Source organism: Channa argus, chromosome 9 (assembly GCF_033026475.1).
Source record: "Channa argus isolate prfri chromosome 9, Channa argus male v1.0, whole genome shotgun sequence".
NCBI lineage: Eukaryota > Metazoa > Chordata > Actinopteri > Anabantiformes > Channidae > Channa > Channa argus.
In genome coordinates, this window is record NC_090205.1 from 4148881 (window position 1) to 4275386 (window position 126506).

Below are 126506 nucleotides of genomic sequence, written 5' to 3' on the forward strand. Positions count from 1 at the left end.
CTCATATTGTAATTAGAATGACATATGTACTAACTTGGAGTTGCTCTGGACAAATAAGACAGGCAAGTTTCATAAGTCAAAAGCATTTAAAGCAGCGGAGGCACATTGGGACACAATCCTTCCATGTGGGAGACAGTGTGGGTGCCAGAAATTCTGAGACAAAGAATTACAAGTCCGAGACTTGCTTGTACTGTTTGTTTGTTTTCTCCACTGTGCTGCTCGTAATACTGCTTCAGACGACAGGACGTGAACGCAGCAGTGGCCTGTACTGTGGACACCTTTCTACAGCAAGAGGCAAAACCTGCCATTTGCAGGTGGGATTTAACTCAATCTGCGGGTCTACGCTTTATAGCCAACCAGCACATATTAAACTGTATTTATTATATTTCGAGAACAGATTAGAAGTGTTTTTTTAATGACGAGGCGGGGTTTCGACCGAGAGGCGGTCTTTCCCACATACGGGGGGGGAGGGCTCTGTCTGACAGGAGGAAGGAGGCCACTGGCAGCAGGAGCCAACCTTCAGAAGCCGGTTGTTCCGTTGACACTTCCTTCACGAAGACGGGGGAATCTGACTAATGGCCAACAAAGGGATGAATCTCTGCAACGTGTGCTGCCTGCTGCTCTACGTGACAACGGCGGTGCTCGCAGGGTAGGTGCCGGTTTGTGCTCGGACACAGCGGGGAAACTGAATCAGCAGCTGGTACACATGTTCCACTGTGATTGGTCCAGACCAGACTTACATGTGCGGAGTGGACCCCGGCTGGTTGACACGCTCAGCTAATTTGCTAAAAGAAAAACGCTTCAGTTTTTACTGTTCTGTAGCTCAGTATTCACATTTAAGATTATAACCGCCATGTTTTGGCTAAGTAGCTAGCTTCGGCTGCCAGGAGCTAGTCTTCATCCCAGTGTAACTAACCCGGCTCTTCTCCTTTGACTTTAGCTAGCTTATGCCCTTTTACGTCCAGAACTAGCTTGAGCATGATCACAGTTTTATTTTCTCTCACGTATAAAGGAAATACGCGGATCATTTGTGGGGCATTTTAAACGCCACATGACAGCAGCGGCTCCGACTACATCATTCGGCGGACTTCTTTTTCAAAATGTAAACAAGCGTGGGCTTAAAAAGTGGACTCGCGTTGTGGCGCCCAGTGCACAGTTCACTAATAATTGGTCAAACTCTGTTATCTGTCTCTTTCTCTCAGCCGAGATTTCTATAAGATCTTGGGAGTGAGTAAAACCGCGTCCATTAGGGACATCAAGAAGGCCTACAGAAAGCTGGCTCTCCAGTTACACCCCGACAGAAACCAGGACGACCCAAAAGCCCAAGACAAGTTTGCAGACTTGGGTGCAGCTTATGAGGTGAGTGCTTGAACCATGTGACGGCTGATGGACATCACCTATTTGTAATTGAAAATAGTGCTGTGTTTATGTAACGGGAAAGTAATATTTCAATGAATTGTGGGCGGAAGTGCCTGAAACGTCTTTTGTACGCTGGCTATTTGGTTGTTGTTGGGAACGGTACGTGCGCTGCAATTGGTGGACAAGACCGTGTGGCCTCTTCTGATTGGCTGCTACGTAGCCCAGCTGGCATTCGGAAAAGTCAGACGCGATTAATGGATTCGGATAATCTCTGCAGGTGTTTTCCAGATCAGCTTTGAGGAACACAAACCTAAGTAGAACTGCATATTCTACAAGTACTAAAAACAAAACCCTGTGAACGTGATACCGACGACAAGACTGAATGTTTAAGTTCAGTCCTAATTTGTTCCTGTTTTTACTGTATTTATTAAAATTTTTTTAAAAAAATCAGTTAATGTTATTTATATTTTTTTGTTTTCATTTAGCTAAAATTGGCCATATTATCTCCAGTATTATTAATTAAAATCTCTGAGCCTCTGTACAAGTTATATCTGGACCTTTTAAGATTAGTGTTTTTAATTGATGAATCCTTCCATCCTTTTATCTTTATCCATTTACAAATTACCACTGTTTCCAGACTGTTGGAAATCCGAGTAAAAACAAAGCAGAACCTGGCGCTTGTGTATTTGTAGGTTCTGTCAGATGAGGAGAAGCGGAAACAATATGATGCATATGGAGAAGATGGACTCAAGGAGGGTCACCACAGCTCACACAACGACATCTTCTCCAGGTTGGTTTCTTTTTAGCTCAGGTGGTTTTGTTCGGGAACGAAAGCCAATAGGATACTGTGTAACTACATATGCAGCTAAATGTGTTTTGTAAGCTCAAGATGAAGAACTGCTTCAGACACAATATAATCGATGTCACATTTGCCCAGATTCAAGAGACGGCATAACTATTGTAATCCACATTCATGTTTTTTCACATTTAAAAGCAGAAATGTCTGGGAAAATGACCAAAACAAACATTATCTGTAAATATTCGATCAGGGACTGCATATGACTGCAGTCTTAAGCTGGTTTCACATAAGAACTCTGGAAAATGTTAGCAGAATTCAGCCTTGCACGTTGTTCGGAGTGGCGTTTCAGACATGCAAAACGCAGCGGGAGATCGCCCCAGTAAGGACCATCCTCGGACGTGAAAGTCCGCTCCATTTCAATGCGTGATCAACGCGCACATGAGGCCTGATAGAAGACTCAAGCTGGTCGAAACAGTGTTTTGTGTGCAGCACATTGCAGCTGTGCATGTAATAAAAAGGTTCTATCACTGGACCACAAGAGCACTTACTCACTTTTATTGCTCCCGACCATTCGGAACAAACTCACGCACATAACACAGACATTGCACTAAGGGGATCGAAGGATAAATCCAGATAATGTTGGTAGCATCTCACTTGGACATTTGTGTTCACACATTCACCCACAACTAAAAAAAAAATAAAAAATCAGTATAATGTCAAAATTCCAGTGCATGTCTGAAAGTACAATCACACTCACTTTAATCCATCTGCACACGTGTCACTATGTAACAAAACAGAAATAAATCATGACTTAATTGTATTCCAGGAAGGTCTTGCTGAACTAGAATCTTAGGGATTAGGCTATTGCCATGGACGTGGTCTTAAAACTATTAAATGAGCTGTTTAAAAATTGATTGGATATTTATCTGATCGCAGAATAAACTGCCAATAAGCTGTTTTTTCTTTAAATCCCTCCACTGATACCACTGCTCCTCGTGCTGTCCTCCGTTTGTAGCTTCTTTGGTGACTTTGGCTTCATGTTCGGAGGCAACCGGCAGCAACAGGACAGAAACATCCCGAGAGGAAATGACATAGTGCTAGATCTGGAGGTCACGCTCGAAGAGGTGTACTCTGGGAACTTCGTGGAGGTACAGACAGAAATGCTGCTCTCCAAATTAGTTTACTCCCCACCAGTTCACTTGTAAGTTATTTATTATTAACTTTTAATTTGCTGTGTCACACAGGTTGTGCGTAATAAGCCTGTAGCCAAAGAAGCTCCTGGCAAGAGGAAATGTAACTGCAGACAGGAGATGAGGACGACGCAGCTTGGACCAGGCCGCTTCCAGATGACTCAGGAGATGGTGTGCGATGAGTGTCCCAACGTAAAGTAAGTCATCCAGCAAAGTCGGAAACATATCTTACATTACAGCCCCGTTGCATAGTCTCCAAAGATGACACCACAGGTCTGTGTGTCAGTATGGCTTGTAGCACAGTGCACATATGTTCTTAGGACATGTGTTCCATCTGGGATCAAGGAAAGTCAGCTTGCACATGCAAACAAACATCTGCAAGTACTGGACTTAAAAACAAAGCAACAACAAAAAAAAGCAGAAGGCGTCAGGTCAAAGATCTCTGAATATGTTTTGTGTGTGTGTGTGTGTGTGTGTGTGTGTGTGTGTGTTCCCTTTGTATTTGGGTGGATTGGGTCTCATGCTGAGGACTTCATACTGAATACATTATTTTTTGTAGTTTCAGAAACAGGTCTCATTGGATGAAAAATTATGAACAGACTCTATGTAATTAGTTTTATTCTTGGATCTGTTTCTAAATCCCAACATTTGGATGCTTGAACCTCTTATCTATTTCAATCTGAGCGAAACAGCACAGTAGTTCACAGATGTCTTGTGGTGTGTGAAGCTTTGAGACTTGACTCAGAGGGGAATAAAAGATTTTGAGTCTAACCAAGGAGAGAGATTCTCTCCGTAACGAATCATACAACAAGCACAACGACACGTAAAACATCAAGCACTTTAAATGGTTAAAATGATATAGAAAACGTGTAGATGAGATTTTTGGATATTAACAGCTAAAAGTGAGGAACATTAGTGGTGCAATGTGTTGTGTGTAGCGTTTCCTTCACGGAAATCATTATCACATTCCTCTCATGATCTGACGCAGATTCCCCCTGAGTCTCGATGATTAGATTTCATAGGCAACTTGAACACATTTGCAAGAAACAGAAAAAGGAATTTTATTTATTTATTTTTTTAAATCACATCACTCCATCACTAATGTCTCTCCACTGGTTGCCCATACACACTAGAGCAGATTTATTTATTATATAAATATATTTTTGGATCAAGGACTCAGCCTGACCTATAAAGTCCCACTCGTCTCTGGGGGGGCAGCTCTATTCACAACAACCAGACGATCTCCTCTGCTTCTGAGCATCTTCACATTTTAGTTTCCTGAGACTCTGGAAACCTTTTAATGCCTTTTCTAAACTAAGTGTTGTACACAGAATGAATATATATTAATATACAAAAATAGGAATGACAGCCCACCCACCCATCCCCACCTGGATACCATTTACTTTGTTTACACTGGTTTATTCTCAGCTGTCTAAAGGTGGAATCATGTCAGCTGGACTTTCACCTTGGTTGGAAATGTCTCACTACTCATCCAAGCAGATTCATCAGTCTAAGGGAAAGTTGGCTAGGGGACCCAGTCATATCCTCCAGAGTAGGGCTCCTTTCTCACTGGGCCTGAATGGCCTTCATAGGTGGACAATAGGGGAGGTAGGAACAGGGCGGAACCATGGGGATGTTATGTTTCCGACTGAATGCCCTTAACCCTGCTTGCATGAGTAGCGAAACCTTTCCAACTCTGAAGAAAGTCAAGTTGACATGATTCAACCTTCGTATAACCAAATCTGGATGACTAAACCTAAACTAAACCTTTACCGAGTTATCTCTGTTGTGTCTGTGTTGCTCGGTTTATTCTGCTGTTTTATGATCCACTTTAACTACATTTGTACTACAGTCAGTGTCACTAACTGGTGTAATAAGTAATTAAGGTATTTATGTTTAAGTTGACTTTTACACATTCACTGTGTTCCTAACTGAACTGTATCACACACTTACAGTAGATATAAATGACACACTAAAATAAATTTAATAACATAACACGCACTCTGTATGGTTCCTTCCCCACCACAGGCTGGTAAATGAGGAGAAAACCTTGGAGGTAGAAATTGAGCAGGGGGTGAGGGATGAAATGGAGTACCCGTTCATAGGAGAGGGTAAGTTGACGGTTCATGAACCCCCCCCCCCCCTAAAGTTTGTATGTAAATGTATATCACCTGTTGTTAAGGCCTTGTTTGTGACCACAGGGGAGCCTCACATCGATGGGGAGCCTGGAGATCTGCGCTTCCGCATCAAAGTGTTAAAGTATGAAGAAGCTTTTTTTGTTTTTTTTACTGTCAAATTCTGTGTCTTTGGTTTGCGACCAATACTGAGTGATGGTACAGACCAGTGACACACAGAAATGTGACGTGGGGATGTTTTTCTCTGTAGACATCCTGTGTTTGAACGCAGAGGAGACGACCTGTACACCAACGTCACCATCTCTCTGGTGGAGGCGCTGGTCGGCTTCGAGATGGACATTATTCATCTGGACGGACACAAGGTTCCACGTTTTTACAGAGCTGTCCCAGCATGGGGCAGTTTTCATAACTCGAGCTAATAAACGTTCAGATTTGCATCGTTTGCATCTGCCTTTCCTTCTCCTGTCAGGTCCACGTAGTGAGAGACAAAATCACCAAACCCGGAGCTCGAATGTGGAAGAAAGGAGAAGGCCTGCCAAATTTTGACAACATCAATATCAGAGGTTCCCTCATTATCACCTTCGATGTGGAGTTTCCTCAGACGCAGCTCGATGAACAGCAGAGAGACGGTGAGAATAAAGCAGGAGCTGTACTATTCAAGGCATCCTGGGAGAAGGGGCCACAGTTGGTCTGTGAATTTAGGATGACGGCTCTTAATTTAGGAGACAGGTGGCTGAGAGTGGGAGTGAGAGGTGGGTAAATGGCTGGTTTTATCATCTGCTGTGGGGTGGGTGTAGTCCATCACAATCCTGTGCCCAGTTCTTATGGGCGACTGGATTTTCAGTGCAAAAAGGTCGGATGTCTAAAGTCAGTTCAGCTCTGCATAAAAACCAAATCTTTTCCTATTTTGTGTGACTTCAAAAGAAGAGTCTGCAAAGCTTTTATTTCTGAGGAGTTTGTAAGGATGCTGCTGAAAAATCAGATTTTGGTCGATTTGTCATCTCAATCAAAGGACTGACAAAGAAACTGATTTCCTTAGTTAGAAGATATGAGATGGAGCTCGGGTCGTCTGGAGAGTTGTAATTGTTATTGTTAAATGAAAAAAATGAAACCGTAAGGGCCCTTTTCTATAAGAAGGACCGTTGTTTGAGCACCAGACGTGAGCAGGCCTGTCCAAAGGCCTCTGAAGTCTTTGATGCTAACAGTTTTTGCTCTGTTGTTGCAGGTATTCGCAGTCTCCTGAAGCAGGGGTCTGTACAGAAGGTTTACAATGGACTACAAGGATACTAACGCCAACAGACACAGCCTGGACTGAGATATCTAACACACACACACACACACACACACACACACACACACACACACACACACACACACACACACACACACACACACACACACACACACACACCTCTTCAGTCAATAGGAACGTGCTCCCTAATTCTGGCCAGGGTGTATTTATTTTTTCAGATTGTTCTCAGGACAGCTTGAATCCAATTACTTTTTAATGTTTGTACATTTTGACAGCAGTGGCACAAATGTGATTGAGAGGCTTTTTTTTTTTTTCCCCACATTATACTGTAATGTTTGATCATTTAAAAAATATAATTCACACATCTGAAGTGTCAACACTCAGCCATCACATCTACCTGAGGATGACCTTCTCTCGAACTGGACACCCCCCCCTTCCTACTTCTGAACAGTTTCAACCACTTGCAAGACCCGAAGTTTGTTAATTTGGTCCTTTTTTCTGTTTTGTTTTAAATGAGTTTAATGAATGTACCTCCAACTTTTGCTCTGGTCAGTTTCCTGTTCAATAATACTTTGTAAATAGGGAAGAACAAAGCTCATCTGATTGTGTTCTAGTTTTCCTAATTTATATTGTCTCTTACTTAACATCTGACACCTTGTGATGGGAGAAACACTTTACCATGACAAGAGTTGACCTCTTTGGTTAAACAGTGAAGTTTAATTAGTTATGGTCCAGTCCCCTACAAGGGATTTCAGCTCATGAAGCATCAGCATCCCTGTTGGATTTCATTCATGATGTGGTTTTAGAATTTCCTTCTTCTCTGTGATGCTGCCTCCCAGTTTGTGTCATAGCCTTAAATGTGAATTATTTGGCCATTTTTACTGAGCGTCTTTGGGGAAAATGTACTTTTAACTGACAAAATAAAAGATTTGTACAAAAAACAAACAAGAAAAATTAATAAAAAAAAAAAAAAAAAAAAAAACTAATTCTGATGACATGTCATACCCAAATTCACCAGTAGGTGACGCCAGAGTCCAGTCAAAGCATGTTAAGACTGAACACAGAATTCATGAAGCAGCAGCGAGTGTAGCTACAGGCCTCTCAAACCCTGAATTTAGCCTGTCTGGTGTCCTGTGGTTCTGAAGAGGTTGGGGTTGGAGTCTAATACCAAGGAAGGACGTGGAGTCTGTTTCCTCATATGCGTCTCTCTTTACCTTAATCGGAGTTTAACCAAATCCTAGCCAGCTGTTTCACGTTGCCTAACCTGACCCCAACCACAACTCTGTCTGCACCCAGCTATCGGGCACTGAAGTTTGCCATTTAACTGGAGGACATTGATAGCAAAAAATATGTGTAATGTGTTTTGGGAAACTGATTTCTAATAAACTTTAGCATTTATAGCACTTTACAAAATGATTAACAGTAAAATAAATACAATTTAAACACAAAACATGAAACGAAAGTCGGTGAAAATCTGCTTTGTAAGTGTGGGATACTGAATGAAGACACCCAGTTTGCAGCTCTTCAGTCACACTTTCCCACAATTAACCGTATGAAATTTGAAAGAAACATGACACTAGACTGACACAGGCCACATCCAGTAGTTTTCTTCATAATACTGCTGTACTGAGTAGGTAGACTTCCTCACATACCTACTCAGTATATAAGAGCAATAGTTCTAAAGCTCAAATCTAATGGAAGGTTTTAGCCTATGAAACCCATCATTTTAGGCTCCAGAGTTGGAGCAGAACTATGAAGAAAACTACTGGATCTGGCCTGTGTCACTCTAGCATCATGTTTCTTTCTTCTTCTTAGGATTAATTGATTGACAGCCCCCACATCCATCCATGTTTCTCTCCACCAACTACAGAGGTAAGCATCCGACTAAACCTTAAAAGCTCCTCTGTGAAATACGACAACAATTAGCTAAAAGGTGCTAAAACGCGGCGGAAGGGCAAACTAATGCCCAGGACCCTGTTTGCAGGCAAAGATGGTGATTTGATGATTAGATTTTTGTATTAATATTACACTGAAACACTCCAGTAGTGTAGAAGTACCTCTAAATTCTAGAGTACATTACTTGAGTAGATGTACTTTGATGACTGCTGAGCACCAGATAAGTGGGAGCTAATGAGTAGTTGGTAAATACTCTGAAACATTTGGTTTCATAAAGACTAAGTAGCTCACAGAGTGTGTGTGTGTGTGTGTGTGTGTGTGTGTGTGTGTGTGTGTGCGTGGTCCGACGACCCCCAAATCACCCCGAACCTCCCCCCCACCCACTGGTTTTATTTCTGCCTGTTTAACTGCCATCGGAACTCAAGTTGATCAGTGTCACAAACATCAGGCTCGACACTCTGTCCCCAGGCCCGACGCACACGCCCACACCTTGTGGGTGGAGGGTTGTCATTGGAGTCTGTCTGCATGGGTGGGGTAGGGGATGTCCACAAAAACATATTCACGACAGTTAGTTTATAGTGTGGTCAATGGTGTACACATCTGCCCACCAGTGTTCATGAGTGGGTTAGTGAGTGTGTGTGTGTGTGTGTGTGTGTGTGTGTGTGTGCAACCCGATCTCCCACAGTAGAATCTGCATGTGTGCATACTGCGAGTACAATATGAGTGTGTGTATCTGTGTGTGGCCAGTCTGTGTGTATAATGAACTCCCACAGAGATAGCAGGGCTGCGGTAAAGGGAGTTTCCTCCCCGGCCCACCACACATCCCTTAGTCATTTTCAGACCCGAAGAGGCTCCGGAGAGAAGAGAAGCTTTGTGATGCGGCTCCAGATAAAACCTCTCACTGTTTACCTCGCTGATAAATGCTCTGGTTATTACAGCCCACTGACATTCAGGGCTTTGAAGGCCACAGCACGCAGAGCTACAGCCTGAGCCTGACCTCTCGCTTTTTCTGAGGTGTCAATGGAGAATAATAATGGACAATGAATCTGTCCATAACGGTTAAACATGTCAAATGCTGTGTGTCTTTGGTCATTTTGCATCTTTTTGTCGCACCTTTGTTTCTGGTAGTTGTTATGCATCTTTTGTTTTGTGTGTCTTTGTAGCCATTTTGTGTCTCCTTGTTTTAATTTATCACATTTCTGTTGCAATTTCTCTGTCGCTGGTGTTAATGCATGTTTCTCTGTAGTTGCAGATACTTTTGTTGCAAGTTTGTGTCTCTTGCTAGTTGTTGTTGTTTTTGTGTCTGTTTGTGGCTCTATTGTGAGTTTGTAGCCTCCATCGTCAGTGTATTTGTTGAATGCGTGTATTACACGGCGAACAGCATTTTTCAGCATGTCAGGATTCACCACCTGTACAAAAACCACTTCTGTGCTTTTACCATAGGCGTCAGACACACGGTGCCCGGTGGGAAACGTTACAGGCTGACTGTGTGTGACCTTTGTGCGAGATGTGCTTCCGAGAAGAGAAGACTGAGTGAGTTATGTTGGGGATTTACCAATCGTCCACAAATAACCTTTTAACCACTTGTAACTACAAACTGTAGAGCACATGAGGGCAGCATTGCCTCTTCAATCACATCCCTCCCTACTGTAAATCACTTTTTATTACTAGGGACACTAAGCAGAGGTCTGGACAGTTTGTATGTATGGGTGCAGTGTGTGTGTGTGTGTGTGTGTGCGTGCACACAAGTGCCTGCACTTGCCAGTTGTTAATGCAGATAAGCTTAGGGATCACGCTTGACCCTGAGTGTAATGACTTGTAAGCGTAGCTGCAGGGTTAAGTGAGGCACAGGCTAAAGGAGGGTTAATTGAGCAATCTGAGTGTGTGTGTGTGTGTGTGTGTGTGTGTGGTGGCGGCGCCAATGGCTGTTTTGGCCTTCTGTGACTCGGCAGTGTGCTCGGTTAATGGTGCCTGACCTGTCAGACCCAGCGTTTGTACGGAGTATCGAACCCTGAAGACACCAGAGAATTAGTAAGAGCCCGACAAAAAAATGTTTCAGTTGTTTCCCTTAAATGATTGATGCATAAAACATGAATTGATAATATGTATGAATACACATCTCAAGCTTTGCAGCCATTTGATGCCACAAGTGTTGGTTCTGTTCTTAATGGGAACTTTCACTGATGGGGGGAGGGACCTTTACTTTTCCTTTAAAGCTTAAGGGCAGAATCCAAAAATGCAATTCGAGTCAATAATTTCTTCCAAAATGTACATGAGAACTGTCAAGGCAGAGCCCTCTGGTGACCAATTGCTCACATTGGTTCCGTGGCCACAATATGTGAAGTTATTTACTGAGATTCTTTTTTTTTTTTTTTTGCCTCTTTCCCAGTTTGATTATGTCATAAACATTTAAAAATGTATTTTTCTTCCCTTACAAATTATCAGATTTATCTACACCTCAGCTGATCCTACACACTATTAAAACTAGAGCGGTGACAATATGCTATTTTATTAAACTGGAGCTCTTTGATAGAGATTCAACATTTGGAATGTCATCTATGACAAAGCTGCGACAAAGCTGAACACGTCTGAGTTGCGCGGGGCAGCAGCGAAGAGGATTTTTTAGCAGACAACCAATGTGTGTGTAGTTAACACCACGCACATGCCAAGGCCACTGAAGACACAGAGGGAGAGAGGGGCGAGGAGATGGTGGTGGTGGTGGTGGGGGGGACTCTGCCTGAAATAAGAAATGTTGAAGGACAAAGCCTACAATTTGTGGGATCTGAGCATAAAGCAAACAAAGGGCAGCTTTTGTAAGGAATAATGCATGTCAGCCGTATCCTTATTCCGCCACAACTTTGAACACTGCTGGGGACGTCCACTGCTCCACTGTGTATGCCGTGTTGCTATATTAAAGCCAGTCACCTCAAAGGGAAAAGCCTCAACTATTCAACAATTGAACGGTGGGGTTCTCATTATGGCCGGTGTGGGCAGGAAAATGTGGCTTTGGAGGTTTTCAGTTCGGCGACTTAAAGCCCTCCTGTTAGCTGGGACGAGCTGCTGTTTATCCCAGTGTCTTTGTGGGGGCTAAACATAGTCAGCTGTCATTATGGATCTCACTCTCTCCCCTCTTGTGCCTCTGTCTCTTTCTAACTAACATTTATTTATTTCTCCCCCAAAATTTTGTTCGTCTAATGACCCGTGTTGTGTTGTTGTGTTTGAAGGGGACTGATGGCCGTCTCCGGGTCTCCCACATCCTGGGGAAGAGAAGGGGTGGCTGGGACCGAGGAGGGCGAGCGCAGGACAAACAGTTCTGCAGACCACCTATATGGATGAAAGCCGCAATGTGTACGCACGGCATTCCATAGGCAACATTAAGCTGACGAGGCAGCGCCGTGGATCCCGTGGATGTAGGATACAGCCGTCTGTATGTATGTACATGTCCTGCAGTAATCCTTCATAAAAGAAGCACCTTCACAGTTGTCCTTTACAAAAGCATTTTTATTCAGCCCATCAGGAGCTCGAATGGTTGGCAGAGCCGATTCCTAGCGGTTCCAGGGCCACATGAATAGGGTCGTATTAGAAGAACTGTATGCACAGCGTATGAAATGATGTAAATATGTATTAGCGGGCGTGGAGGGAGGGGGGGTCAGAGAAGACTGCGAGCGGGGTGAAAGCGGTCTTTGTGTTTAGAGCAGAGCCCTCTGGTGGACCCTCCCCTTGGCGCGGGGTTGCCCAGGCTCTGTGGTGGCGGATCACAGTTAATAACTGTGCGGTGGGCTGTCAGAGGCACTTAGGCTGATGCTGGGCAGGCAGGGCCAGGCTGGGCCCACATACACAGCCGGCTCTGCCTCCAGAGCCTGGACCGAAGCAGGCAAGGAGAGAGAGAGAAGCTGAACAGAGAGAGGCCGGAGAAGATGGGGACGTGAAAAACAAATAGGAACATTACAGAAAAACACGTTTCTTTTTTTTTTTTTGCAAGGTCCCACAGGCATGAAGAGGGTAAATACCTGGGACGAGGCCAGAGTTTCCTGCCGGAGCTCAGGTGTCTTTGTCTAATGCTCAGTCCAAGGTGCAGTTTAAAGGATCAATCCGCCCTTTTTTTGTCAAAAAAAAAAGAGTGTCAGAGCACCACGCACATGCCAATAACTCCGCGGTCGCTGTAATTGTTTGCTGTTGTAAGCGATGGCCGACAAAATCCACAATCCTTGTTTTGTAGACAAAATTCCGAAATGCGGTCATCAGTCTGAGGGGACTGAATCAAGGAATCTGCCAAATGTATGCTGATTTCTGGTTGAAAAAAAAAAAAATCTGTTTGTGCTGCAGCTCAACACGAATTCCCAGTCAGTGGAAAGACACAGAAGGAATGTGGTGCTAAACAGACTGCACAATGGGAGGGTGTCCAAATATACAATATTAACTTACAGTAAGTAATTCAAACTTCTGAGGTACAATATTAGCTTTGGCTGAATTTCTGGTGTTTGCACAAAAGAGGAAGGAAGGGATCATTTCAGGGCCAATGTGAACAACTACAACAACCCAAACATCTCATTTTAATGCATACGAGCAGGTGAAAAACTGTGACACCATCTTTGAATCAACGAGGAGGAAACACGCTCGGTCGTCCCCCCCCCCCTACTCAATGCTTCACAACACTCCAGTCAAGCTCATCTCCAATCATGGCCTCCAAACAAAGTACCTCCACAAACCTTATCTGATCCCCCGCTTGTAAAGCTCGTACTCCAAACGAGGCACCGTCACGGGAATCGACCAATGGAGACGCGACTTAACCTGAGTGGCGTTCTATCCCCATGCCAAACAAAACTGCTCCGTCCGTCTGTGAACTCCAAAGTCCAGCTCATCCCTGTTGACTAGATTAGATAACCCGGTTTTAAAGGCATGGAGACTGTTTGCTCAGTGACTCCTCTCTGCCCTAATAGTATCTGATCTAATGGGAGATTGCAGGCTGCTTGTTGACAGTGGAGACCCACACAGCGTCATGGCAATGGCCAAACAGCACAGGGAAACAAAGCAGGGCTGAGCTTTAGTACCTGTAATTACTGGATAAATATCAGCTTCTTTGCTTAAAACCGGCAGCAATAAATATTATATGCTGCCTTAATTACAGCTATTATATTGTCTGTATTGCTTAAATATGAAAAAAGTTCATGGAGACTGGAACGAAGGAGGTTGCTATATTTGTTTTGGTTCACTGAGTCATTAATGACATACGTAAAGTCTAAAAAGAAAAAAGTCCCACACGCCCAAGAACAGACATTAGGGGCGAACAATAAAAAACAAAGTGACCAAAAACGCGAAATATTAAAAACATAATCCAAAGTCTGAAGTGAGACATCAAGTGAGGATAAATACACAAAGTGACAACAAACTGACGAAAATGACACAAAACTTTCAATACAAAACTAAAATAACCACAAAGACTCAAAATGATCCAACAATTCTAAAGTCTGTCACTGCAAATGGAAAACAAATGATTATTGTGGTTCGTGTCTGAGCTTGTGAGAGACTCGGCCTTTAGCGGAGGATTTATCAGATTTGTGAGTTGTTTGGTCAAGTGGAGGAAAAGTTACACCCCGGATATTTTCATCTTTCAAACACACCTATGAGCATTGTCCCCACTTTAATTCATTTACACTTATGCATCAGGGGTAACGCACATCAATTCACATCAAAAAAGATCATTTTCCCAGAGCAGACTGATGTCAAATTTTATTGAGTAGCGTTTTTTTCAACCCCAATTTTTAAAAAGTTGGGACCATAAAAACAGAAAGCAATGATTTGCAAATCTCATCAACCCATATTTTATTCACAATAGGACACAAACAACTTGACAGATGTTGAAAGTGAGATATTTTACCATTTCATGGAAAATATTCTAATTTTGAATTTGATGGCAGCAACACATCTCAAAACAGTTGGAACAGAAGCAACAAAAAGCTGGAAAAGTAATTCCCACACATCAAAAACAAATATTGCAGCATTGCAGCAACTAATTAGGTTAATTTCCAACACGTCACTAACATGACTGTGTATAAAAGAGACATTTCAGAGAGACAGAGCCTCTCGATTGTAAAGATCTGCAGAGGTTCACAATCTGTGACAAACTGTGTGTAATAATTGTTGAACAATTTCAGAAAAATGTTCCTCAATGTAAAATTGCAAAGACTTTGAACATTCCACCATCTACAGTACATAATATGATCAAAAGATTCCGAGAGTCAAGAGGGATCTCTGTGCACAAGGGACGAGGCTGGATGCACGTAATCTCCTGGCAGCACTGCATTAAAAACTGGAACACTTCCAGAAACCACTGTCTGTGAACACAGGTCACTGTTCAATCCACAAATGTAAGTTAAAGCTGTATCATGCAAAGAAGAAGCCAGATGTGAACGCGATCCAGAAATGTGTTCTCTGGGCCAAATCTCGTTTCAAATGGTCTGAGACAAAATGGAAAAGTGTTCTGTGGTCAGATTAATCAAAATTTTCAAATTGTTTTTGGAAACCATGGACGTTGTGTCCCGTGGACTAAAGTAGAGAGGGACCATCCAGCTTGTTATCAGCACACAGTTTAAAAGCCTGCATCTCTGATGGTGTGGAGGTGCATTAGTACCTATGATGTGAGCAGCCTACACATCTGGAAAGACACCGTCAATGCTGAAAAGGACATAGAGGTTTTAGAGCAACATATGCTCCCATCCAGACAAAGTCTCTTTCAGGGAAGACCCTGCACATTTCAGCAAGACAATGCTAAACCACATGCTGCATCCATCACAACAGCATGACTTTGCAGGAGAAGAGTCCCGGTGCTGAACTGTCATGACTGCAGTCCAGACCTTTCACCAATAGAAACCATTTGGTGCATCATAAAACAAAAAATCCGGCAACAAAGACCCAGAACTGTTGAGCAGCTAGAATCCTGCACCAGACAAAAATTGGACAACATTCCTGTCCTAAAACTCCAACAACTGGTCTCCTCTCTTCGCAGACGTTTACAGATAGATGTTAAAAGAAGAGCGGATGCTGCACCATGGTCAACATCAACCCGTTTAAATAATTTTGAGATGTGTTGCTGCCATCAAATTTAAAATGAGCGAAAAATTTCCATGAAAAGGTAAAATCTCTCAGTTTCACCACCTGATAACTTCAGGGGTTTAATTCAATTTAATATAATTTTAGTTTTATTTTACTTTATTTAAATGTTTTTTATTTAGACTTTCAATGGTGTAAACTGGTGTCACGACAGGTGAGAGCTTTCACACTTCTTCAAATTAAACTATTATTTAATTATTATTATTAATAAAACTATGATTCCATCTGGCTGACATACCACACAAAACAAAGTTAACACCAACATGAAAATCTATTTATTTCTTTGTAACAGCAAAGGAAAACACTGAGCACAGATAAAAGAGGAAAAGTACCAAAAAGTACCATCCACCCTGAACGATGTCATTTCCGCCAATTTCTCGAATGTCTCATCAAATCAGTGTGAATGTTACTGCTGATGTTATGTTTCGGCTTTAGTTTTACTTTCTTTTTAAACAAGGCTTTTCAGTTTAGTTTTATGTGTTATAGTAAACGTAAGTTTAAAATGTCCGTTTGTCGATGTAGACAAGCAGATTCTAGTCTTTATGCTTAGCTAGCCTAGCTAACTGCTAGCTGTAGCTCAATTTTCCAGTCCCACCAGGAATTTGCAATCTTGCGATCACAACGATTATTTCAACCCTGTGAATTCAGCACAACTTTGGAGTTTAAAACATAAAAAACACTGCAACGTGCAGAACTCATCTTTTTAAAAAAGCTGTTGTAAAATCAGACGATTTAAGCCGCAGAAATGACAAAAAATTCCGTAGCGCTCCGATGGATACATACACTATGGATGCTTCTATTAACACTACAGTGGACACACGGACATGTTGCTTACTGCTTCACTACAAAACGTGGCAACACATCAGTTAGACACATTTCTTTGATTGAACAAAAAGTGAAAACAAAAAAAAAGCATCTGCCACTGCTTCACACGAGGATGAAATTATCGTTAAATATTTTACTTTACTTTCCTACATGGAAAGTACAATTGGGCCTTATGACTCCAAATATTCGACCTCCGTTAAGCTCAGTTTTTGGTCTCCTCCAACTGCCGAAGGAAATCAGCGGCCGAATGCTCCGCTGTGTTCACCATGTGGACCGTTTGTTGAGCAGCTACAGAACCGCGGGCCTATTTCAAAGCTTTTCCTCTGAAAACAAGTGGGTGAAAACGAGGTAAAAAGCCTTAAATCCCCAAAAAGGGTTGAGCTGAAAGACATCAAAACACTCTTCTGTGTTGACGGAAAACAGCAGAGTCGGTCAGTAATTCTCTGTGGCTTCATTACTACTTCCAACACTTTTCACACACACACAGTCATGTGATCCATTGTTGATCTAGTGAAATATTGATTACAGCCTCTTTAAATTAAATGAGTCTGTAGTGGCGACATGAATGTGAGCCATAATTCAAAGCTTACCTGTTCCTTCCAGTGTGTGTGTGTGTGTGTGTGTGTGTGTGTGTGTGTGTGTGTGTGTGTGTGTGTGTGAGAGAGAGAGAGAGACGGAGGGTAAGTACTTCTGTAGCTGGCGTCTCTGGAGTTCTGTTTAAATCATCACTTCCTGTTCTCAATCCCCACGTCTACTTATCCATCATTTCATAAGCATGCATGTGTATGTGTATGTTGATATGCTCGGGGTCCTGTTGCACCTACTCCAGCCTCCCGTGGGTGGTGGTGGTGGTGGGCTGTTCCCTCAAGACACCCCTCAAATTATGGCCTAATCAGTTAGCCCCAGGAGCAGGCCTTCCACAGCTCCCAGACAGACAGACAAGCAGCCCCCACCCCCCCCCCACTATCCAGGCCCACAGCAGCCTCATCTTACACACCCACCTCCACCTCCCTCTTCTCCCAGCCACACAACGCCGAGTCTGGCCTTGTCCCTGCAAAGACCCCTCTCCCGATTTCTGTCCTCACACTGAGATAAAACAGGTCTGGCTTTGGTTTAAGTGTCGCTCACTGATCCCCTCCTCTTGTCTGGTCTACCTGGCCCTTTCCCCTTTCTGACACACGTTTCCTCTATTTAACACGCATGCACGCTCACACACTTACACACAGCCACGTGCAGACGTACAGTACACTGCATTCATCAAAGTAAATGCAGCTAAATCATCAGATCTAATGGATTCCGTGTGAAATCCACAAGCTACCCAACAATGTGTGAAGTTATTCTTATTGTCAGGTGAGATTAAAACATAACTGAAGCGATAAAATCAACACCAATAATGCAGCAATATAACATTCCTTTGTGTGAAACGAGCCATTCCACATATTCAGTACACTTCATTTCCTTTTTTAGTATTTTCTGAGCCAATGCTATTGTATATTCATTTAAAGGAATAGATGAGGATTTTTCAAGCTGGTCGTAATCGATTCCCAATGGATGTAGCCGAGCTCTGAAAGACTTTGAGTGCACGGCCCTCGATTCTTACTGTGTAGAAAATATTCAGAGACACTTTAAAAAGCAGGAAAACGTTGAGTGAGCAATAGCCTGAGCCCTTTAAGATTGTGCTGAGGCCAGCTTGAATAATCCTCATCCATTCCTTTGAGTAGCATTTGAAATGCAGGACTTTTACTTTTAACTTCTCTCCCCACCACTGGTTGTACATGTAAATGCAGCTTCACACTGTTTACAGAGTTCTGCAGCTGAACCATCACGTTTGACCCACAGATATTGTGAACTCTGCTGCCAACTTCAATCCTCATTGGTGCTTTTTGCACCGCTTTTCCCTCGGATTCCACGCATTTCAGTGTCTCGTGAGCTGGGTAACGTCTGTAACATAAAGGTTAATAAACCCAAATCCAAACTATCGTTTCATGAAGGTGAATGCTTTGGTCAGATGATAACGCATTTTATTTTTTTGTATCTGTTTGCCTGACACACACAAAAAAAATTTAGATTTAATTTCAACAACTGCTGTCCTCTTGTCTTCTGTTTCAGTATTTACTGTTGCTGCAAAGTGTTTCCCAACCACAAATTGCAAGAGAGCATAGCAGTCATACTCAATAATTTCTTGGTAATAGAGGAAAAATAGCACCGTGAGAAATAAAACAATGTCATGATATCACTTTGGCACCTCAGTTTATGTCAGTGAGTATCTGGTTTTTCCCTGGATCATTAATCTGCACACACACACACACACACTTGGATCCACAGCACTAATGTGATGCTTTGTCAACTAAATCATTGCAACTCTACACAGTTAATCAATGACACATGGCAGGTTCTGGCAATGTCAGACCTTCACTGTCTCCATCGCACCATTCCCCTCATCTGCCTTGTTGTTCCCATTCCTCCATTACCCCCTGACGCACACACACACACACACACAGTTCCCATGCACCAAACCAGACCCCTTGCCATACACATTAATGCTTCTGTTCCCTGTGAGCAGCTCCATCGGTCACGTTCGCCTCACTTAGTTTCTTCATTCATTTTGATTTCCCGGCAACCCCCCCCCCACCCCACATACACACACACACACACACACACACACACTCACACACACAAATATCTGCATATGCATGTGTGTACAAGAGTGTGCAGACACATTTTAAATGCACACAAAAGGCAAAAGCGGTAACAAATGCACAGAATTGAGAGCAAGCAGGTGCTGTCTCACATTGGAGTCAAATGTTAAGCTTCATATACATAAAACCGAACATAAAACACTTGTGATATGAGAAAAGAATCAGGACAGATTTGAAATAATGATGGAGGGAAGGATGTGAAGGAGAGAAAGGCAGGAGCTGCAGTGGAGTGATCCATTTATGATTATTTAAACACCACACAAGACTTGGTTCTGGTTCTGGTTCTTCAACATGTGGACTAATGGCCGAATGAGTGGAGACCCACTTGTCCCATCTCTCGCTCGCTCTGTCTTCTTTAAATGTCCCGAGCTCCGGTCCCCCCACCCCCTCTAAAATGTTCTGTATTAGCAGGGTTTTTGTCGAGTGTTTGAAGTATAAAAATTAAGGAGGTGGGTGGGCAGCCGACCACCATACTCAGAGGAGACCTGTGACGCACACAGAACTATCCTCTGACTCCATTAGCATACCTCTGCTGGCACGGCTACAGTCGGCACCGCTGCCTCCACAGCTCTCTTATGTGGCTGCCATTATATTTGTGTGGCGGTATCTCCAGGGTAAAGCCTGTCTATGAAAGACATCAAGTCCTGCCAGAGATGTGACTGTGCTTCCCATAACAAAAGATTTAAAAGCTCTGTCACTGCAAAGACTCTCTAGGTAAGAATAAAATATGACAGAAAAGTCTGGCTTTAAGAATATCGATGTGCGTGTTTCAGATTTCGGATTTTTTTTTTGCCCATTTCACTGTATTTGTCCAAAAACAACAACAACAACAAAAAAAAAAACCTAAAGAAAATTAAATAAAAACAATCTATATCACGGGTGATCAACAGAGCTTTATGGTGTGTTGAGTTTGGTAAAAACATAGAAGAATATTAACAATTCCAAAAAAAAAAAAAAAAAACCCACAATAAAGCACATCTGACATTTAAATTTTAGAGATACAAAATCAGCGACATCCAGAAATGAGGGGAGAATATGTTGACCTAAAAGAAATTATTTTAAAAATGAGTATTTCTGTCTATTCATCCTGACACAAATGTATTTGTCTCATTAACCTTTAACTCTTCCACTGGATGTCCAATCATTACCGAACCCATTAAAAATGTCTAAAAAAGCCAAAAGTCAGCAAAGATATTCAACTTTGCAGCAAATGATGCACAGTGTGCTTTTATGTGTATATGAACCTGCTTTAAATATATACATATCCTGGAAATTCCTGGAAATTTAATAAATGTTTTGTACATGCAAATGCAGAACACAGTACATTTTCAAAGGTTATTTTAAGCCAACCTTTTGCAAAAGACTTGTTGGTCGAACGTAAATTACCCAGGCTGCGTGTTTCCACATAAAAATATAAAAAAATAAAATGAAATCAGTAATTTAGTTTTGCCACCTGGTGTTTGTTGGATGTGATTAAATAGATACTAGTAAAGTATCACAGTCACATTGAACTAATGCAATTGAGTAAAACTGACCGGATGAGATTTTGATGAGGCAAATGTAACCACATTACGTTGGTCAAACATGATTTACGGAGTTTAACATATTTCTAATTACACTGACCTGATGTGACTTTCCTTAGTTTAGTTGTTGTTCATCTCCTATATTTTTATATATAAATTGCATATATTTTTTCTGAACTTCACTATAGCAAACAATAATTTCTCAATTGCATTTTTATTTTTTACTTACCACTCTTTAGTTTGTACAGTGCATTTTACTCACATTCGCATGCTTCCATAAATATGCAGTTACAATGCCGTGTTTATTGTAAATGTCTTAAACAGCTTTTACTGACAAACGTTACAGATCTGCTCAGAAACATCTTGGAGTGAAAAACATTCCTCCAATGTGAAAAAACCCACATGACATAAAGGTTTGTAAATAAGAAAAAAAATTATAAATATGTATTCGCTGTTAAAAATATTGTACTTTACTAAATGGTTAATAAGTGGCTTATATCTACTTATAACTGCGTTTGTATATGTTAATAACGCTTTTAAACAGTAGGTTGACCAAGATGTACAGATTTATTATGACGGCCTCATGGGAAATTTAAAAATGTTTAAAAAACATGGCTCTTCCAGAAACCTCCAGCCTACCAGAAATATCCTCAATTACAGAGCAGTTTTAAGATTTTTCTTACTTAATTACACAGAAACGACTCTGTGTATTATCCTGTGGCGAAAACATTAAGCCTTGCGTGGTTAAAAGAGCAGAACTATCACTGTCAGACTCTCAGCAGACGATTTAAACCAAAGGATAATGCAGCCGAACCCGAGACATTGTCTTTTTACTCCGCGCTACCCACAATGCAATGTGGCTACTGACAGCTGGAGATTCGACTTAGTTTTCGGATTCGACTGACTTAAATAACGCCACTTGAGGCACTTCGTCAGATTCTTTGCAGCTCTTCCCGGAACCACCGAGGTCAGAGAGACGTCAGTTGGTGAAACTGAAATTCAATTTTGCTAATTTTCGGAGCCCATATGAACACTGACAGTACTGACCCTCAAGAGATCACTTCTAAAAATGATGCCACAATCCTCCATCGGAGCAAAAGACAATAATACAAATTTCACCACTTTTATTACTTTCTTCACTTAAACCTAATATGGAATTGACGAATCAACTATCAAAGTAACATAATTAAGTTTTTTATTTTCAACCTAAGATCACTGCGAGAAATATCTTCAATTATAGACTCGCGTCAAGATTTTTTTTGGTAATTAGTAAGTGATGTGTTTGTGGCCAGTGTGCGACTAAGGCCCCGTTCAGTGTTCAGGTGGGTCACCTGATTAAGGATTACACCTATTTATTCAAACAGAAACGGAAACCTGAACCCGTCCTTTACGTTGAGACCTCTTAAAACACTCTAATGTTAATCCGGTGTGAAATTTTTAAGAAAATCAGACAATAATAGGCTCCTGGTAACAAGCAGGCTTATAAGTGTAACAGCAAAATGAAGATATCAACATCACGGAGAGGCCCCAGAGCGGCGCGCTGTCCGAGCTCCGAGGTAATAAGCATATCCACATCTCTCTGTGGTCGTTCCCCTCAGCATTAGGGGATAGAAAGAGCAGTAGTGGGGGGCCCCCTTGGGCTCCTGTCCTCCCTGCAGTTGGATAACATTTCACCAGTTTAGATTAGCTCACTCAGGGCCCATCAACACATGTGGAAATGACCCTCAGACGCCTCTCACAGCATAGTGTCTGTGTGTGTGTGTGTGTGTCAGAGGAAGTGCACAGACCAGCTGATGCAGTGTGTGCTATGTTAACCTGTCCAAGGGCAGCATAGCAATAACAAACACGAGATCACAGCAGTGAGGTAACCTCTGACCCTGCAGTCTCCGCACAGCCGGCCCGATCATTATCGCTCTGACAGCCACTCAGGAACCAGCCAACACACACACACACACACACACACACACACACACACACACACACACTCTGACAGATTTAGACACTAAATGCTCGACAAGCCAACGTGGGTGTCGTTCAGTGCATGTTTTCAATCATTGACTCCCTTTGGAGAATGCAAAGGGATTTACTTTAGGAGACAAAAGCTTCCTCATTGGTGTCTGACAGTAAATGATTGACATTTACTTTGAATGCATGGACTCCACCCACCCCCGTAAGGAGGGGGGGGGGGGAGACCTGCAAAGTGAAACCGTCTACTACCCCACAGCCTTGTTTACCCACAAGGCCGTCTGCTTGTCTGTGTTCCAGTGGTTGAAGAGCTGGAGATGTCTGAGGACGACACGTTTCCAGAAGGTTTCGGGGACGGACGCGCTGCATGGTAGGATGTGTGTGTTTTCATGTGGGTTCTTCTTTTTCTGCACCACGACCTGGTGTATTTCTTTTCCTCTCCTCCAGGCTAATATCAATCTCCTCTTTTCACTCTCTTTAAAACCTCGGACTCATTTCACCCCCTCCGTCCACCTCCTACCTCCTCCACTGCTTTCAAACCGTGTGTTTCCTTTTCCTCCAAACATCAGCTCGCTCCCGACACGGGGCTCTCAGGTAGAAGAGGCAGGCTGCGTGCTTTATTAGTGCAGACAGTTTGACGTGGGGAGTGTTTGCCGGGGTGACTGTGTCGGCCTCAGAGCCAGCTAGAAGTGGAACAGAGTTGAATTTGCAGTGACTCCATGGTGAGTAAATGATCTTAGAGCGGGAGAGTGTTTCTCTTTACTGGCTGATCCACAGACCGTCCTGTCGTCGCCTGCTGTATTTTCAGGAGACGACTGAGGAGAAATTTCATGGTCCCAACAGTTTACAGGCAGGGAAAGAGTTTTGTTTAATTTAACAGAGGCTGAATATTAAAGGCCGAGCAGCTGGATAAAGACGAGCTGACCCCTTTTGTCTGTGGCTCTTTAAGAAACTTCCACGTTTCTTAATAGACAGTTGGTCTTTGGTCTGAACGCCTGGACAGCTTGGCTCTGGCTCGGTGTCCGACGGGAAGACAATCTGGCAGGTCACGTAAACCCTGGCCCCCAAACACTGAACACACTTTCCAAACCTCATTACACAGACCTCCGCTGTTTTGTTGCCCCCCCTCCACACACACACACACACCGAATTCTCCAAGCCTCCCCCTCAGCCTCTCCACAATTCTTTTCAAATGAGAATTGAATTCTTTTTTTCAACGTGTTTATGTTATCATTTGTAAATCTTAACCAGAGGTGGACCATGAGGCACAAGAGGGAAACTCATACACAGTTTAATGATGTATTTACAGATAATTCCAACTGTCAAATACTTGTGCCCAATGACATAGTGCAGAGTGCTGACGCTCACAACTGCCCCTCTCTCTCTCTCCAACTCTGCTCTCTCCTGGTTGAGCAGGCGGATTTGATTTCAGGTAAGAACTTATTGGGAGGAAAAGAGGCTGCGGGGGCTGCCAGCAGAGGCCCGCAGCTTTTAACCCAGAGGAAAACAATCCTGCATGTAGCAGATCAGAGCTGAGGAGCTAAGAGAGGCAGCTGCTGTGTCTGATAGAAAATGAAATACCCCCCTGCCAAGTCTATTAGAAGCCTCTGATGTAACTTCCAGCACCTTCATTTGACTAAGAGGTAACTGGTGAGGTGTCAGAAATCAACGTGGCTTCTGTACCATTGATGCAATAATAATAATCATTTTAGCTATTTAACGTCATTTTTTAAAGCTTTTTAGGTAGTTTTAGCACTTCTAAGAGCACATTTTTGGTTTCCAAGATATAAAAAAAAATAATTCGGGAGACTAAAAAAAAATGAAAAAGCTTCAGAGTTGGTAAATGCTGGTAATTCAACAAAGCTGTGGATTAAGTTGTGCAGCACTTTTCAACGGCATAAGTGTTTTTTAGGCCCAGACAAGCAGGGATTATTCCCAGCCTGGCATCCCAAATGTTTTATTATTAATATTAATGGCTTTTAACTAACATAACAAACTAATAAAGTAAATCATTTATTAACAAATGAATACATGAATGAATGTTGCTACTTTAAACCCTTGGGTCATATTAGAAAGTGGGACTTAAACATGTAAATAAACTCAGATCACATTTTGTTATACACGCAAGACAAACCTGCTGTGGAGTAATAAAACCACAAATCAATAATAATAATAATAATAATAATAATAATAATAATAATAATAATAATAATAATAATAATAGTAATAATAATTGAATTTTTTTTATTAATAGGCTATGAGACTTCATTTTAATCTGTAATATTGAATTAAAATGTGCAATAATTTGAAGTAGACTTTCAGGTTTTGCAGCCACAGTGAAAAATGGTGTGAAGTCGCAATAATGGAGCCTGATTCGTATGGAAGCAATTTGGAAAACGGGTTGAAAGTGCGTCACAAGACAAACTAATCCGCGACAGAAACGAGATACATCCTTTAAAAGCCATTTGGGCCAAACGTGAGAGCAACCAGAGGAATATTAAAGCTGCACAAAAGGCTCCTAATTAAATCTGTGTATTAATGGATGAAAAAAAAATGAAGTTAGTGAGATCGCGGCCTTAAAGATTTACACTTCAATTTGCCTTGATTCACTGCAATCAAGCAAACGACAAACAAACCTTCTGCAAAATATGTATTTATGTTCCTTCAGGTCTTGTGTTTAATGGTCTGCTCTGTGTCATACGTCTGCTGTTCGTTACGCGTTAGTTAATTTCGTTTTCAATTACAGGTGACTCTAATCATTGCCGCTTTATGTAGCCGGAAACCGGCAAACGAGTCACAACCGACGGCTGGAATTAACAATAATATTACTACAGATATTACAGAATTATTAATACTAATAATTATTATTATTATTTCAATTTATATAACAACAACAACAACAATATTTTTTACAATTTATATATACATTATTATTATTATGGTTATTGGCGGTGTGTCGGTTTTTACAGTTTTTAATACGATGGTTATTATTTCAACAAAACCACCTTTATCACAATGTGTAATTTTCTAACGTTTTATCACGTGTAAATGTCTGTTTCTGCAGGGTTTTGTTTGGGGGGGGGGGTCACATTTCTGCTCATCTTCACATTAATTCACATGAATCAATGTCGTTTTCTGCAGCCTGAAGTTGCGATGTGACAAATGCGATGCCGTGAGAAAATACAATATACACTTCACTCAGGTTCATACTTTATTTTAAAGCCTGAAAACACTGGAAGGCAGAAATGTCTGATATCACTTTTAGCTCTAAAGGCTCCGTGTTGCGTTTGTGGACGCGCACTGTCAGAAAATCTCAGATTAAAACTGATCATTTCCATACACACCGACATGTTTTATGTAGTAATATGACACAAAAATATTCTTTCTTGTAAAATATTTACTTCTCACACACAAGATGATGTAAACTCATTGTGTACACTTCTTGCTCATTTTCCTTTGTTAATGCAACGTTTCCTTATTTCTCGCACGAATCCACGTTCGTCTAATTTCTGATTGGTTGCGTATCCACAGAGGACAGTGAAATCCACATGCGTGCACGCACTGTGCCACCTCTGCACGAAGGCAAAGAAAGTCACTGTGAAACGCGCACGTCTGTCATCTCCCCTCACACTTAGTGCACAGCTTTAATCCCAGAGTTTTCGTGTTTTTCTGTTGTTGTTGTCTTTTCCTCTTCACCACAGAGCCGCGCTGTTTGCACAAATGATGCTTCTGGTTTGCTCGGTCCCACACCACGAAGGTGACAACAGACATGGGAAATCATACAACAACAAAAAAAACAAAACCAAAAAAAAAAAAAAAAACGCACGAGAGATTGGCATATGGGCTATTGTGCGTAATCGGGCCTCTCTGATTCCATGGTGTGAATCCAAGGCTAAAACTATGTTTATTTATTAAATTTCCATTTTTGCTTGATCCAAGCCAGATGCATTCTCCTCTAAATTATTCTGCTGACTTCTTGAATTTGAACGCAGTTTTGTGCTGCAGCTCTGCTCTGTTTAAAATCACCGGATCGCTTCCTATAAATCGCTCTGGTTGTTGAATGCGAAATGAATAATATCGCCTTAGGGTGCTTCTGTTGTTGTTTGTTGGGGGGGTGCGCGCTCACGCACGCACGCAAACACAGCCTACCTACCTGAGCGCAAAACGTGTATTTAATAACCATTACTGCTCCTCATTACTCTCCAATCACTACTAAGTTTTAGACGCTGAGGGTCGTGCAGAATCCCATCAATTATTCACTCCAGTCCTCTGAATTTGTTTTCCATCGAGGCCATTTCAAGGATCAATATTTAATGCCAATATTTTTGGCATTGTGCTTGTTTGGTCTCGTTCCCACTTTCCCCCGAGAAACGGAAAGTAGACAATGCGAGCGGGTTGTGTAAGTGATGCAGCGGAGAAGCTCTGCAGGCGAACGATTCCCTGCCGGGCCTCAATAATTCACAGACCTGCTGCAGCCCATTGTCTTTGCATGGTGAGGTGAAATGCACACGATGCAGGAAGTTACAATGTTTTTTTTTTTTTCGAATAAGTACAGTGCGATGCAGGCCAGTTCATTCCAAGATGACATCACAAAATTGTGAAGAGTAAACCGTGTTCTGCCCGAGACCAAAGGGAAAAGTCTGGAGCTTGTTTTTCACTTTATCCCAAAACCGCAGACACTTTGGGGTTTTCCAGCTGAAGCTGTCAATGGATTTTAATTTATTTCCAACCTGTAACGAGAAAATAAACTGCAAGCGTTTAGTTAGAAATTCACTCCTTCACACATACAAACACACTGGGCCACATCACTGCCATCAGGCCTGCATTCGTTCCTCTAAAGCAGGTTTCCCTGTGTGTAGGCAGCAGTCTAAGCGGCGCATCGACATCACCATCTCCGTCATGGTCATATTTAATATTGTTGACGAATGAGCAGCGAGACTCGGGGCTGTTTCCACTTCACTCCTCACTTGGCGGCTCTGGGAGCCGCAGCTGCCCGGACGTGTCCTGACGCTCACGGTGAGTACGACACGTGGGGCTTTATGGTGGCAGTTTTTGGCACAGTGTAGGTGATGTGGTGAGAGGTTAGTGCCTTGGCTCTGACCGGAAAGACGCAGCCTTTGTATAAATAAGAGCAGGCGCGTTGGCGTGCGTCTCCAAAGCAGCTTGGGTTCAGACTAAGAACTTTTCTGTCACGTAGGTGTAGAGCGGAGGGGGTTTAGCTTTAACTCTCACAGAATATAACTAATGCTATTGGCTAATGACCACAGGGACCAACATTTTAAAAGGCTTGTGGAGTCTTGAGTTACTTCCCTTGGAAAGGTGCGCGCGCAGAATGGCTCTTTTTGCGCTCTTTTAGAGGACCCCCGCAGAGCTCCCATCCATGTTTTCAACAACCAGCGAACACCGCCCCAAACACACACACACACACGCACCATTACCCACCAACCACCCTACTGGCTCGGACGCATTTTGACGCACAGTGTTGACATTTCCAACCTGTGGCTCCGTTCGTTACGCTCAATTCGGCTGCGCGTGGCCACAGGTCACACAGGCCACAGATGCACGGGCACATGCAAATCTGAGAACAGAAACAGCTGAGTGAAAGTAGGACGGCTGAAAATATTTTTAATAAGGTTAAAACCCCACAACGCTTGTAGAGGGTCAGTCACGTCTCCAGCGCGATTTTAATTGCAAAAGAAGCGAAATGGTCTCATTCTTCAGCCCCTGTTCGTGTGAAGCAACAAGACATTTTCACAAATAAACCCCCATAAAACTACAACTGTCCGTATAAAAAGGTCGTTGTGCATTCAGAAAACGCTTCATAATGTGTCTGTCGTTTGACCCTCGCTGGCTCCCTTATCTATTAGACACCGCGCAGTGACGTCTGTCAAGTCCCAGGTTGATCATTAACAAAGATTCCTGAGAGCGCGTTCATCCTTGACTTATTATTAGGCTACTTATTAACACGTATCAGTGCGTGGGCGGATTATCGGTGGGATGACACTGACATGTCTGGGAGCGTCGGGGAGACGCTGCTAGGGTCTAAAAAATGCAAACCCCCTGTCAAGTGTCTGCACACTGCGACCCCGCATCTGGTAAGATATGACTTAAAAGTCAGAATCATCATTTTTAGGCCCCGGGAAGAGCAGGTTTGTGGGTCTGGAATCTCAAGCCTTCGCTCAAAAGTCCTATTTATGAAAAAAAAGTTTTGCTGGTCACTTGCGAAGATCCGTCCCACAGAAGGCTTTCATGGGTCAGATTAGTTTTTGACGCCCCCTCTGCTCCCTCCCTCTCCTCTCTCTTTGTCTCTCCTCCCCTCTCTCCTCCCTCTATCAGTCAGCGCGCCCGTTGGCACAGGAAAGATTGAAAGTGACACAGTCTGATTACAACCGGTCCTCTGCACCGTTTAAATCCCGCTATTGCTGTGACTCGGACACCGGCGTTTCGCTTTTCGCTCAGCTTTGAGTTGTGTTTCCCCCCCCGCGTCGTCCTGTGGTGCGTTTTTTTACTCGATGTGTCGCCTTGTTTTTGCGCTTTTCTCACTCCGTCTCTGTGTTTTTCAAGGATGAAGCCTCGAGTTCAAAGGAGGGCAGAGTTGTGCCATAAATACGCAGTTTGAGCTACGAGGCGGGCGAAAGAAAAGTGCAGACCGCGTTAACACAGGTTTGCGTGTGCGCTCCAGTTCTACAGAAGGCTGGACGGCTCCGGGACAGACCGCTGCTGGCGTTGACAAGTCTCTCTGTCTCTCTCTACTTCCCCACAGACGCGCATCCTCCGTCCACCTCTCCACACTCACTCCGCTGCTTTACGCGCTATCGTCGCCCCGACGCACGCACTCAAACACAGACACGCAGCCGACACTAACTTTCTTTGTGGATCCGGCGCCGAGTCCAGATTCAGCAGCGCCAGTAGCAGCGTGATCCGCCGTCGTGTCCAGGAGGCCGAACCAAAGCCCAGCCCTGGATTCAATACTCCTGATCAATGGACAGAGCCTCCTCAGCGGCCAGCAGCGCTACAGACACGCCGTAAACAGTGAGTACACACACACACACACACACACACACACACACACACACACACTGGTTACAAACATAAAATTAATAAACTGATCCAGTATCACAGACATTTTAATTTGGCCCAAAAAGCGTCCATTCGATCTAATTTATCATATTAATTTAAATTAAATTAACTAACAATAACAATAATATTATTATTGTTATTAATTTTTATTATTGTTATTATAAATGATAATAATAATGGATAATACTGAAGGTAGACATGGATAGTACCCTATTAATCATTGTTATTAATACTAGTTAAAAACTTTCATATTTTTATATACTTTGTGTTTTGGGTTTTTTTAACCAACACGTGTGTTTACATGCTTTTCCCCTCGAAGTTTTTGGCATCATGAAATGTACTGAGGTCAAATATATTTTTCAATAATTACGGTTTATTGTTATTAAAATAAATAACGTTCATTTAAGGGATTTTGAATATTTTCCAGGGTGGAGATAATAAAATCACGTTATTCAAACTCACTTGAGTCAAATGTCAGAACGTTTCTAAATATTGTTCTAAATATCTAAAGCTTTGTTTTTGTTCCTTTTCAAAAGTTATTTTGGAGCCTTGGCAAAAAAATAAATAAAAAAAATAAATTAAATAAAAACAGTTTAAATAAGTGCAGTGTTTTGGTCGTGCGTGTGTGTGTGTGTGTGTGTGTGTCAGGATTAATCCTATTTTCAGAAAACAGCAACAACAATAATAATAATGGTGTCACAGGTTTTGCCAGTGAACACAAGCAGAATTTAACCAAATACTTTGACATCGCTATGAATAAAACATATCGAGGGAGCGCAGAGGTGCACATCACGGCTGCTACAAGGGCCTTTTAACCTCTGCCACACTGGGGACACAGGCTGCACACAGCCCGCAAACCTTACCAGCGGCTTCATGGAGCTTTTTAAAGCAAAGATTTATTTCGTTTTTAATCTGGGTGCAACATGTCCAGAAACGTGAAGACATGACAGAGCTCAGGTTTGATCTGAGATACTGAACAAGTTGGGGACCAAAGAGGCCTCGAGTGCCGCTGTGCGTAATCAAGAGAAACCGAAGCCAAATGCGTTTAGCTCCAAATGAAAACCAGTCCTTGCGCAGACCGTCGTGTCAAAAGCAATAGTTTGTCCTGCGCCAAACAGAAACGCTTTATTGTTCCAGAAATCAAACCCGCATCCTCGTGTACTTTCAGATTTAACTGTGGACCATTAAAATGGGATTCAATTCGGCTGCACCAACAATCAAGCAGAATTTTAAGACAAATTTTTTGCAACTCTCTGGAATGAATGTAAAGTGTATCCCTCTACTGCTGCGCTCTGCGTGGGGTCACCACAGTGACAGCATCCGCTCAGCTTCAGCCTCAAGCCTCCGTCCTCTCCGACCTTTAAATAAAAAGCTGCAGGCTCCTCCAAACCACCAGGAATCCAAACAACATTCGTGTTTACTGGGTTTTCCTTAAATAATTCAAGGCTTGTGAAATGCCAGCTTCCCTTCACAGAAATGTCATTTTTTTTCCCGGAGAGGTGAGAGATTTCTCACCTGAGCAGGTAACACGGCTTCGGCTGATTTTTTTTTACAGCAGAATGTTTTCCTTTTTTTTTTTTTTGGACTCAAAAAGCGTTGATATAATTAAAAGACCGCGCGCCAGTGCTAACAAGGCGGCCGTCATCAGAAAAAAAAAATTGTAAAAACTAAAATAAAACGAAGTCTGATTTTGTTTGAGCAAACCACCAGAAAAAAACGAATTCGTTTCACTTGGTGTGACGGGAGACTTTCCTTCTCCAGCTCCTTGCCGGGCTTTGCCTGTCTGTTTAAAGTTTGCTCACATGGTCAAAAAGTTGACGGGCCGCGCAAAGTCTGTCGGGACGCGAACGGGAGGGGGGGTGGGGGGTGTGTGTGTGTGTGTGTGCAAAGAGTTCAAAAATAGTGGGAAACATATTTTTGTTTGCTTTCACTGAGCTGCCGAAGCGCGTGAGGTTTCTTCCCCTTCTGCCACCAAATACAGTGAAGAGGTGGTGGTGCACTAGTGACTCCTGGCTCATGCACGTTATGGCTTCACTTTGGAGCTCGTGCAGCATCTCATTAGTGATGTTTTCACCCTGTCATGCAGCTTCTTGCAGAGTCTAAAAATCTGCGCTTTATTCGCTCTGAGTGGGAATTTAAACGTCTTCCGATCCTTAGTTTTTTCAGCTGTCCTCACTCAGGTATCTGTTCACGTGTAATGTGGGTGTTACCTGCAGATTAGGCTCTGTGGGCTGGAGCTTCACTAAGGATGCTCTCTGCTGCTGTGTGCTCCCTCATCACTGGGAATGTGTCTTGTTCGGCCTCGTGCATATTTGGATGCTCGCTGATAACTCATTCGTCCCTGCTGTGTGTGGTCCCTGGAAGTGTTAAAGCAGAGTCTGTGTAGCGTGCCGGCTGTGGTTAGTGTGGCTTTCGGTCTGTCTGTGTGTGCGTGTGTGTGTGTGTGTGTGTGTGTGTGTGTGCAGCTCTGTGTAGACGAGTGCGTGTGCATCCTTCAGCTGCAAGGGCGAGGCTGAAACTGATCAAACTCTTCATCCAGTTTTATCAAATGAGAGGTTTATGAGAGAGCCAAACGTGTTTGCCAGAAGGCCTCTGTCTCAGACCCCCTCAACCCATTCGTTTCCCCCTTTGTGTGTGTGTGTGTGTGTGTGTGTGTCTATATGTTTGAGCCAAGACTCTAGAGATATTTTTAAAAAAAAGAGTCATGTGGCACAAACGTGTCCCCTCCCCTCACACCAGCTCACCCCACATCGTAACAGTGACACATCTGATGGCCATAAACTGCACACTCCACAATAGTGTGACCTCCCTTACACCAATCATTTCTCATAAACAGCCACATAAAAAGGTCGCAAGTTGTTCCCCAAATTCTGTCAATTGTAATTTTTCCTTCCTCCCTCCGAGTGGCATTTCTGCTCATGTTGTTAAATTGGGATGGAAGAGTTCGAGCAAGCATTTTCGGTGCATCCTGCCCTGGTTATGTCTGTCCCTCCCTGTGCATACATCTATATATGTTTTTTTTTTTTTTTTTTTAATATCTACCCCTCCCCCTCCTTCTGCTGCTTTGTTTTATCTGTGCTGCAGAGCCAAGCATTAACCAATAGCTTGATAACCCTGCTATAAAAGTGGATCTGGAACGGGGAGGACGCACGTATCTCTGGATATTTTCCTATAGGTGACGCCTCTCCCATTCTCGCCTGCTATCAGAGCTAATAATGCCCTCATTGGTCAATCTGTCTCGCTCTCCCTCTCTCTGTGTCTCTCTGTCTTTCTGTCTTGCTCTGCTAATGAAGGGCTGTGCCGTCAACATGCAAACCAGACACAGACACGTATCGTAATGGTGTAAGACAGAGATATGGCAGAGGCAGTTAGAGCAGGAGACACTCGGAGCTGCTGTTAAGTTGCTCTTCAACTCTGCATCGTTGGAGGTTAGTTGTGCTTCTTGTTAACACTTTGGGATCCATCGGGTAAATGTTGCCTCCTGGTTTTCAGCCACACTTGTCCCTGTTACACGTCTCTGGCTTTCTGAGCCGCAGTGTTTACTCATCCCTGCTTCTTGTAGAACTGCTCACAGTGGGATTACAGTGAAGTTGTGTGTGTGGGCGTGTGTGAGTGAGGTCCAGTGCACCTTTGAAGATGTGCACCAGCACTTGTTTTACTCTCCATTTTTACAGTTCATCTTGAGCAGCCGGATGCCACTTCCAAACTTTGTTTAGGGTGAAGCTACAATTAAAACACCAGAGAGTGTAATTTCTCTTTAAAAAAAAGGAGGAAAAAAGTGCACGGCTCATTGTGCAGTATGTCTGTCACGTGAACGGGACGACTAATCAGGGTTTGTCAGCTGTTTGACTTGCAGAGTTTAGACTGGCTTTGAATTGCATGTTAGCATCTGTTTGTGTGTGTTTATGTCTTCGAGTGGACACACTGTTTATAGGTGTGTTTGTTGTTGTGTCCCACTCTTCTGTTTCTTTGGGTGTGTCTCCCTCTTTTTTTTGGGGGGGGGGGGGGGGGTCAGTGTGTATTTGTTATGTCTGGAACATGTAATAATGTGGAATTTGATAGTGGCTTATCATGAAAACAGGAGGTTGTCACGGTATCAAACATCATGTGGGACAAGCAGAGCGGAATGCTTTTTAACCTCTTACAGTAGAAAGACTGAAAGCTGAGCTCGTGTTTTTTACATTTATACAACTTGCTCATCTCATTTTCCTCAATATGTTAAAACAGGAGCAGGTTTCCCCGGAAAACGCTCAATAACTTGTTGGACAGTTTCTCTAAGAGGTCTGACAGTTGGCCCAGAGAAGCAATAAATTGGGAAATGTGTCATGACCCTCTCCTTATCAAAAACACATTACATTTACTCCCCGTCTCCAAAGCAGATATGCAACAGCTTCTCTTATCGTGTCTTTATTAACTGCTCTAACTATCGCAGACCTTATCAAACAATGCAGTGCGTATAGGATGCAGACGATAAGAACCTCAGTGTTTGAAGACTGATGTACATTATCTTAATGACAGGTGGAGTCATACACCGTGTGTGCAGTTATCAAATGATGCCCACATTTTAAAGACGGCCTTCGCTACAAAAGCCTCTTGCTTAACTTGCCCATAGTAGTTGCATAAAACAGATTGTCATTTATCTGACTGTGACTGCGAATGTTTCTGTGATATTGTAACACTCACGTCCACAACCTGGTTATTATTTACATGTTGCTGAGGAGGAACGTGGACAGACTGTAGTCTACACCTCGACTTCCTTACTTTGTCCTACCATCATTTAATAATTTAGATCCAACTGCAAACTTACTTCATCTGCTGAAATGAGAAACCTTTAGTACAAAACATATATATCTGAACCAGTATCAGCTCTTTAACATTAACATAATACAAAAGAGACATATACATTTTCACTTTAACAGATGGATGGAAGAAGTTCTCACATAACAGTATAAATACTCCGTTGTCCCCACGTAGTACAGAGGAAATAGCAGCTAAATGTATCTGAAGTATCAAAACTAAAAGAACTTGTTTTGCAGTGTCTGATATAATATTAGGTATAACAATATTAGCGGAGCTGCAGTGAACAATGATGTTAAATTTTCAATTCACCTCCCAGCTATTTGCTTAATTACCATTATTTATTAATAAACAATGTTAAGAAATCTCAATCGCCTAATTACAAACACATTCAACTGAAAACCCAGAATGTGAATCCGCACCGTAAGCTAACAGTGGCACGAGACTCAAAATCAACATTCCTGAAAATTGGTTGGAAAGGTGAACTTCGCTTAGACCCTTTTCGAAGTGATCATCTCTGCACTGCTGCCAGTACTTTTCTGCAGGTCCGACTTTCAGAAAATATTTTTTAAAGAAAGTTACACTGTGTAGCTTCAAGTTTGAACCTAAAAGAAACACATTTGGTGGCTTTGTTTGAAAAATGACAAAGAATCATGAAATTAGCAGACGGCTAATTCTCAACTAATTATTAAAGTGTTTATGCTTGTTGCTAGATTTTGATCACAATTACCACTGAGGACCTGTGTGATGTTTCACCCTGACTTGTAATATATAATATGAGGGCACAGATACTGTATACAACTCACTTAATTAGTTTGTGTTTGAATATAGGACTACGCTATTTTGAAAATAAATATTTAGAAAAAAACTTTCCTATATTAGGAATATAACGCATCTGCATTAGAGTATATGCAAATAATTTATTACATGTTTATTACACTGCTTATAAGTGCAGCGTTATCAAATTTTATAAAAGTGCAGCTACACTCCTTCCTCGTTACAATAACAACTCGTTTTATCAGGCCGAACATCACCTGTCGATCACGTGCTGTGGTGATATTTGCTGTTGTTGAGGTGGGACGTCTTATCTGTGGGAGGGCACCAAGTGACCCCCCCCCCCCAAAAAAAGGAGAAAAAACAGAAAATGCACAGCACGATAAGATTCTTTATCTTTTGGATTAAATACCAAATGAAATGAAATTGAAGCAGGATGTATTGAGAGATTAGATGATGCTGGATGCTGTGAGTTTCTGTTAAGACAGAGAGAAAGCGCGTGTGTGTGTCGGGTTAGATGGTGAGATGTCGGTGAGGCCAGGTCGTGATAGGGATCGTCAGCAACCAAAACAGGATGGGACACGCTGCTGATAAAGACACATTCTTGCAGGATCATTTTAAAATAAGGAATAAAAATGCTACTGTAAATCCTAAAAGCACAGACTCGGCCTCGCTCTACTTCCGTAGTCGCCGCTTATTAATGCAGGTAGAGTCACCCGCACCCACGACATGAGGAGCAGCACTGGCTGTAAATCGCAACTGACAGCAGCCAGTGAATTTCTTTCGATGTTCTATTACATTCAGTTGTTCTTTATTGTAGCTACAACATTGTTAGTGGTTAGATTTATTTGCAAACCTCCCTTTTTCTCAGCAAGCCTCACACTGTGAATTATAGCTACCACTGTATTCACATTTAAACTCATTGCCTTCCACTCAGTGTTACTCTTTGAACTTGTTTTCCTTCTTTTAAGCCACTTTTATTAAACTCTGCCACTTGCATTTTTTGGTCTTTGCTTCTTTGCCTCCCCACACTTTTTAATCACGACCAAAGCTAATGTTTTTAATTTATTATTCATTTTGAAATTTTGCCCAAGCTCTTAATACTTCTCAGATTGAGGCTGTTTTTCTTTTTTCTGTCTTTGCGGTGCATGGCGCTTTTCAGCCGTGTTGTTGTGTAAGAGCTGGTACAGAAGGTAGAGAAGAGGCGAGAAGGAACAGAAAGACAGAGGAGGAGGAGGGGGAGGAGAAGCCACCGCACAAAACATTGTCTTTTGTTCAGAGTTACGACAGCTGGAGCAATAAAAGCTCCAGAAATATTAAAAAGTGAGGGGGGGGGGGGGGGGGGGTTGTGTAATTTCTAATCAAGCGCTTTGGAATATGTCACTCTCACACAATAACCATGGATTCTCCCTCATTTGTTCTGCTGGATTTCTGGTTAGTGTCACTCAGTCCACAGACCCTCCTGTGTTTTTCCACTCCCAAATCTGGTCACTAACTTGATTTCCATACTCTAATAGAAAACCCTCCCTTGTTTGCGCTCTTCTCTCTCTCTCCTCACTGTTTTTTTCCACCGACAGTTTCTAATCTCTCGCTTTTCACCGAGGGTCACACATGCTGCCAGATATTGTCCAGGGGCTCGTATGTAAACAAAAGCAGTCCATTTGGTCTGAGTGAGCTGGCTGCTCTTTGATACTCTGGCATGTGGCCCCTGTCTGGCCTGGCAGCGTTTCTAATGGCATTACCCTGTATTAAACTTTTGGCTGATGATTCCTCATCAGGGAGGCTCCCACTGTCACATGTGCCCACACATGTTAGGATATAGGTATTTAATGCACACGCACACACGGATCAGCCGCAACAATAATGCTAATACAGTCGTGGAGTACAAGGGTTCGGCAGGGCCACTCTGAGCTACACAGCCAAATGTCACACAGTGTGTGCAGAGATGGTAGAAGTATACAAACTCAGTTCTCCAGTGAAAGTACAAGTACATGGCATAAAAAGAAATTCCTCTGCTACCTGAGAACCACTTAAATCCTTTACTCAAGTCAAAGTACAAAAGCGATAGTACTCCATTAAGAGTATCATTTCCTTTCTATGAGAACTATTCCCATTCTTCCCATTGACCTGAAGGTGATGCCTGTTTAGAGAAATGGCCGGTCTGTCTTTGTTCTTTTGCTGCAGCCCTGTAAACTTATATATCACTTTTCTACCACAGCAGTCATCAATTTGTGCTTTACAATATTTGCCATACGAGGTGCTAAGCTGACCAGCATCAAAGACGTGGCGTGTCTTGCCTGAGAACCACAGGAGCTAATGTTACAGGTGCCAGAGCTGCATTTGGTGAGGAGATTTACAGTCACGAAGACTTTCACAACAAAAGGGGGTCAAGGTGGAAAGGAGGGTGACAAAACAGCGGACTTTGAGATGAGAGACACTACTTCAGTTTGGTCCCTAACCTACTGTTTGTGTCTAACCTAATTGTGGATTGTTTGTGGTAGGACGTAGTTGCACAAAATATCCCACGATAACGACCTACTGAGCCTAGTAGGATGTAGAGCAGGTACCTACTGGCCCATAGCGATGTTGGTGCCACTACAGAACACAACGGGAGAGAAAACATCAGAACCAGTCGTGGTCATTCTCTGCTTCTTTTTTAATAAATCAGCCACATTTTCTCATTAGAAACAAAGATGTGAGTGAGCTTCACTGATGTGTGTTTTACTAGATATGGATGAGAGTGGAGCTCTATGGCACACACATACTGAAAGACTGGTGGACATTATGGGGAAGAGGGACAGCTGGCTGATGGTTATAGTGTCTGGGAAATATAAAATATTACCAACCATTTAAGAATACTAGTTTTATCTTTTCTATACTGTCAACAAATCCCTTTAAACAAGCACATTTTCCTTCCCTGCCTCACTCAACTACAAACACAGTCGTCAGAAATTGAAAAAAAAATAAAATAATTGGGCTTAAACTCTAAAGAACAAAACAAAACAAAAAAAGTTATGTCCTCAAACAACTTGCCATTGTAGCATTTTGGAAATATTACTACTCTCAGTTGTGGATGATTAAATATGGTGTAAGTTAGTGTCTACTTTCATCAAGCAGTGTATCGCTGTGTGTCACTGACGGGCTTTTAATAGTTGATGGACAACAACGGAAATGGTACACCAGGCTTTACAAACACAATTGTTGCAAACAATTGTTGGGTTTCGCCTTATTTGGGATTTTTGAAAAATAATAATAAAAATCAGGCACCTTGTCACACAGCTTGTATATCCCTCTCCCCTCTACTCCTGTGCAATTCTTCCAGACTCATTCTCGCTGCCTGGAGCTCCTCTGGGGGTGTGGAGGAGGATGGAAAGAGGAGGGGAGAGTCCCATCACCCAGGACAGTCCTGAGCGGAGGGCAGGCAGCCCAGACCTCAGCGGTCTCCCACCGCCAGGGAAGAAAGGCCGGTTGGAGCTCAACGGGAGCCCCACAGGGCCACGTCTACGCCACAACGGAGCCCCACCCAGACCCTTAGGAGGTAAGCAAGGCCGAGAGATGCCTGCGCCATAAAAGCGAACATTTCTTGTTTACTTATGATGTTTCCATCCGTGTGTTTAGTTTTTAAATCTCCCTTTAAGAAATGTAAAAAAAAACACTAGAAAACATTACTGACTCTCGGGTGTAAGAGTTTTTTCCGCTCTTACGGTACAAACCTGACAGGAAGCGTTTGGCTCCCCGACGAGCTACATCCTTGCCATGGGTTGAGTTTGGCTCAGGGCTCTAGCGTGGCACCGCTGCAGAGAGAACCTTGTTCCTACACTGTTAATCTATATGTCTGGGGGGAACTGTATAACACAGGCTTACCAAATAAAGAAGATTGCTCCATAAAAATAAGATTTACACAAGTCACTCTGGCTTATCGATCCCTGCATTCATTGTGAAAGTTGTTTATTGTTTGTGTGTGCACTTGTCCTCCTGTGTGTGTGCGCTGCCATGTCTTGGTTTATATAGTCAACTCTTGATATTAGCTTACGTTTTTCTTAAATATGGAATATAAACTGTTTGCCATTGTCACATTTAAATTCTGCTCATGCTCCAACACACCACTGACTTTGTTAGAATTGAAAAAAAAAATCACTTTCTGTGGGGTGAAGGGGGAACTTGGTTGCAGCATATGAGTATGTAAAGATGAACTTGTCTGTGGGTTTGGAAGCGTTAAAGACGGAAACACATCGACAAGAAGCTCAGATTTGAAGCGAGGAAGAATCAGCGCGTTAAAGCGAGTGAATGTTTAAATGTCGAGAAGAGCAGGAAGAAAACATTTCCGTATGAGAAAAGGGACGAGGGAGGGACAGAACGGAGGAAGGGGTTTCCTGTGCTGAACGGTTGGTTGGACTGTAATAATCATGGGTTGTCTTTGAAGACAGGAAACTCAATGTGTCTCCTCCAAACCACACTGCTGCCACGAGGAGGGGGCCACACACACACCATATGTCCAAATTCACAAACGCTTTGACACTCACACCCAAGAATCGCTGCCAACACACACACTCACTTACACACATTTCTTATTTTAATATCCCAGTTCACTCATCCCCATACATATTAGAGGGATTAGAGGTTTGAGGAAACATCACATCATCCAAACCAGATCATACAGACATCGGGCAAAAATCACAGGACACTGAATATGGGAGAAGACAGACTGAGGTGGAGACGGAGGATGGAGCGAGATAGAGTCAGAAAGAGAGAGAGAGAGAGAGAGAGAGGGGAGAACTGGTCGGAGGGAGCTGCTCTGTGTTGACAGTTATATTTCCCTGTTGGGGGAAATTCACTTACTTGAATTGGCACCGTGCTCCAGTGTGTAATTCACTCCATGAGAGCCGGGAGGACTGGGAGCAGAGTGATTAATGAGGAGGAAATAGAAATATAGGAATTGACTGATTAAAACAACGGGTGGGATGGATCGGGGCGGGGGTCTGGGGGTTGTGTGGGGAGCTAATACTGCATGCGCCTCGTGTGTTTGCATGAAGGAGAGAGAGTGTGTGTGTAGGCTATTGTGTATTGGATTATTAGTGCTCTCAGTCCATCAGTTCTTCAGAGAGCTTTAATTAATTGAAACTTGACAGGTGGCCCAAAAACCAAAAGCCTTTCAGGGTAAAAAAAAGGAAGGATTGATATTAGAGCAGAGAGCCAGAAAAGATAGAAATGTGCAAACTGGATACTTAGTGACAGTCTGAGTGTGTGAAAACCTTTTTAATGTCAGAGGGCTAATGGTCTTCATAAAAATGAAGTCATCAGTAAACTAGAGATGAACGAGGTTCTGAAGTTATCCATCGTTAGGCCGACTGCTGCACGAGCTCTCTCCATCCACACCTTTTCTACGTAGAACTTTTCGGTAACTTTCCAAAACCGACAATCTGGCCTCGCGAGCACTTTGAGCTCAGATTGGTCATCTGTGCCACGGTTTGAATGTTGCTGTATCTTCTTCCCACAACTACAGCATTTCTCTCATTTTCTGTCAGTAACAAAGTGCAGCACTATGAACGTCTCTCATCACGCTACCTTAAACTGTGATCATTTGGAGAGCAGAGTGCAGCATCAGGCACACACTAATAAAAAGGTCTATATAGAAGCCACATGTGCTAACACACCTGGCCGAAGTTACGGGATTTGTTAGACACAGCCCACAAAGCCCCCCCTCAGCAGAGTCCAACTTCGCCAGAATCCTTTTCGGACAGAACCACAGTGTTCGACGTTCCCTGTGGACGTACACACACAGTCCGCCACCACAAGTCTTACTGGACAACAATGTTGTCTTGTAGTTTCAGCGATGATTCGGCCTGAGTGTTTCTGCGTAGCCACGTTTCAGTGAAACCTAAATCTAGGGAATGTTGCTGAAGATGAAAAAAAGATGGAATGACAAAAGTAGGAGACACCTGCACGTTTCTGTGAATTTACTGCAATTTGTTTCTGTTATTATTTCAAACTTCCTAATGTGGCTCAAAGAACCGTGCGATATATTTGCATCATTGAGGAAAACTCACAGAGAAGTTTTACTTTCACTCTCTTACTCCCAGTATTGTCCTTCGTGTCTTTTATTAATGCTCTAATGAAAGTAGCACTTGTCAGTCTAGTTCTTTTCTACATTTGTATAAACTTTGCATATCTGTTAGCCAGTCATAATATTGGCTCCTCTATCTAATGAGCCGTTAGATAAAAATACCTGGAAATGTAAAAACAAAGTGCAAGAAAGTAGAAACAGCAGTGTTACAGTCAATTTGGGAATTCATTTGTTTTCTATCTTTGGTTGATTGTATTGAGAATTTCAGGTGCTGCAATATTCAACAGTATAAAACAAAAAGAATGAAGTGATTACAAACTTGACCCACCATAAATACACTCCACATGTTTGCTGTCTGTGAGGAGGTAAAAACTGTGTTGTGCATTATGGACAATAAAAGCCAGATTTTGAAAAAGAATTCTTCCTGTTGTTTTTCGTCCGCAACAGGTCTGATGATTCCAGTCTTCTGTGTGGTGGAGCAGTCAGATGGAGGGATCCAGACAGAAGGATGCGAGGGAAGGGAGGAGCACGCGGAGTTCGTCCTGGTCAGGAAGGATATTCTCTTCTCCCAGCTGGTGGAGACGGCTCTGCTGGCCCTCGGCTACTCGCACAGCTCGGCCGCACAAGCCCACGGTCAGTCAAAGAGAGAGACAGGGTCAGGCTGCAACACCACGACTGCTTTGTCTCTTTATGGTTGAAGTAGTTCGACATTTTAATGTCTTTCAGGCGTTCAAAATAAGGTGTGTTCGCACCTCTGAGCTGTGTTATTTGCTGCTTAAAGTTTTTATTCAAAATGAGCAGACAAGTAAACTCAGTTTTGTTCTCTTTGTTAATGTCGTTACTACATCTTTCCCACTAACGTGTAACAGCTGGACAACACTACACACGAAGATGGAAACAAGCTCGTATTTATCTGTGAAACAACATTTTAGGATTTGATAGTCGAGGCTACATCAACAGGTTTAGTTAATGTAGGGTTTGAACTCCAAAACAGAGCTGCGCCTCTGAATTAGATTGACAGCAGCATCTGTAAGATCAACGGCCTCTGGCTTGTCGCTTCACGGGTCGCCACAGCCGAACGCCACATCGCACGTTGAGCTTTTACGTCGGATGCCCTTTCTGCCGCAACCCTCCCATTTTATCCAGGGCTGTCACCGAGGGGGATTCGAACCCTTCTGCATCCCGACCCAATGCTCTACCGCTGAGTCACCAGGTCCCGTTGGCCGCAGCATCTCTAAAGATTACTAATTAAGTTATACCCACATCTGGTGTGTTTAACCCGCACAGAAACAGAAATGCAAAAATTAGGGAGGTCATTAATTGCAATAGGTAAAGTACATAATGGAGCATGAGAAGTGTTGCTCTTCTCCTTTGAGATTGACGCTATTTCCCTGATAAATCAGTCACGGGACACTCGTGTCTTGCAGGACTGATTACCTCCTGGATTTCGTTTTGGCCTTTGTTATTAGCTTAGAGGTTTTTTTTTATCGGTTTCGTGTCACATTCAGCAGAAACACACCTCATGAGCACAGATTGAAAGTGAGTGTGGTAGGTCTTTCTTTGGGACAAAGAAACCCCCAAATGGGTAGAAGTGATGTTTATAGTGGTGGCAACTGTTTGACAAATTGAAATTAGTAAGAGAGAAAACAGAAGAAGCAGATGACAGGTAGCTGGAGCAGCAATCACAGTAGAGATATTCATTGCGGCTAAACAAAGAAAACCTCCACGAGCTACTACAGAGTCTATGCCACAGCAGCGGACACACTTAATGTCAGTGATGCTGCCAAAATCAATAAAGCATGGTTTTACAACTTGAAACTTTTTAGGCTTGGTGGGGAAGCACTGAACAACAGCAGTCTTTAAATTCTCTTACTAGAACACAATGGCAGAGCATATCTGAGGTCAAGCTGCTTTTTTTTGTTAGTACCCCGAGAGTTTCATCAAAGCCATTATTAATAGTCGTTATTTTCCAACCACCAAGTGTCTCTGTGGACTACCCTGCAGCCGAGGGGTCACGAGGAGAACGAGCTCTGAAAAGGAGATTCTCCCTCTAATCGGAGGCCGGAGAAGAAAACTGGATGTGAGGTCGTCCATATAGAGCAGACACTGGACTTTACCAGCACGAGAACGCTTCAAAAACACAACTAAGACGCAGACAGAGCCTGTAAAACTCATTAAAGTCACAACAAAGTGCTGGACAGGAATGTCTCAGCAAGACAAAAATACATTGTGTGTGTGTGTGTGTGTGTGTGTGTGTGAGCGTGAGTGTACAGTACGTGTGAGAATGTTTATGAAGCAGAGGAAAAGAAAATCTCTGTAATTTATTGTTGCACACATGGAAGTCATCTGCAACAGGACAGTGTCATTTACTGCTGTCTTTTCTCAAGTATGCAGAATATTCCAGCTGGGGAAGTTGCCTCACATCCACATAAAATGGTCACAGTAGAGAGACACGACTATTGCAATAGACTGAAAATGGTGGTGGATCCCCATCTGTTTGAAATCTTGCTTGAGTGTTTGTGTGTGTCAGCCTCAGTCAGATTTGATTAGAATGAAGTCTGCAGCCCCACGAGCGTGCAGGCGTGGTTCCTACGTGTGTTGGTGTGTATTCAGCGTGCCATAAACACACGAACACAGGTAATCCCTTTACTGCCTCAAGGCCAGCAGCTCTTATCAGGCCTCCAGCCCATCTGAGACGGGCTGTGGACGCTCGAGTGCCACCTCGGTTGTCACATCCAGCAGAGCAGTGCACCTGCTGTTTCAGGCCGTACAGGTACATATAATATATAACTCAGGGTTCCTACCTGTTTGAAAAAACATGTCATGATAGTCAAGAGTCACATGTTTTGGACTACTGTCAGTAACATAATCTATTCGTTATCATTTAAAAATGGTCATATTTAATTACATTTAATTTTGATGTCTTCATAATTTAATTTTTTACTATTCAATATATGACCCAGATATTAAGCGAATGTCCTCTTTGCTGTACAAAAAAAAAAGAATAAAATAAATAAATATTTTATCTCCACATATTGGAGACACATAGCCTATTGATCCTGCCACAAAAACAAGTTGCTTGTTTGCTCGTCAGCACAAGACATTGTCTGACAGCTGACAAGTGTTGAGCAGCTAAATTAACATCAGAACATTTTATTTTTTTACAAGTCACCAAAGAAGATCCTCATTGAGATGGTAACTGCATCCACCTTTTACACTATCGTTAATGAAATGACAAATTGATGAATTCGTCGCCACAGTTGTTGACATTAACACTGAATGCGAACTGCTCGTCAGCAAGGATCATTTACACAAAAACGTCATTAAATGGTGCAAGACACACAAGCGGTCAATCAGACAGGATCAGGCAAACCGCAGTTCTTTGAAAACTAATAATAAACCATAAAAGTAGTAAAAGCACACAGGCACTGCAGAAACTGTTAAGGCATCTATGTTGTGGCCTGATGACCCACGGTACTTGCCCCACTGTAGCTCTTCGTAGAGTCAGTCTCGTTTTACCTCCAGATAACTAGGTTTAGATAACGAGGCTGAAGACAAGACTTAAAATAATTTCCAAATAATTGTACTTTAAGCAGTGCGTCACCAAATTCCCATATTTAGGACTTACCTTGATGAATAGGAATGGACACACACACACACACACACAGCACAGAAATAATTACACTAATTGTAAGAAGAGTGGGTAGTTACCCTGTGTAACCAGAATCAAGAACTACTGACAGTCAAATGACATAAAATTCAGAACATCTTCTAATTGGAGAACTGCACTGTTATTTCTCCTTCTGATAGTCTCAGTGATATAACTGTACTAGTGTTTCATTATTTATGTTCCCTCAGTCCTTCCATCACAAACAAACAACATTAGCTCATTCTTGTGAGCTGGTTAGGTTTTACATTCAGGACAATGTGCACCAAGAGCGATGGCCTAAAATAACTGATGATGATATGGCGAGTGTTGCCTTTAGTAGCACTTTTAACCCCGATTGTTTCAGGGGAGAGGGGAGGTCTGCCTCGCTCTCTGTCTGTCTCATCAGTATGTGTGGAAAACAGTGAGCCCCCCCCCCAAGTCCACATCAGTGCTATCCTGTAGAAAAACATTGCACCAGGGGCTTCAAAGACAAGACTAAAGGGGGACATCACAACTTGACACAAACAAAACTCCGAGAGGCGACTGGAGCACCGTTCGCTTGCCGACACAAACTCTATTTAACCCGTGCAGTGATGCATTTGCACATGCGGAAATGCACTGCGCACAATACCATGCAGTTTGGAGACTCTCTCTCTCTGTCACACACACACACACACACACACACCTCCCCCAGCTTCTCTCAAATGAATACTTTTTGTTTTTTAAAACAAGCGTTTATGTTAAATGAATAATTTCTGGCTTAAATTATACATTTTTTCCCCTGCGGTCCACGACCAAAATTACACAGAGTCCCAGCTATTTTCTCCCTGTTTGAATTGTGTCCTGCATTCTTGTGTCCCAGCGGTGTATTTAAAGTCCCCGCCGAGGACCACGGCCTTTCTTTAATTAGCTTAGCCCAGTAATTAACTGGGAGATATTGTTTATTTCAATTATAAGGGTCTGAAGGCTTTTATAGAATGGATGGGAGCAGACCTGTATTTTATGGCTTTAGTCAGTGAACAGTTAACAGTGGTCAGCGAGAGAGAGTGAGCAAGCAAGCATTGTTGCAGTGCCACGTCTAACAGGCCACAAAGGGTCAGTGCTGCAGAACATGTCAGCAATTTACTGGACATCTGAGGTTCCAACAACTGTGTGTGTGTGTGTGCGTTTTGCGTCAGACAATGTGCTCTTTCCAGCTCCATATGAAACAATGCTTTCTAATATAGGCATTAACTATTAATTATAAAAGAAAAATACTATTTGTTTTTTTGATTGTCTGGTGAATATTTCCCTAATTCATATCCCATTCTTTCATTCATCTCATGACAATAATTTAAACTTCACACAGTCATAACAGACGTTTTTTGCAAACTGTGTCCTGTTTAAAAACCAAACAAAAACATTAGTATATTTATCGTGCCCATGCCGCATATGTTGGGAAATATTGTTACATGGCAATAGAAAAAAAAATGAAGAGAAGGGATGTTGAAGCAGCACCTCTGTAAGCATAAGACATAATCAATATCTGGTCAACAATATTCATTCACTATCAAAAAACAAAAAAAGTAACTCAATCAACCCAAACCTTAAACTGAAGCAAAAAAAAAAACAAATGAAACAAAGTTGCAGGCTCACAGCAAGCTGCCACCTCCTCTCACTCTCTGCGGCATTTTACCCTTTCGGTTTCTCCTACCTGCCCAGCTAAGCACAGGGTGAGCTAAGATTTTATTCTGGTATAACTTACCAGAATAAAACTATTTAGATTAAAAGGAAACTGCAATTAATAATCTAAAAGACTGGGGAACAGGGCCCAGTGAAGAGAGTGAGGAAAGCCCTTTTTTAAAATTGTTGTTTTGTTGTATTATTATTGTATTAAAAACAGAAACTTAGAATCTTGGACTTGGGTTGAAAATCATGTTGCTACCTACCAGAAGCAGAAATTCAGACAGGTGCAAGAAATGTAAGCTGTCTGATAATCGTGAAGGATTTCAAGTGTGGATGTTAAATCCAGACCTGAAATGTAATCATGAAAGGCTGTAAGAGTGTAGCAGAGTGTAGCAGAGTGTAGCAGAGCAGGGAGGGCTGGGCAGTGCAGAGTAGACAACCATCACTGCTGGATCTGGCAATTATTTCACTTCCTATAAAGGAAGTGAAATAATTGCTTATACCTGGAACGGCTGGTAAATGCTCGTGTTTTTCAAACAGAACCTCCCTCCAATTGTTCCCATCAGACTTTGTGAAGTTCTGGTCTAAACGTTCTGCAGCTTTATGGCATAAGGTAATAGCTCAGCTCAAAAGACGCATCTAGCAACACTCTACTTTAAGTTTAGCATTTAGAGTCAGCGTACACATGGCTGTATGATAAAAATGCATCTATTACTATACCATCAACATTTCTGGTATACAGACATTTCAAATATTACCACATTATGAAACATGAGGCATGCCGAGATCTGTATCTTTCACCATTTGAAAATGTTGCTTCTAGTTATGAATGGGCACTGCTCAACAAAATGTCAAAATATAGTAATAACCTTTACAATGCCTCTTAACAAAAGTTGCATTCTAACTTCTAATAATCCTAAAACTCTTGGACCCTTTGTTATTTTCAGATGGGCATTTCAGATCCCTCCCTGATTTGACAGCATGCCCCTTCACGGATTGGAGTTCCTCAGGGGGCAGTAGGGGGTGATGGGAGCAAGTCAGGCATGCGGGGTTTCCCTTAGTGTGTGCCAGGGGTGGAACCTAGAGCCAGTTTGGAAGAAGCTCGGCGTGCATGTGTGTAACCATTGTGGGACAATAGGATGACTGTGTGTACATGTGTATCTGTGAGTATATGTGCAGCCCTGGGAGCGTCAGCACGTTGTGCACGGACTTGTGTGGACGGGCACAGTCAGCCGTGAGCCAAGCCACCAGCCGGCCACATAAAAGCATGTCTCTGGGAGGTGGAATTTTAATGGGAAAATGGGAACAATGATTTCTACTTTTAAACGTGGACAAGAAGCAGAACCCATTGAAGGGCAGACCAAAAAATGATGGATCAATTATTAATGCATTTACCATTACACTGTGAGCTTGTGAGTGTGCGGGTGGGTGGGTGGGTGGGTGCGTGCTCGCATGCAAGCTGGTACATGTACGTGTCCACTTCTCTGTGTGCTGTCATGTGTCCTCTGTGAGTTTGTGTTTGCTTATTCACGCATTTGCTTCCACCCAACTTAGCATTAGTGCAATTGTTACGGCTTATTTAGCGTCTGAGTGTGTTTGTGTGAGAGACAGAACGAGACAGAAGAGAAAAGATGCAGGACGGGGCTCAGTGTTTTCTGTCATAAAATAATGTGCGTAACTTATTCCATTCCTTTAAAATGCGTTTCATTGTATCTTTCCTAACAGACACACAAAAAGAGACTCCAATAAAACTCTCTGACGTGTTAGATTCATGTTCCCACAAGTGGAATATTTTACTTTGCATGAAAAAAAAAAAGAAATACAGAGAAAAAAGTATTTAAATTATCACATTAAATTGATTCTTTTTTTTTTGCAAAAAATAACTAAAATCTCACCAATAATTTATGAATTTTTAAATGTGAACTCTCAAATCCAAATGTTTACATTTTATTGCATTTTTTCATGTGACACAAATAAAATCAAAATGTACATTTGAGTTAATTTGGTGTTTTACAGTCACATTTCTTTTTTGCATGCTGCCATGTGCAGAAAACTAATGTGACAAAGAATATTTTCATGCAGCCCAGATGAACTGAAACAGACGAATGCCGCTGTAATGTAGCGGTAGTTGGTTCTATTTGGGTTCTCCATGGTGGTCTTAAGGTCCTCTGGGGTTCTCCCCTGCCCTGAGGTGCCCAGTCCAAGCTGTTCATAGTGGACTAACTGATGCTCGGTCTGTATGAGCAAATAATTAAGAACACAGCCCAAATGGAATCAAAGATGTAACTGGGCTATAAACACAGTGGCAGAGAGAACGAGGAGGGAAAGAGAGATCAGAGCGATCCGGGAAAAAATCTGAGGAGAGGAGGACGAAGAGACGGGGTGGGGTGGGAGGCTGGCGGTGAGGAACAAGGGGACAGAAAGAGACAGAAAGAGACTTCTCAGGACCCGTCTGGATCTCATTTAGAGGACAGTAATTCGATTAGCTTTGTTTAGTTTTAACAGCTCCAGCCAGTCCCCATGAAAAACCTAAGAGTGTGTGTGTGAGTGAGTGTGTGTGCGCTGTGGCTGATTGAATAGGTAAAATAGTGCATGTGTGTCCATGCATATTCTGGCTTGTGCTTTTTTTTTGTTTTTTTTTGACGGTGTTTCTTCTTAGAGTAAATGTAACTAAACTGTTCGAATCAAGGGATTTTTCCACTCGATGCAGAAACACACACACACACCTACTAATGCATAAACACACAAAAAGCTATTTTCTGTCAGTAATTTTAGTTGACACAGATAATATCAGAGGCCGCTAAAATACAATTTCATCTAACCAGATGGACCCCTGTGCACCCTCAATCATGTAATAACAGCCAGCAGTGTGCTCACCGTTTATCTGGGCCTCCTGCAAGAACATTTTTGCTTTGTTGCCCTAAATGTGTATGACTTTTTAATACCTGCAACAAACTCGATGAACCGCATTCATGAGGACGTGTCTGTCCAATGAGATTTGATCATCATCTGCTGAGCTTTCTGAAATCAGGTGATTAAAAGACGAACGTAACGGAGTCAGGCGTCATATTGGAGGAGACAAAACAATGATAAAATGTTAATAGCACATGTGTCAGTGAGCTGTTGTCAGGGCGGCGCTGTGCTGCGACAGAAATAAAGAGGGAATGGTTCAGGCGGCAGGAATTGAGACCATAAAAAACATCTGACTCGTGAAGAAACTGAGATATAAGACAATATTCCAGCTACAGTAGGTGATGTTAAGCTGTGAGCTGACAGAACACAGGACACTACTGGACACATACCTGAACAAATAACACGAGGCAGCAACAGGACAACTTCAAGTTTCCTAATGTCCTTTACAGTTGGAATTTAGAAGCTACAGGCCAATAAAAATGACTGAAATGTCTCAGTAAACTGGCAGCCGTCATGTGGACAGTGAACAGAATATTAATTTTCTATAAAGTCTAATCAGTTTCTGTATAGTATTTAAACTCCACATTCATTCAAGTAAAATTACTGCAATCCTTTTGAACGAAACGAGCGTTTTCCCCTCGGAGAAAAGTCAGTCTCTTTGTGACAATGGACGGAGTTGACAAAACGATTCCACATTGAAAGTAGAACATGAAGGGGAGAAAGAATAACTGGAGCTGTGGATGGCTAGAAGATAAACACATTGTGCATCTGTTCTCCCGCAAAGTTGTCTAAATCCCAAACAGCCACAACATTAAAACCACCAAGTGGTTTAGCTATAACATGTAAAATACTAATATTACTCTAATAATGTTAAAAGTAGCTCACTCCTATATACATGATAACACATATATGAAGAGCAGGCATGCAAACAAAAGGTCAATGGAACCTCTCACACTGTGCCAAAAGTCCAACCAATTGTCCAGAAGCAGGGTTTCTGGTCACTGTACAGTGTCTTCGTGGCTTTAAAGATTTTTTCATTGTGGGCACAGCAGGTCTCTCTGTCGTCTATACAAAAATGAGAAATTTTAACCCAACAACTGCGCTGGTAGGAAGGATGGACAAAATGCACAGCGCTCCGTTTGTGGAAAATATACTGTGAAGTGCACCTGAGACTCATATGAAGCTTCAACAGTCTCGCTAAGCTCAGCGGCTTTAATAACACAATGTGTTTAAGCTCGTAGAAAGCACAAAATCTTCTGTAACACTACAGGAAAGAGAGTCCTACTCCAAATACAGCACAATATTTGCTGTCACATACGGAGACATTACAGTGGTTACAGTTGTATAACTGCTGGTAAGCAAAGACCTAATAAGAATATCTGCTTATGGCTATAATACAACGTTGGAGGTCATAGTTAAGACATTAGAAAAAATGTTGACTGTGTCTATGAGGAACGTCACTGATACAACTTTTAATTAGTCGTTAAAATCTGTTGAAGTATGATTTACATGTTTTATAGTTTGTTCAGGCACATTATATATATATCACTTGGTTAATGTTAGGAAAACATTGTGGTCTTGGTTAAATATTGAAAAAGTAACTTGCGTCATGATGGACAACAATAATCATCCACTGACACAATCTTTCCCGGACTTTTACCAAAGTGCTTTAGTTGCTCACACGCAGCAAACTAAGCCAGTCCCTCCTACATTTGAAGAACCATTTTGCACGAGTATTTATTAAAGGAAACTGACATTAATACTCAAACTAGAATATGTGAAAGCCAGAGATTATTACGAGTCACATTAGGGATGTGGCCTCATACAAGTGTCTTTCACAGGACTGTGAAAATAGAGTGTAGCCAGATTTGCATCCTGGCTCCTGTCTGTGTTTCAGGCAACAAAGTCACTTTAGTGAAGGTTAGGGAGAGATCATGGAAATGAACTGATAAGATCTGAAGTTTTAACGTTGTATTCAACCCGAACTTAACCCAGCAACGTGAGTACCTGAACACATCTATTCACAAAACAAAAGAAAAGTGCTGCTTGTTAATATGACACTGATCTGTGTCCTGGCCAGATACGTAGGTTAATGAACCTTTTCCTTGTTATGTCGATAGAAAACGGAATCCAGTCAGCGTTACATTTCCCTTACTATGCATTCGCTGCTACAAATTCGTCTTAGATGAATGTCATTTCTGGGAGACAGGGTTGCTTAACTCACGACACGCAAATAATGTCCAAAGCCAAAACTACATTTCCACGTACTGTACCTTGAGAAGTCAACATCTTACAGAGGGGAAAGAAAATGATGGTCACTCTTTCTTCTTTTTATTGTTTTTTGACTTTTTTTTATCTATGTCACATTTAAGGTCAAAATAACATTTGACAGCTATCTTTTCTGTCTCTCTCCAGGAATCATCAAGGTGGGACAGTGGAACCCCCTGCCCATCCATTTTCTAACCGACGCTCCAGAAGCCACAGTGGCCGACATGTTGATGGAGGTTTATCACATGGTCACACTACGCATCCAGCTACAAAGGTCAGGCTGCGTTTGACAGTAAAAGTGAGAATTTTCCAAAAAGTGCATCGTTCGATTTCACGAGACACTGTGTGTGGCATTTCAGAGGGACAAATGGTGACATTTAACATCAGTGACTTTCCACTGAATGGTTCTCCTCCCTTCAATATGAAAACCAACATTTGAAATACTGCACGTCATTAACTTTCAGTCCTTACACCACTTGCAGCTGCACTGACTCAGACACTCGGTCCAGTGGGTGGCTGATCTCACTGCTGCTGAGTGCAGTACAAGAATTAATTGTATCGCTCAAATTTGAAAACGGCGGTGCCGAAACACTGCAGCTCCGGTTGAGCGACCGGGTGGGGAATTATCTAAGACCCGCCTCCATCAGTGACAGTCTGTGTGCCAGCAACTTCTAGTTCCCCAGCGTAAGCGAAGCAGGATCTTGATGGACAGATAAAACCAGATAAACTCCAGATGAGAGGGTTATCATTGTTATTGTCTTGGCACATACCAGCCAGGTTTGTGTACGTGTTTGGATGCGTATCCATGGCAACAGGAACGCTTTGCACACATTGTGCTCAGCGTCGAGGTGATTTATTTGAGGTTAAAATAAAATAGAAACACGAAGATTGCACAACATTGGTGTATACAGGGTGTTTAAAGAGCAGTGTGGCTAGGGTTCAATTTTTTGAAACTATGTGTGTTAATAACACTTTTGCTGAGAAGCTTGATGCCACTGCCATGTCCGCAACGACCTAAACCAGCTAATACCGTAGGAAGTTTGCCTCTAATCTGTCATGCAACCAACGTCGTCTCTTCAATAAGCGCCACCGTACGGCAACACCAAATACAGCAGCCGCTGCGCTACACTTTTGTTGTCATGGAAACAAGGAAACACTTGGTTTCGATTATGGGTGCATCACGGTTTGGGTAATACTGAGGCACAAAGAAAATTGGTAGTTCGTTTTTTAAAAAAAGGGGGTTTGGATTACAATAAATAAATACTTCCCTATTGTTACAGGACATACGTTGTCATGGTAACAGTAATAAATATGATCCGACCAAAACAGCACCAAAAACAGCAGACTTACAAACTTGGCAACCAGCTGGCGAACAATGGGAAACATTTAGCAGCTAAACATCACGTCCAAATAATAAATATTAGGTGGGTTCAGCTCCAAAGCTCAATAATTAACTTTTTTATTTGTTTAGTCTGTGGAAAAAATAAGGTTTTAAAGGGTTTTACCAGGCGTTGTTGGGTAACCAGAGGAAAAGCCCTTTTTCCCCAGTGTGCTGCTGTTAGGTGGATTGTGTTACCTTCTCCAGCTAAATATTAATCACAGACATGCTGCATAATAGTGTCAAATTATTTTACAAGTTCATCCTTGTTGGTTTCAAAGCTTAGATTTGACTGACTCCATGGCTGCATTAAGTGTAATGTTACTGGTTAGTTATTTATTAAATAAATACCAGCTGATGTTTGAAAGTACAGTTTTGGGGCTTTTGACTCTTTTTTTGGACAGATGACATATAAATATGTTAAGCCAGGCCTCACGATAGGCTGTTTTTCCCTATTTTGTGGCCTTTAATAAACTACTACATCATCACATGCAGATAAAGACATTTGTGTTATGCAACTTCCAGAACTTGTGTCATGGATTAATACCAGGTTGCTTAAGGTTTCAGTGTTAATGAAAAATTAAATAAAAGCAGTTCGGCGACCTGCCACTGCACAAAACAATTCGAAAAATATACACTAAACTTGGGAACAGAGTCCTTCTGCACAACGAGACGACATAGCTAATATTCTACCTGAGTGGTGTAAATGTCCAATGAACTTGCACTTTTGTGCAGCCGAATGAATTGGACTAATCCTGCCACTCTGGGGGCCGCTTCTCATTGTGCCTACTGCAGCTGGTAATCCAGCCTTGACTGACTCGCGTGTCTGCTTTTGGGTTGTTGCAGTTTTTCAAAGCTGGAGGACCTTCCCTGTGAGCAGTGGAACCACGCCACCGTCAGGAACGCTCTCAAAGAGCTACTGAAGGAAATGAACCAAAGCACTCTGGCCAAAGAGTGTCCTCTGTCACAGGTAATGTCATTTCAGGCATTTCGGATTCTGCTATTTAAGATGCTCTTCATATGTGCTTTTATCACCCTCTTTCACTAGCTAGAACTTCTCTTAGCCCTGGCTACGTACTGAAGTTAGTCCTCATGAGACACATTTAGTCAATAATACATTTAGAAACAATCCCACATACACTGTGTTGATTATTGCTACATTTTAAACAAGCTCCACCCCACAAAATTGAGCGCTGTCTCTTCAGCCGTGTTAAACTCCCCAGCTGCATGTTTAGCACTCTATCCCGGTGTCATAATCACTTGTGTGTGAGATTTATGTGTGTATGTGTGTGCACACTGTGTTTAAATGGAGCTCTGGTGGGGGTGTTGATCGCAGCATCAATTGCAAGCATATGTGTGTGTGGCTGGAGATTCCCTCTCTGCACTGTACTGGCTCGAGTTTCCATGGGTGGCTTCCAGTCATGATTAATGTTTGTCTATTTCTATTGTGTGTGTGTGTGCATGTGTTTATGTGTGCATGCCATGTGGTTGTTGCGTGAGTGTAAGCATTTCATATTATGCTGGTTATTAATTATCTTGCCCCCTCTCCCTCTCTCCATCTCAGAGTATGATTTCCTCCATAGTGAATAGCTCCTACTATGCCAATGTCTCCACCGCCAAATGCCAGGAGTTTGGTCGCTGGTACAAGAAGTATAAGAAAATCAAAGGTGAGCAGTAGAGTAGACACTGACTGAACATCTTCAGCAGCTCTATGTGGCTCCCAAAGTCAGCGAAGAGACCCCAACAAAAGGTCAAGAGATAACTACTGAGCTAGCAAACACAAATTCTGCTACCTAAAATTCAGTTTTCGTCCGTTCCCTGATATTTGCTCCTTCCTTTGAAATTCTGCAGAGCTTTACATCATCTGCAACAAGCCATGACAGACGACTTAAACAACTCGAGAAGGCCAAATTATTTTGAACTAACTTCTATTGCCTCCTGAAGTTTTACCCCTAGTTTGGTTCTAGTTTCACCTCCGTTTGCCTTCCCTATATCAAAATATCTCTCTGCTTCTTCACTTCAGATGATGCCATTTCAATGCTAATACTGCAGAGGTTGCAGTCTTGCTTGTTGTCCTCTAGAACTCCTCCAGGTGACATCATCTGAACAAAGTTCAGGGTACTCCTCAAAACCACAGGAAGGAAGTTGAAAACTAGTGAATTAACTGCCCTTTAAGCCTGTTCAGAAGTACATAAATGTCTTCTTTGTCATAACCTGGGGCCTGCATTACCCAAAACATGCACGTGCCCTTCTGCCACTCCATGTGAAAAACAAGTACGCTGCCCCTCTATTTACAAGGTACCACATACCAGCGACCTGCATGGGTTCTCGATTCCGGTTCCAGATTAACTGGTCTGCCAGTAAAATGGTTCTTAAGTCTTTACAGCAGATTAATGACAGTGCTGCTATTTTCCAAGTAATCCTGCCTTGCAAAAGTGTACATGGCAGGCAGGTGCAGCATGACTAACACAACCCTTAGCAATGCATAGGCTGTATAGGCTATAGCCTAACTATTGCCTAGTTTGACTAGAAGAAACTGCCCACAAGCCAACATACCTGCTGACGGTAGCTGACGTATCTGATAATCCACAAACTACCCGCCCCCATATATATATATTTGTTTAACCAATCAAACTTTTCAATCTTCAGCCCAAACAGACCGACAGAGGCGATATAATTACAACCTTTTCCACATATGCAGCAATCCTCACATAAACCTGGTTTTGTATAAATGTAATGAAAAACTCCTCTGGGTGATGTCATCTATTAGGGTAATTATTTTAATGTAGGGACGTCAGAGGGAACAGGTCACCAGTCAATTGCAGGTCCATAGGGGGACATACAAAGACAGACAACCATTCACACTCACTTTCAAACCTACAGGCAGTTTTAGATTCATCAGTTAACTTAACCTGTGGGAAACCTACGCAAGCACGGGGAGAACATACAGCATGAATGTACATTTACACCCTAAACTAAAGCCAAAAAAAGCAAGTTGAAAATTGGTGAAGTCGCCCTTTGAGTTGTTAATGCTAAAGCTTCCAGTTTTCCTGGACATGTTAGGGACTTCTCATCTATGATCACTTCACATTTGAGCTTTAAAACTGATTTTGTTCCTTTTTATTTTTATCACCTGGTGGGTTTGCATTTTCCTGTTTGACAGTTTTTTTTACTCTGTTTCTTTGCTTGAGCAGTAGATTACCTGGAGAAAATGTGGTCTGGACGAGATGCTGCTGAAATCAAAAGTAAGAAAGCTACACAACTCTTTCTGCCCTTAAATACCTTAAGAATTTATTCCGTTTAGTTACTGTTACACTTTTTATACTAGTTACTAGAAACTTAGATAAAATATACAGTTAAGTTAGTAAAATACAATCCATTAGTATAGATTAAGCTAAATGGTTACCAGTCTTTTTGGCTTGTGATCCAAAAAAGGTAAGAAAGTTATCTATGTGTAATTTCTCCTCCATTTGTTTCAATTTAAGGTGAGAAAATGTTCCAGACATTAGCAGAAATCTGTGATCTTGTAATAATCATCTCCTGCCCTAAGATTTATCTCGTAACTCATTGGAGGATGCCAACCCCTATAGGTCCCTTCTTTTCCTTTTGGACTGTTCCTTTTCAGGAGTCGCCACAGTGAATCATCTGCCTCCATCTAACCCTGTCCTCTGCATCCTCTTCTCTCACACCAACTAACTTCATGTCCTCTCTCACTACATCCATCAATCTCCCCTTTGCTCTTCCTCTAGACCTCCTCCCTGGCAGCTCCAACCTCAGCATCCTTCTACCGATATATTCACAGTTTCTCCTCTGAACATGTCCAAACCACCTCAATCTGGCCTCTCTGACTTTATCTCCTTATCATCTAACATGAGCTGTCCCTCTGATGTCCTCATTCCTGATCCTGTCCATCCTCGTCACTCCCAAAGAGAACCTCAACATCTTAAGCTCTGCTACCTCCAGCTCTGCCTCCTGTCTTTTCTTCAGTGCCACTGTCTCTAAGCCGAACAACATCTCTGGTCTCACCACCGTCTTGAACATCTTTCCTTTCATTCTCACTGACCAACCCCTATAGGTTACTGTATATTAAAAACTAGCTTCATCTCCTGCAGCTACACCAGGAAATGATGCTTATACATTATTGCATCACTGACAAATATTTTTTTGGATTTTTACCCTTGTAAAATTGTGAATAAAGTGATGGTGTTTTACTTTAATGTATTGCTTCTTTAATGTATGTAAAGGACCAGCTACTCCAATACTTCCTCCACTGACCATCTCTTCTTCTTTAAAGTAGAGAGAGACAACATGGCAGACTTCTGCGTGCTGGGCCAGAGACCCCCTCCTCACTTGGCCGGCTTGGCTCAGCTGTCTCACCTGGGAGCTGGTAGCCCCCTCCTCAAGGCTGGATCCGGAGATCCACAGGCACCCCCTCAACCGCCCCAGCAGCCTCCTCCTCCACAGCAGCAGCCCTCCCCGCATGGCCCCCTCCACCACAGCCCTCCTCTTCGCACTGGCCAGGTGCCTCCGCCACCCCCTCCACCACCGCCTGGTGCCCTGCAGCCCCTGCTGGGGCCAGGTGGGCTGCTCTCCCCTCAACTCTCCCCGCAGCTAGTCCGACAACAGCTCGCCATGGCTCACCTCATCAACCAGCAACTAGCTGTTAGCCGCCTGCTGGCACATCAGCACCCCCAGGCCCTTAACCAGCAGTTCCTCAACCACCCGCCCATCCCTCGGGGTTCATCCAAAGCTGGCGGCGACCATCCCGGAAGCAACCCGTCAGCTGCAGAGGTCTCCTCCGAAATCTACCAGCAGGTCAGAGACGAGCTGAAGAGAGCTAGTGTCTCCCAGGCCGTGTTCGCCCGTGTGGCTTTCAACCGCACACAGGTAGGAAAACAGGTCAGACTACGGTCCAGAAGGTTAGGAGACAGATGGGAAAGTGTGGTGGTGAAATGGTCAGAGGAAGAGGAGCAGCAGGAAAGGATCGCTTCAGATAAACAAAAAGCTGAGGATAGAGTTTGCGGAAATCTAAAAGTTTATCCAGTATATTGAATCCTGTGGTGACAGCGTGTCAACAGCAGTACTTGGAATGAAATTAATTGACATCACTGATGACTATAATTTTTCACACAGGGTTTTCGGCTGATTCAGTGGTCACACACCTAGTGGTTTTGTCAGTGGGCTTAGCAGTAGCGTGGCAGGGTAGCTCGCTGGATCATTGAGTCTGGTCCCCTGCTCTCGCAGCAGCACGAGCACCTGATGCATTCAGGCTGTGCTAAACGGGTTACTCCACGGCCCATTAGATCAGTGTAATGGGAGGTGGTTCAGACCTACTGATACAGAGGCCAGGTGCGATGCAGTTTTGCATACATGTGCCTCTGTGTATGAGCGCAGGCATTTATGGGTGCATCCAATGAATGTCCTGTGTAGTTAAGGTTCCTCATTTCCATTTTAAGCTAAATTTTACTGAAATGTTTGTTTGAATTGAGGCTGATATGAACAGATTTTCACTAGTGGTGGAATGTGACTAAACAAATGTAGTCAAGTCCTTTACCTGCACCAACATTGGGTGCACATCTTTCCTTATCATTCCACTTCCGCCTTCTACTCACAGGAAAATATTTTATCAGCTTTAGTTTTAGACAACTTGTATATAGAGTACCGATTTTTTGCTCAGTTGATCGCAGACAATTAGGTGGCAACGTTTTTGCTAACCATCTACAAACCATTTGCAAGCAAATATCTCACTGTTTTCTTTTAAATAATTGCAATAATTTAAATTGTTTAATCATTTTAAGCTTTGGTCTGGTCCCGGCAAAACACCTTTGGGTTCACATCGGTTTCTGGGCAATTGTGACAGCATTTCTCAGGATTATCTGAACTTTTCTAAAGGAATCAAGTGATTCGCAAAAAGATCAATCAAATTAAGCTACAGTGAAAATAATTGTTTGTTACATTCCTATATATATATATATATATATATATATATATATAAATAAACTTATCTCCACCACCAAAATGTTATGCACACATTACTGTACGTACAGCTTATAATAAAATGTTTGTTGTTAATGTGCTGTCAGTTTTCACTGATTTCTACTTTTATAGTAAGTCGTAAAGCTCCCTATTTATTGTTATTTGATATTGACGAATACCTGAAAGGCTGAACGGAGCATAGTCAGACAGTAGAAGTGCAGCGAGTTTCACTTTGTAGCTTTAAGTTAAGAGTATGTTTTACAGTTTGGCATCAGGTATTTTGCTCATCTGAATACCATGATAAAAGTCCTACTGCACCTAAAATTATGTCCCATTATAATTGTTTTTAAAGTAAAAAAATATATATATAATACAGTAAATAAGAGATTTGTCTTAATTTAAGAAATTAAAGATTAGGGAACCCTTGCTAAGCACCAACAGGTTTGGCTTGCAAACTTCATAATGCAAATGTGTGTGTTGTGTGTTGGACAGGGTTTGCTGTCAGAGATCCTGAGGAAGGAGGAGGACCCTCGCACAGCCTCGCAGTCCCTGCTGGTGAATCTGAAAGCAATGCAGAACTTCCTAAACTTGCCCGAGAGTGAGAGAGACCGAATCTACCAGGAGGAGCGAGAGCGCACCATGAACCCTTCCGTCCCTGCGTCCAACTCCTCGAACCCCGGTGCCCCACGTCTCTCACAGGTTAGTGCGCCTTACAGTGAACCTGTTATTAGACGTTTCCAAAGCAGCAAATAGTAAATCAATCAATCAAATAATAGCACAGAAATGAAGAAAATAGTGGGGCTCCCGTGATGTGAATGTTTAACTGTAACAGGCCAGGTGTTTTGTGTGTGTGTGTGCATAGAAAGTGTGGGAGAGGAGTCTGGATGATCAGATGACCCCTGATACCTGGGCCTCCATCTGGAAGAACAAGACTAAGATCTCCAACTCTGTGAGTTATCTCCAATCTTTAACATGCCCTCACAAAGTAGACTGCAGCACGTCATGTTTTAAAGCTGATGCTGAGAGTTTTTATCTTAACCAATTTCTATTTATAATGGAAAGACGGCTTCAAAGCTACGATAGGAGTCCGTTGTAAACATAAAGGACATTATACAGCATTTGGAAATGTCTTTCCATGTGCACAAAACAATTTAGCAACGTCACTGATAAGACTCTCTCTGATGTCAGGGTGAATGCCCATTCATGGCTGTGGATGAATGTGTGCTCTATCCTTATTATGTCTATGTAAAATTATCTCAGCATCGTTTACACTGAGGGAATGTAAGCTCGCTGGCTGGTCTGTACATGTCTTGTGAACGACTTCAAACGCTGTGTATACAAGCTTTCGGAGAGCCAATACATGCTCATTCAAACAGAAACAACACAGAAAGACAAAAGAGAAGGACTTAATGACTTTGATCTGTAAACAGAATTCATGTGGAGACGTGCACTGCAGATGTGCAGCTGATGCTCATACAGAGAATGCTGCACATCTGATCTCAGAGCAGCTTGGCCTGATCATCCGCTGATAACCTTCACTCATATATATGTACACACCACATAGCTGCTTCCTGTTATCCAAGCAAATCTGATACTGTAACTGTTCCCCTTAAAAACATTCAGTGTCAATTTAATTTGTGCTTACTGTGTTTGACATCATGTGTTGTTCTTCTCTCCCAGCCTAAGCCATCAGGCCCGGCCCCCGACCTTCCACTGAAGCTGGAGTCACTGGTCAACATTACGTCAGGCATCTACGACGAAATTCAGCAGGAGATGAAGAGAGCCAAGGTGTCCCAAGCTCTATTCGCAAAGGTGGCCGCCAACAAGAGCCAGGTAAGGGAGTTACTGGGGAAAGAGAAGCAAGTCCTAGATCTGTGTTGGGTTTAGGTTTGACCTTACAGTGATTTAAACTCAGGAATGAGGGAGTATTTATCCAGAACAAGTCAAAACAATTGGATATTTGCATATTGATAAAAATGCATAACAGAAAATCTTTGAAATGCTCATTAAAAATCATTAAACTTGGGTTATTTACTGGGAAGAGCTCTATTATTTTGTCTCTTCATTCCTCCATAAATGCATTATCCAAACTGCTTATCGTGTTCAGGATCGCAGACTGGTTGGCAGCCCATCACAAGAATGATGCTCTTCACATTCCTAACTACAGACAATGCTAACCAATGTTAACTAATGCTCGAGTTACTTTTTGGTTTCAAAATATCAAATCATTCTCATTGAATAACTTGAACTACTATGTGCGGTTTAATGTGTTTTCGATGTGCAGGATCGCACACATGCACAGTAAAAAAGATTAGTGTGTTAACTTTTTCTTTTCTTTTCTTATTGTTCAGATATTTACACCAGGCTCTGATCTTTAGACAGCAGCAACGTTTAGTCTCCTTTAGTCAAGTTAACTCATCATTATTCAAATTAGACCTTATTCCTTTAATAAAAAACACGCTTCAGGAGACAGTCCTGATTTTGGCTTTGCAGGAAAAGCACAGGTGTAATTAATAATATTACATGTCACAATGGCTCTGTTTCGTGTATCCCAGTGAGTAATGTTGTTGAGCTAGCATGCACAAAACCACAGCCCCAGAACCAGCTAATCTAAATAAAACACAGCCATTATGCTGCTTATGTCAGACCACAATTGGCTGGCCATCATATACTACCACACTGTTGCAAGCATGAGCTGCTGCAGTTAAACTGGCCATCAGAATAACAACTTAACAATTGTTTAAAAAAAAAAAAAAAAAAAAAAAGGGGGGGGGGCACAGTGTGAATGAGGATTATATCCATATGAACGATAGATATAAATTCATGTATTTTCAAACTAGCAAATAAAATTATACAAAATACTCTTTTAGAAAAGCAAGAACATTGCAGCATTATGAAAACACTAGTACTAAACGGGTTTTATAAATAATATTAAATATTGTATGTAACTTTATCATTACTATACTATTATACCTTTAGAATAATAAAGAGCTCCTCTCTCACGTTTGACTGATCAACAACATCTTTTTAGGAGAGTCTTCAGTCTTCAGCTCTTTTCTGCATAGTAGTGAAAGCTGCCTGAGAGGCAAAACCCAGGGAAAAAAACGCGTGCTAATCCCTTTCTTGTAAAGCACAATTACCACTAACAACCAGTACACGTATATACCACATATAAGCATTATCTAATCTCTGGATTGTGGCAGGTGGACAGCGTGAGGATTTTGTACAGAAAGATTTGAGTCGGTGAAATGCTGACTGTCTGGTGACATCTCCTCTGTAAAAGACAAAAGATGTATGCTTGTTACTTCTCCTCAGGGGAAAGCAGAGGTGGGTTGCGACAGAGGGTTAGAATTATATTAAAAAAGAAAAGTACAGCAAAATAGGAAAAAAAACTAACAAACACATATTTAGCATTTTAAACAGACCCAGTGGAGGAGCTACAGTAAATCCACGCTTTCATGGACACAGTATTTAAATCGACATTGCAGTGCTTCAGGATATTAGCAAGTGGCCGTGAGTCAGCGAGGATTCGCGTGAGAACAGTAACATGTAGCGATGTGTGCATCACATAGAAGGTATGTGCATCCTTCCAGTATGTGTACGCACAATGAAAGGTCCCCCCAGCTTGGTGGGCCTCGGGGGTGGCCGAGGATCACGGCTCAGTGCACCCATCTGCTGCAGCTGGCCACAAGGACGGAGAGTGGGGAAGACGAGAGACGATCGGGTTATTAGCAGTGCATGCTGCCCAAGGTGGCTGGTTGAACACAACAGCTGGTGTCGCAAACTGAACCAGTCTAGCAGATATAATTGAATCTTCTCCATCTTCCTCTCCTGCATTTACCCCCAACACCACCTCACACAATTCCAACTTTTTCTGCCAAACTAATTGCGCTTTTTACTATATCTCACCTTTGCTCGCGTTTTGTACATCTCACTTCCCCTGTACAACTCTACACTTTGACTTTTCTTTATGACACTTAATCCTTCACCTACTGCCACTGCTCGTAGAGTGAAAGATGTTGATCCCTGGGCCCCACAGCTGCAGGGGGCCCATAAAAAGGCTCATAAAACAATGCACAATACAAGGAGGATCAGGCAGAACGGAATCCCCTTATCCTAAAATACATGATAGATGATTAAAGGAATAATGTTTTTACTTTATCTCATGAATCTTAGCTGAGAAGATAGCTCTTTGTGCTAAGCTAACTGGCCTCTGGCTGTAGCCTTATATTTACTATACAGACACAAGAGTGGTACCAAATGTCTGAGCAAGAAAGAAATACAGTCCGCCTCCTAAAATAAGTATTTCTTTAGCATCAAGCTTCACCTTCTTTCCCCATCTGTGCCTCTGCTCCAGGGTTGGTTGTGTGAGCTGCTCCGGTGGAAAGAGAACCCCAGCCCGGAGAACCGCACTCTGTGGGAGAACCTGTGCACCATCCGGAGGTTTCTCACCCTGCCACAGGCCGACAGAGACCTGGCGTACGAGGAGGAGTCCAGGCACCATCACACCGAGAGGCTGCACACCGTTCTCCATCTGCCACAGGACCCACAAGTAAGAATCAGATGCCAGTGTATTTACAGCTGATGTTAACATGCGACTCTCCACATCCAGATGTGATGTACACCCTGAATGGGGTTTTCATAACACCTGGAATTCATGATTTAGACAACTTTTAATCCTAGAGGGAGTTTGCATTTCTGATAAACACACTAAAAAACCAAAAATTCCGCAGAGGTCAACAAGAAATGACATCTGTTAAAAGTGAAGCTACTGTAATTAAGAATTACGTTGTACTTGACTTGAGTTTTTTTCTTAGCAAGCAACATGAGTGTTGTCAATCAGTTTATCAGCAGTATATGTAATGTAGATAATCACTGAGTAAAAATAATAGTTGGAAAATGTTAAAAAAAAAGTATTTTTTTAGCTAATACTTTTTTCTAACCCTCTAGGTAGAAATGTGCATCCTACCCAAACTTTCAATCATTTCTCCTTGATCAGCAAGTTTTGCAGCTTCTTATTTAACGTAATTTGATACTGACTAATACCTAAGTTGAGAGCTTTTATTGCAATAGAGTAATGCATAATGAACTTTCTGTACAGTACTAGTACTTTTAATTCAGTTAAAGATCTGAATACTTCTTACACCACTGTCTAAAAAAATGCATTTAGACATCAAATCTTTCTGACATCCGTTTTGATTTTGATGCGAAATCAGTATTTGATAAAGAAACATGTATCTTGATTGGAAACATGTTTATACGAGGTCTAGTTTTCATTTTATCTCCCGATCACTTCCACACGTTTACCAAATCTAGAACTTCAACATGTCCACTTCCTCCGAATATAATCGCAGTACACAGTGTTAGATCAGGTACAAATAGGCTCCACATAATAAGCCACATAAACAGCACATGAACAGATGCAGAGCCGTGCACCCAGCTGTAGTGTAAATCCACAACTGTATATCCAACAAAGTACCAAACTGAGTTTCTCCACCCTCAGAGACCACACCTGTCATTATTATTTAGTCATTATATTTATTCCACACAAGTATATGCAGTACTGTTTGATCTTGTTGTGTGTGCACATGTGTTTGTGTGTCTGTGTGTGCCCCAGCGGAACCAAGTGTAAACAGTGTTGCTGGGTGGTGTGGCACTGGAGGAAATGCCCCATTAGGTTTTGAGGCAGAGGCTGAAGAAGGGCAGAGAGGGGAGGGAGAAGGAAACCCATGCACGGATGTGTTGGTCTCGTTCAATAAGTGAATCCACCCTGTTTCTCTGGCTTTTTAATCAATCCTCAGCTGCAACGATAAGAACTCATCTGTCATGGTTTTAAGAAGGAGACACTAAAAATATGAATATAAAAGCAACTTTCTAACACGTTAAATAAACATTGAAGTGCAATTCAACTGCGAACAGCAAAATAACATAGCTGCACCACAGGACGTTTAACCCTTTTCATATCCAAAACTCTCACTGGCATCTTAAAATAAACGTGAAAAACGTTTTCAAATGAAGTAATTCTCGAATTGCATACATATTGGAGGCAAAACAAAGTGCGATAGATTAGTTGCGTTGTGTTTATTGGAAACTTTAGTCTCTATGCTGAATTCTTTGTAGACAGAAAGGTCAAATTTTGCAGTTTGAGTTCATATTCTCTACTTTGGATCCAACTGCAAGCTTCTATGTAAGAAACATTTGACATGATTAAGTGGAAAGCATATCTGTAAATGAGGAATTACTGTAAGTCCTTCAGAGTCAGTGGTTGAAATCAGCAGACATTTGGTATCACCCCATTAAATCTGTCAGGCCTGTACGGCAGCCATCTTTGCTGTTAGCTTTTCTCCGGGCTTTGGTTTTTTTGGGTTTTTTTTTTTTGCCTTAAATCTAGTCTTCAGTAAGTAAAATATGTCTTGGATTGAGGTCAGGTTATTGACTTTGCTATTTGAGAACTAGACAGAGTGTTGAAGTAGTACAGAGCTGTTTATATAATTTAGATGATGGTTGATGATGAGGTTTAAAGTTCAATCATGTTATCATCCAGTTATTTTAGAAGTTAGAATTTACATTTTTCTATTCTCCTGTCAATGTTTCTTCACCTAGCAGTTGAAAAAAAACATCACATCCAATGCAGTTATTGTTCTGGAGCTTTCAACCACAGCATATGATCTTCATCAGTAATGGATTTTCAAACTAACAAGTATAAGAGCTTCTTATGGAAGAGTTTTTTAGAACCGCAATGTGCAATTTAAGCCAATGCTAGAATGCACTTCAGGCATCGGCCATTTTTATATTGGAAATTTAAAAACTGGGAGGGTGGGTCACGCTGAAAAAAGGTTGAGAAAAGATTTCAACCAAATAAATATTAGAAAATAAATGTACCCAGGTTAGTCAGTTCGGCCAAGATCATAGTCATAGTGTTCATTGGTAACAAAGTTCAGGAGGTCACTCGGGTGAATTATTGAGCTTTAGATTTGCTTGAATTTGTTCCTTTCCCCAGCGAGATGTCTCTTTTTCAGTCTTTGTGCCAAGGACATGTCAGAGTGACAATCTTCTAATCATTTGCAAATGAATTGACATATCTTTTTTAATCATCTAATGTGCAGCAGGTCAGAGCAGCAGAAAACATCTTGTCAAACTTCTCACTGGCTGCACTGCAAAAAGATCAAAGCTCAGGGTTTGACACACAGACTAACTTCACTATTTGCTTAAATACATTTGGCAGGTTTGAGCCCAGATCCTGTGTGAGAATGTGTCTCTTAACTACCACCCGGGGTCCCCCACCATATGCAAGGCTATTATGTACCACATATAGTATATACTGTACCATATGCCATAAATCAAAAACAGGCAAATGTTGAAACTTCCCATTTTGTATCTCTACATGAATTGTAGGAGTTGTTTTTCAGCCCCACCCACCTCCACTCTTCCCATACAGGGCTCTGTATTAAAGGCCGGTGGGAAGATGGGGAGGAAGCTGCGGTGGCACCATTAACACATTCCTCTGCCCCCTCACACCATCCGCAAATGCTAAAAATAAAACTCCCCATCATGACACCCATCCCTTATCCCCTCCACCCCCACCCACCCTACATGAACTGTGGTGAAACACTGGTGATTTATTAATGGGGAATGAGGTGTGTGTGTTCTTGTTGGTGTCTTCAGACCCCCCTCCTTACCCAGATGAAGCTTTCACCAACCTCAGGCTCCAGCCAGCCTGCCACCCCAGACCACACATGCGTCCCATCTGCCACACATACACAAAATGTCACACTGATAGTTGGTAATGTGAGCATTCCTTTGTCTTTGGACAATAAGACGGTCTCTAAAACTGCAACAACCAACCACGAAAACACATGAAAAATGAATGCGGTGCTTCCCTGACTCATAGCTGTACAGTAAACAAATGTGTGTTTTGACTGGACTGTTTGTAGAGTAGCGTGAGATCTTTCCGCACGTTCGGAGCTCTGGGACCGTCAGAGTGTGTCTATTAAGTCTGCAGGTGCAGTGTGTACGTGTGTTCACGTTGGTAACCTGAGCAGCATCACACTTCTCCATGACTGACGGAGTCCTGGTGCTCGCTCCACAGCTCTTATTCATATGGTTTTAGCAGTTAAGTGCATCCCACAGCTAATTTGGCAAAGCCTTCCACTATAAATAATTTCTTTATTGTTTTTGCTGAATAGATTTTTGCCGCAAGTGTAGATGTGTGTATGTGTCCGCTCACAGTGACTGAGACCCCAGGAGTGGTGCACTAGAACAGGAAGGAACAACCACTGCACCCCCTCCTCCTCTCTGTGTCTCACTCAACCCGAAGGTTCTTTATTGGTCACATGCTAAGGTGCTCGTTGCCAAACCGGCAACAAATGCCTCTTGTTGAAAACAGCGAAGAACTTCTATCTCTTTTTTGGGAGATTATAAAGTGGGGTTGACCACCTGAAGAGCTTCTAGAGGTGTATTAACACTACTTGGGGAAAAACAAGGTTTTTGCATTATGCGTTCTGTGTAGTTTAGCTAGATTTCTAAGCCGAGAGACCTTCGCTAGAGTGCTGACTACGCTTCAGACTTAACCTGTGTTTCTGTAACTAACCTGTAGATGCACTTGCAAGCACAATTTTTATCTCTCTCATTGGTTTTCGTCCTCAGTGATCAACAGTGATTGTATGCAATCCAGGACCCCCTCATTCCACATGTTATCAGCCTGTGCATTGGTTTCCTACCTCCCCCCTCTACATCACTATCGGTCCAGCTGACCCAATGTTGCAAAATGAACACATATATCAGCGATAATAAACCTACCCACTTATGGAAGAAAAATAAAAATCACTTTTCTGTTAGTTTCTATGGGCGTAACAAAGTAGTCCTGACTGCCCAGTGAACGTGACATCAATTAAACCAGAGGCAAAACAGTCAGCACAACTCAGGTTAAACGTGCAGTACAGAGATTTGTCAGTTGAATCGATTTTGTTTTGGTTTCGTTTTTGTGTGGATTTAAATTCGTGTTGGAGGTTAAGGTAAAGATGCTCAGTAACTGTATCATTTCTAAGCACTACTGTACCATAATTGAATTAATTATGGCCAATGATAGGAAGATGTTTATAGGAAGATGCTGAGCCTGGTTCTTCCGTTAAAGGGAGTTTTTCCTCTCCACTGTTGCTTTTGGCTTGCTCCAGGGGGAATTGTTGGCTTCTCTCTATAAATCTTTATAATCTTGACTTTATTCGGTAAAGTGGCCTGAGATGACTTTGTTGTGAATTGGCGCTATGTAAATAAAGTTGAATTGAATGACAAAACTCCAAAAGTTAAGGCTGTTGATAACACACTAATAAACACAAATATGTGCTAACTACACTATAGTAGTTGTTGCATTTATAGGCAGACAACATTTGTATTCTGTCGATAAACACAAATAAAAGGGATTAAAATTACTGCCTAATTAAGTGATCACGACCAGCGGGGGTTATGAACTATGGCATCAAACTGTTCAACATTTTCCTTATAATCTATAAAAATTATATTAGAGGTTATACCAAATGAACCTTTTCAAGTCACTATCCTCAGTTCTGTTGACATCACATTATTTGCTGCTGATTCTACTGAAATCTATTTAAAATTTCCTTACATTTTGGGAGGGATTGACAAAGCTACAATGACTTCATTGTCTTTACTCAGTCGCTCTGAGATGAAGCTGCTGCTTCTGTGTTTCTTTCCCTCGCCAGTCTTTAGTGCATCCTGGTGGCCTTTTATCCACTGTTGCTGGGTGGAGTTTGGGCTTTTTGGCAAACCCAAATTAAGTTAATTGTTTAATTGCAGATAAATGGAACGAATACCACACACAGTTTGAAGGAAAAGAAGTGTGCCTGCAAAAAAACATGTGACCCCAGGAAAACATGCACACACTCCCAGCTAGCCTCAATAACATTATGTGTATACCGTTTTTCATCAAAGAAACATTATTTTTCAAAGAAAAAGGGCAATGTGCAGTGACTCATCTACTCCCATAGCCTGGACCCATGAACCACACACACTTATTAAAAAGAGTGAGTGAAGGAGAGTCAGACAGGACACAGAAATTATAAATAAAAACCACGCTGATTACCAGGGAAGGTGAAGTCATGCACGAAACTAACAGAAAAGTGATTTTTTTCTTCATTACATATTTATCTCTGTGTTAATGGTGTCTCTGATGGTCACACACTACCCCCTCCCCTCAGCAAAACACTAGAGAATGTGTGCATGTGTACGTGTGTGTGTGTTAGGGACCCTGGAGGACTAGACCTCATTAAGGAGAAGATGAATATTTCATGTTCTATAATTCTTTCATAGTTCTGTGCCGTAATTTGCCTTGATTTACGTTTAAAAGAAAACTTTTTCTTTTTACTGCAGTGCACTTACAATGCTTCCAGTAGAGAAAGAGAGAGAAAAAGGGAGGGAGGGCGAGAGAGGGAGAAAGGGAAAGAGTGAGACGGAGAAAAGTTTTTCAGGAATATTGAATCATGCCATGAGAAGAGCGCGTCTGGCTGCAGGGCTCCAGTGCTTGTGGTTTTGGGAGAGCAGGGCTTGTATTGTGTTGCTCTGAAGTGACATGGAGTCTCTTCCAAAGAGGGGTAATGGTCAGGAGAAGGGAGGGATGAAGGTGGAAAACAGTCAAAAATGATCTAAAGCATCTATTTATATTAGAAATTTGATTTTATGACATTTCCAGAAAAATAATTCACCTCACTTTATTATGGCAGCAGCACTATTTTGGTTTTATCATTCTTCTATTCTTTTGTGTGAATTTCTTACTAGTTCAACTTTATTTATTGTGCATTAATAACGGTTGTTTGTCATTTCATGACTAGACTGCAATTAAAAGTCCTGCACTCAAAATTTAAAAAGTGCTCATTATACAGACAAGTCGGTTTGATTGTTTTGTTATTTGTGTCCTTATGTATCATGCATTTATTTCCAAACGGCATATTATCCTGTGGTGGAACATATTTAAACTATTGCTTATATAATGTAGAGTAGTTTACGATTTACTTTGTATTCAACAGCAATGTGGGGGAAAAAATGAATGTAGTGCATAACAATATAAAGTATAAACTTGCATTAAATGCAAATAAAAGTCACTCACTTGTGTTACAGTCAAATAACAGACCTCATCAAAAGAAAAAATAGTGCATTGTCATGTTTACTTGAAGAGAAAAGCTTGTGGCCGTGTGATTTATGGGATTTATTTTCTCCAAGCAAAAGAGGAAGTTCTTACAACTTGAGCTGCTCAAGGTAGAGCCAGTTTAAACTACCTTATATACAGTTTAGCCCAGTGGTTAGAGCTCTTCAAACTGTCACAAAATAAATCTTGGAATGGTTTAAAGATGATTAATGGTAGAGCAAAGAAGAAAAACACAAATCTGTTTTCAGTTTTTGGACTTTTCTCTAATCTTTGATCTTTATTTGTGAAGTTTTGGATCATTTAAAATGGCACCACGCTAAAAACTGAAAGGGGTGAAATGTCTCCTGTAGAACTGTGAAAAACTCCTGACATCTGAAATGTGAAACGAGGTCTCATTTACCTTTTGGTAAACAGAAAAGGTTCAGCACCACTAGTTGAATCTAAAACCAAAGTATTTAGAAAGGTTAGGTTAAGATAAAGTAACATACTCCAATAACACATATTTATTTGAGAAAATGAATTCAGTTAAGTTTCTACCACTGAGGAACGGTCAGTGTTTTCTTTTAACCATGATCCTTCCCAAATTTAACCAAGTGCTGAAGGTTTTTGTTTTTTTTTTTAGCCTTGACTGTGATCTTGCCCTTCACCAAGTGGTTTTTAACCCAAACCACGATCTTTCCCTAAACGTGACCAAACCTTAACCATAGGGATGACAGGTCAGAAAACATATGAATCATTCTGTGACAGTCAGATGTCTATTGGAAAGCAGTGACCTGCTGATGAGGGCACAGGATCAGAAAATGGTCATGTAGGTCCTTTTGGAGGCCTGTGACAATCTTTTTATTATTAACTTTAGCTAAATGTACTTTCCATGACATATGACTAAGGCTCAGTGTTTGTCAGAATTTTTATTTTAATTACTGAAAAAAGGCAGATCGGTTTAATGACTTTCACCTGCTTTATATAGTCCTACACACCCAAATGTCATTGCATTGCCTGCTGTAAAAATACACTCATTACTGTCAGTCGTCTCTCATTTAGAGAAAAAATTGCTTGCAGTAAACAAAAAAGCAAAAGAGATGCTGAATGTGCCATTATCGTTGCATAAGATGAATACAGAATTATTCTTTAAAGTCCAGGTATAACGCAGATTTGTTTATCCTTTAAATAAAGCCAGTAGAATTTAACATTAAACTTAAGAGGTATTAAGCAGAAATTGAAAGGTCTGCTCAAGTGAAAAACAGGTGGACAGAGGTCAAAACGCACAAGGCAAAGAGACATAAAGAAGGTAAAGAAGGAAGAAGCTAATGTAAAAAAAAAATAATAAAAAAAAAAGAGCAGGAAGAGAAGCGAGGTGAAGTGGTGGAGAGGAAGAATAGGATAGAGGGAGTGGGGGTGGGGGCTCCTGGCATCCACCAGTTTTGGGCTTACTTGGACGTGGATTCATGTGGCTTGGCAGAGGCCCACTTCATTAGTGTCCTGATGCATTAGACCTGAGTGGAAAGGGAGGCGGAGAAAGGAGAAAGTTTAGCAGGGAAGAGGAAGCGAAGGAAAAGACAGTAAACTGAGAAAAGGAGTGCGAGCGTTAAAGAAAGATGAAGGAGGGAAGGAAGGAAAGGGGGAGACAATAAGACTCTGGAGATAGAATTTAAAAGATGGAACCAGCATTGTGCGTTTGGCTCTGCTGTCTAACATCATCATTAGTGCATGAGGGAGACCAGGCCCCACTATCCATGCATGCATGCATGTGTGTACGTGTGTGTGGCAATTGATCCAAGAGTCCTTGCTGTCAGCCCAAATAATCATAGAAATGAATGAAGGTATGTGAATGGGTGGAGGTGGGGGAGATTGTATGTTTCACAGTCCCCTGCATGATTTACCCCCCTTACAGTGAGTGTGTGTGGGGGATGTTTGTAGCTGTGTGGTCCTTATTAAAGCAGGGATAGACATCTTTTTTTTTTTCCTCTCACAGCCTTTTCTTGATATCTAAAACCTTTACTTTGTGTGAAAGAAACACAAGATTTGGAGGAGGGAGAGAAAAATGACAAAAAAGGAATAAAAACCTACTGGATTCCTGTAAATTGCCCCCCCACCCTGAAAATAAAGCCCCTGCGAATGAAATTGGAGCAATTTCATGGTCTGGCCTGCCCTCAATATTATTTAAGTAATACCCTGTTATTATTGAAGAGCGAGAGAGAAAAGCGAATGACTATTATCTTTATGTGGGTCCTTTAATTTTAATGCACCACAGATTTATAGCTGGGCATTCCAGTGGGGAGGCCCCTCCCAGCTCTTAAAGCGAGTGGGCGGGACACAACCGCAACACTCTCACAACAGCCACTACCTTCTGACAAACAACCAAAGTCCTAACTTTTCCTTCCACCACTCTACCCTGCCCTGAAAAGCCTTCATGCTGGTCCTGACAACCAGAGGACCCTTCCAGTGGGGTCTCCACCTATCAAGATAACAAACATTTCTACACGTACCTGACCTGGCTCGATGTATAATGCTACTCTGCCCCTTTGCCTGTCGTCACACCACTTCTAGTCCTTCTCATGTGTACAGTTTAAAACTTTTTTGTATGAATCTTGCTGCAAAACACTAAGCTACGAACGTTTCTGACCACAATTACTGAATAATCAGTGTCAATGAAAAACCAAATGAACTCGTTTGAATTAATCCTTTTCCATGTTTCTCAGGCTTCCAGTCAGGCTACATACAAAAGACAAGCCATCGACACACCCATGTATGTCGATGGTTAGCATTTTGACCAATATAGGTCAATATACATATTTGTGTATAAATTTGTTCATGTACTGTAGGTGACAAAATATGAATTGCATTTAAAAATACTGCTGGAAGCCAACAAACGGCAAAGACAGCTCTTAGGGGAAAGGGTTATTTCTTAGTATCATCTAATGCTGAATTAACTGATTTCTATATCCACCTTGTATTAAACATCTTTTAAAAAAATCCACAAAGAAAAAGGAACCTCCACTTTTACGTTAAATAGAAGTTTATAATGCTGCTGGGGCAGATATTAATAATCATTAATAACACTGGTTGATCAAAATATGAGTCGCGCCAGCTAACATGCACAAAAATAAAAATTTACTGAAAATGCCACAGTGGTGACCAGCAGGCAGGAGTTTGTTGAAAAAGTTCTTATTTTAGATTTCGGGTTACATTTGCATTCACTTATATGCCCTTACACACCTGCGCACAGGAGAGGTTGCCTTTTTTATTCAAGCCCTACAAGCTCCCAAAAGTTCATATTAGTTACTATGCAGACGATACACAAATTTAAGTTGCCAAGTTATACGACTACGTCACCATAGAACAAACGAACACAGTGAAGAAATAATGTTTTGTTATCTGAGATTGTCTGTTCACTAGTATGTGGCTTAAACAAAGCGTGTATCATATTTGGAATAAATTGTGTTGTATATTTTTAATGCGTTTTATCTGTGAAAAAATCTTCAAGTTTCCCTTTTTCTTTATTAAAAGGTGCATATACAACATAAAACTGTTTTGTATGTATCACCTCACGAGTGGGCAACAGTGTTCATTTAATTTAATAAGCAAAATGTCACTCAGTCTAGCAACTATGTCCATATTTTACATAAATCTACCTCTTCCACTATCAAATTAGTTATCGCTGACCTAATCGAAGTATTTATCCAAAATTACTACATTTCTCCGTCCTCTCTGTCCCCCTCTATGCTATGTCCCTATTGAATAAGCTGGTTAAATAATGATGGGGTGTCATAAGTTTGTAAATAAGAGACTTCCTGGCAGACAAGTGGTTGGCGTTTTACTAGAGCTAATCTTACACACATTAGGTCAAAGGTATACTGGACAAATAGCAGTGTGAATGCCAGCCGTGGAGCTGGTTAATAGACCGTCACACTCTGTGAGCTGTGAAATGCTCGTTCCCACCATCAGTTCAAACTGCAGCCCCTGTCTACTGTGTGCTGGAGGGGAGAACCAGTTATTTTTTCTTTTGTAATATGTGTTGCATCATAGAAGCTTACTGGCAGCTACAGATTATATTCCACTGAATACTCTAGGTTTCTAACTATAGAGCATGTTTTTGGAACATACTGCCAAACACATGCTGCAAGATGTTTAACTTGTAGAGCAACTGTCTGGTTTCGGAACCAGAGTCTGTCCTGTCCGGACCCAGAGCCAGAACCAACATATTATTGAGTTTTTAATCAGTTTTGGCAGAGATTACATTTCGACCTACATAGTTTCTACACTGCTACACTGCAACAGGGACCTACCTGTTTCTGGTTGAGTACTCGTTGCCATCGGGTGAGGCATGAGGACTGAGATTGGTCAAGGTGAGAATATCAGCGAATCACAGGCAGAGTAGAAGGAGCCTTCAATTAGTTGAGGTGCATAACATCTGCATTCCAAATGAAAACAGTGGGAGTGACAGGGAAAGAAAAACATAAAGTTATAAGTGAAAGAAAACCACCAAAATTGTACATAAGCCACTGTCATCGCTTGTTGGTTCGTGTTGACACAGAAAACTGGGTTTTAATCAGGAATGGACTGAGGCGTACATGCTCATCATTCCCGCAGGCAGCTCGAAACTGTGTCCCATCTGCTCCGAGACGGTGGAAGTGGTTAAAAGTGGGAATGCGAAACACCACTACGAAAAAATTACCCACTAAAATCAGCAATTTGGCTACAGAAAATAAGCGACCTTAAAGCCAACGAGAGTGTAGAGTTTCACAGATCAATAAATAATAAATATTCTTAAAATGGCATTATTTGATTTGAGTCGTTGACAGATGTTGATACAATGACAATGCTACTTCAAAAAAAAAAAAATTATATATGAATTGTAATGTAATGTATAACAAAATTATCATCCAAACATGATGATGATGTGGACCTGTACATGAGGAAACTTTTTCTATCCTGGCCTCCTTAAATCATAATTGACTGCACCTGTTCTGGGGGTTTAATTAACACAGGAAATGTACACGACTGGACATAGACAGATTATGCAGATTTGGTACTGGCTGATCAGGGGTCACTGTGCCCCATTAATCAGCTCTTTTGCCTTTCTCGTCAGGCACTTCACAGGCCGCCCCCAGCCCCATTGAAGGAGCACAGGTTGTCTCCGATGCGTGAAGAACCGTTATCTGCACCAGTGAATGAGGAGGGGTCACAGAATGTGGGAGCAGGAACTGCAGGTGGATGTCCGCCTGGGACTGTGGGCAGTGCTGGTAGTAACAAGAAGCCACGCTCACGCACTAAGGTGGAGGTTGTTTTACTTTGTCAGACTGGGACCATTTTTCTTACAGGCCCACTTTAGTGATTATCGTGCATTTTTTGCATATTTATAAGTTTGGTTTTATTTGTTCCATTTGTCCTTCCTGAATCCCTGCTGTGTGCATTTTAGATTTCTTTGGAGGCCTTGGGTATCCTGCAGAGCTTTATCCAGGATGTTGGCCTGTATCCAGACCAGGAAGCAATCCACACCTTGTCAGCACAACTTGATCTGCCCAAACACACCATCATCAAGTTCTTCCAGAACCAGCGCTACCACGTTAAGCACCACGGCCGCCTTAAAGAGTTGGGCGAAGGTGCTGCTGCCAGTGGAGGTGTGGATGTCAGTGATTATAGAGAAGAAGAGTTGCTTTCAGGCTCAGAGGACCCCGAGTCTAGCGAGGACGGAGCTGAGGAGATCTACCAGTCCACAGAGGGGAGTGGTGGGAGCACAGGGGGGTTAAACCAGCCTCCAAGTTCCTCCAGTTCTAACTCCAGCCAGTCATCATCTGGTAACAACGTGGCACAAGAGGAGGGCAAAGACAAGGGGCACGGGCGGCCTGGAGGCAATATGGCACCCGGAAGTTCCCCATCCAGTCCTAGAGAACAGGCTGATTACCAGAGGTAGAGACTGACAAACAGAAGAGAGGACAGAGAACAGAGAAAGGGGGAAAGGAACCAAGGAAAAGACTATTATAAAGACATGTGTAACTGGAAATAAATTCATGAAAAAAGGCTGCACAGGAACTGTACGAGACACACATGTTGTTGTAGGCACAGATTAACCGAGAAACCATTATGCTGTACATCGCTGAAATGACTAGATAGACTTTGAAATTACCACTGCAAATGACAGTAGGTTTGCAGTTTGCTGTGACACAGAAGTGGTTTTGTAACTGTGAAAGAAAGTTGTCTCAGAAATGTTTAAATGATTCCCTTCAGACTTTATTAGCAAGTAGGACTTTTGCTGCTTATGTCTCCACACTATGAACAGACACAAACAAAATCTCCAGAACTTCATCCAAAGTAGCCAATCACAAGAAGACACACTCCAAGAAGGCGGGATTGGAAACTGTCGGGCAGAACATGAAGTGGCCATGTTGAGTGACATTTATAGACTGGATCCTGAGGCCTTCTGAGACCTCTACAATCCTGTAAATCCTCAGGACAAACGCTGATGTTACTAACGCTGTTGGCTGCCTGAGAACACGGACGGAGGGCATTCACCGTTCATCCGAGAGCTTCATCTCGTTGTGGAAAAAAAAAAAGGAAACAACCACGTGACATTCTGCCCTCTCCTCACCACCACCCCCAAGAATCACTACTAGTCTTCTTGAGCCTCACAAAAACTGCAAGGTTAGAAAATTACTCGAGAGAGAGGGGCAGCGCACAGTCTGGCAAGTAGGACAATGAGCTGACATTAAGAGGATGTGGTGTGGAGGGGACACTTGGGCCTGTGTACCCATGGCTATGAACCCTTCCTGGCACCATTTTGTATATGTGTGGTGAGAAAAATGTCAAGAAAGGAAGGACAGAGTGGAGATTCAGCAACCAAACAATCAGTCACTTTATGTGCGGTAGTCCACCCCTTCCACTCTCCCTCTCTCCATCTCACTCTCTCCCCCTTTTTCTCTCTCTAATTGGTGCCCACAGTCTTGTGTTTCACCACACCTACCCGCACTTAGACTTAACCAACCCTATTTATTGCTATCTTTATCCATGATTATTATTATCATTATTGTTATTATTATTGTTATTATGGTTAGAATTGCTGTCATCCTGCGCTATTTTTAGTTTTTATTTCCATGGTTTTAAATATTGGTTTTCAGAACCGGGCAGTTGTTTGGGTAACAAGAGACATTAAGAGCACTCTGCCGTAAACGACGGGGAAGAAAAGGAGCGGAGTGACAGAAAATAAAATAAGAAGCAGTTACTGAGTGTTACTGGATAAAAACAAAAGTCCTGTCATGTTGTATTACGCCATTTTTAATAGTTCTGTCCAACAAATGCAGTGAGTATGACGTCAAAAAAGATAAATAATTAAATAAAGCAAAAGTGTGCTTTTTTTTTTTGTTTGTTTTTTTTTTTGCTGCAGTTAATGACAATCTACTTTTGTGAGCCATTCAAGAAAATATGGCGGGTTTGGACTCTTGTTCTTCACTTTTAATGTCTGTGAATACCCAACATAGGAGTGATTGTTATTGATACACTTTCATTTTTCTTTTTTTTTTATTTTGCTGAGTGACTAAGTGTTTGAGCCAGTTTGGAGCGCCAGAAGAGTGCTGTTTTACTTTGCCTCTGCACAACTCCGTGAGATCAGTTTATTTCATTGTGCTAGGCAAATTCAATCACAAGAGTATTTAAGAGAATTCAAGCTGTTTTTATATGTCTGGTGCAGTTGTGTATAAGAATAGAGTATGTACAGAACGATAACTGAGAAAGGATGGGGCGTCGTTCCACTATCCTGATCGGCTGCTACACTCCAACAGATGACCTGCCCTTTAATTATGACTCCAATCACTCCATATGATAATATTGTGCTTTTTCTGTATAACAGGAATCAGGGTTAGTCTCAAATGCAGTTCCAATGAAATCTTAGTTCATCCAGTGTTGAAGTGAATTAAACTTTGTGAATTCAAAAAAAAAAAAAATCATGTTGGTGTTTGTTTCTTTTTTTCCCCTCACTTTTATAGGTTCACACATATATGCAGTACACACACATCCATAAACAAAGACACACATTCTGTATCTGGGCCAAGTCGTCCTCCAAACCAATCAATTAAAGGTCTGTGCACAGCCACAAAGGCTGGGCTTCCTAATAAGTGTGTGGTCAGTGACAGTAATTCACACAGAAACACAGCCAGTGCTCTTGCAGTGACTCTCTTGATCCTGTCCCACGAGATTAGAATTACTAGAAGCTGAAAAGTCCCAATTTACCCAACAGACATGGGAAACAATGAGTCTGAGCTAAGAAGGCCTCCCACTGTTGCCAATGTTTACTTTATTTACTGACCTTATTTATTCGGACGACAATATACAAATTCACAATATAGAAATATAGGCATAGTGAGCAGGTACAGAGGTGTGACAGACACTTACGTAAAAGAACAGTGCTTATAATGAGTATTCAACAGCCCCTTGGAAGTGTTTGAACAATGCTGACTTGTGGTTTAGTTTCACTTTTTTGACAACGACTTTACTAAAAAGACTCATGTCAAAGTGAAAACAGATGTCTAATGGAAATATGCACCAGCAGAAATGCGGTGGAAGCCTCCTGTGACAAACTGAACACCACTGGCAGCAGTGTAGAGATATTCACTTCTAAAAGCACTTCGAGCAAGGTTTGCCCTTCTAACCAATTAGAGAACGGCAACTTTTTCTGCTTGATTGGTTCGTGTATTAGCAAATCTAGTTCAACCTCATGAAGGGCTACGCAGAGCACTGCGTAACATAAAGAGCGAGGCGAAGCTACAGTATATATAAGCTGGGAGAGGGAGGTCATGGCAGAGCCGAGAGAGCGGATCTGAGTCTCATGAATTTGTAGATTGTATTTGCACTTAAAATATAACCAGAAATAATAGACTGCCTCTTTAAATGAACTCACCTGGTGAAGTCCAGTTAAACAGAGGATTGCAGTATAAATACGCTTGTAGCTGGAAGGTTCAGTTACGGATGAAGCAGTAGCTTCACCAAAATCTACACCATAAGCACCAAAGAAACACTCAAATCAACTCTGGGAATAGCACAAGTTATGGAATGATTTTATGGAAAAATTTTGCAGTCACTGAATAGATGTTGAAGTACAGTTCCATCCATCATTAGGAAATGGAAGTAACAGGGCAAAGGTATAAATCTGCGCAGAGCAGGCTGTCCTCAAAAACGGAGTGACTGTAGTAGTGGGATACTAGTAAGGGAGGACACCAAGACACTACATGACTCTCCAGAACTTGTTATAAGGTTCCCTGGCTATGATTAAAGAGACTATACACACAACTGTTGTCCGGATTCTTCATCTCTCAAAGACTCTACTCTAAAGGTCAAAGAGCTCCGTTTTAGTCTAATCAGACAGCAGAACTTTCTTCCAGCTAAATTTCAAATCTCCTGCATGCCTTCTGACAAACTCTAGCTAAGACTTAAAGGGTTTATCTCTTTACCACAGTCTCTTTAATTTGACTGGTGGACTGTTTTTGAATAGTGGTGCATTTGTTGAAGACAGCTGATGTTGCTGATGTTCATTGTAATTCAGTATCATGTCCCAGTCCAACAGTGAGGCTCGCTGTCTTTTTAATACTTTTGTGAAAACAAATGAGCTTTTTGGAGGAAAAAATAAACCATTTTGTGTCTGATTTAAATAACTAGTTTTAGTTGTTTCATTGTACTAAATATATTTAATAAGAAGCATCTACAATAAGAAACTTTCACCACAATATATCTGAACACTTTTTTGTAATGTCAAATGTAGATGTTGATTCTGTAATGTCAAAATCAACGGCTTTCCGCTTGTCGTTACGGGGGTCTCCACAGTGGAATAATGTTTGGGGTAACATTGCTATTGGTGGCTGTTGTCTGCGGTAACACGTGTTAACTTAGCAGAGAATGACAACAGAACTGAAAAAAACATATTGTAGCATGTGACTTGGAAAACTAGTCCCACAGTGTGGTTCCACTAAAGACTGACGTATCTGATTTTGCTGTTGTGTTCTACAATTCCAGTTCTTCCCTGTCTTGTTGCCTAGCATTTTCTTTGTGAGCGAGTTTGATTCCTTTTTATTACACGACATTTACCTCAGACTCTGCTACACTAGAATTACAATGATAATAGGGCATAAAATCCTTAATCAGTATATTTGTATGACCCTGTCTAACTTCTGTCTAATTGAGGAGCAACCCCGTGACTGTCCAGGCTCAACATCTCGCTGCAACACAGCGCGACTTCATCCAGCAAGGCTCCATTAGCCAATCAGACACATACAAAACGCACATTCCTGGTGGATTACTGTAATGTGAACACTGTATTTCGACTGTTTACCTCACAATCATTGCAGCGAAAGATAGACCGTTGCCACCTTTAGAACTTTCCACAGTTGTAAAACCCAGTCTCAGAGTATTACAAACTCTGGTGCAATGTTTTGGTGTCTGATAAGTCTTTAACCACATAAATCTGTTACTCCAAATGGAATTCCTGTATTGCACAGTGTTTCATGTCCCACTGTTCATTTAACGATGGGCTCCCACCGACACAGCCTCCTGTGCTGCTAGAACTCTAGTCTGAATCTTTGCTGACTGATCAGAGGACTCAAAAGTATCTTACGCTCTTCAGCCTTTTTGGACACAGCTCTTGGGTAAAGAAAAGGTCTGAGAAACTACTCAGAAACAACTTAATCAAGAAGGGCTGCACATTTTAAAACAAGACATAAAAAGAGTATGGGAGATGGGGACGTCAATCAGGAACCATGTGGCATCCTTGAAATCAAGCCGAGGAAACGATGGACAGGCTACTCCAGGACAATCAGCTACACAAGCAGCACACTTACTTCAATTGCCTCCCTAATGAGTTTAAACTCTGATGAGGTGTGGTAGGGCAGAACAATCTCGGTGTTTAACCTGCCACTAGGGGTTGGGTCAGGCATTTTGTGGGTGCATGAGTGTGGGTTTGTGTGTCAGTCTGTTAGACTCCTTCAGTAAACAATAGAGCTTAAGTGTTGGTGATGAGCTGGAGGCTCGAGGTCTTCCTACAGAAGTGCTTTCCACTCAGCTTGTCTTCTCCACCTGAAGACAATCAGCTCACGCTGTGACTCCAACACTGTGGGATAATTATACCTGCTGAGATATACTGATGTCTCTCCACACCTTCCCCCAAAATAGCCCGTCTACCGAGCTCCGCCAAGTTACAAGAACAGAGAAAGAATAATCATAAGAGTTTACTGGTGCTTCTTTAAAAGCAACAGATGTTCAAGTCCTCTCTACCACTTGTTTCACGGGTACCGTTGATATGGTCATTATCCAGTCAATAGAAACCATCATCTATTTCCAGCATGAATCATTCTGTATGTTTGTGTTTATCCATCCAGGCTAACCTTTCAATGACTTGTTTCATGAAGTTCAAAGGCTTCCAGACTATTTCAGAGAAGCCTTTCTTTGTCTGGAACAATGTTGTGCATTGTGTATAAACTCGAACAGGGCTCGGCTTGAAGCAGCAAAGGGGGGTAGGCTGGGCCGAGTCAACTACGTGGCCACAGGAACCAAATATTGCTTCATTTGTACATGTATGCAATCAAAGAAAACCAAGAAAGAGAAAAAAATACTACCCAAGAGGCTGTTTTGGGTGGAATTTACTGGAAATTGTAGATGACAATGCAGCTTCCTGTGTTTATATAGTAAACGAATACACTTTTAAAAGCCATTTTACTAAAGAAGGATGTTACAGATGTCCCAGGAAATAAAAAAAAAAAAAAAAAACTTGAAACAGTCATTGTGCTGAGTTTTCATTTAAGCAGTCGAAACTAATCAGCCTCAAACTTTGTAGAAGAGAATATTATGCAAGATAAAGCTAATAAGTGGCCAACAACTCAATCTGAATGGTAATGTTATTCAAACCTGCCAACTCGTCTGCAAGAAAACTGGACTGAAAATTGTGTTACTAGTGATGCCTCTACGGATGTTAGGGGAAAATTTCGCCAGGCTTCCTCAAAACTGATAAACACAGAGACCCCCATTTTCCTCTTAATTGTCCAAACGCATAAGTCTAGAACCCAACCAACAAATATTATGCGACAAGAACTTAATCTGAATGGAAATGCTCTTCTCACCCACGTAATCTCCTGCCAACAAACAGAAGTGAATGTTCTGATTAAGAAGTTATTTTCTCACTGTGATGATATTTGTCTCAGTAATGATATCAGTGGGCCTGTTGCTACCTCTTCTAACCCTGAACCTCTTCCCATGACGGTTACTAAAATGCATCTTACATCTATAAACGTGTTTGTAGGAGCTTTTTTTTTTGTTTTATTTTACTCCTCTCATTGCAAGCCTCCTTTCACCAGCAGCGCCTTGTTACACCCCCCCGTTACACTCCAAAACACATCCTCTCTGCTCTGCAGCTTTGTGGTAAGCACCTCTGGTTTTCATTCAGTACCACACGTCCCCTTCTCCTTCCACCCCATCCCTAAATCTCCTAATTCAACTCATTATTCGCTCAATTGGTGGGCTTTAACCCCTCCTGCCTCGGGTCCTAAAGAGCTGGTAGTCATTAGCAGACAGGATTTGTGACAGAGCAGGGCAGGGGGTAGTAGGCCCACTCTTGCTCGCTCTCTCTCCCTCTCTCTCTCTCTCATAGAGAGCCTGAAGAGCATGTGGAGTGTCACTGCAGTTACACATCAGTCTCGCAGTGTCTGTCAGAAGTTGTACAGGATGCAGGTCTGCTTGGTAAGACAGACATGCAGACAGACAGTAATGTACGTGGCAAGACCACCCAGAGGTCGGTGGTTCTTGGAGATGTTAGCTGCAGTCTGTGTGTGCTAGGCTGATCCGAGTCGAGCAGTCGCTGGGTGATGGCTCTATACTTTCAAGCACATTTTTTTGACTCTCCTTCACACTCTCCACTAAACCGAGCCAGTTGCCTTATCCCGATAGTGCATTCAGACATGTAGTGGCACGACAGAGCGAGCCTGAGAAATAGATCTTTTAAGAGCAATAATTTGGACTTGCTGTGTGGTGTAAAATTCTCAATTTTCAGCATCTCCAGCATTTCCAATATCTGAGTTTCTCTAACATGTCAAGGTCTGGCATCAAATAGCGTGAAGATATTCGACAAGTTGTGTCTGACTGAAACGGTACAACTTGTGGGATGCTCATGGTTAAGTACCAAGCCGAGTGTGCAGCAAGATTTATTAAATTCCTACTAATTTGTTGTGCGTCTTTAATATCATTGTATCACATTAAACACTAATGAGAAACACACAAGTGGCCATCAGATGAAGCAATGGAAACGTCTGGTGAGTGAATGCTTGTCAGCTTAACAAACATGGTTTGGCTGTTTGTAGGAAACAGATTCAGAAACCACTGCAGCACAAAGCTGTGTCCCATTTCACTGACTGAGCTCCTTCATCGTTATTCTTTGCTCATGGTGGACAAGGCAGAAGAGGCTCATGTAAAGCACCTCAAGGTAGAAAGTTTAAAATCGGCCTCTTCTCTAAATGTGTTTGTGTGTGTGAGACAGGAAGAGAGAGATTGACAGGTGTCTCGATTTCCAGGGACCCACAAACAGCTGTGGGGGCACCACTGCAGGGTATTAGGCCTGATAGAGGGATGATTAGAGGACATTAGAGGTGAAAGGGGGGAGAAGGGGCACAGCTGTTGCTCCTAACTATTATTACCCACAATGCAGCAGCAGAGCGGAGGCTCTCTGTGGAGTGGGCACACACACCTGTGGCCTCTCGCTGCATTCAGAGGAGATGGGTGGATGCGCACTCAAAAATTCTGTGTAGGTCAAGAATGTATTTCCTGCTAGTGTGACAAAAGCAAAACACAGATTTGTTGCGTTGTTTCCTTTTTTAAATGTTGTCATGCTTTTAATCCATGTCAGTGCACTGCACATAAGCCAATAATGTCCTATTAGCTGGAATAAATGATGGAGAAAAGAAATGCAGATGTGAGGAAAGTATTTCATGGAGTGAACTCCCGTGGGGCAGCTGGTTGGCTTGTGGCGTGGCAACGCTAATGCACTGAAGAAACAGAAGGCAGCGGCGATAGTCACTCAAGGGGCAACATGGAAACAAACAGCAAACAGCAGCAGACATTCAATTAGCCAAATGTTAGGGTGAGATTAACAACTGCTTGTCAGGACTGAGCCTTTCATCGGATCCTCTGCAAATATGCCTTCTGACATTTCAAGTTGATCAGACTACTTTCAGATGTTGCTTTGGGAGACCCGGGGAGCACGGCTGGCAGCCGCAGTCGTGTTTGTTTGATTGGACATGTGTGTTTGAGAGAGTGAATTAATTTGATATGAAGCACGGCCTGCTTCTGCCCAAAACTCCAAACACTGCTGTTTCATCTGTAAAACGCTGAGCGCTGTGTGAAACAAAAATGGCGTGGCTCGCACAGGATCAGATTTGTCTCATGCAATCTGGGTCTTTGTCAAACGAGATCTTCAATACAAGGAGGCAAACAGCTGCTGTAATTAAAAATAAATCACACTCAGCATTTCCTCTAAACCCTGGAATAACTTATCTGGGCCGAGGCATGAAATATACATGAGGGCAAATGTGATTTCATCCATTTACTTAAACACTTTAAACCAAAGTCCTGAAAACACACCCAGAGACAGGATCGTTGCACCAAAGCAACATCCAGGAAATAATAAAGATAAGTTTAGCTGGAGTTGTCACTTGGGGTTAGAACTCTGTTTTGGTTGAACTGTGGTTGGTAGTGTAGGTCTGGCTGTATTATGAAGTTTAAACTACATGCATTCATCTATTAAATGTGGAAATTGCTTTTAGAGACACACATCAACTAATGATAGGAATTAGACCAACGAAGGACTATAATTTTGCAATCAATCTAATATTTATAAGATAGCTTGTTTTGTTGAAAATTAGTTTCATTTCCTGCAGGTGCAGGTGACAGAACAGTGGTTTAAAATACAACAAATTCAGTTTGGCATCAGGAATGACCAAGCAAAGCATCAGATCATCAAGGAAAGCCAGTGGATCGTGCTCAAGAAATGACAGCTGATCAGCTAATCAACAAATTGACTAGTCCTTGCATTTTCTGTCAGGTGTCGCTTGAAGAAAGTGACCTCTCTATTCTCTCCTAATAAAGATGATTTAATTCAAGTAAAAGAAGAAGATTTTGATTGGTTTCGGTGTATCACTATTGGTCTCTGAATTATTTGTTGGTTGTGAAATGTGAATTCTTCAGAGCTGAATGGATGTTGGCAGCAGTAAGAGAGATTTACAGTAATTGTTAGGTCCAGGTGACCTGGGAACAACAGGGACCATAAGATCAGCGGTGGATTCCCTGTCAAACCTTCACTCCCACCCCCGGACAGCCCGGTCTCCCTTAGGCTGTGATGCCCTGGGTGAGCAGTGGGCAGGTGTGTAGGAAGGAGCCGCCTTGGGCTGTCCCTGGGTACCAGCTTCCACCTGGCCCAGCACTGATGCTTCCTGACAGAGTAACTGCAACAACCGCTGGAATGAAGCAAAATGGGGAGCACAGACTTAACAGACCTTCTTTCTTTGATAGTATTTGCTAATAAAGTAATGAAGACTGTACTGAAATGACACAATAAAACCATTCATATAAAGTACAGCAGGTAAGAGAGAACCCAGTAAAACTAAAAATGACGAGGTATTTTTTTAAAGAGAAGTTTGAAAAGACCCTTACTGAAAGGTTCTTGTGCTACTATTGCTCCGTGTATTTAAAGCCAGAAAGCTGACCTTGATATAAAGCTGTTATGACTCATTTTATATTAACCGAGGGTTATGTGAAAGGTAGGTAGGCACATGTAATAATGAGCCTAAGCAGAATTATCAAATGTTATCTCCCCATTAAATTGCTATTATCAGTTGATATTATGCCCACACTACGCTTCAATAGGGGGCAAACTGCACCTGCCTATTAATTCTTTTGGGAATATAAAATTGATACTTGTGATAATCAGGCAACCTCTAGCGGACGTAGTGATTATGACAGAAACAATGGTCACTACCTAAGCAGGAAATGCGGGTGGATGAGTGAGACTTCACACAAAACAGCTAAAACTAAGAGGTTAAGTCGGGGTCACAAAGAAACGCTCTGAAAGCTTCAACTGATTTATTTCTTTTATTTTTGGCCTGTAGGTTTTGTGCTATGATTTACTGTCTACTCTTCTTATTTCAGGCAACAGCTCTTTTCGGGAAGCTTTAAAAGCCCACAGTATTCTGAGTGTCCTACCCTGAACAGACAGAGGCACAATGCTAAACACAGTGAATCATTTAGCTGCTAAAGAGCCACATATTTTCTTCAGGAGTTGGTACTGATTGAATATTGGACTCACTGGCAGCACTGTGGTGAGGTGGTTAGTACTGCCACCAAGCAGCTAGGAGGTCTACCTGTCGGCCGTGGCCTTTCTGTATGAATTTTTCTCCCCGTGCTTGCGTGGATTTGGTTCTGGTTTCGTCTAATGTGCGTCTAACGAGACCAGATTTGGTGGCTCTAAAGTGCCAGTAGGTGTGAATGTGAGTGCGGATGGTTGTCTTCAGCGATTTCAGATCACAGCTGTCCCATTATTCTGGGGAGAATAAAATAAGTTTCAGGATCTGGGAAAATTTGGAGACAAAGAAAGTTTCCTCACAGTGCACACATTTTGCACTAAACGATAACTACAGGAATCAAATATAAATCATTATTTGTGTTCTGACTTTCAAGGTTATCACATGTACTGGTAAAGCTGTATGTTCCATGTTTAATGCTGCTGAGTCAGCAGTCGCCACAGTCCGAAACCAGGCAGGACCCTGTAGCACCTGTAGCTGTCAGCAGACAGTTCCCCATTAGCAGTAGACACAATAGGACAGGCATCAATAATGGGGACTGATTTCATGTTCATTGTACTTAAATTTCACCCAGTTTCCATTTCACTAAGAGAAATATCATTGAGTCTAGGTGGTGACTTTTCCACTGTAGATATAAATAAATAAATATATCTATTTAGACTCATTTGTTAAGTTTAATAGGCAACAACTAAGTCAGTCTAATCCAACACTTCTGCAGTAAATTCTCCTTAGTGAAGGTGATAATGTTTAAATTGTATTCAAACTGAGAGGAGAAGATTCAGTTTTGGAGGCTGAATATCTCTCTCTCTCTCTCTCTCTCTATACATATATATATATATATATATATATATATATATATATATATATATATATATATATATATATATATATATATATATATATATAATTTTTTTAAATGCGGGGCTTCTCTTTTTTAACCCGAGCACAAAGCTATTTTATGTGTGTCATCAGCCCTGACTAGGGACTGCAGGCTTCCTAAGATGCCATCAGGCAACAATAGCATGTGCAGCTTGCAAGGAAACCTGCAGCCACAGCTCAGGTCCACAAATTGCGTGCTGCTGCTGATCAGGCTTGTTACTAACAGTGCACTGTGACACTAAAAGGTGACTCAGATGCTTTGTATCAACCACTTTTTATGTCAGCTGAATCTAAAGGTGGAAAAAAACCTGAGATAAAAAAGTGAAGGGAGCAAACCTATTTTACCATGTCAAACAAAAAAAATAAAGCTTATTCGTGTGAAGTGAAGTGGACAATAATCAGGCAACGCTTTAGTGCACTAAATGTTGCTGCCTGCAAGTGTCATGACAAGCGCCAGCCTCAGATTCATATTCAATAAACTTCATTTTAATTGTTGCATAATTCTAAAAACCTCGTTCTTAAAATGTCAGTGACTTCAGTCTTGGTGGTGAATCCTCATTAGGCATTAACTGCATCAGTAGGCTGTTGAGCAGCACGTCTTGGTTGAATGGACATTTGTCACTTATTCTCTCCATGTACACCCAAACAGTCATTCTGTAGATTGGCAGAAACTTTTTCTCTGCTTTCCAGGTATTCATTTAGCACCAAGATAAACAAGGATCATTCAAATATTTACTAATGTGAAAAATAAGTAATGAGAGCTGTTGTGTGCCTGCACTGCGTGCACTTCCTTCCCTGAGATATCATCATCTAGATCTAGATAATTAACCAAAGCAACACACACAAACATTAACACGAGAAGTGTTTTAATATTTATCGGCACAAGTTGTCACATAATGGACTCTGCTGAAATAGTTAATAGCTGACAGAGCAGCGATTCTCTCTCTCTCTCATTCAAGCACACACACACACACACACACACACACACACTACACTACATTGACTAGCATTCATATGCTGGAGACTTACTTTAGCAATAACCTCTACTCATCAAATCCTACTCTTAACTCTTCACTAAAGTTAATCTTATTCTAATCGTAAACCGAGTCCAGACGTTAAAGTTACTGTAACAATTCATGTTCTAGGGGACTGGTTTGCTTGACCCCCAAAAAGGAACTTAGATTCACACAACTAGGGCAAACACAAAGACTTCCTCTGAAATTTGGTTAAAAATAAAATGACACAAATCAAACCACCAGCAGTGTGGACATGTCACATTTCAGTTGCATTCAATTGTCTTTGGGGATTTATACTCATTATTCATTGATGCACCAAAGTGCTGGACAAAGAAAACCGACCTAATGATCACAAAGTCAGATCTTTCATGATTTCCGATACCCCCGTATAGCAAAGAAGACATCCACCTCTTTCAAACTTGGTGCCGCCTCCACCTCATCAAGACTCTGGTGGGTCTCTTCCTGGAAAACACATGTTACTACTACTTTCTAACTAATGTGTAGTATTACTTCTCTTCCAAGTGTCCGTGGAGGCTTTTTCCTGTCTAAATAGTCCTATTAACATGCAACTTTTACGGACTTGACCATTCAGGCACTTTGCAAGCTAAAGTGATTAGTCGGTGGCTTCCAGTTTTTGTTAAATGTTTTAAGGTCATTTAATGAAATCCACTGAAGACTTCAAGACTAAAATAAAAAAATCAAGGGGCAGCTAAAGGCTCAGTTGGTAAAGGCAGTTGTCCACAGGGTCAGTGGTTTGATCCCCGGCCCCGGTTATATGTCTCTGGGCAAGACACTGAGCCCCTAACTGCCCTTTTCCCTCCCCAGCTGTGCAGTGTCGGTCCAAGCCCGGTAGAATTTGGGGAGGGTTGCGTCAGGAAGGACATCCGGTGTAAAAACTGTGCCAAATCAACATGCAGACAATGATCCGCTGTGGCGATCACGGTATAAGCCGAAAGGATAATAAAAAATAAATAAATAAAAAAATGTGCAAAATCACATGTAGATCTTGATTTACATATTCCTGTATCTCAAGTTGATCCAATTTTATTTACAATGCATCTAAATTTGTAAATCATAAAATACGGATACAAACATTTATTGCACCGAATTAACTCCATAATATAGCCTCTGTTGTCATGTTGCTTACTGTATGCAGTATATTTATTTTTACTGTGTATACTACTTAATGTATTTGACACAAATCATTCTTTGAGGAATAATTCTGTTCAATATGATCTTATATTTGAGTTACAGCTTCAGGTTGTAACCACACCTTAGGCCACACATTAAACCGTGTCTCTTCTCAACTTACGTACTTACTTTTTTGTTTAGTTCCATAATTATGAGGGTGTAAGGTTCCTTGTGAGAGACAAGCACTCATAGAAGACATTTCAATAAGTGGTTGTCTCCCTTATTTTCATCTACCTAATATAAGGAAGCGTTAAACTAATAAGGCAAAGATTGAATCTACACCAACTTTTAACTCCAAGTTTGATAAGGATGATATCACCTGATTTTGAGCCAGGAAAAATGATTGATTGATCATAATTATAAAAGAACAATTCCCACAATAACGATGATAAAGTAATGAGTAGTTTAAGATAAACGCAAAAATGAGCAACTGTAAGACGAATTGTGACGGAAACGGTGACAACTGACAGACCAGTGCTGCTACTGCTAAAAATACCTTCTATAAATTAACGTTTTCAATCTTTGACCCATAGCTAGAGAAGTTAGGTTTTGTGTACGTGTTCCAGTTCAGGTCTGACATAAAAAGGTGTATTAGCTCACCTGCTCGGCAACAATACCAACCATCCACACACACACACAGCCACAAACATTTACACACAGACGATACCCAGTGATTGGGTGATGACAGCAGTGATATGACTGCACCCTTGTCTGCCAGGTAATGATGCCTGTCTGTTGATGCCAGCATGGATAACATTCACAGCTCTGCTTAGACATCTTTCATCCATTCCCATCTGGAACGGGACATATGCAAACACACACATACAATCCACAGATTTTCTCCCGCTTTGTGTGTCTTCCAGTGTAAAGTTAAATCTTATTTTACTGATGATACAGGTCAACAATAAAACCATAATAGGCATACCAATGCAGGCACACTGAGAAAGCTGCAGGTTTGAAATAATGCCCCTTTTTTTTGCAGCATGTGTGTGAGAATGAGTCATTGTGTCGGAAACAGGCTTGTTTGAGTGGGCTGCCCCACTGGAGATCTGGAAAAGTCCGCCGACTGGAATGATATCATGGGCTGCAGTGACGTGTTGTGATTGGTGACTGCTGGAACTTGGCCACATGTGACACTGGATATGAGCTAAAGGTGAGAAGGGTGAAGAAAAAGAAAAAGAGGACTGGGAAGGAGAAACATATCAGTGATGTGTTTTTGTATTACCCAACTTTTTCTGGCCTCTTTTTTATGCCTACATACCCCTAGTTTACTACATTTCAGATGGGAATATTGTGCTTTTTTCTCCAGTAAATCTATTTTTCTATTTTGTGTCAATACCCCTAAAAAAAAAAAAAAAAAAAAAAAAAACAGCAGCTACTGTATAAACAGTTTTAATAAATCTTTTGAACTACTTTAGTTTTGTAGTGATCACCAGCCCATCGTTTCATGTCCAATGTACTGTTTTGGTGCACACTTACTATATAGTGTGATCTTTGGTTGCTACAAGAAGCAGCTGTTGCAGGGAAAAAAAGAGGAGGGATCTGATATGTCCCACCACTGCTCACCAGGCCACTGCAGGTCAACCATTTTGGTCACTAATGGGTGTGTTTAAAGGTTTGTGAGTAAACCGACTGAGGAACTCCTAATTACCCCTCCACTCTCTTCTTACCTTCTCCTCTTCTTTTACCTCACCCACAGTGCTTTTACTACTGTCCCTCTGTTTTCTTTCCTCCCTCCCATCTTCTCCCTGCTTTTCTCCTCCCCTCCCTATCTTTCCTTTAACTAGGCTGTGCCAGTCAGTGGGATCAGGCTCGGGCCTCCAAGCCTCGCCTCCCAGACAACTGCAAACAATTAGGGAAATTAGTGGCTCCAGCATCACCATCAGGAGGCCTGCTTGTTTATAATTTAATCGGGGTGCATGTCAAAACAGTCAGGGCTTGAGAGAAACAAGATGCGTCGGCAAGATGAAATTCAAACTGCCAGCCAGCTCAAAATATTAGGACTGTTTGTTTAATAGCGTGCGACCAACTGAGTAAGAGCAAAATGTAGAAGGCAGCAGAAGTGGGGGGGGGGGGAGGGGGAGGGGGAGGGGGGGGGGCAGAAAATAGTAATGAAGAAACGAGGGAAGAAACCAGCTTGGGGAAAAATTAGCAAGTATTAATTTAGATTTTTCAAAATCCATTCCACATTTTATAATTTAATGTGTTTTATTTTTTCGCCCCCCCAGCCAACCACCCACCCTCTAGCTTTCACTTAGCAGTGCTCTGGGAATTTCAAACTGGACCTGTGCCGCCTTTCAAATTCATTATAAAAGCTTTTTGCTAACTAAATAGAGATGGAGAGAGAAAAAAAAAAACTGCCACATTCATCTCTTAGCCCCCGTGCCCCCGCCGCTCTGCCCCCTGACAATATATAAATAAACTAGAGTGACCTGATTGAGATGTAAAAGGCAGGGAGTTAGCATTGGGACCCATACATTACTTCCCAACATTAACAGTAGTCTTCTCAGTCGACACATGGTAGTGGGAGTATGGCCCCCAGGCAAATGGTGAGGTTAGAACTAATGCCCCCCCCCTCCTTTAACCACTTACCAGTGCCTACACCCTTGGAAAGTATGGACTATGGTTGACAGAGCAATGATTTGGCCACAAAACTGACATATTTTGCATAGACGCTCCCAGATTGTGGTAAACATTAATGTAAAGAGTTATCATATTCAGTCCACTTGCCCATTTGTTTCTGCCAAAATTCAGCTTTTCCCTCCAGGTTTCCTGTTTTCGCCCAAAAATGAAAAACACTAGAGTGATGATTTGGCTCTTGCAGCAAATCCAAAATAAGAAATATACGGTAAAAGCTTGTCAAATCAGAAAATCTTCAGCGCTCTACAGCAGATTGACTGGTGTAAACATGCACCGCAATGGAAACTGAAGGCTTCATATTTTTGACACGAATGGGAAAATATAACCCCCACAACCTGCAGAACAATGCTTTCTTACAGTAAAGCACAAGAACACTAAAAAGAAGTCATTAGACGCAATTCTTGCTCGTTCTGAGAAAATCCTAAACAGACAAGAGGACAGTCAGCTGAGTATAGATTGAGGGTGAGGGGTGAGGCTGATAGAGCCCTGGCGATGATGGTCTCAGTGGAGCATCATTAAGCTGATGAGAATCACAACAAGGCAGTAATTGATGATAAGCTGATGCATTGTGAAAGTGATCCAAAGCCAGGGATCATGATAGCAGGAATACACTGCAACACACACATACACACACCTCAGTGGCAGACAACCAAGAGAGCAGACTGTGAGGCTGGCAGACACGCAGGGTCCTGGTCAAAGAGCATTATTTAGAGTACGTGAATGCATGCAGCGCGGCACCAAACGGCTTTCATTACGCCAGTCTGCTCACTCGCTAATGTGTCTTTGCCTAGCTACCTTGTTCGACCAGTCAGTCAGACAGACACACAGGCCCTGACCATCAGCCGCCAGTCCACGCAATCAGCCGCCTGCTATCAGCTCTCTAATTGGATCAGTGGCACGAATGTGATTACAGCAGGCGTATTTATTTACATAATAATTATTACCACCCTCCCTAGAGGAGAACACAAGGGTCTGGGGAGAGATGAAGGGTGGGACAGAAGAGGGAGGAGGGGGTGCAAGTAGGGAGGGAGGGTGGAAAGTGCAAAACAGCAGGAAGGGTGAAGAGTCTTCCTGTTGAGAAAGACAGATGGACCAGATGACAAACAGTGGAAGAATGAAAGTGAAAGACAGAAAAGTATCAACGTCATGAAAAGTAAGTGACCCCCATTCAAAAATATGTCATGGTGACGCACCATCTACCCAAGCTACACAAAGAGCCAAAATGACTGTCATTTCCTGACAGACATGACTGGACATAATGATGCAAGTTTGCAGGGTCAATAACTTTACACGATCCAAAAACAACATGTAAAAAAATGTCATACACACACACACACACACACACACACACACACACAAACACACACACTAACATATACACATATACATAAGGACCATGCACATTAATCAACATATCAGCATTGAGCATCAATGTAAATATGCCAGAATTAGCACAATAGCTAAATTTCATAGAAACTCAGGTTTCAAATCTCCATTTCAAACCACACAGAAATTCACTGCTCAATAATTGACCTGTGAATCCTGTGTATACACAGCCACCTACATTTTGTACACCTATAAGAAGTGTGGGAAAAAGGAAAAGTAAAAAGGAAATGATTGTGCAGCTTTTATTTTTATAAGTTGATTTCAAAAACGTCAGTAATCAGTCATATTCTAACTTAACTCAGTGTCTAAAATTGCCTGTACAGATATTAAAACCAACCATAAAATCCTTCTATAACCCCGATTCCAAATGTTAACCATATTTTATTCACAATAGAACACAAACAACATATCAGATGTAGAAACTGACACATTTTACCATGTCATGCCAAATATTAGCTCATTTTGAATTTGATGGCAGCAATACATCTCAAAAAAGTCGGAACAACAAAAGGATAAAAAAGTAAATATGGAAAATCAAAAACAAATAGAGGAGCTTTTGAAAACTAAATAGGTTAATTGGTAACAGGTCATTAACATGACTGGGTACAAAAAGAGCATTTCAGAAAGGCAGAGCCAATCAAATGTAAAGATGGAGAGAGGTTCACCAATCTTTGAAAAACTGTGTATAAAAATTATGGAACAATTTTATAAAAATGACCTAAATGTAAAATTGCAGAGACTTGGAAGATTCCACGATCTACAGGATATAATATGATCAAAAGATTCAGAGAGTCAAGAGGGATCTCTTTGCAAAATGCAAAAGGCCAAAGGTCAAAACCGGATGCACCTAATATTCGGGCCCTCAGGCAGCACTGCATTAAAAACTGGCCTGATTCTCTACTGGACATCACTCTGTGGGCTCAGAAACACTTCCAGAAACCACAGAACACAGGTCACTGTACAATCCACAAATGGTTAAAGCTGTATCATGCAAAGAAGAAGCCAGATGTGAACACGATCCAGAAATGTGTTCTCTGGGCCAAAGCCCATTTAAAATGGTCTGAGGAAAAATGGGAAAACTGTTCTGTGGTCAGATTAATAAAAATTTCAAATTGTTTTTGGAAACCATGGACGTTGTGTCCCGTGGACTAATGAGGAGAGGGACCATCCAGCTTGTTATCAGCACACAGTTTAAAAGCCTGCATCTCTGATGGTGTGGAGGTGCATTAGTACCTATGATGTGAGCAGCTTAGACATCGGGAGAGACACCGTCAATGCTGACAAGGACATAGAGGTTTTAGAGCAACATATGCTGCCATCCAGACAACGTCTCTTTCAGGGAAGACCATGCATATTTCAGCAAGACAATGCTAAACCACATGCTGCATCCATCACAACAGCATGACTTCACAGGAGAAGAGTCCCAGTGCTGAACTGTCCTGACTGCAGTCCAGACCTTTCACCAATAGAAACCATTTGGTGCATCATGAAGCAAAAACTCCAGCAACAAAGACCCAGGACTGTTGAGCAGCTAGAATCCTGCATCAGAAAAAAATGGGACAACATTCCTGTCCTTAAACTCCAGCAACTGGTCTCCTCACTTCCCAGATGTTTACAGACAGTTGTTAAAAGAAGAGGGGATGCTGCAACATGGTAAACATCACCCTCTTCAAACTTTTTTGAGAAGTTTCGCTGCCATCAATGTTAAAACGAGCTAATATTTTCCATGATATGTTTATGTTCTATTGTGAATAAAATATGGTTTCATCAGATTTGCAAACCATTGCTTTCTGTTTTTATTTACGTTTACACATCATCCCACCTTTTTTGGAGTTGGGGTGGTATTTACAGCTAAAGTCTGTGACTCTGCCTCTGACTGTGTCGCTCTGTGGTCTGAATACAGTCTAAAGTATCCAGGTCAGCATAAAGGTAAAGAGAAATTGGAAGCAGGTTTGACATACGGTGCTCAGTTATTGCAATAAAGGGAAGTTAGGAGTCATACTTCATTCCCACATGTACTGTCATGTATATAATGACGTACACTGCACAAATTTACCGATACACGGGTAAATGAACTTGGTTTCCTAATTTCAGAGTGGAAGCAGCTTTTTCCTTCCACAACATGGGTTTCCCATTTTGCCAATGGCGAGTGACATGATATGGCTTTACTGTTGGAACAAAATGTCGATAAATTTTGGTCCCCTGAGAATCAATATAAATAAAGCTCTTTATTTCAGTAACAGAGGCAGACAGACACGGAGGGAGATGAAGCGAGACAGACAGAGAGGGATGAAGGGGCTCTGGGGACGTAGCTGCGTTTACGTTTACTGCCATTGAAGTTGTCCAAAGCCCGGCTTTGCTCGCCGCCTAATGGTGCTTAATCACGGAGCTCCTAAAATAGGCCATTATATCAGCACTGGGGTCTAGAGTTACACAGAGCCCTCTGGGCCTCAACAACTGAGAGTTTGTTAATAAGCTCCCATTAATCAGATCCATTACAGAAGACATTGATCCAGCCGGCGGCACCACGGTGGATAAATACCTCAAGAATAAAAAACTATTTACTCACCTTGTCTAAACCACAGTTGATATGTGCGTACACGTTGCTGTGTGTGTGCATGTGTGTGTGTTAACAGAGAAGCTGGGGTGGGACAGGAACCACGCAGGCTGACTAAAGACACCCAGAGGACTGGTAGCAGAGCTGGTGTAAATATTCCTCACTGAGTTGAAGATAGAGATTAATACTGATACTTATGGAGGTGAAACCACAAATATCTGCTAACTTCATTTTCAGGACACAGCTTGACAAAGACTGTAGGTAAGATGCTACAGTGCAGAGCTGGACATGCATTGAACACGTTTATCACAAAGGCTCCTCAGGGGACAAACGCTGTCCATGTTAATATGGGTTAATTAAATATCTGTGGCAGTATAAACCACAGAGTCTGTGTGCATTGATCTGCACATTTCCAATACATGTAATTAACGTACATCTAATGTGACAATGAAGTGATCAGACTGAAAAGGGCACATTCAAATGCGTCTTCACTTCTTCTTTTCCTTTGAGCTGTTCCCTTTCAGGGGTCTTCACAGCGAATCATGTGCCTCCATCTAACCCTGTCCTCTGCATCCTCTTCTCTCTCACTACATCCATAAATCTCCTCTTTGCTCTTCCTCTAGACCTCCTGCCTGGCAGCTCCAACCTCAGCATCCTTTTACTGATATATTCACAGTTTCTCCTCTGAACATGTCCAAACCACCTCAATCTGGACTCTCTGTCCCTCTGATGTATTCAAATGCATCTTCACCAAAAATCTTTATATTCTTACAACGTTACAGATTTTGTTATTAAACCTTTCACTGATCATTTCCTTTGTGGGTGAGTAGTAGTATCACATGTATGCACTTGAACTGAAGTCTTCATGTTACTCCCACTCCTGTTAATGAGTTGTGTCTTTCCCATCAATCTCCTCCTCCATCCAGCCCCTTCTCTCTGCCTCACCCCCTCCTTTCCCCCGTTGTCTCCCCACCCTATCAGTCTCTCTCCACTCAGCCAAAGACAGACGCAGGGCTCTTCATAGCAGATAAAGCCGCTAATTTCATTAATTATGAACCAATATGTTATAGTGTATGTCTGTGTGTGGTGTTGGGGGGGGTTGAGGGTCCTTTAAACTGGCATCTGGTCCACTCTGGCATCCAGTGAACAGGGGAATAGAAAGAGAATAGAAATTAAGAGGGGAGAGTCAGTAGCAGGAGCAGAGGGAAGAAATGAGAAGGAGGTAAAGGACAAAAGTGAGTGGAAATGGTTTAGTGGAAACTAAAGTTAGTGAAAATGTGGAGAAAGTGGAGGGTTTATGAGACAATGGTAGTTTGCTGTGGGGATGCAAATGGTCAACATAGCAGGAACCAGTAGCAGTGATTTCTCAGTGTCTTCTGACTCTTAGTTTCAACTTTTATGACACGGACCTTCTCAAAAAATACACTAGCTGTGGCAGCTCCACCACATCGCCATCTATCAAGTGGACAACGACAATGACATATAACTTGTTTGTGTGAAGTCTATAAGACCTCAACTTTAAAGCCCCCTAATATTTTGTTCAATAAAACACCGCCCATCTACAACTAATAAAAAGAATCATACATTTTTAGTCGAATATACTGACATATTCAAGAACAGACTTGAGAACTGACACAGACTAAACCGAACCAGGGCCGACCCTTCAATCATCCTTGTCATCACTGCCCACTCACACTTAACATGCAGGTTCACTAAATACAGTGTGATAACCTCGCTCGGTGATGTTGGTGTGTGTGTGTGTGTGTGTGTGTCTATGCCCTATTCTTCTGTGTGTCCCTAACAGGTGTGTCCCTCATGCTCGACTGCCTCCTGCCTCTCTGCTGTTCTCTCTCAAACACACACACACACACACACACAAACACACACACAATGCGGCCTAATCAGTCGCGCTTCACGTCCAAAAGATGGCACAGGGTGTGAGCTGGATAAATAACAGAGGCGCATGTGTCTTTGGTATTAATAGTAATTGTGTGTGTAAACTGTTTCACATCAACCCACTCTATTACAACAGCTGCCCTGCAAATCACCACAGTCAGTGGCAGCTGATGACTTTGTGTGTGTGTGTGTGAGAGAGAGAAAGCCTCCATAAGCCCATTGCCAATATAACACAAAGGTGCGTGAATTCATTTTCAATTCAACTTTATTTATATAGCGCCAATTCACAACAAAGTTATCTCAAGGTACTTTATAGAATAAAGTCAAGACTATAAAGATGTATAGAGAGCACATGAGTTGACACATGAGTTTTATTTGGCAAAAGGTAACCAAGTGCACTTTTATCAGAGGATTATGGTCATTTCATTGGTTGCTAAATAGACATTTAACAGTCCGGATATTGGAGGTAAGCGACAGTATTGGATGGGTGTGCTGTGTGACTTCTACACAAGAGGACGGCCCAGGTTGTTAAATTCTGCTCATAAGCCAGCAGTTAAAGGTTGGTTAATGATGCGCCCAGAAACACAGAGGGACAGACAGCAGAGCGACCTTTGGACTCCACTGAGTGTCCTCAGGATAATCCCTGGTCATAAATATTACCTGATTCACTCTGCACGTACACACATCCATGCATTAGCACACTAGAGTTACATGCGCGCATACGGTGGTTTGCGTCGTACTGTGGAGAGCCCCTGTGGCCCATAAGGGTCAGTGGTGGGGTGTCACAGTTGTTTCTGCGCACGAACGCAAACAGGCAGAAGCACACATACACACACCATCTCCACCGCCCTGACCACAGACGCCTAGCCATGCCTCATGATTAGCATTGCCTGCTCCGTGCTTTTGTTTTTTGCTTTGTTTGTTTGCCACTGTGCAGAAATATTTCTGTGGAATGTAGCATGATTGCACCATAGGTTAGCGACACCCATCTATTACAGCAAAGAAGAGCCTTGTATTTAGACTTGCCTCAGCGGCGGCTATATTTATCAGCGCATGCCTAGCCGGGGCCAGACACAGGCCCAGTCATTTCACTTTACTGCTGAGCTTTCCCCACACATTCCAACAGCCATCACCATACATGTCAACCTGAAGATGAACACACATCTGTGTGTGTCACTATACATGTGGAAAGAAACATTTAGCCACAGCGTTTTTAACTACAACTGTGACAACATTACATTTCTACTCTTCTAAAAGGAAATTTTGTGCTTTCTGCTGCTCTAGCGTTTAACAGCTGTAGTTGCCACTCTGCAAATTACAGTAAACTACTTACCGCACACATAAACTGATTAGGTTATAGATAACACCATGTAAAAAATATGAAGTAGTACTGCTATATTGCACCTAAAGCAAATTGTTTTCAGTCTACCTTGAGTGGAAACCTAAAGGAGGCCATTATGCGTAACTATGACTTTTACTAGTAATATCTAATTGTGTTTTACTAACCCCAACTCAACACTTAATAAATTAATAAAGAAGCTGTAATAAAAAATACCCTCTCACAGATTTTAATAATATTAAATTAAATTAAATTAAATACAATAAAATACGACCCTCTAGATGCAAAAATCCAGGAATCGTTAAGGCTTAAGCTGCTCAAAACATCAGACTATCATCTGGAACATCTTAATTGCTCCCTAGCTACAACAGGCACAGCATTCTTGGGTGGATATACAGTGAATATTAAGACCATCCATCTCTCACCTGGTCAATAAAAAAAATAAACAGTTGCTGCAAATATTCTTTCATAGCCGGGCTCTGCCAGCTTGGTGGAAAATCACTGGACACTCCCTGCATAGAATAAACAATCAACAAATGAGTAAAAGATGTTTAACTCGTGAAAAAAGACAGGTATGACTCATCTAGAACATATTCAAATATGATTGACTCATGCAAGTTCTATTTATTATTCAATTAAAATATTGGATGCAAGGGAAAAAAGGTTTACATACTGTAAACATGGAAGGATTCTTCATAGTCGTTTTGGGCAAACATTTAGTCATTTTGCATCTCTGTTATTTTTGCATCCACTTTTGTCTATGTAGTTGTATTTCATGCCACTGAGGTATTTTTGTCAAAAAAAAAGTTCTTGCTTTGAGGTGATTTATTTAGCATTTCTTTGAGGTTGTGTAACTGACTTTTCAACAAGAAATATTAACTTCATGCAAAGGCTCTCATCCAGGGGGCCCCTGATGCACTAGGCTCCCAAGCACAAGTCTGGTGGGTCCAATGCTTTCACTTTTTCTTTTTTTTTTGTGTGTCTAAATACCACTTCAAATACTGTTTGGTGCTGTTGCATGTGTTAACAAAAGCTGAATTCTGAAGCCAACACAAAAGGCTGCAGAAGTATGGACGGTATGTTCAGTATATGTGAGGTTATTAAGTCAGAACTGCTCCCATGGCAAATGGGACTTTAGAAACAAAAAACTGCAGTAAGGAGCTCCAGTATTACCAATCGTCTTCAATGCTACTTTGCACAATCCAACACACTCTTGTTTATCATGTTTGCAGGCACTGATTCCCTAAATAATGCAGAGTGGGATGGAAGAGAGGGAATGACTTCACATGGGTGCATTTTTATTCATTTGTGTGAAGGTGAGATTCTCTGCAGCTGTATATAGAGATAAATGCATGTTAGCATGTGTGTGTGTGCACATTTAAATTAAGGTCTGCATTTATACACGTAGCAAAAATGAGCTACGCAAAGTGAGCATCAAACAGGGAGGGGATAAGAGCAGAGGTGAATCAAGCAAATCCTCACTTTGACCTAAAAATGCACTCATTATGTGGTCATAAATTATTTTGCACCAAAACACTAATTTTGCATTAGACTTGCAGTACGCTGATTCGGCAGCTCAGCAATATTCACATACTCATCGGGATTTTTTTTCACCCCATTCAGTGATGCTTTCCTGCCCTATCAAGAGCAGCATGGTGAATATAGGTCATATAGACGGAAAGCACACTGGTGGCACTAAGGATGGTGTTGCGAGTCTCCAGACAGCAGTACCAAGGGAGTCCGCTCAGCAATGCTTGGCCTGTGTACACACACAAACACACACATGAAGACTGGCACACCACGGTGCTATTAATACAGCCACAGCCAGTTTAATATTTAATTGCGTTGATGGACTGCATCTGTGCTGCTCTGTGATGCAAACATTATTATACATACTAAGTGGCTTAATTGTAATTAGAGCTGAAAATTTAATTAAACTCAACAATAAAGGAGATCACAGCAGTTTTTTTTTTCCTTTTAGTAAACCCCCTCTTTCCCATCGCTGAGTTAACTCCTTCAGTGCTGCAGCACTGCTCTTGTCCAGAAGCTTCACCTTAGTTGAAAGATTTTATCACGGAGCGAGGATGTGTAGAAGATGTGCATCCAAATCATTATAAAATCGTAACACCTAATAAGGAAATTATTTTTTTTAGGCATGAAGATAGTCTACAATCAAAGCAAAAATGGAAAATATGCTGTCGATTTGCACAGCATGCTTTGTCTTTGAAAGAAATTATTAAAAAAAAAATAATTCTGTATGCATTGTATTATCAACAATCCCCATATAGACACAAAAGCCAAGGATTAAAAATCTCTACTCAAGTGTAATGTCTGCCAGTCTGAATTAGACAAAATCAGACAAACATTTAAAAACCAGTGTTTAGTTTCAGGTATCACACGTAGGTTGGGCTGAATAAGTCTAATTGCATTTGCAAATATTTTGAACAATAACAGGAAGTACATAATGCCATGTGCTCTCTTTTGGATGAGCCTATACCGTTTGGTGCTTCTTATTAAGTGCGTTACAACATCAATGATATTAATATACGCACAAGGGCAGTGCTAGGAAAAAACTGCACAAACTCAACTGGCCAGATTTGGTCAGGCGAATTGGTTCAGGCAGAAACATGCATGTTCATACTGCATGCAGTGTGCTAGTGTAGGTACACACGATCAGCAAACAACAAGCTAAACTAGCATTGATGCCTGAAGATTTCAGATCAACAGAGCTGCCTAAATCCTATAATTCATGTCACCAAAATCGCATTGTGTACTGTACCTAATGTTAAAATCCTCAAAAATCTTCAACTGATCAGTTGTTAATATCACACACCCATACTCTGATGTAGAGCATTGTTCAGTCATTCTCCTCCCTCAACACATCACAATAGCTCGAGACATTAAAACACATTGTAGGAAATTAAAAACAAACCAAAATCCCATGCCTCTTATATTTCCCATCTTATATTTCTCAGCTTTATGAACACAGCGGTGGCCATTGGGTAGTTTTTCCATTATTCATCAGGAGCGAGGCGTGACGTGTGGTGTGTTCGCGGCCTGATGTGTAAACAGCTGTGTTGCTTGACATGCTTTTGCACTCTCGGCTCAGCGCATAACCGGGTCTGTTGGTCCTGATCCGACCAGAGCTGAGGCGACAGGACAGTCTGCCAAACAACAGCCGCCACTGGCCTTGGCCTTCCCCACCCCCGTCCACACACACACACACACACACACACACACACACACACACACACACACACACACACACACAAAAAGGCACTTAAGTTGTCACATAAATTGGCAGACCCTCATATATGAATAAATATGAAACACACACATACACACAAGCTGAGACCAAGTAACAAATCAACACAGTTTTACGGTACAGTAATACGGCACGTAAATAAATGAACAGACCTCCGGTGGTTCTTGCTATTTGTTTCAAGTTACACGACTCTTCTCAAGCTGCTGGCTCCATGTCTGGAGATAATAGTTGGGTGGAGAGCATAGGGTATTTTCTTCAATAAACCCAGAACAAAGACAACTTCACGTGGACCAAATATTGTGGTATCTTAAGTACAGTCTATAAACAAGGTGAGAGCAAGAGTGTTTGAATCAATCACTGAACAGAACATTCTGGATTCACAGTGCAGTGCTGTTTTATGCATCTGCAGTTTTCTTAATTTTATACAGAACATATATGTTTTTATGGCTTTTGTTACATGAAGCCACGAAGACGAAAAATAACCTGGCTTTCACCAGATTGTCATTAGGCCTCTACATACTGTCACTACACTCTGGTTCAGTAGAATAAATGTGTGTGTGTGTGTGTGTGTGTGTGTGTGTGTAATATTCAGCCCATTTTCACTTCTGCTACAAAGATAAGTGCAATTAGTCCAAGCAGGCAATCAGCATGGACGCCATCAGACAGCCAGGACCCCCGAGTGGGAGCGCCTCCTTACATGAAGGTCAGCTCATCACGCCCACCTTCTTTTAGATTTAATTTACAGGAATTTGCTTCCCATGCAGAGAGCCCCTCTGCTGCCACATACAGTTCAAATACTTAAGGAGATAAAGTAGAGGACACACAAATGATTGACAGTGGGAGGAAAAGGACATATGGGAAAAGAGGGGAGTAAAAGTTGAGAGACGGAGTAAAAAGCAAGACGGCGGTGTTTGGAAGCAGAGGTTCAAATCAATGCAGGGACTAATGTATTCAGTGTTTACAGAGCATGCAGCAGGCTTGATGATATCCAGACTTTTGGGCATGATCGAATGAAAACCTTCCACTGCCTGCTTCTAATGCTTTTATCTGAGAGGTTTTAGTCAAAAACCTCAACTTTGCAAACATCATGCGGACAAGCTGTTTCAGAGCATTAAACACATTGTGTGCCAGAATGGATAACTCTCCACTTTTTACAACCAGGAAGCCATATTTTTAAATAGGCTAATGCGCAGTAGCTGTGGTTGTTGTTTGAATTCATATACATCATCACCAGGGAAAATTCTAATTGGCTGGGGAGGTGTGGATTGATCTTTAGTAACCGAACAGTGTAAATGGACACTCGGGTTAATCACACCAACCGTAAACGGGTTTCCATCCACCACATTTTCTGCTGGTGCATAACAACAACTGACTGGAATTGCAGAACAATAAAGAAAATCCCAAAAATACCATAAACAAATCTATGCTTGGCTAAAGTGGACGAGTTTGTGTATCAAGCAAAAATGAAAAAGAAACACACTTAGCAAATAATCGTTGCTTAAAACAAGCTTTTACTGTTCCATAAATTAATACATAAAACAAACAAATTCCACACTTCTTTTATGTTTCATACTGTTTGATGTTTAACTGAGTCACATATTGTTTTCTTTTCTTTTGCGGTGATTTAATGGCACCAACTGGGGGATTGCCTCCATGTTTCGAAAATGGAAACACGTTTCTTTGCATTTTCTTTCGTTATTTCTTCTCCACGAGGATGGAAACGTAGTTCTTGAGACGTGGAGCACTGAGCTTGGTTGTTTGTGTAGTTAATAAAAAAGACATCGATTTAGTGAGTGTTACAAATGTGCCCCATGTTTTTGCATTCTGTCTCCTCCTCTATTCATTTGTTCTTAAATATAAAATGCCACAGTTTTAAAAACATAACAGCAATTAAGGAGCACTCAAACATGCAGTGTGGATACAGGTTAGGGGCTGTAGAGTTACTTCCAAGCTAATTAAACTAGTCAGCAAAAGGGTGACAAAATTGCTAAGGGCTCATATCTGTTTACTTTTTTGTGATCTTTTGAAATGGCACTTTTTATTTATATGTCCTCTCAATTCTCCATCTCCATCATAGCAGACCCCGTTGTGTTTAGTCTGGCAGCATCAGCTGTAACTATGGGTTTATGTCCCAGCATGGGAGGGGAGTTTATTAATAGTTGTTGTGTGGAATAGGATAGCAGTCCTAACGTGGGGACGTAATGTTCAGAAAACTAGTGCTCCTAGAATAAAAGTGCATCCTGCGATGGGGATTATGCACAAATGCACATCATGAGGATGATGCTGAAATAATACTTCATACAGCCCTTCCTTTGATGATTTAACTACGCATCATCAAACGTTATGCAGGTAGCCCACTGTAATCACCATAGCAGGATGAGTGCATATTTCCCAATGGGAGGTAAAGCCAGCTTTGACCAGTTTCTTGGCATCTTTGTCTTGGATGCTGCCTCCCCAGCACACCACAACATAGAGAACGCTGGACACAACAGACTGCTATGACACCCATAGCAGTTTGTTCACTTCAGCATGCAGTGTGAAGTACCTGACAAGGATGGTTTTCCCTCATGAAATGTCAAGATATTTCTGCGCCATGTCCCTCACAGGCACAGTGTCAACTGGCAGATGTCTGCATCTACAAAATAAATCCCATTGTATTGTGGGCAACAACAACTGTAACCTACAATCTCCAAAACTTCCATGTAGTTAAATCAACACCCAGATTCAGACACCGAAATAAAATAGAGGAACGTCAATACACAGAATTATGTAGTAAAAAGATTTTGGTCCCAGACACACTTAGAGTATTGTTTTAAGGCAAACACTGTTCACACGTTCTTTAGTTAAAAAGTGAAAAGCAAACAAAAACAATTAACATTATTCACAAATAAAACATTCAAAGCTATAAGATATGCCCCCAAACCAAACTAATCTTAATAGATCCAGGAAGTACCTTTCAGCATCATTAGCTAATTGAATCCAGTATTGATTCCATATCAGTAATAAGTGATATATGGGGCTCATATTAGTTATATTAGGTTAAATAGGCAGCCATAAGGTCACGAGCATGAGACATTTTGTATTCAGTCATAAATTGATCTGCCATGTTTTATTAGAGTGGTGTGTTGCAGTGGCTGCGTGTGAATGCTTTTTGTAAGCAGTGTGTCTGATGCAGTGGAGGCATTTTTACCAAGACATGCAGTTTCAGAAGTGTGTTCAGTTTTTCTGATGTATTTTTTAAAGACAATCTTTTTTGTTATCTATATATATATATAGATAGATATAGATATATCTATATCTCTCTCTCTATATATATATATATATATATATATATAGATATAGATATATAGATATATAGATATATAAATAGATAAATATAGCGAGAGAGAGATTATAATATAATATAGATATATAATAAATATAGATTTATTGGCACCAAGTTTTTTAGAAAGAGTTGTCCTGCAGTCATCAACTATAATATTCTGATAATCAATCTTTTTTCAGACAAACATTCTCCTTTTCTTAATTTGAAGGGTTTAATGCTTTACTTCAATCAGCTGAACATCTGTAGGCTGAGGCCTGTTAACGGAACTTTTTTTTTTAAGAAAAAACAATATTGACTCTCATTGTCCTACAGTCCATCATATCTTATCAGCGTATGAGAAAGACCTGCAAGTTGGGTTGTAAGTTTTAGAAGTCACTTGACTTGTTCAGAAAAATCTGTGGTCAGATGAGGATTGTTAGTTTTATTAGTGAAGGCAGAAAAAAAAAAACTCGTAAAAAATTACCGGGCTGATACTCTTCTTGTAATTTCAACTTCTTTATGGGCCAGTCAAGGTTTAAAGGGCATAATAACCACTGCAACAATGTATTTTTCACAGTTTTATGACAGTGAAGTGTGACGTATTGGCAACCGGCATCGGACGTAATGACAGCTCTGTTTTATGAGCAGTGTCACTTGTCAATTTAGAGTGTAACCACACTTTGACCTCTGTTGGTGTGACACAAACGGTGGTGAACTTGTGAGTGTGTGAGAGCGAGCGTGCATGAATAACATCATGCATCGCTGTGCATGTGTGCCCATAATGCTCACCACTGCGCCTTCATCAACATTGCTCAATATAATTTGGCCATTTGTAAGCATTACCGAATTAGTGTGCCCAATTATCTGCCATCCTCAACGCTGATATGAACAAATGCTGGATCCATAACCTGGATTTAATAGACGTGTGTTCGGTTGATGTATCACACGGCTAATTATGTGATTACATTTTCAGTGACCAGACCTTTTCCTGTCTGCTAATTGCAGCAGGTTAAGTAGCAAGCAACGCAATACGAATCTATTGGGTCATGTTGCAAACACAGGTCTGTTCTGTGTGTGCTGGTCCCCCCTTCCACCATCAATCCTAAATGACATGCATGTTGTGTCTGTGTGTGTGTGTGTGTGTGTGTGTGTGTGCCTCTGGGTGTGTGTGTTTGCACTTCCATTCCCTGTGAACTCTCGCCTTGTCCTATTGATGGCTCTCACATGACTGCCCACTATAAAGCAGCATGTCCATTAAAATGAAATACATGTTCAGCAGCACAGCGGGTACTTTTTTATAACTCCAGTAAAAAGAAAAGTGTTTTACAGTGTTATTGGTTTCAGGCAATAGGTAATGACAGAAATGAGGAGATATTTTATGTGGATTTTATGGGGGTCGTCTTTATGGAGAATCTGGTGGTTATAAATATAATAAAAGGGACCGATTCTCACGCTATGTCCTAACCTGATGTGACCTGGGGAGCCTGTGGCCAGAGGTTCAAACTGGTTTCATTTCCACTAACCCCACTCCACTGTTTGAACTGGAATATGAAAACAATCTGATCAGCTTTTGATGAATTCCCTAAAAACCACATTTAACCTAAGATTTGCGACATTAATCCTTAAAAAAGTGAGAGTTGGATATGATTTACAAAGTTCTTTTCTTGCCATATTTGTGCTCGTTTTACAAGCATCTGTTACAGAAAATAACTAGATTTAATTTGTGTTATTGTACCAAAGAGAGAAGAGCACGTCAATAACTCCCAGCTGAGTGAGCGATTTCAAAAGGAATGAAAGAACTTCTAATGCTTCTATTAATTCCTCTATGTATATTTAACAGAAAACATACAGTATTTAAATAGCTGGAGTAAATAATTGGCTTTGAATCTCGGTGATTTAATGACAAGCATCAATGATCAAAAACTAAATATAAAGGGAATGCATTAATCGCTATTATTTAATTCATAATCATTTATAATGTAGAGAACCAATAGACGATTACGAATGTCTATCATTAGCCGCTTTTTTTCTGATGAAGAGATTCATTAGTAATGAGAGACTGATATCAATCAGTGCTGATTTAGTTGCGAGCTCCAAACCTAACTGACCCAACTCAACTCAAAGATAATATGGCTTTATAGCTACATTTTACAGTAGTTCATTCATTAATTTTCCACAATCAGTCGGTCACTCTCTCTGTCAATCATTCATAGAATCAGATGAGAGATGAGTAAATGGTGTGTAAATCTTTTTAAACTAAAAGGACATAAAAGGGCTTAGGCATAAATATGCATTCGATTGTGCATTTATAAATATGACAGAGAAACAACAAAACTGTGATATGTTCATAGTTTGTGTCATCCAGACTTGATTACTGCAATGCTTTGACCTAAGGGCTCCCTCACTGGACCCCTCGCAGCCTTCAGATGTTTCAGAAGGACACTGCTGGAGTTCTTACCAAACCCACAAAGTCGATCACATCCCACAGGTCCTGTTGCTCTTCACTGGCTTCTTCTACCAGTTAAACCACATCCTAATACTGACTTTCAAAATCTTAAATAGAACTGCTCTTCATCTTTTTTTCTGTTTATTTAGAACCTTACATTCCTTCCAAGTTTGCCGGGCTGCAGCATGTTTAAAGAGTTTAAAAGAATCCTGCAGGTGGCAGGGCTTCTTCTTCTCAGGCACCTGACCCACGGAAGTCTTTTCCTTAATATCAGCTAGTCAAAAACATTTAACTCTACACCTAACTCTATTTTTAAAGGACTGAATGATTCATCTTTTTGAAATTGATATTGCAATTAAACAGAACGCAATTTTTAAACTGCAAAAAAATGAAAATAAAATAGCAATTTCAGTTACTTACTTATATTGTTCAACCTTATAATCGTTTGTTTCTACTCTTTTATTGGTTGCATTCTGTAACTTATTTTTGGTTTTCTGTATTTTCTCTTACCTAGTGTTTGCTCTTTTGTCACTGTTAAATTTTTTTTCATTGTTGATATGGTTATTGTTGATTATGGTTATTATTACCAATATCATTAGGGCATTGAAGAGTATCAGCTTCTGTTAACCCTTCGTTTTAATGATGGTGAAGGAGATCAGAGATGGTTATTGCATTAGTAAGCAATTCAACAGCCAACCGTGATCTCAGAGCTGAAGTCATGTGCTCCACTTTAGTTACAGCATTTTGTAAATGCTTTTGTTGAGCACTACTATTTAATTCTTCACGTTTGTCATTGCTATTACTAATCTCATAGTTTTTCTGAAGGAAATGTTGGATGTTAAAAAGTAACACGAGTTGTTGCCCACTGACATACATCCTTACTAAGTGACTTACTGAGCATCCAGTACTGTACTATTGCTTTCCAGTGACAATACTGCAACTAAACATAAACTGTTCTCAGTGGGACAATCGTATGTGTTTTTCCTTCGAGAATATAATCCTAAAGCTGAGGTTCAAATATGAAAATGAACAATTTTGGAGTGGTGAGGGCTCCACTGCACATTGCAGATGGGTGTTTCCTTGTGTAGTGGTGGATGCTCACAGGTTATTTCTGCCTGATGTGAGCAGATGCCAAACCGGGCTGTGGTTAGCCCCCTACTTCCACCCTCTCTGTCGTTGTCCAGTGTGTTTATGATCCGTAGGCTGCAGCAGGGCCAGAAAAGGCCCTCAACTGGCCTGAGCTAAAGTCGTCTATATCTCAGGGGTGGGTCAGTTCTAGTTCCGAGCCAGACTGGTTTCAGCCACAGCACACAGTGAACCAAGTGTTTTGGCCAAAACGCTGGGACAGTAACGTCACGGGTCACTACACAGGGTGGTAAAATACGGACTTCAGGAGAATGAACCCGGTTTTCAGTCTCTGTTCACATGTATATAGACAAGTTCTCTCACCAGAGTATAAACTTCCCACTCAAACTGGCAACCTGCCCACACCAGCAGCACCACACACAGTGTCTGAAGCCAATATGATTCAAGCTAGGGCTGTGCCACATGGCTGAAATCAATATCATGGAACAAATAGGAACAATTCACTGAAAACATATAGCCTACAACAAACACAGCATATGTAAAATGTTAAAACAATCAGTGGTGTTCAGTGTAGTGAACTCTGTGCCACTGTTCTGCACCACATCCCACACAGCTCTTCACTTATTAAACAAAGACTTCGATAACTTCCTTTGTCATTTTTTAACTGCGGTCTGCTTGGAAACATTAATTTGGACAACTGCATTTAGTATGGCACAATATCAGGGACCGAGGCTTTAAATGTTTTCATGATGGACAAATATATTTTGAGAAGAGAGTTTTTAACGCTTAATGCTAGTCCAACAATACCAAATCAATTGTATAAGATAAGGACTGGAAGCCTGGAAAAAAGATAAAATAATAAATAACTTATTAAAATGATTAAATAAGATTTGTTTTGTTATTATTTCAAATCATTAAGCATATTGGGGATATTGGATTGGATGTGGTGCTTCTGAAATAAATGGGGTATACAGCAACAGCAACAGCAGCAGCACAAACTACATTTTCCAAAATGATCACACGGTTGGATCCATATCTCCCTAATACATGTCAAAAGTTGCTGCCGGGGGGTCAGGTGAACACCTTGCATGGCAGCCACTACCTGTGTGTGTGTGTGTGTTTGTGTGTGTGCGCTATATAAGCGGCCTGTTACCATGTGGAAAAATATATGGCAAACTACTTTACAAACGCATTAGTTTTAGCTTATAATAAATACCAGGGCATCCACTCACACTGGCTTCTCAGCAGATAAATTCCCACATATTTTAACAGAAACGCACACTGGTTATCATAAAACATTTGGCGGAGCGGAGCAGTGATCCTATACTTAGCAGAGTAATGACTGGTGCTGTTTTACATGGACATGTAGTCTGATTAAACTGTCATTTGGAGGGATGTCTGCGGCGGCCACAAGGCCACCACATACACTTCACATGGAAAAGGCAGAAAAACAACATGCATGCTCACTTTCAAATATGCTCACTGTCACTCACTTTCTCTCTCTCTCACACACACACACTCACGTGCCCATCAGTCACATTTCTTTCCAGCCGGAACTGTATATGCAGGCTTGTTGAAAGATATTTCACAGCAACCCTGTTCTCTCTCTCTCTCTCTCTCTCTCTTTCACACACACACACACACCTCGGCTTGATTGGAGGGGACTGGGCAGGCAGGATCAGAGTCGGGGCCAAAAGCTGAGGCCGGTGGAAGTGAGGAGAGAGTTTTATGTGGATCGCTGGGTCAAAGAGAACATCTAGACAATCCGCAAACTTTATCTGGCCTCTACTGCTCCCTGTTGGCCACAGAGGAAGCTTCCACCTCACAGCTCTCAGTCATGCTGTCTGTGTATACTGGCTGTTTATTTCTTATGTGTTTATGCCCTTATGTACAGTACTTCTACTCAGATGCCATCTAACTCTAAACCTGCTGTGCTTTTGCTTCAAAAGGCCCCCCAGAATTCAACACAGTGTTTATTTGATTGCTGGTTAAAATATGTGGTATCACTGTGGGATAACAAAGCCTGTAGAGCCCCCCCCCCCACTGCATCACAAAGTGCAGCAAAACCCTCCATATGCATCCACACAAGCAGCTAGAGTTACAGCCACTGACCGCCGCAACCTGTTATTCAAGTTTCTCTCTGGTAAACATGCTACATCTCCCTGGCTTTTGCTCCCTTTCATCTCATCCTCCTCCTGATTGTTGTGGAGAGGTGCTCTTGAGAGAATACCGCTCTAACCGACACAAACATACTGTATGTGCAGCGAGAGTCAGTTATTGCTCTTTGTGAGGAGCAGTACACAAATATATACACTTGCAAGTATGCAAACATGGTCCAGCACAATCGGGAGACACGAGAACACAAACGTCTACTGACCAAAGGAACCGCTTCAAACTGTTGTTTCGTTCTCCTCGATAATGTCCGTGTTTGAGAGTGTGCACAGCATCTTTAGTCTCAAGTAAAATCGTATTTTTTGTGGGAAAATAAAAACACAGGATGTGGTAAATTCTGTTGTTTCTCCTTTCAAAAAACAACAGCTGCTATGTAGATATTATTGTCAGAATAATTACACTTGATTTAAGAGCTTGGCAAATTAATTTGCTTTGAAGATTGTTTGAAGAAAAGTTAAAAAATATGTTTTTTTTTCATTGTTTGTACAAATTAGACAGCAAGGCAAGGATGAGAAGGACGTGTAGTCTGTAGTGAACTCTGATGCATGTTTAAGAGTAATTACATTTTTCAGTTTTATACAGATCTTCAAAAGTCACAGTATTTAAACACTTTGTTTTCCACTACAATTTTTAACACGCCCAGTTCTGACAAACTTTGCAAATCAAGATTTTTACATAAATCACAATTCTCCTAAAATATGATAATTAATTAGCAACAAAGTATTATAGCATTGTGAAAGAGCTACTTTTAGTGTTTAAACAATTGAAGTACTCGATTGAAGATTTTGAGATACTCGCATTTTACTAGTGAATTGTCATTTTTTACCACTACACATTTTTATCTGCCATAGACCCTATAGGTCCTTTGCAGATTAAAAAGTTACCTTTTTTCAGAAATATAATGCATGTTTTATAATAACTTACTCAAACCATCAACCCAGTGACAATATGATACATCCACATGCTATGCTATGCTATGCTATGCTATGCTATGCTATGCTATGCTATGCTATGCTATGCTAGGTGGGTCACTGTACAGAGTAAAGAAGGTGTTTCTACATTCACCTGCTGAAGAGGGAATATTTCTGTGTCTTCACAGAAGGCAATTCATGCATTTATCAGCTCATACTTGGACTACGGTAATGCATTATATAGCTGACTTTACAAATCACCATTACCACACCTGTGGCTGGTCCTGAGCGCCGCAGCTTGTTTTCGAACTGATGCTCCAAGGTATGAACATTTATCCCGGGTTTTGTCTTTTCCCCATTGGCTACCCGTTAAATTCAGGATCAATTTTAATATTTTAACTCTTGTTTTTAAGGCACTGAAAGGTCTTGCTCCACCTCTTTTATCTGACTTCCTAAATCTAAATCATGGCGCAGTCCCTCGTACCAGATACAAGAGATGGCAGGCTTTCTCTGTAGTAGCATCTACATTATTTTAATAATGTGTTTTTTGCATTCAAACTCTGTAGCTAAATTTTTTTTCGTGTATTAGTTTTAAATTGGATGTTAGATTTTTGTTTTTCCTTTTAGTACTTGATGCATTTATTAATTACATTTCTGCATTCTATACATTTTAAACTCTTATTATTTTTTACTGTTAAGCACTTTGGTCAACTGTTGGTTGTTGGACACTGTTAAATAAATAAACTTTAAATTTGATTTTGATTCACCTTAAATTTACAACAGGTACATATAACAAACAAAAGCAGCAATAATACTTGTACTTAAGTATAATCAATTAAAATGCACTTGAAAGTACAAAGAGTAAATGTACACCACACACAGAATTGACTGATGTATTGATGCTTGTGAAATACTGTGATATTTAATTACTTTAACTAAAGTCTCCCAGTATGAATAATCTCAATATGACCTACAATAATACTCAGTATATTTGATTATATTTTGTATTCAAGCAACTCAAATTAATATTGATATAATGATATATAAATACTTGCACAGATATAATAGAGTAAAAATATAAGTACCAAAAACTACAATAACAAGTATTTCTGAATTGTAGAAAAGTACAGACCTTACGTATTAGTTAACTTTACGTCACTGCTTTAGTAATTTTTTAACAAGGTTAAATTACCCATTTTGTTTTCTTTTGCTTCATCTACGAGCTTTTACATCACTTGAGTAGTGGACTGAATCTAACACTTTGCAGGACTTGTAAATGTTCTGTTGCCCTGCTATAATTACATAAGTAGACCGGAACGACTCTTTAACTATTAACACTGAAGAACCAAAGTCTTATCAAAGCAGCTATTTGAGCACTGCATGCCCAGGAGAACAGACGGTGAGAAGGTGATGGTGGAAGGTGAGAAAGCCGCATGATCTGAAGCCCACACACTTAGCTCCTGAAGAAGCAGCCCAGCAGTGGTAGTGGTGGCAGTACAAGCTGAACTGGTATGTTATTTGTGCGCTGCAGGTTTGTGCATGCATCCAGCATTAGGGATGTCCTGCACAGTTAGCAGCCTTTTGTCCTTTAATACTTCAAGTCTTTCATTTCACTGGAGTCTGTGGTGTGTGGCTGACATGCAAGAATCATATGTGTGTATACATAACAATATGATGTATGTGTGTCTCAGACCAACTTGAGTGATACATTATAGTCCCTGAGTGTCCGAGAATATATGTCCCTTGTTTGTTTGTCACTTTTTGTGTCTCCTTTTACAAATTTCTAAGACTGACCTAAAAATCTGCATTTGAAGTCAAAACCACATTAACAGCAGGAGGTTTTGAGAAAAACCATCAAAGGGAAAGTGAGAAGCAGTTGAGAAACATTGACAGTTTAAAATAAAAGAAGAGGTGGGGGGGAGCCAGAGGTCGAGAAAGAAAGAGAAGAGACAGAGCTGGAGGAGAAAGAAGATGCAGAGTCAGAGCAAGTTGGCGACATGTGTTATTTATTTCCCCGTGTAAACACTGAGAGAAGGCAGACATAATCAATAGGAAACTCCAGATTGTAAATAGACGACTCTAATAGCCTAAACACTGGCCGCTATAGTTACACTCTCACACACACACACACACACACCAGCAGCATTTAGACTCCACACACAGAAACGAGGCGGGAGGCACTGCAGAGGCGGTGGGGGTGGAGGGACGGAGTAAAAGAGAGATGTAAGAGCATAAGGAGTGAAAGGGGGGGGGGGGAAATGCTGGGCGGGCCACCCTTATTTACCAATAAAGAGCCCTGATGAGAAGATAAACACACCGGAGACAGTCTGGGCAGAAAGAGGGAGGGAAGGAGGGAGGGAGGTGGAAGAATGACTGGGGGGATTTGAGCTTTTTTATCCTCCATTTAGTTCCAGCAATAAATAAGCAGAAGTAAAAGACCTGAGAGAGGAAAGGTGTGAAGGTAATTAACTTACAAGATGTTTACAGCGATAATAAGAGAATGCACGTTCATAACTCCTAATATCACTTGGACATAGACATCTGGTCCAAAGCTGTAGGTAACGATGCGTTTTATGGCCAATCTGCCAATTATTTTCTCTAAAAAAATAGATTAATAGGTTAGTCTATAAATATCAGAGAATGGCTGTCGCTAAATAGGCTTGTTTAGTCGAATTAGCAGTAAGAAAACCCAAAAATGTATATTATAATTTATATCATATGTCAAACTGCAAATCATTGGCTTTACTTTTAAATTATAGATTACTGAAATAGTTGCTGATTGAGCTTCTGTGTTTTCACTGATTATTAATTGTCTTATCGCTGGAGCAGAAGTGGTGTTTTGAGTGACTAGGAGGGCTGGGTATAATCAGTTGTGGCTCAGCTTTGGAGCCGTCAGTGAAAAAGCTCTAAAGAAAAACCATTTCACATCACGTGCTCAGTCAGAACCAAAAGGCAGACGGAGTTGGCTGGTGACTAGCCAGGGCTTGCTGTGTAGCCATGACTTTATTCTGAGATGACCCTGTTCTGAATTGGCACTGTATAAATAAAGATGATTTGAAAATTAAAAAGACAAGGCCTTGATGGAAAAGTTTGGATCTGGACAAGCGAATACTTCCCCTAAGAATTGGTGGAGGGAAAACAGAGCTATAAATATTGGCTGTGCAATCCAACCCTGTAATGTCGCCTGGCTTATGTTTTGTATTAAGATGAGGAAACACTGCTGATTAACATTTGTAGCAAGTGGCAAAAATGTTGATACCCAATGTATCAATGTGCACCGTTTTCTGTGATCTGTAAATTGTAATTTAACTACAGCATTATGTTTGGGCACTAACCGCACTCTGTCGAAGTTAAGAAAAGAGTGTGAAGCATTTAAACAAAACTAACCTTGACCAACGTTTAGTTTGGGGACCACCAAACCTGGCTGATATTGGGGGAAACTGATCAACAGCACATCAAAAATACTTTTTAGGCCTTGGTCACCAATGGGTCCCATTGAATAACCACCCTCTAATCTACAGATCAGTGAAAAAATGGATTAAACCGATACAGAGCAAGAGAGGAAATAAATGAAGCGTCTGGATTTTAGGTTGTGATTTTTTTCCGTAGGCACGGTTCCCAAACTACAGCAGTCAGCATCATACAAGTGTTTTTTTAACCACACAAACAATGTAGTTTTAGTAGAAATAGTTCTTATCTTGTAGCTGTTAAGTTAAGTTGTGTTGTGTTAAGTAACTTTGCCAAATCCTTTCGATATTTCCAGTGCTTACAACGTTTTTGTTTGCCACTGAAAAAGTCTAAAACCCTTTTACAGATATGAATTATGTGTGATTACATTCCAGTTTTAATTATTGACTGGTGTATCTAGACATAACTTGTCAGTAAAATTAGACCGGTCTGATTCACAACCCCAAATTACTGTAAATTTGGTGATATGATTAGAGAGTAAACGTATAGACATCAACCCAATAAGTGTTTGCTGCTCAAAAACAGTTTCTTATCAGCTTGGATTGTATGGAAATTATTCACAGAGATTTGTTCCTAATGTGAAAACGTGAAGTGAGTACACGAGTGCTTTGTTTGGAAACTGCTCTTCTACTTTGGATAAATATTTGGGCAGTACTTGTGCAAGAGTAGATGCACTTGAGTTAATTGTATCAGTGCTCCATCAACCCCTAAGGATGTGGGTTTTGGTGATACACAAATACACAATCTGTGTGTGTGTGTGTGTGTGTGTGTGTGTGTGTGTGTGTGTGTGCGCGTCCCCGCTCGTTTGCCTGCTACCTCGTGTGTGGTTTTGGTTGCTCATGCAGTGTCAGAAGTCATCAGGGTGAGGCTGAGCGGCGACCCCATGACCCCCATCAGAGATCAGAAGTGGAGCACTTAGCGGTCACCCCCCCCACAACCACCCCACACACACACACACACACACACACACACACACACTCCCTCCTTCCTTCCTCCACGATCTACATAGACAGCCTTCTCTGATTCCACCGCTGCTGCTAATAAAGGCAGCAGGAGACTAATTCAAGTCAACAGTTGAAGGTTCTTGGGAGGAGAAGAAAAGCTAAAAGCTGTGCTGTCACTCAGCAGCTCTGTCTTCTTTAAACAAAGGATTTTATACTGAAAGTGAAACAAGAAATTCACTCCACAGGACTAATGAGAAATTAAGCCATTACAGTTGGCGTCTGCACAAAGAAGTGCTGTAGATGTGTGTTTGTGCCATTTCTGAGAAATGACGCAACCTTTTTAAAAAGTGCAAGTTCAAGTGCTCCTTTGTTCACTTTAAGCGGCACCAGTCAAACAGATAAATATGTATACACATAGAGATTTTTACGGCAGAAATTATGCAGAAAAACCTGGTGTGGTTACACACTGTAAAACCTGCGTTGTATTAAAGCTTTGTTGGCCACTGTGTATCAGCAAACCAGTAACATGTGAGAATAAGAGCCTCTCACTACAGCTGCAACTAAATATCAATCACGATAATTAATTAGTCACTCATTTAGTCGGTAAAACAAAAAAAGTCAACTTCTAAAACATGACAAACTAGTTGTTCATTAGTTGTTCAACTAATAGTTAATCATCTGTATTAATTCTACTTTTTGCACATTTATGCCAGTCAGGCCATTTAAAAGCAGATATCAATCCACAGAACTGTTTTACAGGCTGCATTTTCATTTATTTTGGACCATTTTCTATCTATAGATTCAAATGACATTTTTTAATTCTCTCTGGACCTTTCTGTTGTATTTCGGTTTTTAATTATAAGTGGTTTTTGTCTCACTTACGGTTATCCAAACTTTGCCCTGTGTTAGTACATGTCACAACTGGTCACAACTATTTAATAACCAGTTTTGATAGGTACAGTAAGAAATGTGTGTGTACAGAAAGATTTCTTTTAAATGACACATACTGATTCATTGCACAAACAACTGCTATCTTTTGGACCTGATTGGAGGTTGCCTTGGCAATAAAATGATAGCCTGGTCACGCTCGATGTGCAGCAATGATAAGATTTTCGGAATAATCAGGGAGCTTCTGTTTTGATACAAAACATAAAACATAACATATACAGTAAATGTGAGATTTTTTTTGTGAGCTACAGGAAAGTAAAAACTTTGTAAGTGCAGCTCTAAAATTTAGAGGCTACACAAAGACGAACAACAGGGAGACAAGCGATCAGACCATTGTTAGGTTAACCTGTTTGCTGTAAGAAAGTCCCTGTCCTCTTCCCGGAGGTTTTTGTCTAGAACCATTAATTGCTGGTGCTGTGTGGGACTGTGGGAATTGTTGCTCATTTCCCTTCGTTGGAATGCCTGCTTCATTAAATTGACTGCGCGGGACAGTTTTGAGGAGAAAAGGATGATAGTTTCTCAGAGTAATAACAGGCCTCAGGATAAGCTATGTTTAAGAGGCTGCCGCAATAGCTACCCTGTCCTGCACCGCAGCACTCCCATGACCCTGGCTGCTGGGGACGGCATTGGCCAGACACAATTAGTGGTCACAGATACCTAGGTGCGTGCGTGGTGGGTGGATGCTTGCATGCTTGGACAGATGGGTGTGTTAGCATGTCTGGCTGTGTGCATGCACGTACACTAGTGCATAGTGTGCATTTGTAAGGCTGTAAAACCCACATTCCACATTCTGTATCAGTGTCAGTGAGTGTGTGCTGCCTGCTTGTTGCCAATGACAGTCAACGTGTCCCTAAAGAAGAGCTCGCCAGGATGCTGGTCACTGGAAATCTATCGGTCCCCTATATGATGCTAAACTATAATGTGGTCCAATAATGAGAATCTGTCTTTTTTTTCCCCCCCATTTTTTGTTAAAAAGAAAAATTATTTTCTTTGTGTGTGATTATACAACATTTGAAACTCACATTCTCTGAATAAAAATCCTATCAAAAACCTTCCACTGTTAGGAATCATGAAAACACATTCATCCACCACGACAAGTGTCTTGTTGCTTTCAGCACTCTAGTTCTTTTGAGGCTTCTACCCTCTCTTTTCTCTCACATTAACAAAAGGAGAACACTTCATCGCCTCCCCGCAAAAAAGAAGACATGGAGCTAAGTGTGTGCAACGGGAGGTCTGATCTGGACAATTTGGCCCTGCAGGGGACTGGTGAGCAGTCTGTGTTTGTGCGTGTGAGTTTTAATTTGCTTAACCAGAGAGGAAACGTCTTCTTTGGCTTTTCACTCTTGTCTTTGCATAAGGGCACTTTAAACTTATAAATCCATCCTACTTCAAATTATATTTACTGTTTACTGAAAACTTTGAAATGGAACCTTTTTTTAACTAAACTGCACTGGTGTAATGTGATTACTTTAGCTTTTACTTTGCATCAGACATCTACAACTGGGGGCTCAGCCAGTGTTTTTATTTTTATATTATAATTTAATCATCATGCTGTTAATATTAAACATTATACATGAAATATCTATTTGTTGGCAATTTTCTAGGTTGATTATTTGTAGTGCATCTACATTCTAATTTTTTATGTTTTGTTGGGGTCTGAAGTTATCCTTACATTACAAGTCAGGATTCACTTCGCTGGCTACATATGACTACAAGTTCAACTGACTTTTTAATTTTCTCTCTTTATTAAATCTGTACAGAACATGTTATTTTACTGGGATTTTCTAAAAAATAAAATGTGCATTTCACTTGCTCTTTGAACCGTGTCGAGGCTCATGAAAGTCTCTGGTTAGACTCACTGTACCTGCTTGAAACCAAAAGGCTCTCTGAGACTTCATACATACAGCCAGGCCCCACCATGCTCTCACATGTACACACACACACACACACACACACACACACACACACACACACACACACACACACACACACACACACACACACACACACACACACACACAGAGTATGGCAGTTCTACTGGGGCTCTTCACATTGTCCAGACGGCCCAGTGTCAGGCAGTGAAATGAATGGCTGTTTATATTAGAAGGCTGGTTTAATGAATTAGACCCATAGCTCCTCTGTGTCAGCACCAGGCACATACAGACCAGACCCTCACCTTTCCTCACCCCTCCTCACTCCTTAGAAAAGGTAGGGCGACGGGCACCCTGATTGCGTCCTTCGGGACGGGTGAGTCAGGATGCCACTCTCAGGACTCCCTGCTTATTTACAAAGGGCATCTGGCAGAGGCTGCAGCGCCCTCCTTCTCACTACCCTCACCCTCTGCATCTCCCCCATGGTAGCTGAGGTGGGCAGAGGCCTGCCTGTTTACATGTGTGGGAGGGGGAGCGGGGTGGGGGGGGTTACTGAGCAACTTGCACATTTGAACAAATATGTATACAACATGAGGTTTGCCACCCAGCCGTACACATATACAGGCCTCCACTGTGAACCTCCTCTGTCTCTACTCATTCTGTGTGAGCGAGTCAGCTAAAAGAGAGAGAGACTGAGGTGACTGTCATCTCACATCGTCAGACAACTGAGAAGAGGAGCTTTTGACTGTGCCTCAGGACTGTCACTGACTGACAAATGGAGGAGAGGAGAGAAGAGGAGAATAAATAAGAGAAGTGAGGATAGCAGGAAACAGTGAGGGAAAGGGGAAAGGAGAAGAGAGAATAGATGAAGGAGAAAACAAGATAGAAGAGGAAATCGGTGGAGGTAACCGGAGAGAAGAGGCAGAATCAGGAAATCAGGAAAGAGGATGAAACAGGAGGAGATAACGAAGTTTAGATGAGGATACAAGAGAAGAAAGGAAAGAAGAAAATGGAGGGAAGGAAGAGAGATAGAGGAGATACGAAAAACAAAAACGAGATGAAGAAAAAAAGAAAAAAAAAAGAAAAGAAATGCATATAGAAGACTGGAGTCGCACACAAGTTTGTCTCTGAACTTTTTAAAACCAGTTTGTGGTCAATGGTAGTGAATATCTGCAGTAAAAAGATGATGCTCCAAGAATATCAAATACAATTACAACACAAAAGAAGACACACATTTTATGAGCAAAGCTTCTTCTCCGCACTCTCGCACTCAACACATCACCCACTGTTCACACACACACACATGCTATGAAATGATTCCACCTCTTCTTCCCTTCATAAACCAGTAATCATTTGTCGCGCTCATCTCCCCTCATTTTCTTTTGTTGTCTCCCTCGCCTGGTCCCTCTCTCCCTCTCGTCCTCATCCCTAATTTACCCAGCATCCTGCAGAGCGCTGGAGCCTCTCAAATTGCCTTTGTCCATTTGCGTACAAAGCTGGGGACAGTATGTGCATGCGTGCGTGCATGTGTGTGTGTGTGTATGTAGGGAGTCTGTAGCAGCAGGGTGGTGGGTTGAGATTGCTGTAATCATGGAGTGCTACCTGTTCATTAAACACACAGTGGGAACCCTGCTCACAGCATTTAGCCACCAATTAAAGCGGCACAGGCTATTAACATTAGCAACATTAGCTGGAGGAGTGTATTTATGTGTGTGAGAACCTGTGTGTGGGAAGAGGATGCACTACAATTCAATATATAAGTGTTTTAATCATTTGCAAAGCAGTTACTGACTCAGGGAGCAACTATATGGCTAACTCACTTACTAACAGTTGATTGATGAGTCCACAAGGCTGCAATCAAGGGAGAAATAAATGGAAAGAATTCAGTAAGAGGGATGATTCAGGAGAGAAAAAAATTCAAACTTAGCAACTTGTGAATGGCTGTGATTATAACACAATGTCTCTGAAGATGATGTGTGATTACTCAGGTAGGGGGGTGGGACTTCTCAGGTCTTCAGGAACGGGAGGGTTAAGAAAGGTGCAACAGTGATTCCAGTGAGTGTAATTATCCACATATGTTGCTCTGAAACTCGCACAATAGAGTGCGATTTGATACTGACGTGCCGCCTTGATGGGACCCTGCTCCTCACATCCCAGGTTCATGAAACTGATCTTTTTTGGGTTCATCCAGGAAGAATTACTTTCCAGTGGCTATCTGTTAGGATTTTAGCACTTGTGCAAAAGCCAGTGAAATCCAGTACTTATCAGGACACTGTTGACTGCTAAAGTAACAGTAATCCATTAAACCTACATAGTACTGTTCTTCTGTCAAAATGAAAGCAAAATAATGAAGTAGAAAAAAATCGAAGAGTAGGTCCCAGTATCCACATATGAGGCATTCTGCAAATAGACTAAGGCATGAGTTCTCAATTCTGGCCTCACCTGATCAGGTGTATTAAATCGGGGATAGAAGATCCCATTTTAGATTAGGGTTAAGTGGCAGGAAATAAAGTGAATTGGTATGTCCCAGCTTGTGATTACTTGCATTAGGTGTGTCAATCAGCAGCTGGTACTTGGAAAAGGGGGCAGGGCAGGGGTCCTTGAGAACTGGAATTTAGAACCCCTGGTCCAGTGACTGGAGGCTACAGGCTAGGACTAGGAATTTGTGGAAGAATTTCAAACATCACCAGATGCAAATCAATCATTGGCCAATACAAATATTGTACATGGCACAATCAGGCTGATTTGGTGCAGATATTTGGAACAAGGCAAAATATTCTATTAATCACGCCGTCTAATAGCACTTACTGTGTATTTGCACATTTTAAACATGGGACACACTACAAATGTGCATTTAAATTTAATAGTGGGGGACCCTAAGAGACTACCTCCCTGAGGCTCATACACAGCAGTGCTTTGAGCTAAATGCTAGCATGAGCACATTAACAAGGACAGTGCTAATTTTGCTGTCTTTGCTATTTTGGAAACATGACTAGTTTTAAAAGGCATCTAATTGGACAGAGTAAAATGTGAGTTATGTTGGGGTCTATGTTGTTACAATGTCTATAGTATTAAAGGGTAGATTACATTTACAGCTTGTGAAGTCAATGCAGGAATCAAGTAATTTATCAAACGTTTGTAGCCAATTCCATCCAGCCGTTTTTGAGAGATTTGAGACGTTCACTTTAAAGCACAATTATCAAACTCATGGTAAAAAGAGGTGGAAAGATCTATGACCAAAGAACTGTTACCTGCATTTGTACTAAAGGAACAGTCAAGGGATCACTTTATTCAGCCCGAGTATGAAGGAAACCTGTGCATTTGATGAACTGTGTGTAACAATTAAAAATGCTCAGCATAGATAAGAGGCAGCAAAACAAAAGGCCTATGTGCAAGAGGCGGGTTAAAGGTGGTCTAAGAAATGAATTAAGAAGTTTTTTTAAAAAAAATTCTAATTTCTTTCATCTGAACTTTTCCATCAAAGATTCACTCTGCGTCATCTCCTGGGTGCCATATTTAATAACCATATAAAGATGGACCAGATACTGTCTCAAGTATAATTGTTCACCAGGAGAGGTAGAAACATGCGGTGCCATTGTCTGTCTCCCTTTTGTAGTTAGTTAAAAGGTGGATAAATAAGATGCAATTTAGAGACTTTTAAGAGATGATTTTTTTTCGCCTGCCTTAATCATGGTGAAATTACCTCTGGGTGAGGGCTGTCATTAAAATAGAAGAGGCACTTGCTTCTTCGATGCTCAAGGCGAGCATGAAGCGCTAATAGCACAGTGCCTCAATGGCGCTAACAGTTTTAACGGGCCCTGAATTATCCTGCTGTGCATGTAGCCTCGTCTGCACCACCCACTCACAGAGGCTGTCTTATGATGGTCTATTTGTAGTTTGTCACAGCTGTTTACTATGATAAGTACACGCAGGAATATGGTGTGTGATGTATTCCAAAGCTGCAGAGCAATTGGACTACATTTATTTACCTGATACTGACTGAACTCTATGCTGCACAATCACATTAATGACCCACTTAGACTCGTTTCTATTCTGACACTATGCACTACTCCGCCAATATTACCACGAGCACAAGTTCAATTTTTTGTTTTCACTTCACAGCAGAAGGCAAAGTGACTACTTTGGTATGTGCACCATTACTGATGTTACTTTCTGTCTCAGAGGCCCAGGGTTGGCCCTGGGTGTATGTCCCTCAGGGTGGCTTCTGGCCCCGGGCTAGAAGCCACATGTCGGCGGAGAAGAAGTGACGTGGCCAACAGCCTCCAGATGTTAGCCTGCATTAGGGCCTGTCAGCTTGTCATGTCACCACCTACACTACCACACAGTCCATCAGCTCCCATCTGCTGCCCTACAACTCTTGAGGGAGAGGCTATGGGGGGGGGTACTACTGCCTCTCATCACAGACAATTCATCGCAGCATTCACCATTGACACATATGATGTTGTGTTAAGATCTTTCTGACATGAGCTTTTGGAACAGTGGTGGAAGAAGCACCAGATTCTGCTCAATAGTAAGTGTACAGAAGTTTTAGCATCCAAATATTATAATAACTATGTAAAGTCAAATACTGATTACAAAAGAATGACTCATATCATGTATGAAACAATGAAAATGCTTGTTAATAGCCCAAAAGTAATTAATTCTTAGTTTTTATAATAAATCCTAATTTTGGTGTTGATCATATTTTGCATTATTAATCTCAATCTGAAAAATGTGTACAAAACGCATTTAATAAATCTAGTAGAGTAAAAAGTAGAATATTTGTTGGTGACTTGTAAAGTACAAGTGCTGTATTGGGAAAATCAATTAAAACTTCTGAAGCTCAGTTGGTAAGGCAGTTGTCCACGGCCCACAGGGTCAGTGGTTCGATCCCTGCTCATCTCTGGGCAAAACACTAAAACCTCCAACAGCACTCCCATCTCCAGCTGTGCACTGCCAATCCAAGCCCAGTAGAAATTGCAGAGGCATCAGAATAATAATACACCGGTGTAAAAACTGTGCCAAATCAACATGCGGCAGATTTGCTGTTGTGACCCTGGCGACTCACAGGATAAGACAAAGGACAAAAAACAAAAAAACAAAAACTGTAACTGAACTTTACTTATTAGCTTTCCACTACTGAAGTGAAATATCTCCATCTACAGGCAGAGATGGTCTTTAAGCATATCAATCAATAATCTAGTACAGACAACATCAGTAGTGAGGGTTGTTTTTCCGAAAAAGATTCTATGTCATACTATCTTTATCAAAAACAAAGGCATTCACCTCACAAGTCAGTATCAATGTAAAGCTGAAATTATTAATAAAAAAGGGCCGACATAAAATTCATTCTTAAAATAATGACTATTTTTTTTTTAAACAAAGATTTCAAATATATGATAGTTTCAACGTCTGTAGATTTACTGGATTATTGTGGTTGCTCCAATACACCAAGCACTTTGAAGACATCAGCTTTGGCTTTGGTTAGTCATTTTTACAAAAACGGTTAAAGGACACCTTCACTGATTTTTAACTTGCTTCTTATGGTTTTAGTTTGGGTACTACGTGTACATAAATGCCAATAAACTTCCAATTGACTTCCCTTTATCAAAATAGATCTACTTTTGGCTTAAAAATGACTCCAGATGACATCACTTGGAGGAACCTTTAGTTCAGATTATTTTATCTTGTAGCTCACACTATGGAGTTTGTAATCATTGGCAAACTGCTTTTCTAAAGCTCCACCAGATTATATTATCTAAACTCCTAATGATTAAAAAAACCCTCTGGGTGATGTCATCTGGAGGTGTTTTTTAGCTAGAATTGGAGAAATATTTTAATATAGGGAAGTCAGAGAGAAGTTTTAAATTTTAAAATCTGATTTAAATTTTAATGACATTTTAAAAACCTATTAGTACCAATTCTAATACAAACTGTTATACAAATATGACATGGTTTTTATAAAAATATTATGAACTGATAAATGCAAATGTATCTTTTTGGGTTACCACTTGTCAGCAAATAATAGTTTAAATCAGCTCAGCCTTTACCAACTGTGATCTCTGACCCTTGTACATGTTTTGCGATAATTACCATAATAAATATTGTTTAAAATACATTGTTTTCTTAGTGGAGTACTTTCCATTATATACTAAATAATAAGTAAACTGTATGTTTTATAAAAGAAAAACCTATTATTTAAATTAAAACCACCAGGTGGTGTTATTAATGTGACAAACAGTGTGATGATTTAGAAGAAAAAAATAGCTTGATGTTTGGCTCCCTCTCCTGACACAAATGGGAAAAATGTCTGCCACAGTGGGGAAAAAACAGGTTTTGTCATTCTTGTCATTACGATGTCCTCTTATAAGCTCAGGATTCGACTACATGTCT

General features: G+C 41.4%; 2 protein-coding genes across 7 annotated transcripts; both read left to right on the forward strand.

The window, feature by feature from the left end:
* Positions 1-465: 465 nt before the first annotated feature.
* On the forward strand, positions 466-7717 carry dnajb11 (DnaJ heat shock protein family (Hsp40) member B11). Its single transcript, XM_067515643.1, has 10 exons — positions 466-649; positions 1203-1359; positions 2052-2149; positions 3174-3306; positions 3403-3545; positions 5377-5459; positions 5550-5607; positions 5734-5845; positions 5953-6112; positions 6709-7717. The coding sequence occupies exons 1-10, from the start codon at positions 576-578 to the stop codon at positions 6771-6773; spliced, it is 1083 nt and encodes a 360-aa protein (XP_067371744.1). The 5' UTR covers positions 466-575; the 3' UTR covers positions 6774-7717.
* A 15284-nt stretch (positions 7718-23001) lies between these two features.
* Positions 23002-78390, forward strand: satb2 (SATB homeobox 2). 6 transcript variants are annotated; one of them, XM_067516238.1, is made up of 14 exons: positions 23002-23123; positions 38727-38942; positions 41916-42101; positions 52111-52237; positions 54188-54311; positions 54906-55008; positions 56536-56586; positions 57636-58228; positions 59810-60016; positions 60180-60266; positions 60998-61150; positions 63675-63869; positions 75544-75750; positions 75895-78390. In XM_067516238.1, the coding sequence occupies exons 2-14, from the start codon at positions 38771-38773 to the stop codon at positions 76387-76389; spliced, it is 2700 nt and encodes an 899-aa protein (XP_067372339.1). In that variant the 5' UTR covers positions 23002-23123; positions 38727-38770; the 3' UTR covers positions 76390-78390. The 6 variants fall into 6 exon arrangements, with proteins under 6 accessions (XP_067372339.1, XP_067372338.1, XP_067372342.1 ...); XM_067516237.1 differs by lacking the exon at positions 23002-23123 and adding an exon at positions 29079-29785; XM_067516241.1 differs by lacking the exon at positions 23002-23123 and adding an exon at positions 29079-29785 and having other exon boundaries at positions 75565-75750.
* The last annotated feature ends 48116 nt before the right edge of the window (positions 78391-126506 follow it).

Coding starts and splice junctions, on each gene's coding strand:
- dnajb11 (XM_067515643.1), top strand. CDS start 576: ATGGCCAACAAAGGGATGAATCTCTGCAACGTGTGCTGCCTGCTGCTC. Junction 2,150..3,173: donor CACAACGACATCTTCTCCAG/GTTGGTTTCTTT, acceptor CTCCGTTTGTAG/CTTCTTTGGTGACTTTGGCT. Junction 5,608..5,733: donor TTCCGCATCAAAGTGTTAAA/GTATGAAGAAGC, acceptor TTTTCTCTGTAG/ACATCCTGTGTTTGAACGCA.
- satb2 (XM_067516238.1), top strand. CDS start 38,771: ATGGAAAGAGGAGGGGAGAGTCCCATCACCCAGGACAGTCCTGAGCGG. Junction 56,587..57,635: donor AGATGCTGCTGAAATCAAAA/GTAAGAAAGCTA, acceptor TCTTCTTTAAAG/TAGAGAGAGACAACATGGCA. Junction 60,017..60,179: donor GTGCCCCACGTCTCTCACAG/GTTAGTGCGCCT, acceptor GTGTGTGCATAG/AAAGTGTGGGAGAGGAGTCT.